The following is a 142,803-nucleotide window of genomic DNA, read 5'->3' as shown; positions in this document are numbered from 1 at the left end:
CTGAAAATGTTTTGTTGAATTTTCAAATATTTGAGAATTTTCTAGATGTCATTCTATTAATGATTCTCATTTTAATTATGTTGTGTAGATAATATACTTTATATGATATGAATCCTTTTATGTTTATTGAGGCCCAGAACAGAATCTATTTTCAATGGTTCAGAGAGGGATCTCTCTTGGTGAACATTCCATGTGTGTTTGTAAAGAATGTGTATTCTCTCTGCTGTTGTTGGATGGACTGCCTTGAAAGTGTTTTCAGTCTTCTATATTCTTACTGATTTTTTTATCCACTTGTTCTATCAATTACTGAGAGAGGAGTGTTGGACCACGCTTCAACAATAATTACAGATTTTTTTAAATGTCTCCCTTTAGTTCTATCAGTTTTTGCTTAATGTGTTTTGAAGCTCTATTATTAAGTACATTCACATATAAGATTGTAATGTCTTCTTGATTAATTTACCCTGTTAGTATGTGATGTCTTTATTTATCTCTGGTAATATTCTTTATCCTGAAGTCCACTTTGTCTGATATTAATGTAGCTATTTTGGGTTTCTTTTTATTAGTGTTGGCATGGTTTTTTTTTTTTTTCATTATTTTACTTTTAACCTATCTGTGTCTTTATATTTATAATGGGATTGTTGTAGAAAGAATACAGTTGGGTCCTGCTTTTTAAAATCCAATCCGATAATTTATCTAATTTCTGGAGCTGTTTAAACCATGTATATTTAATTTAATTATTGATATGACCAAATTTAAATCTGTCATCATGCTATGTGTTTTCTATTTGTCCCATCTGTTCCTTGTTCCTTTTTTTCTTATGCCTTGTCCTTGTTTTTGATTAACTGAGTTTTGTTTTGTTTTGTTTGTTTGTTTGTTTTGAGATGGAGTCTTGCTCTGTTGCCCAGGCTGAAGTGCAGTGGTGTTATCTTAGCTCGCCGCAAACTCCGCCTCCCGGTTTCAAGCAATTCTCCTGTCTCAGTCTCCTGAGTAGTTGGGATTATAGGCGTGCGCCAACATGCCCAGCTAATTTTCATATTTTTAGTAGAGACAGGGTTTCACCATGTTGGCCAGGCTGGTCTCGAACTCCTGACCTCAGGTGATCCGCCCACTTCAACCTCCCAAAGTGCTAGGATTACAGGTGTGAGTCACTACATCTGGCCAATTAACTGAGTATTTTTATGGTTCCATTTTATCTCTACTCTTGGTTTACTAGCTATACTTTTATTTGTTTTTTAGTGGTTGCCGTAGAATTTATAACATATATTTTTAACTTGTCACAGCCTATCTTCAAATAATATTATAACACTTCCCCTTAAATGCACAATCTTTTAGTAGTATATTTCTATTTTCTCTTTCCCATCCTTTGTGCTGTTATTAAAATGCATTATACTACTACATGTTATAAATCTCATAATATATTATTACTATGTTTGCTTTAGGGAGTTGATTATCTTTTAAAAGAGATTAAAATAAGAAAAAATGTTTTCCATATTTGCCCACATTTTAATATTTTTTTCTGTCACTATGGCAGAACAGTGGTTTCAAGCACTCCTCATTCCTTTGTGTAGATCCAAATTTCTTTCAATTCTCAGATTCCTTCTGCCTGGAGAATTTACTTTAACATTTCCTGTAGTGTAGTACCTACAATGAAAAATTCTCTTCTATTTGCCAAAAAAAACCTTTTTTTATTTATGAAATATTTTCATAATTTAAAAAATGTTCACTGAATATGATTCTAGGTGGATTTTTTTCTTTGAATATGTTAAAGATGTCATTCCATTGTCTTCTGCTTGCATAGTGCCTAATGAAAAGTCTGCTTCATAGAATGTCTTCCTTATGGACTATTTCCTTATTCTCTGGCTACCTTCAAAGATTTCCTCTTCACGCTGATTTTCAACAGTTTGTCTAGGATGTGCCCAGGTGTGTTTTTATTCATTTTTATCTTGCTTAGGGTTATCTGAGCTTCTTGGATCTGTGGACTGTTGTTTTTCATTCATCTGGGGAAAACCTCAGCTGTTATCATTTCTTCTGACCTCTTGTCTCTTCTTCTGGGACTCAATTACATGTATGTTAAACCATTTCATATTATCCTACGGTTTTTGAAATGCTATTATTTTTCTCCTCTCTTTTTACTCCTTAAGTTTCAGTGTGGATAATTTCCACTGACCTCTCTTCACGTTCACCAATTCTTTCTTCTGCTACATTCATTTGGTGAATAAGCCTGTTGAAGGAATCCTTTAAAGCTGAGACCATGACTGCATTAGTCTGCTAAGACAAGCTCTATTTCCAAATACAGTGACACTGGGGACTAGGCTTCAATATATAAATTTTGAGATACACAAGTCAGTCTATAACAATCATTTTCATTGCTCATGTTTCATTTAATTCTTTTTTTAGAGTTCCCATCTCTCTGATCAAATTCTCCATCATATATGTTGTCCACCTTTTCACTAGACTCTTTAACATATTAATTAGTTAAAATCTCTGCTAGTTTGAGCATCTGCAGCATCTCTCTGTCTGATTCTGTTGACTGTTTTGTTTTTAGGCTCTCTTAAAATTTGGATTGAATGCTGGACTTTGTGTGTAAAGGAATAGCAGAGACTGAGGTAAGTAATACTGACAACTAGAAATGGCATGTATCTTCTTCTATCAGTTGATTAATGTGGGAGCTGATTCAATTTAGGATCTACCCAAGGCTGGGTTGATGGGCATGTGACCTGGGCATGTGACACAGGCCTTCATTGCTTAGAAGGGCCCTGAACTTGGTTTGATGCTCTGCTGTTACCACACTAAAATTCTTAGGAATTTTGAACAAGGGACCTCATGTTTTCATTTCTGCACTGGGCCTTGCAAATTATGTAGCTCATAAGTATGTTTTTGTCTGCTTCAGAAAATCTGGAGATAAGAAATTCTCTACAGAAATGATGAAAAAGTCAGGAGGACTTTATGTATCAGTGTTACTAAGTTAGAGAGTACAGATGGTTGAGTAAATATATCCAGTTAATAAGACAGTGTTTTTCAAAAGCCACAGAGATCTGCTCTGGAAATTGAAGGTCAGAAACCAGTAATACAACCAGCCATTGCCTCAAAGACCTAAACCATAAAAATTTATCAATTAGACCAGGTAGATAATATGACTAGCCAGAATTTCCCTTTAAAATCAGACTCACCAGGTTAAATGAAGAAATGCCCAATATGAATATGTTTTTAATAATGTAATTCTTAGAATAATCTTTTATGCATTATAACTTTATGAATGTTCTTTCTATTACATTATAACTTTAAGTTTCTTACAATAATAAACTTTCTCTTTAAAAATATAATATCACTGTGTGTTCTATATAAATGTAATATAATGAAATTTGTTTTAAATCACAAAAATGTAATGAAGATGTGGGGATAGGCTTACTAGTATGTTAAAATTGATGAAAATAAACAATATACTATATGTCTTTCCTTCCATCAAGAAAATGAAAACACTATAGCTAACACAAAAGAAATCTACAAGGGAAAAAAATCCAAGCCTATTGAAAATGTATTTTCTCTTTTTAGACATATTGTCAGGAGAAAATTTAGTTGTTAGGGCCTGGCATGGTGGTTCATGCCATGTAATCCCAGCATGTTGGGAGGCCAAGGTGGGGAGGATCCCTTGAGCCCAGGAGTTCAAGACCAGCCTGGGCAACATAGGGAGGCTCTGTCTCTTAAAAAGAAAAAGAAAAAAAATTAGTTGTTAGAGAAAAACCAAAAAAACAAAAATAATGACAAACAACATAGATGTTCTCCTTCACATTCAATAAATTCAAAGAAAGACAGACCAGGCTGGTTTGGTTCTTCTGGTGTCAGGGACTCACCCTCTTTCCATCTTGTTCCTACTCTATGGATGGCTTGTGGCTTCCATTTTCAAGAAGCCTCATGGTCCAGTATGACTGCTGGGGCTCCAGTCATTATGGCTGCATTCCAACCAGCAAGAAGGAGGAAGGGTTTAGAGTGGCACATTTTCTCCTCTCAAGGCCATTTAAATTAAATCACAAGACATAAAGCACATCTCTTGTTTTCATATTTACTTTGCATCAGTAAACAAAATTTGCCTATTGCTTTTGGGAGAGCATGTAGAGAGAGTTTCTGAAATAAATGAACCTTCTTTTGGGTCTAACAATCTTCCCTAGCTGAGCCACCTCAGTCTACCAGGATCCAAATTCTAAATCTGTTCTTGGAGCCAGCTGCGGTGGTTCATGCCTGTAATCCCAACACTTTTTGGGAGGCTGAGATAGGAGGATCACCTGAGCCCAGGAGTTTGAGAATGGCTAGGCAAAACAGCGAGACCCTGTCTCTTAAAAATTTTTTTAATTAAACTAAATTAAAAAGATAAAATCTAGTATTGGTTATGTATTTTGGAAACAGTTTCATTTTGAAGCCTGTTTACTTTATTTATTTAAAGCAGCTGTCTTGGATGGCTTTTTAAAAATACTTTGTTTATGACAGCTAGAGAAATAATTTGGCGAAAAAAGAGAGAGAGAAATGACTCTAACTCTAGAGAAGCAAATAAAATAGTTTTAGATTCATAAATAGCTTATGGTTCAACTTAGAAGCCTATAAATTTTTACATTTAAAAAATTATAACATCTATAAAATGTTATGCCTTGTAGATATTTTATTTTTTAACATTTTAGGTCAAGGACTCTTGAAAGAACTAATAAATAATTATTTGTCAATTTAAAAAAATAGGCTGGGCCTGGTGGTTCATGCCTGTAATCCTAGCACTTTGGGAGGCTGAGGCAGGTGGATCACTTGAGGTCAGGAGTTCGAGACCAGCCTGGCCAACATGGTGAAACCCTGTCTCTACTAAAAATACAAAAATTAGCCGGACGTCTTGGCGTGCTTCTGTAGTCCCAGCTACTCAGGAGGCTGAGGCAGGAAAATCACTTGAACCCAGGAGGCGGAGGCTGTAGTGAGCCGAGATCGTACCACTGCACTCCAGCCTGGGCAACAGAGTGAAACTCTGCCTCAAAATAAATAAATAAATAAATAGGAAAATAAAATAAAATGAAATTCATGAACCAAATTCATTTCAAGTAAATTAAATATTTCTGATTTTCTAACATGGTAGGGGAACAGAAACACTTCTAATAGTTGCCTGGGCTAAAAGACGATTGCTATGGATTAGATGTCGCAAAGGCTATGGCTTGACTTTGACTTGCATGGGATTTTGATTTTTTTCTTTTTCTTTCTTTTCTTTCTTTCTTTTTTTTTTTTCTTTTGAGACAGAGTCTCACTGTTGCCCAGGCTGGAATGCAGTGGTGTGATCTCCTGGCTCACTGCAACCTCTGCCTCCCAGGTTCAAGCAATTCTCCTCCCTCGGCCTCCTGAGTAGCTGGGATTACAGGCATGCATCACCACACCGAGCTAATTTTTATATTTTTAGCAGAGATGGGGTTTCACGTTGTTGGGCAGGCTGGTCTTGAACTCCTGACCTCAAGGGATCCACCCACCTCAGCTTCCCAAAGTGCTGGGATTACAGGCATGAGCCACTGCACCCGGGCAGATTTTGATCTTTTTTCTAAAACGATAATCACTGTTTATAAACTGAGAGATTTTACACAAGGACCTATAATCTCAAAGTCTCTTCAAAAACTGAAAATATGCCAGCATAATGCCTCGTGCCTGTAATCCCAACACTTTGGGAGGCCAAGAAGAGAGAATTGCTTGAGCCCAAGAGTTCGGCACCAGCCTGGGCAACATGGCAAAATCTGGTCTCTGCAAAAACACAAAAATAAGCCTGGTGAGGTGGCGTGCTCCTGTAGTCCCAGCTACTTGGAAGGCTGAGTCAAGAGGATCATGTAAACCCAGGAGGTAGAGCCTGCAAAGCACTGTGATCACACCACTGTACTCCAGCCTGTGTGACAGAGCAAGACCCTGTCTCAAAACAAAACAAAAAACCAAACTAAAAATATGAGCGTAGTAGACATGCATTGCTCTCTTATACTCTACCAGAGCTGGCAGCCCACTCCCTCTTGTCTGGTGCCCCCGACCCTGTGGCCTGTACCCTGTAGGCATTTGGGTTTGCGATTCCCAGATACATCTTGGGTTTACATTTTTCAAACCCTGAGGTTCTATCACTCTTCCCTTTCATTTTATCCTGAGATCACTAAGAGATGAACCAAAAAACAAAGGTGAAGGCAGAAAGCTCTTTAAAGATTTCCCTTCTCCCAGGTTCTTACCAGGAGGTAAGGAAGGTAGAGAAGGGTTTGGAGATGGAAGAGAAAGGGCAACCAATCTTTGGTGAGGTGAGGGAAGAGACTGGTGGGCAAGAGGCCACGCTGTGCTCTTAGGAGGATGATGGCAGTAGGGGAATTACAAAGAGGAGGGGATATTAAGACACTTCCTCTTGGGGCAATCCGTTTTATAGTTTTACCATCTTAGCTGGGCATTGTCTTGCTGTAAGACGGGACAGCAGGAGACCTGGAACATTGCTCCCAGCTGTTGGAACTCCACTCAGGGTGGGGTTTTTGTCTTCACTATCTGTTCATGGGACCTCCCCACCCGCCTTCTCCCCACTCTGGCATTCTGCCTGGACAGATGGCCCTAGCTTAGTATCACAGATAATATTTCTCCAGACACTCTTCAACCTCTAAATCGTACCTAACATTTTTAGCTAACAACTTTCTCTACAATCACCTTAGATAGTTTACCAAGGACAACATATTATAGAGTATCTGTTGTCTATTTCATACCTAACATGTACTGAGAACTTATTACATGTTAAGCACTCTTCAAAATGCTTTTGTCGACTCATTTAATCCTCTCAAACACCTTATGGCGTAGGTTCTATTATTTCCATTTTACAGATGAGGAAAGGAAGACACAGAGAAGTTAATAACTTGCCCAAAGGAACCCATTTGGAGATAGATACATGAATAAATATATAGATACAGATGCACACACACAGACGTAAAGCATACATAAATATAAAAGCCAGGCTGGACACAGTGGCTCACACATGTAATCCCAGCACTTTGAGAGGCCAAGAGAGGACAAGCCCTTGAGGCCAGAAGTTTCAGACCAGCCTGGGCAACATAGTGAGACCTCATCTCTACAGAAAAATTTTTTAATTAGCTGGGTATAATGAGCATGCATCAGTAGTCCTGGCTACTTGGGAGGCTGAGGCAGGAGGATTGCTTGAGCCCAGGAAGTCAAGGCTTCAGTGAACTGTAATTGTGCCTCTGCACTCCAGCCTGGATGACAGAGCAAGACTATTATTTTTAAAACTTATGAAAACCTGTCTCATAATTCTCATTCACAATATGTGATGCTCAAAAGCAGATATTCACAGGGCTTCTGCATAAGAGATGCAAGGTATTACAGAAATAAGAAAGCAAACAACGAAATAAGGTAGAAAATAAAGAGGGTCTTCTGACAGTGAGTGGTGGGTGTAATTCAGATGTTCTTGAAGACTCAGAAGAGGTTTGAAATTGTGCAAAGCCGCTGTTTTATTCACATGACGTTGTTTATCATTGCCTTCTACATGTGCACAGTGCCAGGAACAGAGACTTATGGCCAATAAAACACAAAAAACTGGAGAGAATGTGCTTCCAATTAAAAAGTACAATTGCAAAACAACTTTGAGTTCAAAATCAGGCCAGGCGCAGTGACTTGCGCCTGTAATCTCAACCCTTTGGGAGGCTGAGGCAGGCGGATCACCTGAGGTCAGGAGTTCGAGGCCAGCCTGGCCAACATGGTGAAACCCCCGTCTCTACTAAAAGTACAAAAATGAGCCAGGCGTGGTGGTGCACGCCTGCAGTCCCAGCTACTCTGGAGGCTGAGGCTTAGGAGGCTTCGAATTCATATAACTGGGTGAATCATCAAGAAATAGGCTGGTCTCTTGGGAATTTTTCCTTTCAAAGATTCATCACAGGAAAAAAGAAAGTGAAGGGCGATTTTCCCCGAGAGCAGACCAGTTTTGTGTTCTAGAATTTGGGGTTCTCTCACTCCAGGGATGCAGTTCACTGACTGTTTATGTGTTTGATGTTGATTTGTTTATCTGACTGCAGGGTGCCAGGGAGACTGACCAAATAGGCATTTTTTGGGAGGAAGAAGGAGGCTAATTAAAATAATCTGGCTAGATTGCCAGTGAGGATAAGTGGATATGCAAAAAGTGTTTGGGAAGAGGTTAACTAACTAGAGGGGAGTGAGAAGGGTTTGCTGAGGACAGAGGGCAAGGTGGGTCTGGGCAATGACTCTCTTAGTAGTGACCAAGGCCACCCAGGCCCAGGCTACCTCCCTCTATTTTTCCTGGGTTTTGGCACAACCTCAGAGAAGGGAAGAGACTTATTTGCCATAGCGAGGAGTGGAGGGAAAAACAGTATTAGATTTTTATTGATCTTGGCAAGTGGAAGCTCAGAGCCACATCTGATATAATTTACAAAAATAAGGAAATGTGATGTTTTTTCTACTTGAGTATTGAAAAGCAGTTCCTTCTTCTATACCCATACTCTTAAGCAAAACCCCTTCTGTCAGTCGACTCATTTTCTTTCATTTTCCCCACTTCAGTCTCACTGCCTTGAGGTCTCCAGGTTGGCTGCAGCAATTGGATTCCCTTCTAGGGCCCCCTACAGACTCTAACTGGCCCTTGTTCCTAAGTCAAAAGCCAAGTACACCATTACTAGGTGACCATCAGAAATGCATCACCTCGGCTGGGCGCAGTGGCTCACATCTGAAATCTCTGCACTTTGGGAGGCCAAGGCAGGAGGATCTCTTGAATCCAGGAGTCTGAGACCAGCCTGGTCAACATGGAGAAACCCTGTCTCTACAGAAAGTACAAAAATCATCTGGGCGAGGTGGCGTGCACCTGTCGTCCCAGCTACTTGGGAGGCTGAGGTGGGAGGATTGATTGAGCCTAGGAGGTCTAGGCTGTAGTCAGCCGTGATCACTCCACTGCACTCCAGTCTGGGTGACAGAGTGAGACCCTGTCTCAAAAAATAAAAATAAAATAAAATAACATGGTGAATTGTATTTCATATGAATATAGCTCCACTTAAAAATCTAGGATTCTAAAGCAAAAAAAAAGAAAAAAGAAAATCCCTTAACCTGAGCCACGGCTCTCTTCTTCCTGATATATCCGTCTACCATCCTCCCCTCTGCCTGGCCCCGTCCGCCATCCTCCCCTCTGCCTGGCCCCGTCCGCCATCCTCCCCTCTGCCTGGCTCTCCTCCCCAGCTGAGTCCTCTGTCTGCATCTTGCCGACGGTCTGTGGCCAAAGACCCTGTCACTAGGACTTTTCTTTCCAGAGCCTGAGCCTCATCCTCGCCTCCAGCTCTGCTCTGAATGATGACTGCTGAGCTGATCCCCATCCTGCATGGGTCCCCTGCGAGAAGCTCCAGAACGACCCTCACCTGAGTCTCTCCTGAATGGTGGACACTCAGCCAAGGAAGCCCACTCTTCCCAAGCCATCTCGTTTCCTTTGGTCTGAGAAAATAGATACTGGACTCTGCTCTCAAAAATAATGATATCGTGTTGTTATGAGTTGAAATGTGTCCACCCAAAAATATATGTTGAAGTCCTAACCCCTGACCCTCAGAATGTGACCTTATTTGGAGATACGGTCTTTATTTTTTTATTTCTATTTTTTTTTGAGATGGAGTGTCACTCTGTCATGCAGGCTGGAGTGCAGTGGCGCGATCTCGGCTCACTGCAGCCTCCGCCTGCTGGGTTCAAGCAATTCTCCTGCCTCAGCCTCCCAAGTAGCTGGGACTATAGGTGTGCGCCACCCTGCCCGGCCAATTTTTTGTATTTTTAGTAGATTCAGGATTTCACCATGCTGGCCAGGCTGGCCTTGAACTCCTGACCTCATCATCCACCCGCCTCGGCTTCCCAAAGTGGTGGGATTACAGGCATGAGCCACCGCACCGGCTCTGGAGATAGGGTCTTTACCAAGACAATCAAGTTAAAATGAGGTCACTGGGATGGGCCCTGATCCAATATGACTGGTGTGCTTATAAGGAGACAGAATTTGGATGTCAACATGCACAGAGGCAGAATTCTGGGAAGAGACACAGGGAGAGGACAGCCATGTGGCAGGAGCAATGGCAAAGGAATGACAAGGACAGCTGGCAAATGCCATAGCCTGGATGTGGCCAGGAAGGACTTTCCCCTAGAGCCATCAGACACCTGCTGACACCTTGATTTCAGCCTTCCAGCCTCTAGAACTATGAGACAAAAAATTTCTGTTGTTTCAAGCCACACAGTGTTTGGTACTTTGTTGCGGCAGGCTTAGGAAATTAATACACACAGAAAAGGCCAGGCGTGGCTGAAGTGTGGATGGGAGGGTCATACATTCTAAAGAGAGACTCCCATGTTGCTCCTAAAAAGGACCAAGCTGTTCATCCATGCAGCAGCTTGAATGGATCTACAGAGAACTGCACTGTTTGCAAAAGCTGACCTCGAAAGGCTACAGGCCGGATGATTTCATTTATATAGCAAACGTTCTTGAAATGACAAAGTTGCAGAGATGGATAGCATCGTGGCTGCCGGTGCTTAGGGAAAGGGGAGAGAGGCGGATGGCTGTGGCTATAAAAGGGCAGCACGAGGGAGCCCAGTGTGCTTCATCTTGCCCTGCATCTTGGCTGTGGAGGGGCCACAACCCAACCGCCTGTAATGTGACAAAATTGCGTAGAATTACACACACATGCATGTAACACTGGCAAAATTCAAATGTCTATATGTTGTATCCATGTCATTTCCTGGTTGTGATATTGTACTTTAGCTATTCAACATGCTACCATTGAGGAAAACTGAGTCAAGGGTATACAGGATCTCTCTGTATCATTACAACTACGTGAGAATCTCTACTTACCTCCAAACGAAAAGTTTTTTAAAGATACCATCAAGTCATATCAGTTTAACCCAGGAAAGTAGTCCCTATGGAATATGGATGAAATTAAGTATTATTTCCATCTAAATACAATTCAAGATGTTGGATCCTTTTGTTTTTTTAAGAGGTAACTGACAATCCGAAATAAAAATTCGAAATTTCATCTGGATGAACAAACATAAGAATATTCTTTAAAAGGATAGCAAAGAAACCTTGGGGAGGAGGAACTTACGGGGCAGACCATCCCCTGCAAGATTTGGAAACATGACAGAGCTATAATAACTGGCGGAGACTGTGGAACAGAGTAAGTATCCCAGTAATGGACTAATTATCTAAGTGAAAATAATTTATGGAAACAGTATTTCTAAAAAGGTTAAGAAAAAAAAGAAGAGCCTTTGAGTGTACAATGGCATTCTAAATCAATAATTGGCCTTGGTCTTTTCCAGTTTCCTGTTAAAACATTCAATGTATACAATGAGGGAAAGTCTAGACCAGCACTGGACACTACCTGAAGCTTTTAGGAGTTATGGCAGAAAATAGCGCAGATAATAGCGGAGTATAGCAGGGTGTAACAGGGCGTAATACTATCTAACAGTTAAAATTAATGACCTACCACTACATGTATCAATGGAGAAATTAATGCTAAGGGAAAAAGAAAGTTTTGGAATGACATGACAGTGCGGGTTGAGTCTCCATTATCTGAAATGCTTGGAATGTGAAATATTTCAGAATTCAGATTTTTTCAGATTTTGGAATATTCACATATACACAATGAGGTATCTTGGGGATGGGACCTAAGTCTAAACATAAAATTCATTTATGTTTCATATGTGCCCTATACACATAGCCTAAAGGTAGTTTCATACAATATTTTTAATAATTTGTGCATTAAACAGTTTGTGTCTATTGAACGCCCAGAAAGCAACGTTGGTGCCCCTGCAGTCACCCACGTGAAGATCTACGGATGATTGGCATCACCACCATTCCTGACTCTGACTCTGAATTTATGGGCTACCCTTATAAACAATCGTTTTCTTACACTTATTCACACATGAGTACTTAACAGTAAAAAATATGACATAGCATTAAACCAGTGAAAACATAATGTGTTCAGGGTCACTAAGCAGCCCAGTGGTGTCATCAGAGACCTGGATCAGCCGACAGACAACAGCAACCACGACAGTGGGCTTCCATCTCCGTCAATGATGCTGTGTTCTGATTAAACGATTGCTGTAGGCCGGGCTCGGTGGCTCATGCCTGTAATCCCAGCACTTTGTGAGGCCAAGGCAGGAGGTTCACCTCAAGTCAGGAGTTTGAGACTAGCCTGGCCAACGTGGTGAAGCTCCATCTCTACTAAAAATCCAAAAAAAAAAAAAAATTAGCCGGGCATGGTGGCAGGCGCCTTTAATCCCAGCTACTCAGGAAGCTGAGGCGGAAGGATCACCTGAGCCTGGGAGCTCAAGGCTATAGTGAGATGGGATCATGCCACTGCAGTCCAGCCAGGGCAACAGAGTGAGACCCTGCCTCAAAAAAAAAAAAAAAAAAAAAAAAAAAAAAGGAAAAGGTCACTATAAGCTAAACCTTGAGCCTAGAGCACGTGCAGAACCCTGGAGAAGTCCCTACCCCCAAGGCAGGAGTTCGTAGCTAATAGCTTCTTGGGCTTTTGGTGCAGACTGGCTGGAGATTGGAGAAGCTACATCATGAAAAAGGGGCTTTTGTTCTCTTTTCTGGGCCGAATCAGGCAGCAGCAACTTGTAACCATCTGGCTATCTGCTGGTATCTTGTAGGGCAGCTTGTCTTGCAAAAGCACTAGGTGCTGACGCAGGAGAGTTGCGAGCAAAAGAAGACTCTGCAAAAGGGTCCTTCAGGGCTTCGCACAAGGGGACAAGTTGGTACAGGGTCCTCATCTTGCTTATCCTGCCTCGAACACACACCGTTCTAGTCCTTCAATGAGCCCATCGCATGCTTGCATCATGGCGCCTGCAGGTGCTCGTTCTGCAGTGATAACAGCATTATGTTCGTCATCACTGTTACCACAAGCACCTTGGTTCAGAACCATTTTGCCATTGTTCATCATCGGTCAATGAACGAACAACTGGAGCCTCGGTATAGATGCTAAAAACCTGTATATCCACTTTGTCCAGCATGCTGACACACTCTGAAGGTATATTTTTTGCCTGCATAGGGAGGTCAGACATCATTTTTTTTTCCCACTTCACATATGGAATACTTCCATGTCATCACCTTGTTCATCATCATCACTGAACATAGTCGCAGACCAGAGGTTGTGCCATGCAAGCATGGCTGTGTCGTTAGTCACTGAGTTCCAAGCATTGGAAACAGCATTGGCATCCTTCATGCTAAACACCTTTTGAAAACTTCCACACCCACCCCTCTGTTCACTGCTGCTAGCGTGCAATGTTTCCATATTTACTCTCCATTGATCTCCATTGATCTAAGGATACCCTGGTCACATGGCTGAAGTAATGAAGTCACATTTGGAAGAAAGCCCATGACATAAACATTATTTTTAATGAGAGTTTCAGCTGGAGAATGAGCAGAATGGTTGTCAAAGAAAAACAAAATCTTGCAGTCATCATCCAGTCCACCCTCCCTACAGTGACACAAGCCACTGGTCCAAAATGTTTGTGAGACTAATCAGAAAAGATGTCCCTGATTATACATGTAATCTCAGCTACTCAGGAAGCTGAGGTGGGAGGATGGCTTGAGGCCAGGAGTGTGAGACCAGCCTTGGTAACATAGTGAGACCTCATCTCTAGAAATAAATAAATATCAGCCAGGTGTGGTGGTACACACCTATAGGTGTGCTCTGTTGCCCAGGCTGGTCTCAAACTCCTGAGCTCAAGTGATCCACCTGCCTTGGCCTCCCAATGTGCTGGGATTACAGACGTGAGCCACTGCACCCGGCCAACATTTTCAACAATACCATTAGACCAGAGAGCAGAGAATAAGCAAAAATAGCACAGTGAGAAGTGCACAGAGGCGGGTCTTGGCTCCATATGGGGAATTGTGGGGACCTACCATGGGTGTGTTCGACCTGCACACATGCCATTTTACCACCTTTTGTGTGCGTGCTTGCATGGGGGAGTCTGGGCATGCACAGAAAAGATATCTCTCAGCTGAAGGCGGCTGGGAGAGTCTTTTTTCCCCTTGGGGATGCTGAATAAACAGTGTGTTATGTGCCTGTGTTTTGATTGCAACCCACCCCACGAGATCAGGTGTGGAATTTTCCACTTGTGGCGTAATGTCAGAGCTCAAAAAGTTTTGGATTTTGGACCATTTTGGATTTGGGATTTGGAGATCAGGGGTGCTCAATCTGTATGGTACTGTTTATATGAATTTTTTTTTTTTTTTTGAGACCGAGTCTCTTTCTGTCGCCCAGGCTAGAGTGCAGTGGTGTGATCTCAGCTCACTGCATCCTCCACCTCCCAGGTTCAAGCGATTCTCATGCCTCAGCCTTCCAAGTAGATGAGATTACAGGTGCGTGCCACCACACCCTGCTAATTTTTGTATTTTTAGTAGAGATGGGGTTTCACCATGTTGGCCAGGCTGGTCTCGAACTCCTGACCTCAAGTGATCTGCCCACCTCAGCCTCCCAAAGTGCTGGGATTACAGTCATGAGCCACCACACCCAGCCTTAATCACATGAATTTTTAAAAATGTAAGCCATCCTGTCCGTTGCACATGGACATACACATGGAAAAGGGGGCTAAGAATGCCTGGGAATGATGAGTACCAGTTTCAAGAAACATTTACCTGCAAGAAGGTGGAAGACGGAGGAAGAGAAAGATGCAAGAATACAAAGGGGCTTCAACTTTATCTGTAATTTTCTTATTCCAAAAAATATCTGAAGCAAACATTGAGCAGACATATTAAGTTTTGACAGGATGAGGCAGTAGGCTCATGGATATCCACTATATTTATTGATTGCTACAGTTCGAAGTATATTTGAAATTTACATTATTTAACAACACATATATATGTAATGAAATAGAGTTCTTTAAGCATACCAAATTTACAATTTTATTCTCAAATTTTAAAATTTACTTTTGGTCAAAATGCAGTAAAATGGGTACTTTAACACAATCAATGCTAGTTAGAAGGTATATTGATACAAGACTTTTGGAAAGCAAGATAGAAATATTTGTTTAAAAGAAAAAAAGCCTTTAAAAATATTCCCTACCAGTTGACTCAATAGTTCCACTGTAGGAAATCTATTCTAAGCAATCTTAAATTCACAAGATTTTGTAGAAAGACATTTATGACAATGTTATCTTTAATATTAAAATAATAGAGGGGATGTTAAACTATGATAATTTGCAGCCATTAAAAACTTTTACAAAGAGTCTGTAATAATGGAGAAATCTCTACTTCATAAATGTTCATAGAATAAAAAATGCTCTATTGTATACATGCTATGCTCAGCCTGCATTCAATAAACCCTGAATATATTTGACAATATTAAGGAATATTGTTAATTTTTAAATTTGATCTTATCATCTTGAGATTTATTATTAAGTATTGAGAGAAACTGAATAATGTGGGATTTCCCCAGTTGGAGTAAGGGTGGCTATTCCTGCTTAGAAAAAAAGAATGGACCTTGTGTGGTCACTGCCGGATGGTAGGTTCATTATTCTTTCTACTTTTTTTTTTTTTTTAATTTAAGAGACAGGAACTGGCTGTGTTGCCCAGGCTGGAGTGCAGTGGTGCGATCTCAGCTCACTGCAACCTCAGCCTCCTGGGTTCAAGTGATTCTCCTGCCTCAGCCTCCTGAGTAGCTGGGATTACAGGCGCCCGCCACCATGCCCAGCTAATTTTGCTATTTTTAGTAGAGATGGGGTTTCACCATGTTGGCCAGGCTAGTCTCGAATTCCTGACTTCAGGCGATCCACCTGCCTTGGCCTCCGAAAGTGCTTGGATTTCAGGAGTGGCCTCCGCGCTCGGCCCTAAATTCTTTTATTTAACTTTTAAGTTCAGGGTTATAAGTGCAGGTTTGTTATAAAGGTAAACCTGTGTCTTGGGGGATTATTGTACAGATTATTTCGTTTTCAAAGAGAATTTGCAAGTATGTCACAAAAGCCTCATAAACACGTTGTGAGATTTTAAGAGGCAATGACCGAGGCTTGGAGATGTCTCGTCCTGTCCAATGTCACCGCTAGACCTGAGAATCTGCACTTGGGAGCTTACAGACCCGGTTCTCAGGCTTCACTTGAGACCCCAAGAAAGAAAAAAACCCACTAGCCAAAGAGGAGGATGGCAGCCTGGAAGAACCTAAGGAAGCGAGGCTCAGAGGTGAAGCACTGTGGCTCCTCTCTCCCTTCTCCCCCCTCCGCCCCCTCTCCTTCTAAGATGAGGCATTTTCTCGGGGAGCAAAGCTGCAGCAGGAATTCGGCGAAGTGGCGGAGCTGGGGCCCCAGCGGGCGCCGGGCGCCGCGGGAGCCAGCAGGTGGCGGGGGCTGCGCTCCGCCCGGGCCAGAGCGCATCAGGCAGGTGCCCGCGACCCCGCACCGCGGCGACACCTCCGCGGGCACTCACCCAGGCCGGCCGCTCACAACCGAGCGCAGGGCCCCGGAGGGAGACCAGGAAAGTCGAAGGCGGAGCAGCTGGAGGCGACCAGCGCCGGGCGAGGTCAAGTGGATCCGAGCCGCAGAGAGGGCTGGAGAGAGTCTGTTCTCCGATGACTTTGCCCACTCTCTTCGCAGTGGGGACACCGGACCGAGTGCACACTGGAGGTCCCAGAGCACGACGAGCGCGGAGGACCGGGAGGCTCCCGGGCTTGCGTGGGTAAGGTCCTGGGTCCCCACTGGGCACGGCCCATGCGTCCCGGGGACAGGGGTGGCTGTGCGGTGCCGCGGCGGCCGGCGGGGCTCCTTCCCCAGCAGGGGTGGGGACGCTGAGTCACGGATCTGTCACCGCTTTGCACCTCTCCGAGCCCTCGGGGGCCAAAGCAAAAGCGAAAGCGAATGCGACTGGCGGGGCGGCAGGTCCCAGAGCGGCGCTCGCCACCTCCCCCCGGCCTGGGCAGCGCTCGCCCGGGGCGTCCAGCGGTGTCCTGTGGAGCTGCCGCCATGGCCCCGCGGCGGGCGCGCGGCTGCCGGACCCTCGGTCTCCCGGCGCTGCTACTGCTGCTGCTGCTCCGGCCGCCGGCGACGCGGGGTAGGGAGCTGGGAGCAGGGGCGCCCGGGCGGGACTTGGAAGGGGGCCGGGGCGTGGAGCTGGAGGGAACCGGGCGCCCCATCTCCCCGGGCCGTGCGGGGGCGTCGGTGCCCTCGGGAGCGCGGTGCGCGCAGGCCCAGGACGGGGAGGGGACGCGGCGCCGGGCAGGAGGGACACGTGCCGGGAGCCGGGGTCGCAGGGAGAGCGCCGCCGCTGCGCCCGGGTCACCCACGTAAGAGAGCGGGCGGCCTGGCTGGGGTCTCCGAGGCCGAGGTCAGGAGCAGTTCTGAGAAGCCCGTTTTGGCCACGGGAGCGCGGAGCCGGCGGCGTCCAGCAGTTTGGAGACACGGGCGAGTGCGCTTCTCCCAGGCGCCTGGACTGCAGGGCGGGTGTTGCATAGCACGCGGTCCTCGGAGGGGTCTGGGAGAAACTACTCCTCCCGACTCCCAGGCAAAAGTAAATTATGTCAGTGGGAGCTGGGAGGGTGGGGAGGAGCTGTGTCCCAGGGGGAAACGCGTCGGGCAAGTTGCACACCTGGGGACCTGGAAACAACTTCCAATTCTTAAGCGATCAGGAAACCAGCAGAGGCGGTCGGGACCGGATGGGGGTGGGGAGTGGGGGGCCAGCCTGGAGTCTACACTCGCAGAAAAAGGGGGAAGAAATCTGTGATCGCTTGGTGTATTCGAGAAGAAAGCGGGTCGCGGAGCTCTGATCTCGGCAGGGAGGATGGAATGAGCGATTCCTAGGGGTTTTGTCCCGGCAGCCAGAGGAAGGAGGAGAAACAGTAGCAGGGTCTAGCTCTATCCTTGTCAGCGCTTCTTTATCTTTTTATAGTCAGGGAGCTCTTGGAGGGTCTGATGAAAGCTATGAAACCCCCGCCCCCAGAAAAATGCATGAATGCACATAGTTACAAAATGTGCATATGATTTTGGGGTCAAAGCCCCACTGAAGGCCATCCATGGACTCTCTATAGGAATTAGTAACGCCATGATCTGTGTGTGTTTTTAAGCGAGACCCCGAATAATTTACATCCAGTCGGGCCAGTCTGCCCAGGCCCTGGCCAAAGCCATTCCACGCACAGTTACTGCTGCCTGGTGTGGCCTGAACGCCCCCCCACCCTCCACCACCCCCACCCCAGCTCTGCGAGGCTTCTTGAAGTTTCGTTTTCATGAGACTCTGATGCTTGGATTTCCCCCCACATCTGAGAAGCAGAGTTAGTTGGTGACCGCTTGGTTCCTCCCAGCTGGCTAGCAGTGTCACAGGACCCCAGAGCTGGCAACTGGGGCAGCTGGATTACACAATATGAAAGTGAAATGCAGCCTTAGTCAAAGCCCAGCAGAGAGGAGGTGTCTTCCTTGAAGACTGAGTGGGTAGGGGAGCACCACTGTGAGATCTCTAATCTCATCAGCTGCACAGCCTTGCCCTTTGACCTTAGAAAGATGTTGCTACCTTCCCTTCCCAAAGCTCTCGATGTTTTTTTTTTTTTCTTTTTCTTTCTTTTTTGTTTTCTTTTTTGAGACGGAGTCTCACTCCGTCACCCCTGCTGGGGTGCAGTAGCGCGATCTCAGCTCACTGCAACCTCCGCCTCCTGGGTTCAAGTGATTCTGCTGCCTCAGCCTCCTGAGTAGCTGGGATTACAGGCGATCGCCACCACGCCCAGTAACTTTTGTGTTTTTAATAGAGACGGGGTTTCACCATGTTGGTCAGGCTGATCTTAAACTCCTGACCTTGTGATCTGCCCGCCTCGGCCTTCCGAAGTGCTGGGATTACAGGCGTGAGCCACCTTGCCCAGCCGTTGTTTTTTTTCCCTTTAACAGCCTTATTGAGGTATAATTGACCGACAATAAACTGCATATATTGAAGTTGCACACTTTGATAAGTTTGGAGGTAAATGCATACATACTCATGAAACCACTGCCACCACCAAGAGTGAACACAACTATCACTCCCAAAGACTTCCTCATGCCCTGCACAATCCTCCCCCACCTCGCCCATCTCCCAGGCAATTTGATGCACTTTCCAAAATTTTTTATAAATAGAATTACACAGTAGGAACTCTTTCTTGCTTGGCTTTTTTCACAGACAGTAATTATCCTGAGAATTTATCCATGTTGTAATTTGTATAGGTAGTTCATTAGTTTCTCCACTGAGTAGTAGTATTCTACCCACAGCTAGCCAACATTTGTTTAGCCATTCACTTGTTAAGGGACATTTGGGTTGTTTCCAGTTTGGGACTATTACATAGAAAGCTGCTATGAACACTGACATACAGGTTTCTGTATGGACACATGCTTTCATTTCTCATGGGTAGAGAATGGTTGGGAGTAGAGTGGCTGTGTTATATGGCAGGTGTATGTTTAATTTTTTTTTTTTTTTGAAACAGTGTCACACCATTGTTTCCCAAGCTGGGGTGCAGTAGCATGATCACAGCTCACTGCAGCCTTGACCTCTCAGCTGTTTAATTTTTAATTTTTATTTATTTATTTTTAATTTACTTATTTTGAGACAGAATCTCACTCTGTTGCCCAGACTGAAGTGCAGTGGCTCCATCTCTGCTCACTGAAACCTCTGCCTCCTGGGTTCAAGCGATTCTCCTGCCTCAGCCTCCTGAGTAGATGGGACTACAGGCACGCACCACCACGCCCAGCTAATTTTTGTATTTTTAGTAGAGATGGGGTTTCACCATGTTGGCCAGGCTGGTCTCGAACTCCTGACCTCAGGGGATCTGCCTGCTTTGGCCTCCCAAAGTGCTGGGATTACAGGTGTGAGCCACCGCACCTGGCCTCAGAAGTTTAATTTTTAAAGAAACTGCTAAACCATTTCCCAAAGTTGTTGTACTATTTTACATTCCCACAGCAGTGTAGGGAAGTTCCAGTTCCTTCACACCCTTGTCAGCTCTTGGTATGATGAATCTTTTTAATTTTATCCATTCTACTAGGTATGTAGGGGGTCTCCCCTTGTAGTTTTAATTTGCATTTTTCTACAGCTGGTGATGTTATGTGCTTATTTGCCATGTATATATCTTCTCTGGTACTGTCTGTTTATATTTTTTTTGCTCTCTTAAAGATTGAGTTGTATCAGCTGGGTGTGGTGGCTCACACCTGTAATCCCAGCACTTTGGGAGGCCAACGTGGGCAGATCACTTGAGGCCAGGAGTTCGAGACCAGCCAGGTCAACATGGTAAAACCCCTTCTCTACTAAAAATACAAAAATTAGCCAGCTGTGGTAGCCCATGCCTGTAATGTCAGCTACTCAGGAGGCTGAGGCAGGAGAATCGCTTGAACCCTGGAGGCAGAGGTTGCAGTGAGCAGAGATCGCGCCACTGCACTCCAGCCTGGGAGACAGAGCGAGACTGTCTTTTTTTTTTTTTTTCTGACTCTGTCTTAAGTATAAAAAATTGAATTGTATCATTACTGAATTTTGAGAGTTCTTTATATATTCTGGATACGAGGCCCTAATCAGGTATATGATTTGCAAATATTTTCTCAGATTCTGTGGCTTATCCTTTCTCTTAGCAGTGTCTTTTGAAAAGCAGAAGTTTTTAATTTTTATGAAGTCTAATTTATTAATTTGTTATGTTGTGTTTTGGGCTTTTGGTGTCATATCTAAGAAATATTTGCCTAGCCTAAGGTTACAAAGGTTTACTTCTATGTGTTCCTCTAGAAGTTTTATAGCTTTAGGGTTTACATTTATGGCTGTGATCCATTTTGAATTAATTTTGTTTATAATGTGAGGCATGAATTAAATGTTGTTTTGGGATTTTGTTTGTTTCTATATATGCATATCCAATTATTCCAGCACCCTTTATTGAAAAGATTATCTTCACTGACCTTCTCTTATACCTTTTGAACATCAGTCAGCCATATGTGTCTAAGTTGGTTGCAGTATACAAAACACCACTACACAAAAATCGGTTCTATTTCTATACATTCACAATGAACAATTAGAAATTAAAAAATTTTAAAAAGTCATTTGAAATAACATTAAAAAGCATTAGATACTTACGGATAAATCTAACAAAAGATGTGAAAGACATCTTTCATATATGGAAAACTACAAAGCATTGCTTAGAGAAATTAAAGAACAAAATCAATGGAGAGATATACCATGTTCATGGGTTGGACAAATCAATATCACTAAGGTGCGAAGTCCCTCCAGATCAAAATTCCAGCAGGCTTGCTTGTAGAAATTAACAAAATTATTCCAAAATTCACATGTAAATGCAAAAGACATAGTATAGTCAAAACAGAACTGAGTTGGAGGCACAAGCCTTCCTGATTTTGAGACTTATGATGAAGTAACAGTAATCAAGACAGCGGATGTTGACGTTTAAAGATGGGCAGAGGGATGACAGAGCAGAAGATGCCTGATGTTTTTAAATGAGCTTGGTTTGGAAGGGAAGTGGACCCAAACTGTTAAATTTGCTACATGGTAGTATGATTCTGGTATGAAATTGTAGAGAACAGCACATTTCTCATCACTGAAAGAGTAAATAACACTGTCTCCAGCTTGTATATGGGAAACCACAAACCATTGCTTAGAGAAATTAAAGAACTAAATCAACGGAGAGATATACCATATTCATGGGTTGGACAAATCAATATCACTAAGGTGTGAAGTCTCCTTCTTGTGCTACTATGCACAAGTTGTTGCCAGTCTGTTCTTATTTAAAAGGCCTGATGTGCAGGGGCGTCCATTATGTTGGGTAGAAGGTCACTGACTTCTTAGAGAGCATTTCAGTCTGAAAGATGGCGGGCGATGGCCAAAAGCAACTGAGAAGACTGCTTTGTTTGAAGACAAATATCCCTAGCCACCAATTTCAGTTCGCTTTTTTTATGTAAGGTGTAAGTGCACTTGGGGTTGTTTTCACAACTTTTCATGTGTCTTTAAGTATTTTTAAGCCATTTCTCAGAACTTTAGGGGTCTTTTCCCAAACCTTTTATTTTTTATTTCCTATCCATTTTATCTAGTTGTTACTGCTTCTGTGCCTCTACTGATAGCAAAAAAAGTGGTGAAAATGTAAGTGTATAAAACATGAGATTTGTCAAAATCAACATAAATTTTAAACAGCGGAGGACTGCGTAAATAAAATGGAGTTGTTTTCAAGTAGTAGACATCATATGATTCATTTTTTTACTAGAAGAAGATCAAGAAGTAGTTGTCATTGAATGGGGAAGATGTCATGTGTCGGTCATATGTGGGCGTGTATGCAGTTGTCTGCCTTTTCTTATTTTTCTGCCATAATTTGAATTGTTTTGTAATAAGAAAAGTAAATAAATAAAATTACAAAAGAAATAGCACAATTAAGATCCAGAATTTTGGAGTTTTTTCTAATTCATCTTTAATTATAGCTGATCTTGTCTGGCAATGTTTTCATGACTTTACAAAAGCTTGTCCAACTCACAAACACTTGTCCACTGCATTCCAGCCTGGGCGACAAAGCGAGACTCTGTCTCAAAAATAACAATAAAAATAATAATAGTAATAATAATATGTATCTAAATGAATAAATATATATAAAACTCCTCAGTATATATCCTGGGAGTCATATCAGTGTTGCTCATTGGACATAGTTGATGTGATTTGAATGCTTCTTCTTGGAAAGGCTTGATTCCCTTCTGTGCAGTGGGGAGTCCCTGAGGGTTTCTGTGCAGGGGAGCATTACTGGAGCTGCGTGGTGGAAAGGTTGCTCTTGTTCAGAGTGTGAAGAATGAACTGTAGTCAGGAGACTCCAGAGAATAGGAGCTGCATTGAGGTTTTTGAAATCGTTCTGGTGGGTGGTGATGAAATCCTGAACACAGGCGGTGTCAATGCAGGAGACAGAAGAGGCCAGATGTCTTCTCGAGTCCTAAAATTATAGAATGTATTTCAATACTTTCCTTTCATTTGCTCTTCAACCTGTAGCCCTCAACTCTTGCAAGACTCCAAAAATCATTATTTAAGGATTCGAGTTATGGAGAAATTCACCTGGCACACAAGAGGTGGGTCGGGAAGCTCAGTTAATCAGTCTGAGAGAGAAAGAAAAGAATTGCCAAGTTTCAGGCAGTGAGCTGGAGACAGTCTGTACTTTTTGCGAACTCCAAAAGGAAGTGTGTTGACTTGGCTGACATTTCAGCGGGGAAAATAAGGAAGGAAGGTGATGGGTGACTGTGAGGCCAGAGGCCTTTGCCTTTTCCGTACACCAGCTCCACAGTGAGCATCCTGAGGGCAGGAACCATATCTGACACATCTCTGAATCCTACCACCCTTAGCTCGTGCAGGCATTTGAAAGGTGCTGTAAGCGAGGGGAATGTTGGAGTCCATTCTGACTCTGCTCACAGGAGCGGGAGCCACGCTAACCCGACAACCTCTGAACTCTGGATATGGAACCAGGCCGAGGCTGCCAGCTCTTATTAGACTCTGTAAACCAACCTGATAGATAAGGAAGCGTGATTCACAGGTTCTGGGAAACAGAGGTGTGGCCTCATACACTATTTTGGTGACTTCATTTAAATGATCGTTAGGACTTGTTGTATATGTTTTTTGGCTACTTCAGAGTTTTGAAAGTCCTAGAGCCATAAGTTTACTCCGATTTCCATTACTTCGTAATTCCATTATATGTATTCAGAAAATATCTATCGTATACCAGCCGTAGGAAAGTGAGAGTACCACAGAACTGTGAAATATACATACCATCTGCAAGGAGCTTATAATATTGTAAACAAGGTGAGACTTGTTTACATTGAATAACTAGGGAACAATGTTATGAGAGAATACATAGAAAGTATAATTCAAGTATCTAAAGATGTGATTAAGGCATGTGGAAATGAAGTTATTGCTTCAATTAAATGTATTATCTCTGGAGGATGGCTTGAGTTCAGGAGTTTGAGACCAGGCTGGGCAACATGGTGAGACCCCATCTCTAGGAAAAAAAAAAATTAGCCAGGTATGGTGGCATGTGCCTCTAGTCCCAGCTACTCAGGAGGCTCAGGCAGGAGGATTGCTTGAGGCCAGGAGTTTGAGGCTGCAGCGGGGCATAATCATACCATTGTGCTCTAGCCTGGGTGACAGAGCTAGACCCTGTCTCAAAATAAAATAAAATAAAATAAAATAATAATGAAATAAAATCATTTTAAAAATAAAATAATAAAATGAAACAGTGTTAGTAATATCACCAATATAGTTATGAGACAGTCCAACTTTATAAAGTAAGTAACTGGCCACCATTTGCCTGGTTGGATTGGCTGTAGTACATTGATATCCTTGTACATTCAAACATTAACTATTCACAGATTTATCTTGGTTTGAGGACCGTTCAGAATGGAAGAACCACTGGTAGACTTCCTTTCTCAGCAAAATGACAGAGTAGATACCAAAAAACCCTCCTGCTACAAAAACACCCAGAAATGATAAATAATATAGTGCAAATGCCTTTTAAAATCCTGAGCTGATAAACAATAATCAACTGTTTAAAGCAAAATAATAACAATGTGTCATGTGGTATAACGTATGTCAAAGCAAAACATAGAACAATAGCACAAGGGCTTGGGGGAGAGACTGGAAGTCTGCCGTTTCAGATCTTTACAGGATATGTATGTGGTGGTATAACATCACCGGAAGGAAAACTGTGATAAGGTAAAGATATATAGTGGACACCCTAAAACAACCACTAAACTAGTACAACGAGTTATAGTTAATAACCAACAAAGGAGATAAAATGGAATCATAAAACATACTCAGAGAATCTATGATGTGATCATCTCCATAGGAAATCATATGGAATCTACAAAGCTGCTATTAGAATAAGTGAGTTTACAAGGGTGCAGAATACAGAGTCAAGACACCAAAAAATCAATATGCAAAATACTAGCAACAAACAATAAGAAATCGAAATAAATATCATACCATTTGCAGTGACATAAAAAATATGAAATACTTAGGGATATGTCTGACAAAAGATGTACAAGGCTGGCACACTGAAAATTATAAAACATTTCTGGAGAAATTGCAGAATTCTTAAATAAATCAAGAGAGATACCGTGTTGATGGGTTTTTAAGAAGACTCAATATTATTAAGATATCAATTCTTCCCCAAACTGATCTATAAATTTAATGAATTCCAATCAAAATTTTAGCAGGCTTTTGTTGGTAGACATTGATACACTGTTTGTTAAATTCAGTAGGCCAGGCGGGTGGCTCACGCCTGTAATCCCAGCACTTTGGGAGGATCCCTTGAACCCAGGAGTTTGAGACCAGCCTGAGCAACATAGCAAGACCTCATCTCTACAAATTAAAAAAATAATAACTAGCTGGGCGTGGTGGTGCACATCTGTGGTCTCAGGTACTCAGGAGGCTGAGGTGGAAAGATCACTTGAGCTTAGGCAGCTGAGGCTGCAGTGAGCTGTGATCATGCCACTGCACTCCCCGCTGGGAGACAGAGTGAGACCCTATCTCAGAAAAATTTAATTTAATTTAATTTAATTCAAAAAATTTAATTTAAAAATTTTAATTTAAAAATTTTAATTAAATTTAAAATTTTAATTTAAAAATTTTAATTTTAAAATTTTAATTAAATTTAAAATTTTAATTTAAAAATTTTAATTTTAAAATTTTAATTAAATTTAAAAATTTAATTTAAAAACAAAAAAACAGTAAAGGATCTAGAAAAGCAAACTCAACTTTGAAAATGATTAACACAGTAGGAGGACTTATACTACCTGACTTTAAGACCTATGACAAAGCAACAATAATCAAGGCAGCACGGTATTGGTGTCAAAACAAATAGACACATAGATCGATGGAATTGATTGGTGAGTCAGCCAGAAACACACACAATACACTTAGTCCTTGCTCAGGATCCTACACAAACAGCCCTGGAGGTCCACGGCTGCTGGAAATGGGCAGGGAACGCTTCCTGTACAAAACCTGTTACAGATGCAAGAGACAGGCTGGCTGTCCTGGCGGGAAGGAGCAGAATATCTGAAAGCTTCAACCCTGAGGTCCAGACACACGAGGACTGCGTGAGACTCAGGACAATGGAAAACTGCCCCCAGTGCCACCACCATCGGACAAGCAGGCAGCAAGCAGGTAGCACAGCCATCTATCATGGAGGGCAGGATGGGGTGGGCAAGTGTGGAGAAATAACACTCTGTGGTTTAGGCAGGTAGAGAAGGACAGAAGATCAGTGTGGAGCAGAACATGGAGAAAAAGCCTCTGACACTCCGGCACCAGACAGCACCAGAGGCCTCAAAGCCAGTGGGGCTCTGCAGGTAACCATAGCAACAGCAGCATCCAAATCCACCTCAACAACTTGTGAGATCGACTCCATCTCTCACCCCATCAGCTTAGCAGAAGATGTGTCCTCATTGGAATGGGGAGTAGTGGCGGCCACTGGACAACAGATGCCTGAGACAGGAAGTGAGCAGAGTGCTGCCCCTGTGACAGAGGAGAAGGCTTTGGGATGGGAGTTGAATGGAAAGAACAATCTTGAATTTGAGATTTCTCCCCTCCCACCCTGCCCCCAGCCTGCCTGGTACAGGATCCTTCAGAAGCAAGAGCAGAGGTCATGGAATTCTAACAGGGATGTGTTAGTGAGGTTTGGGATGTTTTTGTATGGACTTAGGTGATGCCTCTCTTGTGACTCACCCACTGTGTCCTTTGCCCAGTTAGGCCATTAGGGTATTTGTCTTGTGTTGATTTTTATAAGAATTCTCTCTGTGCTAAGGTTCTTAACACTTTGGCATTTGTTGCTAATGTTTTTTGTTTGGTTGGTTTGTTGGTTTTTGGGGGGTTTTCTGTTTGTTTGAGACAGATTCTTGCTCTGTCACCCAGGCTCGAGTGCAGTGGCACAATCTTGGCTCACTGCAACCTCTGCCTCTCAGGTTCCTGTGATTCTCCTGCCTCAGCCTCCTGAGTAGCTGGGATTACAGGCGCCCACCACCACATCCAGCTAATTTTTTGTATTTTAGTAGAGACGGGCTTTCACCATGTTAGCCAGGCTGGTCTTGAACTCCTGACCTCAGGTGATCCACCTGCCTCAGCTTCCCAAAGTCCTCGGATTACAGGAGTGAGCTACCGCACCCAGCCTATTCTTTATCGAATTTACTTCCGGCCACACTTGCACTTTTCCAGGGGCATGTACCAACAACTGTAACTAAACAACACCTGTCACTTCCAACAGAGCTGAGCTGTGTCCATTGATTCATCCACTCTCTCTCCAATGCACTATATCCTGGGAATGGAAAGCATTCCAAAATGTATGAATGACCAACCAGAGCTGAAAGCAACAGCAGCCTTTGGGAAAATGATGCTTCATGGGGAATAAGGTGTCTTTGCAGTTGCAAAGGAATGATCTGATCTTGGCCGGGCGCGGTGGCTCACGCCTGTAATCCCAACACTTTGGGAGGCCAAAGCGGGATGATCACAAGGTCAAGAGATCAAGGCCATCCTGGCCAAAATGGTGAAACCCTGTCTCTACTAAAAATACAAAAATTAGCTGGGTGTGGTGGTGTGCACCTGTAGTCGCAGCTACTCAGGAGGCTGAGGCAGGAGAATCGCTTGAACCCAGGAGGTGGAGGTTGCAGTGAGCCAAGATCGTGCCACTGCACTCCAGCCTGGTGACAGAGTGAAACTCCGTCTCAAAAAACAAAGGCAAGGCAAGGCAAGGCAAGGCAAGGCAAGGCCCGATCTTGCAAGTACTGCCAAGCTAACACACACATGTGCACACACAAGGGAGTGGATTTTTGAGATGGAGGTGGGAGAATTTGATCCAGTTAAAAACTATTAGAATAGAAATTCAGGGCCTGGCATGGTGGCTCACACCTGTAATCCCAGCACTTTGGGAGGCCGAGGCGGGCAGATCATTTGAGGTTAGGACTTCAAGACCAGCCTGGCCAACTCCCAGGCTGGAGTGCAGTGGTGTGATCGCGGCTCACTGCAACCTCTGCCTCCCAGGTTCAAGCAATTCTCCTGCCTCAGCCTCCCCAGTAGCTGGGATTACAGGCGCCTGCCACCACGCCCGGCTAATTTTTTGTATTTTTAGTAAAGATGGGGTTTCACCATGTTGGCCAGGCTCAAAGATGCATTTCTAAAGGTGATGCTGGCCGCAGAGACCTGTGGGAGAGCCTGCAGGGGGCCTATCTGGAGGCACTTGCTGTCGTTCAGCGAGAATTGGAGGCTGGGTCCACGGTGGAGAGGGATGAAGAGTTTAAGAGAGACTGAGGGCTTGGAGAGGGGTGGGAAATGAAGGGAGAGGGTGTTTCATCCATGACCCTCTCCCCACGCCCTCATCTGTAGTTTTGCTGGCTGACTGGCACCTCAGGCGAGGCTCCAGGAAGGCTTCTGGGTGAGGATGCTCTTCCTGTACATCCTCCACGTGCCTGGCACCTGGGGCTTGTCCTGAGGCACCCCTAGGATAAGCTGGACACTGACTACCGCCGCGTGTGCCTGGAGAACGCCTCTTACAAGTGGAAACCTCTTCACCCTCCCCTGTCCTCTGCACTTTCACAGGCATCACGTGCCCTCCCCCCATGTCCGTGGAACACGCAGACATCTGGGTCAAGAGCTACAGCTTGTACTCCAGGGAGCGGTACATTTGTAACTCTGGTTTCAAGCGTAAAGCCGGCACGTCCAGCCTGACGGAGTGCGTGTTGAACAAGGCCACGAATGTCGCCCACTGGACAACCCCCAGTCTCAAATGCATTAGTGAGTAGCCCTTGCCACCCTACCTTCCTCCCTCCCCCACCCTGCCAAGGCTGCACAGAGAGACGACCCCATCTCAGGGGTCAAGGGATCTGTGCTGAGGTCTGAGGCTAAACACACCAGTGGGGGCCGGGCACGGTGGCTCACACCTGTAATCCCAGCACTTTGGGAGGCCGAGGCGGGAGGATCACTTGAGGTCAGGAGTTCCAGATCAGCCCGGCCAACATGGTGAAACCCCGTTTCTACTAAAAATACAAAAAGTAGACGGGCGTGGTGGCAGGCGCCTGTAATCCCAGCTACTTGGGAGGTTGAGGCAGGAGAATTGCTTGAACCCGGGAGGTAGAGGTCACAGTGAGCCGCGATCACACCACTGCACTCCAGCCTGGGTGACACAGCAAGACTCCATCTCAAAAAAAAAAAAAAGAAAGAAAAAAAGAAAGACACCAGTGTGATCCTCAGCAACAGCTCCTGGCGTTGGAGTCACAGAATTCTGGGTTTAAATCCTGGCTTTGCCGCCTACCACCCAGGAGGCCTTGGGCAGCTCTTGTGACATTCTGGCACTCTGGCTGGTCATCTGGAAAACGGACTTGATATCCACACTGCGGGCTGTGGGAGGGTGGCGTGAACCCTGGTAAATATTAACTCTTATTACATGTAGTGCTTTGATTTGAGACAATGCTGGCAAGAGAATTTGGCTGCAGAGCTGGGCGGGCACTCATGAGCACACCAGTGTGAGAAATGTTTGGATTTCCCATGAGAAGGTGGATGTTGGAAGCCATCACTGCTCCTCTCTCAGTACCCAGCCCCGGGGATGGGCACAGGCCCTGGAGCAGGGCTGCCCTTTGCTCAGTCACCTGTGCATGGTGTCCAGCAGGGGTGAGGGGAGGTGGCAAGAATCAACTTTTTTTTTTTTTTAACTGTCTGCACCTGGATAAACGTCCCAGAAGCAGCCAAACCATCTCGGGTGGGAACCACTTGGAGCTGTTTCTGGAACACTCAGGCCCACCTCTGCAGGCTTCTCTCCTTCCCCAGTTCATCTCTGGGGCAGGGATGAGCGCGCCCCTGCATGGAGCGGCCCCATAGCTCACGCCCTCTGCAGCAGGGGACAGAGGGGAACTCCTTGAGGCGCTGGACATTGCCACTGGCTTGGTAGTGGTAGCTCAGCCTCCTCCCCCAGAACAGAGCGAGTCACACAGGCAGCAGAGGGAAGGCAGGGAGGAAGCCTCCGACTTGTTCCAAGAAATCACTCGCTGGGGACACAGCACCCCGTGGCATCAGTGAGTGAATGGGAAAGCTGAGCGTGGCGGGGTGAGCAGGATCTGTGGGAACCACGGTGGGTCTTACTCTGCCAGTCCTGGGACTCCCTGGAACCTGTCTGCCTGAGGTAAAATCAGGGCTTTCTCACTGCAGGGAAAGTCAGGTCTCCTCGACACTCCATGTCCTTTGGGCAAATGAATCCGGGATGGAGAAGAGCTGTGGGCTCCAGGGTCAGGATGGGAGAGGAAAGAAGAGAACCCGGAATCAGGACTTTAGAGTCCAAAGACTGGAGGCCTCTTTAGGTTTCACCTAGCCCGAAGGATCCTTCCACGTTCTGATCACTCACAACTTCCCAAACTCTTGTGCTTTGAATGACTTTTTTCCTGCTCAACAAGTGAAATGTAAGCCAGGTATGGTGGCTTACACCTGTAATCCCAGCACTTTGGGAGGCCGAGATGGGAGGGATTTCTTGAGACCAGGAGTTCGAGACCAGCCTCAGCAACATAGCAAGACCCTTTCTCTACCAAAAAAATTAAAAAATAAAAATTACCTGGGCATTGAGGCACGTACATGTAGTCCCAGCTACTCAGGAGACTGAGGCAGGAGGATCTCTTGAGCCTGGGAGGTCAAGGCTGCAGTGAGTTGTGATCACACTACTGCACTCCATCCTGGGCAACGGAGCAAGACCCTGTCTCAAACAAACAAAATAGAATCTATTGAGTGATCATTTATTCTCCCAAGAATAACCAGTATTATAAAATTGAATTGATATCATTAATATAATCTCAGCCAAAATAAATTTGATATTTAACTTGTGCAGTCTTTTTGGAAATGCAAGAAAAATAGTTTGCAGTCTATCTTTGCATTCAGGTGGGGAAACATTGTTTCTTATGCTTTTAACCTGTCTGAGGAAGCCAGAGGCCTCCACTGTAAGTTCATGTGTTGATATATTTTATTTGTATCCCGTTCTGAAGCCAGCCCAGGTTCCAGGCTCAGGATCATAAGTGCCATGTGGTTATCCTCTCTCTAGGAGACCCTGCCCTGGTTCGCCAAAGGCCAGCGCCACCCTCCACAGTAACGACGGCAGGGATGACCCCACAGCCAGAGAGCCTCTCCCCTTCTGGAAAAGGTAGGAAGGTCAGAAACTTCTCGAGGACATTTATTCCCTCCCAACACCCAGAGGCCCCCTCACCAATCCTGCAGACTCACGGACCTCTGTGGTGTGCCACTGCAGACTTAGGCAATAGCGCAAACGTCTTATTCAGTCAAGAATAAGAACGTCCAGCTTAATTTTCTTTTTCAAATCAAAGTTGCTTGATATCCAGATGTTATATGTGCAGAATTAATAGTGGTTTAAAACTCACTAATATGTCATATCAAATTTAGTTGTAGACACTTATCTTTGTCAAGAACTGAAAGCAGACTGAGGTTTGAGGTTGCATGTGTGTTAGCCCTCAACATTTTCATGGGTGCTGGCAGAAAAGAGGGCACTCCAGGATGGGAGGCCAGCAGGCAGCGGGAGCTTCAGCATGTTTACATCAATTCTCTCGTCCCCTAGCCAGCAGGGGCAGCACAGTTGGGCCTGAACAGATGCCTGTCCACTCAGCGTGCTGCACTGTGGGAGAGGAAGCCTGGGCTTCCGAGACCCAAGCGTTTTGTCATGGGCAGTAATCACGCCTGCTCTCTGCTCCAGGGGAGACCATGTCCCTGTCTTCCAAGGCGCATGCTGTAGAAGCACCCTTGAGAGGATGGTCCAGAGAAAGGGCCATCAGCTCCTCTGTCTGCAAGATGTGCAAAAATGTGAGAGTCCCGTGGAGAGCTGCCCCCACCAGACCTAAACACCAGCACATCACAGTGACTGCTCTATTATAGAGGCGCTGCCTGAAGCTGCCAGTGTCCTGTGTTTCAACAGAGTCTTTGGTGCTTGTCAGGCCCAATTTCCTCAGCGCTTTCTCAGTGTTCAGAAAATTTGAAATCTTGGATGCTTTCTTGGGATCCTCCGCCCTGCATGCTATGATACCTTTGTGCTACAGTTCACTCTTGGCTTTAGTGTTGCATCGTCCAGCCTGTGGCTTTCCCTGGTCCTGTCTACTCCTTTGCCCCCAGGGGGGATGAGCCTGTCTGTTGTCATTCATACTACAGGACTCAGCCATCCTTTGCGGAGTGTCGGTTGTCAGCCGTGGGTACACACTGACATCACCTGGGCACTCCAGTTGGCCTGGGTGCAATCTGGGACTCACGCCTCTCCAGCCCCAGGTGGATCTTTTTTTTTTTTTTTTTTGAGATGGGGTCTTGCTCTATTGCCCAGTCTGGAGGGCAGAGGTGAAATCTTGGCTCACTGCAACCTCTGCCTCCCAGGTTCAAGTGATTTTCCTGCCTCAGCCTCCCAAGTAGCTGGGATTACAGGCATGCACCACCACACCTGGCTAATTTCTGTATTTTTAGTAGAGACAGGGTTTCATCATGTTGGTCAGTCTGGTCTCAAACTCCTGACCTCAGGTGATCTGCAAGCCTTAGTCTCCCAAAGTGCTGGGATTACAGGTGTGAGCCACTGCACCCAGCCCGCAGGTGGTTCTTAAGTGGCCAAGGCTGAGGCCTGCATCTTAAGGGAGGAAGAAGCAGCTAAACAAGGTTCCCTCCTAGTGAGTCACCTGCACAGGGAGGAAGGGGTTGAGGGGCTGGCTCCATTTAAACTTGAAGTAATTCTACAACCCCTTTGATCTGAGTCACACCTGGTTCACCCAAGGAGGAGAATGATCAAGTAGGCTCTCCCAGCCCCCACCTTCGCATCCCAAATACCTGGTCCGATGGCCATTGTCAAGACACAACGGTGCAGTCAGAAGCCCCGATGTGACAGCAGCCTTTGACCGGAGCTGGCAAGACCGTGGGCACTTGGCTGAGGACGCCTTGGTGCGTCCTGTGCAGGGAGCCCTGGAGCATTGGCAGTGAGCGTAGGGCAAGTTATATGAAAGGTGGTGACACAGGATTAAGGGGCGTGAGGCCTTCTCATGACCTGTGTGGCTGGGAGACCATGGGAACGCGGCAACAACAGTGCGTCCAGAGAGCCACAGCGCTTGGCCTCACGTTTCCTAGGTTCCGTGGCTGTCACAATGGAAGACACATTTTTCATGGAGAGGGAACAGCACAGTTACGCCACACCCTTACAGTGCAGGGGCAGCCACCTTCCAGGGAAGGACAAGGAAGACAGGGAAGACGCTGAACACAAGGCAGCCTCTGTTCCTGAGCGCAAGCTCATCAGGACGCTTTCCTCCCACACAGTGCGGAGAGTTCAGGCCAGAGCCCAGGCTTCCCGTGTTTCACACGCAGCCGCTCCGAGCGTCCTCGGCCAGCGCAGCTTCACCTGCTCTCAGCTGAGCCTCCAGCGTTGGGCCTGCCTTCTCTAGTAAACAAGCTGAACGACTCAGATCTTTGACACCTTTTCTTTTCTTCCTCCCAACCTTTTTTTTTAAGAGACAGGGGTCTCACTCTGTCCCCCAGGCTAGAGTGCAGTGGCTCAATTATAGGTCACTGCAGCCTCAAACTCCTAGGCTAAGGTGATTCTCTTGCCTCAGCCTCTCAGATAGCTGGAACTATAGGCACATGCCCACCACACCTGGATAATTTATTTTTATTCTTATTTTTGTAGAAACAGGGTCTTGCGGCAGGGCACAGTGGCTCTCGCCTGTAATCCCAGCACTTTGGGAGGCCAAGGTGGGTGGATCACCTAAGGTCAGGAGTTTGAGACCGGCCTGGCCAACATGGCGAAACCCCATCTCTACTAAAAATACAAAAATTAGCTGGGCGTGGTGGTGGACACCTGTAATTCCAGCTACTTGGGAGGCTGAGGCAGGGAGAATTGCCTGAACCTGGAAGGCAGAGGTTGCAGTGAGCTGAGATCGCGCCACTGCACTCCAACCTTGGCGACAGAGCGAGATTCCATCTCAAAAAAAGAAGGAAAAGAAACAGGGTCTTGCTATGTTGCCCAGACTGGTCTTAAACTCCTGGGCTCAAGCGATCCTCACACCTCAGCCTCCCAAAGTGTTGGGATTATAGGCATGACCCACTGTGTCTGGCTGATCTTTTCTTTATACGTGCCATGATAGTAGCCACGTTCTTTAGTGTTTTCACAGGTCCTATGGCCCTTCCAGAGGAATGGCTATGTCACCCTCTCAAGGAGCAGTTGGCTGTGGGAGAGGGAGGGCTGGTCAGGGTGACTCACTACAGCAGCTTCCACATCACCCCGTGCTGCAGCTGAGAGGAGGGGAGTCTGCACATTGATGTTGTCCCTGCCTTGGACTCTCCTACAGAGCCCGCAGCTTCATCTCCCAGCTCAAACACCACAGCGGCCACAACAGCAGCTATTGTCCCGGGCTCCCAGCTGATGCCTTCAAAATCACCTTCCACAGGAACCACAGAGATAGGCAGTCATGAGTCCTCCCACGGCACCCCCTCTCAGACAACAGCCAAGACCTGGGAACTCACAGCATCTGCCTCCCACCAGCCGCCAGGTTAGCACTCGCTTTGCCCCAGGAGAGGTCAGTTCCCCATTGCTGCTTCTGAGATCGGGGCTGAGATCCGGCACAAGGCAGCTTTATACCATCAATCCAAAGTCAGGATTCACTGGGCAGCCTGCTGGCCCCGGCCACCAGCCACGGCGTCCTGGCCTGACCTCTTTCTCCGTGGCTTTCTCTGTGGCTGGGGCAGCTGCAAAAGCAAGCCCACCCCCACCAAGATGTCACAGGGCCAGCCTTATCACCCGCACAGCAGAGCCTGTGCTGAGACTCTGAGTGGCATCTGTGCCCTCCTGCAGTAGGAGGTGGTGAAGCTGCCTGCAGTCCGGGGCCAGGATCTGTGGAATGGAGGAGCTGAGGGTAATGGGGACCTTCTCCAAGGCTTATCTGATTCTTAAGTGTGGCCAGCACCTCAGTGAGCTACCCTGCTTGTTCTTTGCTAAAATGAGTCTGGTTACGCCAGCCACGAGTCTCCCAGGGTGCTAAGATGGGAGCCAAGCCGTGCAGATTTTCTCCTGCTTCATGAGGAACTAGGACCTCTAGGACTTGAGCCGTGATGCTGTCCTCTCTTTTCCGCAGGTGTGTATCCACAGGGCCACAGCGACACCACTGGTAAGTGTGTCCCTTTGTCCAGTATGTTTATGATCAGGGTGACCGCTGTCCCAGGGTGCTGGGTGGTCCTGGCCCAGGCCCGCTGCCCCAGCACAGCCCTGACAGCAGCCCCTTCCACACTCAGAAGGCCTCCATCAGATAAGAAGTTAAATAATAGCTGATTTATGGAATTCTCTGTTTGATGTGCCCATTTTTCTAAATATTGGTAGCTTCTAGCTATCAGGCTACTGGGGTTGAACCCAGAGAGCTGGCACCCCAAATAAGGGCTCAAGATCAGCTCTTCACAGCAGGGTCCACCTCTTTTGCACGGAGCATCCAAAACTACAGGTGCCGATACCAGCACTGACGTTACAGCATCTCTGCCAGAAGCTGCCGATTCCTCTCCAGGGCGTGGCACCGTGCACTTAACAGAGAAGCTGTCCCCATTTTCAGTGTAAAATGCTACTCTTGGCCAGGCATGGTGGCTCACACCTGTAATCCCAGCAGTTTGGGAGGCCGAAATGGGAGGATTGCTTGAGGCCAGAATTTGAGGCCAGCCTGGTCAACATAGCAAGACCCCATCTCTATTTTAAAAAAAAAAAAGAAAAAGAAAAAGAAAAAAAGTTAACAAAATAAAACCACAAATCTGCTCCTCTTTACAGAAGTCACACGCAATGCTAAGGCTAGGAGAATAGAAAAGAGAACGTGCAAGTGACGATAAGGAGGAAAAGGGGAAAGCGTTTGCAAGACTAAAAGAAAAAGCTGAAGGGAGGGGAGGAGAGCTGAGAGAGGAGGGGAGAACAGGAGGAGGAAGGGAAGCAGGCAGGGAGGAAGAACGCAGGTAATGAGAAGAATGCAAGTCATGCTCCAGGCTGACAAGCTTCCAAAGTAACAAAAAACCCAACTGTAATTTGATATGGACAAAAATTATTTTAATCTTCTATTCATAAATTTTCCTGCTAGAGAATGACTCATATTTTTGTGGTCTCATTTTCACCTGCATCAAATGTCATCTGGGAAAACATCAAGTGACTTTGGACATTTTAGCAGTTAATTGATTAGAATCGTTTAAAAAACAATCAGGCTGGGCGAGGTAGCTCACACCTATAATCCCAGCAGTTTGGGAGGCCGAGGGGGGCTGATCACTGGAGGCCAGGAGTGCGAGACCAGCCTGGACAACATGACAAAACCCCATCTTTACTAAAAATACATAAAATTAGCCAGACATGGTGGCACATGCCTGTAGTCCCACCTACTCGGGATGCTGAGGTGGGAGAATTGCTGGAACCCAGGAGGCAGAGGTTGCAGTGAGCTGTGATCACGCCACTGCACTCTGGCCTGGGCAACAGGACAGGACCCTGTCTCAAAAAAAAAGACGAAAAGCAAATCCCATTTCTAACTCAAAAATCCCCTTGCAGGAAGGAAGCAACACTTGCTACCAGATTTCCAGGCATCCTTCCAGAGAGACTGTATAAATAAACATATAGAGGATAAGGAATGCTGGACAGTTGCTTCTTTTCTTCTTTTCTGTACCATGTTTGTTTCCACTTGCTGGCATACCTTGTAGATCCTCCCATATCAGGACACAAAAACCATCTCATCGTTTTTAACAGCTACAGAATATTCCATTGTATGGAATTCCTACCATTAACTTAGCCAACCCCCTATCTGGACATGTGATTGCTACATTCTGTTGTTATCTTACAAACAGCCATTAATGAAAATCCATAGGTGCAAGAATATCTGTAGGATAAAATCCTACATGTAAAGTTCAGGGGTCATTTTTTCTATATGCATTTTCCAACAACTATTTGATGATGGGCTATAATCTATAATCTGCTTTTTCTAGTTCATGACTTTTATTAGATTAAAAAATCAGCCGGACGCTGTGGCTCATGCCTGTAATTCCAACATTTTGGGAGGCCAAGGTGGGCAGATCACTTGAGGCCAGGAGTTCGAGACCAGCCTGGCCAACATAGCAAAACCCCATCTCTACCAAAATACAAAAACTAGCCAGGTGTGGTGGCAGGCGCCTGAAATCCCAGCTACTCAGGAGGCTGAGGTAGGAGAATTGTTTGAACCTGGGAGGGAGAGGTTGCAGTGAGCAAACTCGAGCCGCTGCACTCCAGCCTGGGCAACACAGTGAGATTCCGTCACAGAAAAAAAAAAAAAAAGAAGAAGAAAAGAAAAAGTTGGCCAGGCGTGGTGGTTCACACCTGTAATCCCAACACTTCGGGAGGCTAAGGCAGGTGGATCACGAGGTCAGGAGTTCAAGACCAGCCTGCCCAACATAGTGAAACCCTGTCTCTACTAAAAATACAAAAATTAGCCGGGCATGGTGGCACGTGCCTGTAGTCCCAGCTACTCGGGAGGCTGAGGCAGGAGAATTGGTTGAACGCTGGAGCTGGAGGTTGTAGTGAGCTGAGATCACGCCACTGCACTCCAGTTTGGGCAACAAAATGACACTTCATCTCAAAAAGAAAGAAAGAAAAAGTTGTAGGTAGACTGGAGGCAGTGGCTCATGCCTGTAAACCCAGCACTTTGGGAGGCTGAGGCAGGTGGATCACTTGAGGTCAGGAGTTTGAGACTAGCCTGGCCAACATGGTGAAACCCCGTCTCTACTGAAAATACAAAAAATTAGCCAGGCGTGGTGGTGTGTGCCTGTAATCCCAGTTACTCAGAAGGCTGAGGCAGGAGAATCACTTGAGTTCAGGAGGCAGAGGTTGCAATGAGCCGAGATAGTGCCTCTGCACTCCAGTCTAGGTGACAGAGGGAGACCCTGTCTCAAAAAAAAAAAAAAAAAAAAATTGCAAGTGAAAAAAAAATGAAATTGGAAGGAAAATGGCACTGTGTGCTATTGTTTCTAAATCTGTGAAGTTGAAGAAAAGGGGGCGTTGTACTGGGGACAGCAGAGGAGGGGTGTGTCCCTGTCTGCTTTTTCAACCCTGGCTTTAGCAGCAGGAATGCTCTCTCCTCATCCCACTCTTGGCTTTGCCCTTGAGGCTCTTACTGCTCCCTCCTGACTTGCTCCGTCCCTGCCCCATCACCCCAGGCACTCTGCCTGAGAAGGACAAGGATGAGGAGCAGAGGTGTGGGACGACTGGGAGCTGGCACCCTCAGCAGGAAAGAGAATGTGTTTTTGCCTAGACATAGAATCGGGGGAATTGCACGGACCTTAAGAAATGTCCATAGCAGGAGGCTGGTTGGGAGGCACTTGGATCCCTCTGTAAGAACATCCATGGTAAAGAATTTGTGGTTCGTAGCAATGAATGTGCTTCTGGGTATCTCAGCGTGGTCTCCTCCCTTTCAGTGGCTATCTCCACGTCCACTGTCCTGCTGTGTGGGCTGAGCGCTGTGTCTCTCCTGGCATGCTACCTCAAGTCAAGGTGAGTTGCACTGGATACTCCCTCTGCAAGAGTTAGACTTCCCCATGAGAAAAGAGCTGCACCTGGCCGGGCGCGGTAGCTCACGCCTGGAATTCCAGCACTTTGGGAGGCCAAGGCGGGCAGATCACTTGAGGTCAGGAGTTTGAGACCAGCCTGGCCAACGTGGTGGAACCTCGTCTCTACTAAAAATATGAAAATTAGCTAAGCTTGGTGGTGCACACCTGTAATCCCAGCTATTCGGGAGGCTGAGGCAGGAGAATCTCTTGAACCTGGGAGGCGGAGGTTGCAGTGAGCCAAGATTGCGCCACTGCACTCCTACCTGGGCAACAGAGCAAGACTCTGTCTCAAAAAAAAGAAAAAGAAAAGAGCCCCACCATAGTGATTCCAGAATGCCCCCTCCCAAGAAGGACGCCTTTCCTGGCCATCGGCTCTCACACACCCCTTCTGTAGGGGCCAATGAGTGCCAGAGCCGAGGAGCAGTGAGCTAGGCCCGAGCACAGGTGCCCCTTACCCCTGCTCACAGTAGAAATGGGGCGGCCAGAGAAAGTGCACCAGGTGGCCAACGCGTGCAGTCCTACCCATTCTTCTTGTGATACCCTCGTGAATATATTCTTGGAAGTCCTCATTGGATAGGGGTATGCCTTCTTATAAATATACTGATTCATGTTAGCCTTAATTTTGTATTCCTAATCATTGAAATTCTGCATCTCAGCATTTCTGGCAAAAATATTTCTGCCACTTGCTAACTTTTTTAATTTTTCTCATTTTTTAAATCTTTAGGCAGTATTATTATTCTTTGATTAAAGCCTCAAATGGCATTCTAGCCTTCATTTTGTACTTCTATCAATTAGTAACCAGTATTCCAGCATTCCATACTGATACGGATATCAGATTTGTCCAAACTAAACTTTTAGTTACTATTAATAGTTATAAAACATTCTTTTCTAAATGTGATATCAATATAAAAATTATGTGACCCTGGCTGGGCACGGTGGCTCATGCCTGTAATCCCAGCACTTCAGGAGGCCAAGGCTGGCAGATCACGTGAGGTCAGGAGTTCGAGACCAGCCTGACCGACATGGAGAAACCCTGTCTCTACTAAAAATACAAAATAAGCAGGCCATGGTGGTGCATGCCTGTAATGCCAGCTACTAGGGAGGCTGAGACAGGAGAATTGCTTGAACCAGGGAGGCGGAGGTTGCAGTGAGCCAAGATCACACCATTGCACTCCAGCCTGGGCAACAAGAGCAAAACTCCATCTCAAAAAAAAAAAAAAAAAAAATTATGTGACCCTTTGAGCCTAATTTTGACAAAATGCACGTTCCATGAAATGCTACTATAAAGTCAAAATGAAAACCAGTATCTAAAACTTCACATAAATCTTCAAAAGCTGTGAATACCATCCCAACCAATAAAAAAGCCATAAACCTCATAAACAGTTGAGAAATTAACAAACATTGATATGTTACTCAAAAATTTGTCCAAAGAATTCAAAAAATGAAAAATGTTGACAAAACAGAAAATGACTTTTAAGACAATTTTCAAAATATCACTATTAATAACTACAGAATTTCCAGTATAAAATGCTGAATTTGGAGTTATATTCTTAACCAGTTATAATGAATAAATACATTCACTGAATATATTTTTTAAATGTACATACCATCTCTTTATGAATAATACATTAAAATATATTCTTAAAAAGGATTTGTAAATTTGGTATATACGGCCAATAAATATGTTCATAAGAGGAAAACAGCAATATTTACTGGCTATATGAAAGATATCTCAGTTGGGTATGGTGGCTTATGCCTGTAATACCAGCACTTTGGGAGGCTGAGGTGGAAGGATTACTTGAGCCTAGCAGTTTGAGACCAGCCTGGACAACATAGTGAGACCCCATCCCCCCCCACACAAAAAACCTAATTTTTAAAAAGCTCAAAAAGTAAAATAAATATATCTTTAGGAAGAATTGGCATGGTCGGGCATAGTGGCTCACACCTGTAATCCTAGCACTTTGGGAGGCTGAAGTGCACGGATCGCTTTTTTTGTGACCAGCCTGGCCAACATGGTGAAACCTGATCTCTACAAAAAATACAAAAAGTTAGCTGGGCGTGGTTGTCTGCAGAGGTTGCAGCAAGCCACCATCACACCACTGCACTCCAGCCTGGGAGACAGAGCAAGACCCTGTCTCAGAAAAAAAAAAAAAAAAAAAAAGAAGAATTGGTAAACTTGATGAGTGTAATTACTTGGTCATTTGGTGAATTGATTCTTTCCATAAACTTGTTTTTTGTAAATGGGTTATTAGTTAGATTTGCCATTTGACAAATTGGCTGTTAGCAAATTATTTTCAGTGAATTGACCCCCATCCTGCCTTATTTTAGCTCTCACTCCAGGGAGCTCACACTGCTTACCTTAAAATGGCCTAAAGAGCTGCTGCTACTCCAGAGGGACATTTCACTAGCCCTGGTAGAAGATGCCGGCCAGATGCCCAGGGCATCAGCACCCAGGCAGCTCCAGACAGGCCAGCCACATATGACCAGTGTCCTGCCTCGCCTGTGCTTGTCATTCGGGAGCTGATTGATTTGTGTATTTCTTTATTTATTTCACACATACTAAGTGCTAAGAACTGTTTTTAAAAGCTTCATGAATATTAAATCACTTTTTTCAAGATGATCAACTCTGGTTTGGCCAGGCTCCCAGTCACTCTCTCCTTCTCTTGTTCCTGCCATTTGAATGGCTTTTTGGCAGAGGACTGGCAAAGCGTGGGGTGATGGCAGGGTGGCGTAAGTTGCTCCAACAGCGTTTGGTGAGTCTTTGGTGGATGGGGAGGTTGGAAATACCTGGAGAGGATTTATTCTCATCATATTGTCCTGGTTGGTCTTGAACTCCTGGGCTCAAGCGATCCTCCCACCTCAGCCTCCTAAAGTGCTAGGATTACAGGCATGCGCCACCACACCTGGCCCCTAGATAGGATTTAATACACTCGGTAGAGGTAGGCATTCTAGGTTCTCTCCATCTCTGAGGACTAAGTGCTCTCTGTCTGACTCCTGTGGCAGGGCCTCTGTCTGCTCCTGCCATCCCCGCAGTGCTGGACATACATGCTCAGTGGGAAGCGTCTGTTGATTTGAGGGCAACCCCCTCCTCTTTTCAAAACCTATGAACCACCTGCTTTGCAGGCAAACTCCCCCGCTGGCCAGCGTTGAAATGGAAGCCATGGAGGCTCTGCCGGTGACTGGGGGGACCAGCAGCAGAGATGAAGACTTGGAAAACTGCTCTCACCACCTATGAAACTCGGGGAAACCAGCCCAGCTACGTCCGGAGTGAAGGAGCCTCTCTGCTTTAGCTAAAGACGACTGAGAAGAGGTGCAAGGAGGTGGGCTCCAGGAGCAAGCCCATCAGGCCTCTCAGACGTCCCAGCAGGATCTCACGGACTGCCGGGTCGGCGCCTCCTGCGCGAGGGAGCAGGTTCTCCGCATTCCCATGGGCACCACCTGCCTGCCTGTCGTGCCTTGGACCCAGGGCCCAGCTTCCCAGGAGAGACCGAAGGCTTCTGAGCAGGATTTTTATTTCATTACAGTGTGAGCTGCCTGGAATACATGTGGTAATGAAATAAAAACCCTGCCCCGAATCTTCCGTCCCTCATCCTGACTTGCAGTTCACAGAGAAAAGTGACATACCCAAAGCTCTCTGTCAATTACAAGGCTTCTCCTGGCGTGGGAGACGTCTACAGGGAAGACACCAGCATTTGGGCTTCTAACCACCCTGTCTCCAGCTGCTCTGCACACATGGACAGGGACCTGGGAAAGGTGGGAGAGATGCTGAGCCCAGCGAATCCTCTCCATTGAAGGATTCAGGAAGAAGAAAACTCAACTCAGTGCCATTTTACAAATATATGCGTTTATATTTATACTTCCTTGTCTATTATATCTATACATTATATATATGATTTGTATTTTGACATTGTACCTTGTATAAACAAAATAAAACATCTATTTTCAATATTTTTAAAATGCATTAAGAGAATCACCAAGGAGAAATGTTCCACATAAAGGAGGAGAAAGAGTAGGAAGGCAGAGTCCAAGGTGACTGAGTTCAGGTGTTCTTTCCAGAAGGAGAAAAAGCCTTGCCTAAAGCTGGCTCCGGTCACAGTTTTGGGGAATTTCCCACAATTCCATGTGAGGAGAAGCAGCATTATCTAATCCACACAGTGGCAAGTCCGGGCTCAGTGCCCCAGTGGTATACACATCGTCTCTTCCCTTCTTCTTCTCTTACTTTCTTTGCTGTTTTTGACATTTATTTCTAAAATCATGGGCCTAACCCCACCTCCTCATTTTATAGATGAGAAATTGAGGACTGGAGAAATTGTTCTGCCCGCAGCCACGAAGCTTGGTTAATGCCAGAGCTGGATCAGAGCAGGAGCTGGGACACTGGGCGCAGTGACTCACACCTGTGATCCCAGCACTTCAGGAGGCCGAGGCAGGAGGATTGATCGAGCCCAGGAGTTCAAGAACACCCTGGGCAACATAGTGAGACCCCATCTCTATAAAAAAATTTTTTTTCTTGAAGCAGTCTTGCTCTGTCGCCCAGGCTGGAGTGCGATGGCGAGATCTCAGCTCACTGCAGCCTCTGCCTTCCAGGTTCAAGCAATTCTCCTACCTCAGTCTCCCAAGTAGCTGGAACTACAGGCATGTGCCACCACACCCTGCTAATATTTATATTTTCTTAGTAGAGATAGGGTTTTGCTATGTTGGCCAGACTGGTCTCAAACTCCTAATCTCAAGTGATTCACTCACCTCGGCCTCCTAAAGTACTGGGATTACAGGCGTGAGCCACGGCGCCCAGCCAAAATTTTCTTAAAAAACAAAAGTAATAAGCAGTGTAGGTGGGGCGGGAGGGGAGCAGTCCTGGCTGAAAACCAGCCACCAACTGCCCCTTGTACAGCCAGGGGGAAGAGGGAGCCACTGTGGGCATTTGGGAGATGGGGCATGGGCATAGTGCCCAATCCACATGCCATCGGACATTCTCAAAGTGCCATTTTTCACTGACTTCTTTTTTTGTGGGGGAGGGGACAGAGTCTCACTGTGTCACCCAGGCTGGAGTGCAGTGATGCAATCTTGGCTCACTGCAACCTCCGCCTCAAGCAATTCTCATGCCTCAGCCTCTGGAGTAGCTGGGACTACAGGCGCACACCACAACGCCTGGCTAATTTTTGTATTTTTTTTTTTTTTTTTTTTTTTTTTTGAGACTGAGTCTTGCTCTGTCGCCCAGGCTGGAGTGCAGTGGCACAATCTCGGCTAACTGCAAGCTCCGCCTCCTGGGTCCATGCCATTCTCCTGCCTCAGCCTTCCCGAGTAGCTGGGACTACAGGTGCCCGCCACCATGCCCGCCTAATTTTTTGTATTTTTAGTAGAGCCAGGGTTTTGCCATGATGGCCAGGATGGTCTCTCGAACTTGTGAGCCCAAGCAGTCTGCCTGCCTAGGCCTCCCAAAGTGCTGGGATTACAGGCATGAGCCACCACACTTGACCATTTTTTTCACTGATATCTGCCTGCCCTCAGCTTAGATGCCTTCATCAAAATCAGAGGAGGCTTCTCCACATGGCTGCTTGGGCTTCCTCACAGCACGGTGGGCTCAGGCTAGTCACACTGGCTGAAAGAACATAGAAACTGCCAGGCCCCTGACAGGCTGGTCCAGACACTGGCACGCATCACTTTTGTGGCATGCTATCCGTCAAAGCGAGTCACAAGGCTGGCCCAGGTTCAAGCGGCCAGGAATGATGAAAGGGAAGGAAGGAATCAACACAGGTCCTTTGGCACCCATCCACTGTACCTTTCAGGGCCATCAGGAAGTGCAATTGCCTTTCAGTCCTCAGCACTCAGTAAATGCCAGCAAATATTTGGGTGAATGAATGGGCAGAATGACCGGGAGGTCAGCATCTGCCAGGTGCTGGGAAGAGCCCGTCCTTTTTTATTTTTATGTTGAAATGGAAAGAGTACACAGAACTCTGAAGGCTGATGGGAGCACCGTATTCTAAATCTCAGCATCACACAATATACCCATGTAACAACCTGTACATGTTCTCCTGAGTCCAAAATAAAAAAAGTTCTATAACTGCGAGGCCTTCAGTCCCCACATCTTCAGCTGCCACAAGTCTAAATGATTCACATCTCCTCCTCTTCTCTCATTCCCTGCCCTACACATTTGCCTTGAAGAAAAAGGATTGCTCTTCACCTTTTATATTTTGCCTTGATTTTCCTTGATCAAGAAATAAGACTTTTTTTTTTTTGAGACAGAGTCTTGCTCTGCTGTCCAGGCTGGAGTGCAATGGTGCAATCTCAGCTCACTGCAACCTCCACCTCCTGGGTTCAAGTGATCCTCCTGCCTCAGCCTCCCAAGTAGCTGGGATTACAAGCGTACACCACCACACCTGGCTAATTTTTGTATTTTTGGCAGAGACAGTGTTTCACCATGTTGGCCAGGCTGGTCTCGAACTCCTGACCTCAGGTGATCCAACTGCCTCGGCCTCCAAAGTGCTGGGATTACAGGCTTGAGCCACCGTGCCTGGCCAAGAAATAAGACTGTTAACTCCCCCCACCACTTTTTTTAAACCATTTACGTTCTTTATTCCCTTGTATAGATGCAGATTTCCATTTTCTTCCTGCCTAACTTTTTAAAATATATCTTGTGGTGTGACTTTCCCCGTTTAAACCCTTCTTCAGACATTAGGAAGTGGGAGAGCAGGGATCAAAAGACACCCTGTTTCTCACTGCTCACCCCCCTGTTCCCCAAGGACTTCTTCCTCTTGGCTGAGGCTGCCACCTCCTGGCTCGGAATTTCACAGCGCAGAGCGGACTCCCCGAGTACTGCGGGTTTGTCTCACCCCAGGGCTGTGCTCCTTGCAGGCAGGACCAGCCCGACCCAAATCACAGCCTCCCCCACCTCACACGGCCAGGCACTAATCAGAACTCAATGTGTGCATATTTTAGGTAATATTAGGCACTATATTACCGGGGGATTTAATTGACACTTTACTTCCCTAAGTGACTGTAAATCCACCCATTCTAGTGGTGCTGTTCTTAGCTATTCAGGATGAAACACCTCCTCCTCTCCTGAAACTGTCCGTCCCTCATCCTGACTTGCAGTTCACAGAGAAAAGTGACATACCTGAGGCTCTCTGTCAATTACAAGGCTTCTCCTGGCGTGGGAGATGTCTATAGGGAAGACACCAGCATTTGGGCTCCTCCCAATGACCCTGTCTCCAGCTGTGCTGCACGCACTGACAGGGAGCCGGAAAAGGTGGAGGAGACGCTGAGCCCAGTGAATCCTCTCCATCGAAGGATTCAGGAGGAAGAAAACTCATCTCAGTGCCATTTTACATATATATGCATTGATACTTCCTTGTCTGTTATATCTACACATTATATATGATTTGTATTTTGACATTGTACCTTGTATAAACAAAATATATATTTTCAATATTTTAAAATGCATTAAAAGAATCACCAAGGATGGCCGGGCGGGGTGGCTCATGCCTGTAATCCCAGCACTTTGGGAGGCCGAGGCGGGTGGATCACCTGAGGTCAGGAAATTGAGACCAGCCTGGCCAACATGGTGAAACCCCATCTCTACTAAAAACACAAAAATTAGCCTGGCGTGGTGGCGAGCGTCTGTAATCCCAGCTATTTGGGAGGCTGAGGCAGGAGAATCGCTTGAACCCTGGGGGTGGAGGTTGCAGTGAGCCGAGATCATACCCCTGCACTCCAGCCTGAGCGACGCAGCGAGACTCCAAAAATCACCAAGGAGAAATGTTCCACACAAAGGAGGAGGAAGAATGGGAATGCAGAATTCCACTGGGGCTCCTCCATCCTGTTGGGGTGCCTCATCACCCACTGCCACAGACGGGCTGACCTCCCCTCTCCCTGCTCCCCCCGCGCATGGGCACCTGGCCTGGGCGTGGCCTCCAGGGCCTCCCAGCTAGACTACAAAGTTGTTGAATACAGAGAATGAAGAGCACAGAACTCACAAGGCAGTGGCCAGCAGTGGCCTCAGAAGCTCTGACCGGCTGCTGGGCCTCCTGTTCTGGGCTCTCCAGGCGTCTTTAGGTCCTAACCATATTCCAAACCTAAGCCTCCCATTTTCCGGGATTCTATGAGCCCCTCGTATCTTTCCAATACATTTTTTTTTCTTTATAACAGATTCTGTTTTCATTACTTGTCACTGAAAAGTTCCTAGCCGATATGAAATTCGGTACCAGGAGTGGGTATTGCAAATTATGGAGAAGAGGGGAGATAAGGAATGTCTGCGGCTGGTTATCTGCCTTAGGGAGGAGAGAAAAGAGTGAATGTTCTGATGATACGCAGAGACAGGAATGGAGCGGCCCAGGGAATTCGGTAATTAGTTCGCCAGGAGGTGCCTGGGATGTCATGCCTGCTGCAAGCCCGTCTCTCAGAGGCTATGTTGCGTCCATTCTGAAATCATATGGATACGAGAAATCTGAGCCCATAGTGGGTGGCTGCTTTTAGTGTCACTGAAAAACTTAGAGAATAAGAAGTTCAAATCTCTAAAGTCTGAATTCAAGCCACAGGCTGAAACCTAAAGACTGCCTAGAACAACGCGGAATTTCATTCCTTACAGATGCAAGGCCAGGATATCTGAAAACCCATCTTAAGAGTCTGAGCCTTTGGCTGGGCACGGTGGCTCACGCCTGTAATCCAAACGCTTTGGGAGGCCGAGGCAGGTGGATTGCTTGAGTCCAGGAGTTCAAGACCAGCCCAAACGACATGGCGAAACCCCTGTCTCTACAAAAAATACAAAAATTAGCCAGTTGTGGTGGCATGTGCCTGTAGTCCCAGCTACTCAAGAGGCTGAGGTGGGAGAACTGCTTGAGCCCAGGAGGTAGCAGTGAGCCGAGATCATGCCACAGCACTCCAGCCTGGATGACAGAGGAGACACTGTCTCCAAAAAAAAAAAAACAGTCTAAGCCGTCAAGTTGTTGGAAGAACATTAGCTGAATCCATGGCCCCAGCAGGTTTCCCAGCTGAAGGGAGAGCACTGATTGGAGAAGGGTGAGGTTCCTGCACTGGATTAAAAATGTAGGGGGACATTTGGAGGACTCACAGGATCCCCCACCTTCCCTTGTCCTCAGAAGCAGCCCTCTGTTCTGCCTGACAATGCTGCAACATTGCCTCCTGCTCGAGGGGGCATCTTGCAAAAGGAAGTCTGTTCTGCTGACAATTTCCTCCCCCTGTCCCATTCTGCACAGGGAGAAAACTTTGCTGAGAATCCCAATCAGACCCTCAGGGTCCCAGGAATCAGCCCGTTCCATGGAAACAAGAGCTCCCCAAGGCTGGGCCGGGCCCTGCTGCAAGCACCTCCACCCCCACGTCCCACCTGCGGCCTCCTCACAGGCCAAGCCCGTAGCCAATGCCCAACGCCCCTGTCCTTCCTTCACAGTCTCCTACATCCAACTCACCTTCCAGAACCAGATCAAGTTTACCTTCTCCAGGAGCCTCTGTTGTTTCAGTTTTGGAGGGTTTTTTTTTTTTTTTTTTGAGACAGAGTCTCGCTCTGTCGCTCAGGCTGGAGTGCATTGCAACCTCCGCCTCCCGAGTTCAAGCGATTCTCCTGCCTCAGCTTCCTGAGTAGCTGGGACTACAGGTGCGTGCCACCATGCCCAGCTAATTTTTGTATTTTTAATAGAGACAGGGTTTTGCCATGTTGTCCAGGCTGATCTCGAACTCCTGATCTCAAGTGATCCACCCACCTTGGCCTCCCATAGTGCTGGGACTACAGGCGTGAGCCACCATGCCCAGCCCCAGAGCCTTTGCCAATGACTCAATTGTACAAAATCATTTGCCTCTGAGACTTCATAACACTTATTATCTGCACTATTCATGTGGCCTCTGCAAAATACTATCTTTGTGCAGTGGAAAGAAGATAGAACTTAAAAGCCTGAGTGTCGAGCATCCATTCTACCCTTTGCTGGCCCTGTCACTTGGAGACACTACACACACGGACATTGCCTCATCTTTGTAGTGGGGATGACGGCACATGCACTCCCTTCCCAGAGGCGTGAGGGTCATAGGAGACCCTGGCGTCTGTCTCTCCCCTCGCTAGCCACTAGAGATAGTGACAGTTAAGGCTGGTACTAATCCTCAAGAAGTTTACAGCCTGGTCAAAAAGAGAAGCATACCGGAACAAATATGAAACAAAACCTTATGCCACAAGCTAGTAGATAATCACAAGCACACACACTAATGGGACACGAGCCCAGTAAAGGCAGAAATGGCTCCAAGGCCTGGAAGCTTGAGGAATGCAGGTTGTGAGTTGGAAGGATGGGTGGAATTTAAATAAACGGGCAGGGAGCATTCTAAATGGGGGAGGGATGGAGGCAAAAACCCAAACAGGAAATTGAGCAACATGTTCAGGAAAGACAGAGCATGGCTGCTGGGCAGCCAGGTCAACCGGACGGCAAGGCAGGGGTTGGCCGGGGAAGTACTGCGCCGCCCCTGCATGCCCTGCATCCTCGGGTCCTGGGAGGGCTGCTCAGTAACTGGAAGGAAAATGAAACTGAAAAAGAGCAAGGGTCCCGTAGGATTGAACACAGTTGGTGAACCTTGGGCCGTCTGCCTCAAGTCCCCGCTTGGCAAAACCACTCCCTCCTGGTGGACGCCCTCACCATGAAGGTTAGTGCTTCTCTTTCTAAAGCTGTGTCTTCATTCCTCTGGGCAGAGAGCCAACAGTCCTAGTTACAGAAGTGTATAACTGGGTGCCATGGCTCACCTAGGGTCCCAGCTACTCAGGAATCTGAGGTGGGAGGATCACTCGAGCCCAGGAGCATGAGGCTGCAGTGAGCAGTGATTGCGTCACTGCGCTCCAGCCTGGGCAACAGAGTGGGACTCTTGTCTCCAAAATAATCCAAAAATGAGGTGTAATCTTCAAAATCTCCTTGGAGTTAATGCCACCCAGAGGGTACTCAAATTGCTGTCAGTGTCCCTGGGCTGCAGTGGCTGCGGGTGTTTTCCAAGTGTTCCGGGAAGCCCTGGTGGCTGCAGAGGCACCTGAGGGGCCACCACAGGCAGGGAGCGGAGAAGGAACTCTGGGTGCCCATCCCCCTCCTGAGTGACCACAGCAGCTGCATTTGTTAACTGGAAGTAAAATTAAGCCTAAAGAATTCCATGGCTAAGAACATCTGAAAGCCTTCCATGCTATTAAATATTTATTTTATTGTTCATCCTGGACTCCATAGGCAGATGCTTTAAAAAAAAAACAAACTGATCTTTTGGAAGAGTTCTAACTCCAACTCTTCACACAGTGGTAGTAGAAATACTAGGGGTTTGGGATTGAACTTGAGTTTTCATCCAAGCTCTGCTCTGTGATACTGAGCACAGTGGGCCCAGCCCAGTGACTCTTTAGAGCCTGTTTCTTCATCTGCAAATGACGGCTGTCATCTGCCTCACAGGTTTGCTGTGAGGACTGAAGGAATTCACGTACACAAAGGCCTGATAGCGTCTACCTGCAGGAGGCTCCTAATAAACATTGAGTTCACTTCCTTAATGAGGTATATTTACTTACAGGGTAATCAGCACCTGCCCCTTCCTTCGCGAATACATTCCCACTTTTTTAGGATTTATTCTTTCACCCAGCCGTGTACATCATGGAAAGCTGACCTCATCCCAAGCTCCAGGAAATAAAACCCTGATGATTTGAAGCCATTCTTCCTTACTATGATTGGCTTAGGAGTGGGCAGGTAGCCCAGTTCTGACCAACAATATGTGAGTCAGCTGGAGAAGCCTGTGGGAAAGGCTTTCTTGCGCCTCTTCCCAGACAAAACCAGGTCCAGCTGCTTGTTCTCATGGTCCAATAACAAGCTGCAGACAGAGTGGGGAAGAAGGGAGTTTATTTCTGGTTACAGGGAGAAGGTCAGAGTAACTCACCAGACTAATTTAAAATTATAAGTTTTTTTCAGTGCTTATACACATTTAAACCATATGCCTATGTGCAGGAGTACACCTCCAAGCTGAAGTATATTCCTCTGTTTAATCTTTCACTAGGGTCTGGGGTCTGGAAAATTACTTCAGAGCCTTGAAACAATTACTTCATTTTTTTTCTTTCTTATTTTAGAGGGAGGGTCTCACTAGGTTGCCCAGGCTGGTCTTGAACTCCTGGGCTCAAGCGACTCTCCTCCCTCAGCCTCCCAAAGTGCTGGGATTACGGGCGTGAGCCGCTGCTCCTGGCCCAATTACTTAATTTAAAGTGTATCATGGTACAAGGTATACAAGAACGCCTCCATTATTTTAATTAAACTCTAAGGTTTGGGAGAAAGCCCAGGTGGGGTCTTAATCGACTTGTTTTTACACTCTAGCCTTTGTATTAAGGCACCAGTTTCTCCAGTTTTCCTCGTTTAATTTATATATTCCTCAGAGTTATAGTAAGGTGTTGGTGAGGCTGGCTGCTCTGGTTGCTAAGAGAGACCCGGCCTGCCACACTCCTAAGAGACACAGAAGACCAGCCTACCCCTGCCTTGCCTCCCGTGACACTGCCCTGCAGGTGGCTGGCCAAGAGAAGCCTGCCTGGCGACGCTGAGGCACCGAACATGAGCAGGGGAGGAAGGAATGCCTGGGAGCAGCTGAGCCAAGCGCCTGCCACCAGCCTCCTCCGCACGCCCGTGGAATCAGCACTTTCTGCTTCCCGCCCCTGAGAGCCTTGCTCTGGGGCCACTCACGGCCAATTAAGTGGGGATGTTGTAAGAGACTCTAAAATACGTGGAGCTGGCTGAGGACACGGGACCGACCCCATTATGTGTGTGTGAGGCTGATTAAAGTGTTACCTGTCACCAGGTGTCGCCAATTCTTGGTGAAGCTCTCTCCATGTGACCTCCATGTTACTTATTTTTTATTTTATTGTTCATCCTGGACTCCAAAGGCTGATGCTATTTTTTTTTTAATGTGATCTTTTGGAAGAGTTCTAACTGCAACTCTTCACATAGTGGTAGCAGAATATACCATGGGTATTAAAAACTAAAGCATTTCTTAATCTGTAGGGTCCAGATTAGGAAGACGTGTTATTAGGAAAATGATTACTTAAAAAAAATTTAAAATTCAGGCCAGGCATAGTGGCTCACGCCTGTAATCCCAGCACTTTGGGAGGCTGAGGCAGGTGGATCACCTGAGGTCAGGAGTTCAAGACCAGCCTGGCCGACATGGTGAAACCCCGTCTCTACCAAAAATAGAAAAATTAGCTGGTTATGGTCGCATATGCTTGTAATTCCAGCTACTCGGGAGGCTGAGACAGGAGAATCACTTGAACCCAGGAGGCAGAGGTTGCAGTGAGCGGAGATCTCACCACTGCACTCCAGGCTGTGTGACAGAGTGAGGCTCTGTCTCAAAAAAAAAAAAAAAAAATCAGAACCACTGAACTGTACATTTAAAAAAGGAAGAGAAGAAAAATCCAGGATGTCAGCACTATGCTGGCCGCTTCCTGGGGCCCTCAGTGAGTTCCTTTAAAAGACGGGCTTAGGGTGACAGAGGCCAGCCTGGAAATGGACAGGAAACGCCAGCCTTTCCGCTGCAGTCCAACTTGGGCTGACGCCCTCATCGCAGCAGGAGAGCCCTGCAGGGTTGAGGCAGGAGGGTGACCGGGGTTAGTCTTGATTGTAAGATTGCAGGTCCCTCTACATGGGAGTGAGTTGGGCCAGGGCAGAGGCACAGAGCAACATAGACGACAACTGGTCCAGGAGGCAGAACGGTGGAGGGCCGCGGGCGGGTGGGTGGTGCACCCTGGAGGCCGCGTGGAGCTTCCCAGTGAACTGGCACGAAGAAAAGGATCACAGCCCGATGGTGGTGTTGTTTCCGGAGGTGGGGAAGGGTGCGTGGAGGAGCCAGCCAGGCTCGGAAGGAAATCAGGGGCTGCATCTGGGACATGGCAGGGCTGAGATGTCACGAAGACAGCAAATGGAGTGATCGACTGGCGACCTTGGCGTTTGAGTGGGAAGCCCCCCTCCCTCCACCTAACCTACCTCTCAGCCCACGCCACTATGGATAAAACACACACAGGTCCCCCGTGAGGAGGAACGCAGGGGACGGCACCTCCTGGGCCCTCATGGAGAACCTGTCCCTTAAGTAGGCCAGGCAGAGGGAGAGCCCCTGCCGGCTAAGGGGGCCCAGCCCCCCACACCAGCCCAGCTGTGCAGAGGTGCCTTGGCCAGGGGCGTGCGTGTAGCACTGTCTTCATGTCCGGGCAAGGAGCTGGAGGAACCCTGCCTGCCTCGGTTCAGACGTCTCTACCGCACCCACTCACTGCAAATGTAGAGTGATCAGCTTCCAGGCTCTCGGTGTACCCCACATTGCTAAAGCCAGGGGTTCAGGGTGACTAGGAAGGACTGAAGGGCAAGGATCAGACTTGAAAAACATGTTAAATTGCTAATAGTCTGATTCTAGGGGTGTCAAAGTCCCTTTGTGATACAGTGAGTTGCTCCCAGACACAGACCAAATGCCACTACAGGACGGAAGCTGGGCAGGCAGCGTGACAGTGACCAGCTTCCCAGGCAGGAAGGTCCCACGGGGGTGCTGCACTGCCTTAAGTTTATTAAGCTGTGTCTGAGTCCACCATGCAACGTCTCTGCCCTCATGCCTGGGCTGCTAAAGGAAAAATACCAGCTAACAGGATGGTGTTTGATGTCAACTGGGAGGGTGCTGCCCGGCACACCTGTGTTTTCCGTCACCTTCCACTCCATTCCCTTCTATGTCCATCCCAAACGCTAAACCCAGCACTTTGGGAGACTGAGGCAGGTGGACAGCTTGAGCCCAAGAGTTTCAGACCAGCCTGGGCAACAGAGCGAGACCTCATCTCTACAAAAAATAAGCAAAAATTAGCCGGGCATGGTGGCATGCACCTGTAGTCCCAGCTACTTGAGGGGCTGAGGTGGGAGGGTCACCTGGGCCTGGAGGTCAAGGCTACAGTGAACTGTCACTGCACCACTGCACTCCAGCCTGAGTGACAGAGTAAGACCCTGTCTCAAAAAAAAACCAGAAAATTATTGGGTGAGAGCAACCTAAACTTCTTCCCTAACCACTTACAATGTACCCCTTTCTCCTTCATCTCTCCCGTCCCAATCCCTCTCATCTGGCTTCCATCTCTCCTTTCTGAATTTGCTTCCTCTCAACACATAACCCTGCACAAACCTCTCTCGTTTTAAAAGCAAAAACCCCTCCCTAAGGCCACGTCATCCCCTATCCACTTCTTGCCTCTTGCCAGCCTTGCTTTCTGAGAACTAGTCTATGCAGTGTCCATATCTTCACCTCCCACTGGCATTTTATGGTTCTATCATACAGACACATAGTTTAGAGCCAGCAGTTATGTAAGACACCTACCAAAAAGCTCCTCCACCTGCCCATTCCCCCTCCCAAAAGGAAACATTTAGAAATCTTTCTGCTGAGTGTCTCGGTGTGTTATGCGTCTCCAAGGTATCTCTAAATGATGGGCTCACATGGGCTTCTGCTTCCAGGTTTGAGTTTCAGGCACTGTGACTGACTTCCTGCCACAGAGGCTAAGATTCGGCTCGTTCACTCCACATGTGCACACAGCTCCTACTTGCAGAACACGCCCACCCTTATGAAGGCCACGAAAGCAGGTACACTCCACTGAGCTGGCGGTGGGGGGAGTCAATTACAGTTCTCTCCTACACAACCTGTCGCCTTCCAGAGGACTAATCATTGCCTTTTTCCCCCCAGGCTACGTCCTGCGCTCTGTCACCCAGGCTGTGGTGGTCAGTGGTGCAATCATGGCTCACAGCAGCCTCAACCTCCCAGGCTCAAGCCATCCTCCTGCCCCAGCCTCCCAAGTAGCTGGGAACAAGGCAGGTGCCACCACACCTAATTTTTTATACTTTTTGTAGAGATGGGGTCTGCCTATGTGGCCCAGGTTGGTCTTGAACTCCTGGGCTCAAACAATCCTCCCCCCTCAGCTTCCCAAAGTGCTGTGATCACAGGTGTGAGCCACCACGCCTGGCCAATGTGGGCCTATTTTCACCCATTGTCCTGGGCATTTAATGAGTCATTTCAATCCAGAAACCCTTACCATCTGTTTCAGGTAATTTTCATAATTAAAAAAAAATGTTTCGGCCAGGTGCGGTGGCTCACGCCTGTAATCCCAGCACTTTGGGAGGCCGAGGTGGGCAGATCACAAGGTCAGAAAATCGAGACCATCCTGGCCAACACAGTGAAACCCCATCTCTACTAAAAATACAAAAAATTAGCCGGGCATGGTGGCATGTGCCTGTAGTCCCAGCTACTCAAGAGGCTGAGGCATGAGAATCGCTTGAACCCGGGAGGTGGAGGTTGCAGTGAGCCGAGATCAAGTCACTGCACTCCGGCCTGGGCAGCAGAGAGAGACTCCGTCTGAAAAAAAAATTAAATTTAAAAATTCCTTAACTCTGTTGTCCATTTTCTCTTCCTGCAATTCCCATTTACAGATGCTCAACTTCTTAAATTGGTTCCCTAGTTTTTTGCTTGTTTGTTTTGAGACAGGCTCTCGCTGTGTCACCCAGGCTGGAGTGCGGTGGCACAATCTCAGCTCACTGCAACCTCCACCTCCCGGGCTCAAGCCATTCTCCAGCCTCAGCCTCCTGAGTAGCTGGGATCACAATCGCGCACCACCACACCCAGGTCATTTTTTGTAGATGGGTTTTGCCATGTTGGCCAGGCTGGTCTTGAACTCCTGAGCTCAAAGCGATCCACCTGACTCAGCCTTCCAAAGTGCTGGGATTACAGGCATGAGCCACCACATCCAGCCTCTAACTACTTCTCAATCTTTGTTTTTGCTCTACTTTCTAGATTCTCAACTTATTCTTTTAACAGTTCTACTGGGTTTCTTTTCATATTTTTTTCTCCAAAATTTTATTTTTATTTTTTGAGACGAAGTCTTACTCTGCGTCCCAGGTTCAAGAGATCCTCCTGCCTCAGCCTCCTGAGTAGCTGGGATTACAGGCACATGCCACCACACCTGGCTAATTTTCGTATTTTTAGTACAGGGTTTCACCATGTTGGCCCAGGCTGGTCTCGAAATCCTGATCTCAGATGATCCACCCGCCTCAGCCTCCCAAAGTGCTGGGATTACAGGCGTGAGCCAATGCGCCCGGCCCCAAATATTATTTTATACATATCTATCCTGCTACTCCATGGAATGCACTACCTCCTCCATTCTCTGAATGTGTTAAAGATATTTAGATGTTTTCTTCTCCCTGTACAGACAGTTTGCTCCAAGTTGATTCTTTGGTTTTGACCTCTAGCCTTCATCTTAGGGGCCAGGTCATCTTCAGATGTTTGATGATCCTGATGCCTCCAGGATCACTGCTGCCTCCTTCCTGTTGTCTTTGCCCTTAAGGGTTAAAACGCGCACACACACACACACACACACACACACACACACACACACACACACACACAAACTTTTACTGCCCTTACAGTATGGCTTCAGAAAGACACCATAAATGAACACATACATCTTAGCCCTCAAATTTTTCACTCACATTTTAGGCCACAGCGGTCGGCTTCTCACCTAACTGAAACTGATCAGCTAATGTCAACTGACCTTGATAGTGCTGGTTAAACACCTGCCCACCCTTGTTTATTTGGTCTCTTTACTGCACTGGATGCTGAAGATCCCCTTTTCCTGAACTCCCTCCTCTCCGGAGCTCAGTGGTGCTCCATCACGAGGCTCCTCTGGATCAGCTGTCGCTCTTCTTAAACCCTCTTCCTCTCTTCACCCCAAGCCTCGTGTCCGCCGGCTTTGCTTCTCGGCCCTCTGCTCTTCTCATTGTCTAAACTCTTCCGGATTAACTCGGCGAAACCCTTCAAACTGCACCACCACCTACACACCGACAACTCTATAAAGTCCCCAGGTCCAGCCAGGCCCTTTGCTGCAGGACAGATGTGTTCACCCAACAGCCTCCTAGACGGTTCCACTCAACATGCTGAAAACCAAACTGATCACTGCGTTCACACAAACCTGCTATAGCTCCCATTTTCCCTGTCTCAGTGAAGACGACCTCTACCACTGAGTGTCCCTATCATGATCCCAGTACTCCAGAAATCCGACCGATTCTACCTTCTAAACATCAAGAGCAGAAGTTTCCCAACTTAGCATGCATGAGCATCACTTGTCAGGCTTGTTATGTACCAACAGCTGGGCCTCAACCCTGGAGTTTCTGATCCAGTAGGCCTGGTGTGGGGACTGAACATTTTTATTTCTAACAAGTTCCCAGGTGATGTTGCCGCTGCTTGCTGGAACCACACTTTGAGAACCACTGATCTTCGCATCCGTTCCCTCCTCACCAGGCCCCACAGGCGCTGTGGTCCAGCCCATCTGGGGTCATTTCTTGCTGAGATTATGATCCTGTTAGCCTTGTAATTTATCTGACCTCCTTAAAACATTATTGTTATTTGAGACAGTGTCCCGCTGTCACCCAGGCTGGAGTACAGTGAGCTGTGAGGTGACCACGGCTCACAGCCTCAACCTTGGGCTCCAGCAGTCCTCCTGCCTTGGCTGGATTCAGTGCTGGGGTTACAGGTGTGAGCCACTGCTCCCGGCCAAAGTCTCATTTTTGATGCCTCAGTTCCCACCCAAGACATCACGTCTCATACTCTGCTTCCTGTGTCTTGTGAACAGTGACAGTGCTGTAGGAAAGAGTAAGCTGGAAAAAGAGAAGGTTCAGAACGACAGTGCTGACGCAGACATCACACAGCGGTATGCCAGTGCTATGGTGCCTGTTTAATTGAAATCTTGTAATAAAAGTTTAAATACATAAATTTTTTTTTTTTTTTATCAAAAGAACATCCCCCACTTCCCCGACCAGATACGTCCAGAGGGGAGGCAAGTGGAGACTGGCTGTCTGTAGGGAGTGGAGAAATGGCAGGTCCAGCTTGGGCTGGTGTCCTCTTCCTCAGAAAGTGCTGTGGGTGAACCCAGAGTCTCAGGGAGCAGAAGCCCCCCTCGCTGGCTTTCTTCACGCGGGGTCCTCGGCAAGCTGCTCTGCACTGTGGAGAACGTGCGCCTTGTCCTTAGAAGACGAGGAAGAGCAGGGCCTCATGCCGGGGCAGTACGATGTTCTCCACAGTGCGCTCCATGGCGCGCACCTGCTCCGGGGAGGCTGTCAGGAACGCCAGGGGCCCGATGCGCTGCTCCGCGCAGGAGTGGCAGAGGTAGCCCCCCTTGTTTTCCTTCCTGTTGCTCTGTGGTGATGGACAAGAGAGAGAGCTAAGGGGAACAACCAAAGAACATGGATTTTCCAGCAAAAAGCATGGAGTTATCATCACAGCTGCCCAGGGACAACGCATTTGGATTCTGATGTTTTCAGAGGGGTGCACATCCTCAGAGTAACACCTCCCACAGCACCACCAACTAGGTGGCCTCAACAGCCCCAAATTCCCTGAGCTCAGAAACAGTCATTTATCCAGTCAAGATAAAGAACCAAGAAAAGCTGCGCTGGGACCCCAGGGAACAGCTCTCCTTCTAAGCGTGTATCACAACCCAGCCTCCCAGACCTGCGGCTTCAGCACAGCCAGGCAGCATCACGTGCCCTGACCTCTGACCCTGGGACAGACCACACACCTCTTGTGCCTCTCATATGAAAAGCCCCTAGTAAAGGATCACACAGCTCTCTCTTATCTCCTCACCTACAACCCAGATAAGCACAGAGCTCACAAGCAAAAAATGCAAATGGCTGAATTAAGTTCCACAGACAGCAGACGTACATAGGTGATGGGCAGCTTCTTCATGGTGAGGACGGTGTCAACAGGGATGGCATTGTTGCACTGTCCCACGCAGCAGCGCACCACGCCTGTTTTTAAGACGTTGCTTGTCAGCTCTGCTTGCAAGAAGTACTCCTGAGAAGGAAAGAGCGAGAAAGAGAGTCATGGCGATACCTCTGTTAGGGTCTACTGGAAACACTGACAGCGGCGGCTCTGTGAGAACCCTTTAGATGCACTGTAAGTCCCAGAGAGAAAAACCCCGCCTGCCCCGTTCTCCCTTAGTTCCTCTAACTTTTCCCTGCCTCCAAAGCTATCGACAGTCCAACTGACAGTCCAATTGCTTTTTAAATATATATATATTTAACAGATAAACATGCAAAACTATTGCCTGTAATGACATTTCCAGAATATTTCTGGATTTTATTTTATGCTAAGGTATCCCCAGCTCAATCTTCAGAAAACTATTGTGTATTCACATTATAAGCCAGGCAGGCAACACAGAGGACATGAAGAAAACTTGCCCCAAACATCCCTGCGTATTTCCACCGTCCCGTGCTGCTGGCTGTGCTAGTGAGCAAATGACAGCCTCGCTAAGCCTGTGTCTCTATCCATAAATGCAGATGGCACGGTGCCTGCTTCAGGTGGCTGCTGAGGAGAAGAAACCCTTCAATGCATGCAAAGCACTCATGCCTGGCACGCAGGGAGCACCCAGAGGAAGCACTAGTGACCTCCCAGGCTGGAAACACCACAAGGACAGGGCACTGTCAGCTTCGCTGCTGCCCTGTGGGGCTCCACATCACAGACTGATATGCTAGCAGGACCGCACACATCTGCTGCCCAGGAAAGGACGGTTTCGTATTTTCTGGATTATGACCAGCTATTGATCTACTTACTCTACAATCTGTATCCTACATTTTGCTTTATTTGGTCTTTTCTCTTAGACGGCCTGCCTACCAGCTATGAAAAAGAACAGAAAACCACCAGGCAAACACTCCAGTTATGGCCAACAAGTACTAACAGCTGACGAGGTGAAATCCTGTCTGAAGTCACAGATTTTGCTGAAGTCCCTTGGACTGTCATCTCAATTTCCTTCCGAAGAGACAGCCAAGACCATGAACCTGGCGAGGTCCCTCCAACCCACGGTGAAATAGCTTCTCGTTTACACGTGTCCAAGGACACAGGTCTCCTTTTATAGATGTCTAATTTACATGAATGTTACACTTCTGGCTTCCTCCTCGCCTAGTTTTTCTAAAATGCTGTAGAGGACTCAGTCACAGCGCTCTCTTGTATTTTATTTACCCATTCCCTTGCTGTGGTTACTCGGTTGTTTCCAAACTATTTCCAACAATGCAACAATGAACATCCTTGTACCTGACTCCCTGTCCACTCCAGAAGTTTCTCCAGGGCTGGGCTCTCAAACCGTTTTTGACGCAGTTACCATTATAATGCTATACATACGCACATATGTAAGAGACACACATGGAAGAAAAGTTTCACAAAACATGATTTAACCTAACATGCAGTGTTCTCTGATTTCCTTAGATTTTATGCCATTTAACTCTTTTTAAGCCTCTCATAACCCACTAGATTAACTGTTTTTATTTATATAAATTTAAGGGGTGGGGGTCACACCTGTAGTCCCAGCACTTTGGGAGACTGAAGTGGGAGGATCACTTGAGCCCAGGAGTTCGAGACCAGCCTGGGCAACATGGCGAAACCCTGTCTCTACCAAAAATACAAAAATTAGCTAGGCATAGTGGTGCACACCTGTAGTCTCAGCTACTCAAGAGGCTGAGGTTGCAGTGAGCTGAGATCATGCCACTGCACTCCAGCCTGGGCAACAGAGCAAGACCCTGTATCTAAACGAATAAACAAAAAGAATCTAAGATTCTGTGAGACCAAGAAGCTGTCTTTGGCCGGACATAGTGGCTCAAGCCTGTAATCTCAGCAATTTGGGAGGCCAAGGCAAACGGATCACTTGAGGTCAGGAGTTCAAGACCAGCCCAGTCAATATGGGTGAAACCCCATCTCTACTAAAAATACAAAAATTAGCCAGGCATGGTAGCGCACGCCTGTAATCCCAGCTACTCTGAGGCTGAGGCTTGAGAATCACTTGAGCCCGGGAGGTGGAGGTTGCGGTGAGCCGAGCAAGATGGCACCACTGCACTCCAGCCTGGTCTACAGAGACTCCATCTCAAAAAAAAAAAAAAAAAAAAGCTGTCTTTGAAACATAACTTCATGTCACTTAACACCTCAACAATGTAATAATTTCCTTCACTTTCCCAAAATTTAAAGAAACAAATGAACAAAATGGCTTCCGGTGATTCTATTAGCTATATTTTCTAAGGGGGAGGGGTCAAAGAAAAAGAAGGTTGCCCTACTCTTGGGGGATAAAGGGGCTTATCGTTCTAGGCAGCGCAGGAAGCAATGGCTCACTTTTTATCTCCAAAACACCCCCATCCGTGGTTCCACTATTTTTAACACGCTTTCCTAGCCTCTGAACTACTGCCCAACTCGGGATCTTCATTATCCCCATGGCCTTCCCTCCTGGGCAGAGACTGGACTCGACACTTCTGAAACAGGATATCCCCAAATTTATTCACAGGCTGTGATCAACAACAACAACAAAAAAGGCTGGACATGGTGGCTCACGCCTATAATCCCAACACTTTGGGAGGCCGAGGCGAGTGGATCACTTTAAGTCAGGAGTTCGAGACCAGCCTGGCCAACATGGTGAAACCTCATCTTTAACAAAAAAAAAAATTACCAAAAAAAATTAGCCAGGTATGGTGGTGTACACCTGTACTACCAGCTACTTGGGAGGCTGAGACAGGAGAACAGCTTGAACCCAGGAGGCAGAGGTTGCGGTGAGCCAAGATCACACCACTGCCCTCCAGCCTGGGCGACACAGTGAGACTCTGTTTAAAAAAAAAACAAAAACAAAAACAAAAACAAAAAAACAGCAGAGTGCCTCCACCTCTAACAAGGTCTTACAGCCTTAAAAAATCTGTTCCCACAAATAGGCAGTTTTTCTGGGACTTCCTCACAGGACCCCTGAGGGCAGACAGCCCAGCCCAGTCTCAGTAATGGGGAAGTATTTCTCTAGATTCTGTATTCTTTTCTTCTATGGGGAAAACAAAATGCATGCAGCAACCAACTGACAACCTTCCAATTAGCTTTAAAAAGTCTACTTCACTTTTTTGTTTGTTTGTTTGTTTTGAGACAGAGTCTCACTTTGTTGCCCACACTGGAGTGCAGTGGCACGATTTCAGCCTACTGCAACCTCTGCCTCCCGGATTCAAGTGATTCTCCTGCCTCAGCCTCCTGAGTAGCTGGGATTACAGGCATACGCCACTACACCCAGCTAATTTTTGTATTTTTAGTAGAGACAGGGTTTCACCATGTTGGCCAGGCTGGTCTTAAACTCCTGACATCAAGTGATCCACCCTCCTAGGCCTCCCAAAGTACTGGGATTACAGGTGTGAGCTACTGTGCCGGTACTATTTCACTCTTATGCATACAACTGGTGGGACTCTAAAGTGATAACAATCTCCATGAAAAAATTGGCAACATCTAGAAAAGTCACACTTGGCCAGGTGCAGTGGCTCATGCCTGTAATCCTAGCACTTTGGGAGGCTGAGGCAGGGCAGATCACTTGAGCTCATGAGTTTGAGACCAGCCTGGGCAACAGGCAAAACCCCGTCTCTACAAAAAATACAGAATTAGCCAGGTGTGGTGGCATACACCTGTAGTCCCAGCTGCTCGGGAGGCTGAGGTGGGAGGATGGCTTGAGCCTGGGAGGCGGAGGTTGCAGTGGGCCAAGATTGTGCCGCCATATTCCAGCCTGGGTGACAGAGCCAGGCCTTGTCTCAAAAACAAAACAAAACAAAACAAAAACAAAAACAAAACAACAGAAAAGTCACACTTGCATTTATCTTTACCCAGCAATTCCACTTCTAGAAATGCATGCTGAAGATGCACTGGCAAAAACAGAAATGACCTGTGCACAAGATTGTGCAATGCAGCATTATTAATGAAAGCAAAAGGCTGGAAGTGACCATGTCCATGAGCGAGGACGGCATAAATCACAGTGCGTCAACACAGAACACTATGCAGCTGACCAAGGGGCGAGAGAGCTCTGTGAGCTGATAAAGAGGGATTTCCTGATTTGGGTAGGACAACAAATAAAAGAATAAAAGGGCAAAAAATTAAAGAGCAAAAAATAAATAAAAGAGTGATTCCCATGGCTTCTAAGTGACAAAGCAAAGTACACAACAGTGTATCTGAAATGCTACCTTCTGTGGAAAAGGAGAATATGAAAATACCTACGAATTTGCTAATACTTGCATAAAGAAATACTGAAGGAGTAATCGCTAATTGTTTAAAATAACTACCAATGGTGGAGGCAGAGAACAGTCTGAAGTGAACAGGGAGCTAATGAGACTTCTCTTATCACAAAGTTTTGACCTTTTCTTTTGAGACAGGGTCTCACTCTGTCACCCAGGCTGGAGTGCAGTGGAACAATCTCAGCTCACTGCAATCTCCGCCTCCTGGGTTCAAGCGATTCTCCCACCTCAGCCTCCTAAGTAGCTGGGGCTATAGGTATGCACCACCATGACTAGCTAATTTTTCTGTATTTTTTGGTAGAGACAGGGTTTTGCCATGTTGGCCAGGCTGATCTCTAACTCTTGACTTAAAGTGACCTGTCTGCCTCAGCCCCACAAAGTGCTGGGATTACAGGGGTGAGCCACTGTGCCCAGGCGCAAGGTTTTGACTTTGAAAACATTAACAGGCCTTACACATCAAGAAAGATCATTAAATCAAAAAGAAGCAAAGCAACCCCTGTAGGTATTATGAATAAACTACATGTCTAACTGCAAATTAAGTTGGTAATAAAACCACAAAAGCAAAAAAGGACTTACTTTAAGTGACTTCAGAACATGATATTTTGACTAATAAATACATCATTCATGGAGAAATGGAGCTGTTAGGAAATCTTCAAGTCCAGTCAGTATTCCATTAATACTGCCATTATTTTGAATATTATTTTTAAATACATAGAATAGTATCAATAAGTAATAAATACTGTTAGGAACCAAGATTTCAGTGTATGAGAAAAGATTCAAGTGTGAGAAAAGTAGTAAAATTCCTTTCGTGTTAAATGTGAATTAGATTATGGAACACAATTTATGATGGCTGAAGGTGTGAAGGGCCACAGCCTCTGACAATGCAGATACGGTGCAGCTTTTGAAACCCAGGAGAATGAAGAGAACATGTGTAAACAGTATCATTTTTCAGCACTTACTGATGGCGCTGCATACCTGGTTAAAAAGAAAAAGAAAAAGGTGCAGTTGTGCAACAAAGCAAGGTAATGCGTATCTGCTGAGATGGAGTTACCCTCAGAAAGGAGGGAGGGTGCTAGGATGGCCAGGGGCCACCAGGACAGCTCCGTGATGGCTGGCAGATCCCATCTTCTAATCTGGTGGATGCTCGCAACATCATCATTTTAAACTGCTATATGCTGTTTTATATATTTGTGTTATATTTAACAACAAAATGTTGAAATTTGCCTGGTGTCACACCTATAATCCCAGAACTTTGGGAGGCTGAGGTAGGAGGATCACTTAAGCCCAGGAGTTCAAGACCAGCCTGGGCAACATAGTGAGTGAGACCCTGTCTGTACAAAAAAACAAAACAAAAAAAAACCCAGCCAGGTGTGATGGTGCATGCGTGTTCCCAGCTACTTGGGAGGCTGAGGTGGGAGGACTGCGCCTAAGCCCAGGAGGTTGATGCTGCAGTAAGCCATGATCGTGCCACTGCACTAAAGCCTAGGCAACAGAGTAAGAGCCTGTCTCTTTGAAACAAATAAAGTTTAAAAACTGGGATTGGGATTATCAGTATGAACCACTGGTTTTTTTTCTTTCTTTTCAAAAATACACATTTCCTAGCTGTGCCTCTTCAAAAGATGAGCAATCAGCATCACTAACGGGGAAAAACTAACCTGCTCATAAGGAGGCTGTGAGCCTCCTCATGTGAGGAGGCAAAGCACGAAGCCCTCTCTGGCCTCCCACGGGGCACGCCTGCCAAGACTCAGGCTTGAATCTAATCAAGCCTCTACGGCTAACTTCCAGTTACTGGAAAGCCAGGACAGGTACTGATGGCAGAACAAGTTACACAACCACACCGGGAAGCAAACCAAGAATGGGGACGCTCTGTAGGATGAATGACCCAGTTTATGCAATGAGACAAGAGCATGGGAAAAGCAGGGAGGGAGTCCCGTACAGCTCTCTATTTAACTTAAGAGACAAGCAACCAAATGTTGGTTTGGACTCTGACTTGAACAAATCAACTGTAAAAAAGCATTTCTGAGACAATCATAAAAGTATAATTATGGATCAGGTAGTAGAGGCCACATATTATAACATTTATAAAATACGAAAATGGCATGGTAGTTATAGGAAAAAAAGTACATATTTTTTGGAGATGTGTACATATAGGTATGATTTGTATATGAGTGTTCAGTGTGTTGCTTTCTTTACTTTTTAATGTCTCAAAATTTTCATAAGCAAAAACAAAAAGTCCTGTGTAGCCCATGTTGTGAGATGATATCACTGCTCTGTAATACCCCGCACAGTTCTACCAGTTGACAATGTGGTTTTGTGACAGGCCTAACCACTTCTATAACACGACTTCCATGAGAAAACCATACTGGAGGGTCTAAAAAAGTACTTATAAACCAAAGTTTATACAAAAATGTTTGTATAGGTAGAGACTATTTGTACATAATGATTTATTCTGCTTAACTCCTGGGGGTACGGGTTTAGAGATTTTTTAAAGTCACACTTTTCTTTAAACCAGAGGTCAGCAAACTACACGTGGGCCACATCCAGACAATGGCCATTTTTGTGAATCAATTTTACTGGAACACAGCCATACTTGTTCGCTAATGTACTGTCAACAGGGGCTCTCGCACTACAGCAGTGGGGCTGGGTAGCTGCAACAGAGATCATGTGACTTGCAGAGTCTGAAACCTTTACTACCTGGCCCTTTACAGAAAAAGTCTACAGACGATCCAAGTGCTTTAGTGGCTAAAGATGCAACGAAAGAAAAAGGGCTTCAGTTCTAAGCTCTGACGCTTAAGCTGTTGCACTCAGTGAAGCCCAGGTGAAAAGCTGTTCTGGGAAAAATGCATCAGATTTCAAATTCTGGAAACATTCTTATGGCCAAGTCAGCCTACCTAAGAGAGGCCTGGAGGAAAAATGACAAAGGAGACATGAAAAATAGGATAAACATGCAAGCTAATCAGTTTTATGCAAGAAACTTTTGCCCTGTGATGAGTCATGTAGAGTATTTATTTGCAAAGCTTCTCTCTTTTAAGTTTTGATATTATCTTCCTCAAAATCCTATTCGTTCACTTTCTTGTCCATCTCCTTGCCTGGATGGGCTGTATGAGGGCAGGAATTTCCCTGCCCACTGTTATGCCCCAGTACCCAGAAAGGTGCTTGGCAAGTGTTAGGCCCTCAATAAATATTCCATTATGAGCATCAGGGTTCTACTGCACTTAACACCTCTGAGAGTTGAATATCATTTACTCAAAAGTGGTGACCGCCCACCCTGCCTGCACCCTGTGGTTCAACCCCAGAGCACATAGGGCAGTACAGCGCGGCTCACCCCACGAGAGTAGGCAATATGGCACTGAGAATAAACCATCCTGCTACACACAATCTTTGTTCTGGAGACAGCTAAGCAAGAAAGAGTATTTATATTAAATTTTACACTTAAGTTTTAGGTTTCAGGCTTAAATATCTTGGGTTCAGGGAAAGATGGACTAAGCAGTAACTATTAGCTCAAATTTCTGTTCTAGTTTCTGACAGGGTTGAAAAGACTAAATGGTTTATACTCCAGCTGTTTAGGCAGAAAAAGAGATAAAATAAGTAGAGTGTGAGAAGATGGTTTGTGGGAAGGGTAAAGAGTGAGTGCTGACCAGCTCACTTTTCCACATGTCTGTGACAAAGGCCAGGTGCCTGAACACTTACTCTCCCCGGTAAGGATGTGTCCTTCTGGAAAGTCTACTTTTCAAATGCCATTTCAAAAGGGACTGAAGAGTGAGAGGGAGGAAGGCTGGCTGCACAAAACCTTCCTGGCATTTTCCCCTATGAACACTGAGAATAGGGGCAAAGCAAGGTGGCTCACACCTGTAACTCCAGCACTTTGGGAGGCTGAGGCAGAAGGATCACTTTAGCCAGGAGTTCGAGACCAGCCTGGGCAATATAGCAAGACACCGTCTCTAGAAGAAAATTAAAAACTAGTCAGGTGTGGTGGCATGCACCTGTAGTCCCAGTTACTCAGGAGGCTGAGGTAAGATAATCGCTTGAGCCTAGGAGTTCCAGGTTACAATAAGTGATGACTGTGCCACTGCACTCCAGCCTGGGTGACACAGTGAGATCCTGTCTCAAACCAAAAAAAAAAAAAGAATTAATTGAGTAAAGGAGAAATTAAGAAATACATGACCACTGCTGGTATCTTTTTTTTTTTTTTTTTTTTTTTGAGATGGAGTCTCGCTCTGTCACCCAGGTTAGAATGCAGTGGTGCCATATTGGCTCACTGCAACCTCCGCCTCCCAGGTTCAAGTGATTTCTCCTGCCTCTGCCTCCCGAGTAGCTGGAATTACAGATGCATGCCACCACACCTGGCTAATTTATGTATTTTTAGTAGAGATGGGTTTTCACCATGTTGGCCAGGCTGGTCTCAAACCCCTGGCCTCAAGTGATCCTCCCACCTCAGCCTCCCAAAGTGCTGGGATTACAGGCATGAGCCACTGTGCCTGGCCCACTGCTGGTATCTTAAACAGAGCTTTTTAAACTGAATTAGGAAATGACTTAGAAAAGAACCACATTTTTGTTTCCTTGGTTAGAACACTTCTTATACTGATCATCGGCCTTTGCACGTTCAAGCAGCGTTTCTCTTCCAACCCAGGATCTTGATCCGAAGGCCTCTGAAGGCTCCAGGTCAGCCCCTCAAGCAGACTAAATAACATTCAATGGCATCAAGTTAGCTCATGCTGCCCGTTCTGCTTACCCCAGCCAAAGTCAAAATGTTTTCCAATGATTTGGTCATGATGAGACGCTTCTTGGCTCGAGTTACTGCAACATACAGTAAATTCCATTCATCCTCAGAAAATGACTCTAAACAAAGTAAAGGGGAAAAAAATCAACTAAAAAGCCTTAGAAAAGCTTACAAAACCTTATGTCTCATCTAAATGTTTACTAGCCCCCACCCATTCCCCGCAGAAAACCACTCAACATTTGTTGGCTGTAAATACAAAATTTTCCTACAAATGCCAATTCCAAAAACAAACCAAATCCTAGCAGACTAGTGGCACAAAATACCGGGTTTTATTTAGTCCTGCTACGTAAATCCTGGGAATGTGTTAATTGGTTATTTGACACCCGCGATGTGACAGATGGCTGTTTACAGTCATTATGTCAGTTCCCACAACAAGCCCGTGAGACAGACGGGGAAACCGAGGCTTAGACAGGTTAAGTCACTCCCACAAACAAGGCCATGGCTAATCAAGGGCCTGGGAGCAGGACCGAGTCTGCTCGTCTCTTTCCATTTCCTTATACTGTCTCTGGACTGCCAGAGTCCCATCTGGAAAAGCCTGACACTGTCACAGGACAACAAGGAAGACACACAGGTGTGCTGTGTGTCTGTGCTGCTCAACCGCACCTCTCATCTCCCATCTCGATTCACTACACAATGGCAGGAACTCAACAAAGAACAGCAGACCCGAGGCCGTGCAAAAAGCTGCTGAATTGTACACTTTGGATGGGTGGGTTGTGTGGCATGTAAATTACATGTCCCCCAAAAAAATTACATTTGTAAACATGTAAACCAGAAGCAGGGAAAAGGTGGTACTATAGTAAACTTCTCCATGGCTGCCTCCCTTCCTCTCTCCACTCCAAACCATGTTCTATGTTTGCCAATGGTCACAAATACTGTGGTTTCCATTTTCAGCATGCCGATGTGTGCTAGGCCCCAAATTTCCAGTCCACAGTTAACAGACAGCTTTGTTTGTTTGTACAGAAATTTCAAACGGTTTTATTCTAAGATTTAAAACCAAAGCAATAGCACTGATGCTTAGAGTACAAATTTATTACAAAGTAGCCTTGAGTACAAATGTATTTCAAAGCACACAAGGCCAGGCATGGTGGCTAACACCTATCATCCCAGCACTTTGGGAGGCCAAGGCAGGTAGATCACCTGAAGTCAGGAGTTCGAGACCAGACTGGCCAACATGGCGAAACCCCATCTCTACTAAAAATACAAAAATTAGCTGGGCGTGGTGGCATGCGCCTGTAGTCCCAGCTACTCTGAGGCAGGAGAATCGCTTGAACCCGGGAGGTGGAGATTGCAGTGAGCCGAGATCGTGCCACTGCACTCCAGCCTGGGTGACAGAGTGAGACTCCATCTCAAAATAATAATAATAATAACAACAACAACAACAAGAAAGCAGACAAATGTCTGTGGTGGCTGACGCCTGCAATCCCAACACTTTGGGAGGCTGAAGTGGGAGGATCGCTTGAGCCTAGGACTTTGAGACCAGCCTGAGCAACATAGTGAGACCCCTGTCTGTACCAAAAAAAACCAGACAAATGATAAAGAATGCTTACTATTTCTCCTTTTGTGATTTTCTTCTCTCTTTAATAAAATGAAGAGGAATTAATGGAAGGAAAAAAATGCCATGGTAAGCAAGTAAACTATATTTTAAAGCTTTCATGAGGCTGGAGACTCAAAGTCTGATGGCGAAAAACCTGGAGCTGAGGGCAGTGCAGGGCTCACAGGGCCGCCACAAACATCATCATCCCACACGCAGCCCCCAGAGGGGTGCACCTTGAGGAAGTTTTGTTTTTTAAAAAACCACAGTATAAGAATCAAAAGTTTAGGACTAGGAGGTGTTTTGTGGTTTAGTTTTTCCAGAAGTGCCCTACCAAGAGGCCACACCATCCAACAAACAACAAGGCCGTGCAAAGGAAGCATTCCAGTCACCACTCACTACAGCAGCACCTGACACTACCCGGCGGCCTCTTACCAACTCTGAAGTGCGGAAGCTGGGGCAGGTTATGCCGGGCACAAGGCACTTTCACAAAATCATCCAAAACATGCACAGTGTCAAACTCCAGGCCTTTGGCTTTGTGCACAGTGCCCAGAATGTACTCTAGGATAAAAACACAGCACACGTTAGATGGTGCTTCAAAGGGAAAGAAACAAGATGACAAAAACATACATGTTTCCCACTTGACTCTGAACTCGAACATTTCTTGCCTCAGTGCAGTTTTGTAGGAAAAGGGGGAAAGAGGAAACAACTGTCGGAAACAGACAACTGTCGGGAACAGAAAAAAGAAAAAGACGAGGGGAAAAGTCGGAAATTAGTTGCAGGAGAGTTAATGCCTCTTGGAATCACAACCCAGAGGACAGAGTGGCTCCACCCACCCCCTGGATCTAACACATGAAGGGACAGAGCCCAGAAGAGGGCTGCACGGCTTGCCTGACATTACACGTGGCAGAGCTGGGACTAGAAAATCCCATTGTACGGGCTTGAAAGTAGAACAGAATAAAGAGCCCCTGAGGAAGAACCAGGACTCTGCTCCCCTTTCCCTTAAGCAATAAAGCCATCCTTGCTCAAAGATATTTCACACAGGGAAGAAACAGCAGAAGAGGCTGGGCGCAGTGGCTCACGCCTGTAATTCTAGCACTTTGGGAGGTCGAGGTGGGCAGATTACCCGAGGTCGGGAGTTCGAGACCAGCCTGGCCAACATGGTGAGACTCCATCTCTACAAAAAATACACAAACTAGCCGGGCATGGTGGTGGGGCCTGTAGTCCCAGCTACTCATGAGGCTGAGGCAGGATAATTGCTTGAACCCAGGAGGTGGGCATTGCAGTGAGCCAAGATCACGCCACTGCACTCCAGCCTGGGCAACAGAGCAATACTCTGTCTCAAAAAAAAAAAAAAAAAGAACAGCAGAAGACCATCTGTTCCTCCTCTTAGGGGGAAGGTAAAAACCAACTGCTTCCCTTACCTGCAAAGTCCAAATCTTCTATATGGCATTTTTCTATCCTTTGCACCAGCTCTGGAATCCTGATGTTATACTTTTCAACAACTGCGATCTTGGCTTCAAGCTCCTTGTCCTCAGCAGCGGTCACATACCTCTTGAAGCCACTAAAGCCTTCTTTGTGCACCCATCTTCTGATAAATTTGTCTTTAATGACGAGGTTTTCTAAGAAGAATATACACACAAATTAAGGTGACACAAGCTCCACTAACAGATGGTGGCAGGTGCTGCACGTTCCTAAGCAGCCGCGCAAGAGCAGATGGTCCTAACGTGGGGAGACCCGGGTTCCAGGCCTGACTGCATCACTAACTCGCTGTGTGTCCCTGGGCAAGTCAGTGCAGTGCGGTAGCCTCTCCGTCTCCGACTGAGGAGCAAAGCCCTCGGCTCAAGATCCTCACCTACTTCACAGGGATTTGAAATAGCGCAGTCAACAGGAAAAGAAAAGCGCTATAGAAATGCTCGACGCTATCACTTGGGGCCCACGTGGAAGTATCAACGTATAAAGTGGCCCAGGCAGACAGAAGGATGCAGGGGAAGACAGTCTATGGGACCAGTGTTGGAAAGAGACTGAGGCTCCTGTGAGGAGGATCTGGAAAAATCTGTCAGTACCTATGAAAACAGGAGGCCCGAGGCACCCCCCTCATCATGGGAAGACAGCAACACTAGCTCGCCCTTCTCTGGAGGGAAACGGGTCCCTGACTCAGACTGGGCCTGCTTCGTTCTCGTCCCTGTCACTTGGGTGCGTCCTTCCAATGCACCAAGGCCAGGCGGGTACTCACGTTTCCTCCGTTCTTCCTCTGGCTGAAGAAGGATCCAAATATCAATGATTCTGTCCAATCCAAATGATTTAATCCCCTGAAAAAGTTTTTTGGTGGGATTTTTGGTTTTTTGTTGTTTTTTGTTTTGTTTTGTTTGTTGTTGCTTTAACAAAACAAAATAAAGCAAATGCAGGGATGGGGTTTTGAAATGAGATGGTTTCTTGGAAATGGATCTTGAGTGACACCCAAAGCACAGGCGGCAAGCAGGAAACTTCATGAAGCAGAAAGCGCGAGGCTGCCACGTGGCCTGAACACTCACAGGGACCACATTCTAAGTTATGGCTGCTACCTCAAACTCTTCCTACGCTTTTAAAAAGGGCAAGACCTACAGCTGCATACTGCTTTCCCACCAATAAAAAGGCAATTTAAGTATCTTCCAAGAACATAAGACGATTCCAAAGAACACAAATGGCACCTGAATACAAAGTGCTGGGTATGCACATTTACCACTGTTTCTTGTGAGAAAAGAACTACAGGCCGGGCACGGTGGCTCATGCCTGTAATCCCAGCACTTTGGGAGGCTGAGGCAGGTGGATCACTTGAGGCCAGGAGTTCAAGACCAGCCTGGCCAACATGGTGAAACCCCGTCTCTACCAAAAATACAAAAATTAGCCGGGTGTGGTGGCAGGCGCCTATGGTCCCAGCTAGTCAGGAGGCCGAGGCACGAGAATCTCTCAAACTGGGAGGCAGAGGTTACAGCAAACCGAGATCACGCCATTGCACTCCAGCCTGGGTGACAAAGCAAGACTCTGTCTCAAAAAAAAAGAAATTACAGAACGTCTCTAGGTCCAGATTATTCTACATTTTAACAGGTCAGCTCCTGGAGGAGACAGCCTGACTGTGCCCTGTTTAGCTCAGATCTTCCAAAAGCATCTGCTGAGCACTGGCTGGGCTCCGGCACTCACACAGCACCAGGCCCCACATAGAAGACAGACACAACCAGGGCCCCACACTCCAAGAGCTTGTCATCTTTTAGGGAGGGACACGTAAAACACTCACATAAAACAGCGGGCAAAATAACACAGTTGACATTATAACCCACAACCAGGTGTGTGATCACGTGTAATGACACATGGTACAGGTAGTAAGTGGATTTAAGAGAGGTGTAGAGAACCACTTACTTTATATCATGCCAGTGTGTATGATATTCCAAAAATACTACTCTTACAACAATGACCATGGCTAAATTGTGTTATATCTACCAGACCAAATATTATAAGGTCATCAAAGTACTAATGAAAGAAAATATGCCTATGTGTTGAGTGAAAAACAGCATCCATTTCTGTGTACCCTACAATTGCAATTATGCAAAAATATACATCTATAAGGACAAAGACAAAAATAGCAAAAATGAGAATTATTATATGAAATACTGGGATTATGTGTTCTTTTTTTAGGTTCCAAAATTTGTATATCATTGTTATATAGTCTTTATAAACAAAAAACTTAAAACACCTTTTGATTATGATTCACTACTATATTCACTGAGTGCCTAATGCATAGTAGGCTCTTGAAAATCTTTCCATAAATGCATGAGTGAATATCTTTTTGTCATATAACTGTGCTTCAGGGTTAAAAATGCTGTAAACATGCCACTGAATCCTTCTAACTCCCTGTGAAACAGGTAAGGCAAGGCATTATTTTATCTGAGATGGAGAGAATGAGGCATACAGAAGTTGTGACTTGCCCCAAGCCACACACGGTTAGTGACCAGTCAGAACTAGAGCCTAGGTGTGTACTCCGCGTGTTGTCAGCTCAGCTGTTCTCACACTAATGACAACACATGACTAGAAAAGCTTCCAGTAACCCGCGGCCTCACTGGCATTGCCAAGGGAAGAAGGGCATTCATTGTTAAAAGAGTGGAAACTAAGGTCCCCAGCCCTTCTTGTGTCTGCCTTTCCAGGAATGTTTCGCTGGCATAATCAGAATGGCCTGGGATAGAGACCAGTCATGGTGCAGCCTGGTGGAAAGAGTCAAAAACCCAAATGCTTTCTTGCATGATAATCCCAAGGAAGGTGAACATTTCCATTGGGTATGTTCGTCTACAACGTTTCTGTGCATGAAGTGGTCAACAGAAATGTACTCTTACCCCAATCAAATGTATCCTTGAAGGGAATTCCCCTTCCGTCACCCGTACGGCCTCATCAAACACGTTGGCGTTGGTCCGGGACAACAAGGCCACTTGCCCCTTTGCGTCACCTCTAATGCCACCTTTAGGGAGAGAGCACAAACTCTATGGCAAATTGAAATAAAGAGGAAAACTTTTGTAACACAAAAGAGAAGAGTAACTAAAAGCCTTACTCTGATGGTTTCCTCCAACCAAAGTCTTTTTCCTGACTCTCTTGCAAACATCCAAGATAGTAGCTCCCACATAAGCTATTTCCACACCAAACCGAAAACTCTGAAAACAACAAGACAGAGGGAGTCAGCAGCCCGCCCTGTGGTGTGTCCGTGCATTTCCATCACTGCTGCCACAGCCTGGCCGGGCCAGACCCTACAAGTTGTTCCTGACCCCCCGCATGGAAAGCGAACTTCACAGGCTCACTTTCAAGGTCCTTCACAACTCGGCAGTCTTTATTTTCCATTATTCTCAACACCAATAGTAAATTTTTCTTTTAAGCAAATGTACCCTTTTCTCCAAATCAAATCTAGTGAAGTCTAAATCATACAAAAGATGAAGATCGGGTAAGGAGGGCTTCTCCCCTTGCCTTTGAGATCCCTCTCCACACTACCTTTAAAACTACTGCCCCGCACCAACCAGCCATGGCAGAAGCACTAGCACCTGCACATTGTCCATGCTGCCCTGCCTCAGCCCACACGGTTTTCTGTCTGACTTTCATCCACCAAAGTCACTTCCTAACCTTCAAAACTCAGCCCAAGACCCTGCTTCCTTCGCCCCTCCAGCTGGCAAGATATCATTCTTCCCTACACTCGGGGTGTGTACAGCCTTTTTCCATGCACACACAACTTCATGTGCTTTGGCGAATAGCAGTAACAGTCAAACGAAAACTAGACTTTAAACAAACACTACTTTGTTGCTATAAAACTACTCTGAGTGAACCATAACTGAAATTATAACATAAATATCCATGAGTTCATATTAAGATAGATAAATGATTGAATATTTAAATAGATGGGAGAGAAAAAACAAATCTCCTTTGCAGAAGAATTCCAAATAATTTGGGAAGATTCTCCAACACTTACTCCTTGAGTGTGGACTGCATATAGGGACTTCCTTCCAAAGCATCCAGTAAGGGAAGGATGAAAAAAAGTGGAACTCTACAGTGAAGAAACCTGACAAACACTACATCAGCCAGGTGGTCAAGGTCAACATCAAGTCATGAGCCATGGTGACAGCATGCACCTCAACAGCATGTGATGAAAATGGCGCTTCACCTCTGTGGTCTTCCTCCCAGAACCCAGGACTCTAGCCTAACCATGAGAAAAGACATTAGACAAATCCCAGCACAGGGGCAGCCTATAAATGCCTGACTGGAACTTCTGGAAAATGTGAAGGTCACATCAGAAATAGGGAAAGTCTGAGCAACTGTCACAGCCAAGAAGAGCCTCATGACACATGGCTACATGTAATGTGGGATCCTGGATGGGATCCTGAAGTCACAAAAGACATTATTTCAAAACTAAGGAAATGCAAATGAACCATGGACTTCAGTCTATAATAATGTATCAATGTTGGTTCATTATCGTGACAAGTGTTCCACATTAATATAAGACGATAAGATGTTAGTAATGGGAAACTGAGTACAGGATATATGGGAACTCTCCTCTCGATTTTTCTGTAAATCTGAAACTGTTCTAAAAAAATACCGTCTATTAAAAGAACAAAACACCTCTGCAGTGACGCTACCCTAAATCACCACAGTGGTAGGAGCTCAAGGGAAGAGTCACAGAGGCGTCTACGGAACTTTCAATAACATCACAAAACACAGCACAGTTGATACTTTCATCCAAGTGAGACATCTCTTCTAATCAGAAATAAGTTTCTTAAAAGCAGTGGTTCTCGAACTTCTGGTCTCAGGATGCTTCACACTTAAAAATCACACTTAAAAAGCCTCCAAAGAGCTTTTATTTACATGAGCTCTATCTATCTATATTTACCATATTATAAATTTTAATTCATTTAAAAATAACTATTAAAAACTATTTTTTTTTAAGACAGAGTCTCATTCTGTCACCCAGGCTGGAGTACAATGGTGCGATCTCGGCTCACTGCAACCTCTGCCTCCTGGGTTCAAGTGATTCTCCTGCCTCAGCCTCCTGAGTAGCTGACACTACAGGCGGGAGCCACCACACCTGGCTAATTTTTGTATTTTTAATAGAGACAGGGTTTTACCATGTTGGCCAGGCTGGTCTTGAACTCCTGACCTCAAGTGATCTGTCCTTCTTGGCCTCCCAAAATGCTGGGATTACAGGCATGAGCCACCATGCCCAGCCAAAAGCCTCTTATATGATGACATAAAGAACATACTTTTTGAAACATATTTCCCAGAACAAAAAAAAATTCAGCAAGAAGAGTGGCACCATGTTCCATTTTTGCAAATCTCTTCAATGCCTGGCATTAACAGAAGACTGCTGGCTTCCTGTGTTCACATCTGCATTGCCTGCTGAGATATACTGTCTTGGCTGACACACATGAAGAAAATTCAGCCTCGCACAGACATGTGATTGGAAAGGAAGGAGCGCATAATAAACTTTTCGCATAATCAAGGACACTGTGAGTTGTCACGTTCATTATGGGAGAGTTTGCCAAAATTTTAATTTCACTTGAAACCAAAGATGTTACTTTTGACAACAAACACTGTCAGTTATTTTCCCTGAAGTCGCAGCTTGTTTCACTTGTCTTTGAAAAAGTGCCAAATACACAAGTCTGAACAACCAGCGCTGGTCTAACAACTGTTCTAAGCACAAATGTCCAAGGCGGCAGCAGCCATTGGTTCACAGTTCAGCCGCAGCAGCTCTTCCTCAGACGACCGCTGTGCACACACCTCTTATGAAAACAGTGTGACTTGGCAGACCCCTGAGAACCACACTTTGAGAACCACTGCTTAGAAGCAAGGATTTGCTAGATCTGGTGAGCCTGGCATACCACCTTTCACAGGGCCTGGCATGTAAGACACTGGGAGAGAGATGCAATGCCTCCCATGCAGAGTGCGCACTTACCTGCGTGAGATAGAAGACGTGGGTGTGGGGCACTGTGAACAGGGCGTTGACCGCACCCCGGAAGGTATAGATCTGCTGGTGCGGGTCCCCTACAAAGATTTTACCACATGGCTGAGACAGAACTATGTTCATGATAGCTGTAACCAACGAGAGGAAAAGTGAGAAACCTTGAGGCCTCCACCCCAGGCAGCAAAAAGAAAAGGACAAAAACACTTCCACGAAGCTAAGCCAGGGCACACTGGACCTCACCGTCGCCTTTTCCTGTAGGACAGGCACACTCCATCAAAAGCAGCCATTTTATAATGGACAAAAGAAACAGTTTCTGGTGCTAGGAATGCAGATTATGTTTCGCCTTGGATGAATTGTTGGAATATAAGAAAACAACACAGGCAAATCTAAAATGAGGCAAAGTGTCTTCTCTAATATTATAGCACTCAAAATTGACCTACAAAGTCAGACGGATAACACTGTCTGTTCTCTCCTAGCCACTTGAGAAGTAGACAACACAAGCTTTTCCCTGTCAATGGACGATCTCTTCCCACAGAGCATGAGTCTAGGTCCCTATCGTCTGCTGGTCTACAACTTGGTCAACATGTTAAGAACAACCTAAGCAAAACCTATGGTGACAGAGAAATCTGCTTGGGTGAGGGGAAGGGGCAGCTTGAAATCCTAAGGTAAGTATGAAGATCCTCTTCTTTATCACAAATAATAATAATCAACTTAGTTCACACAGGTGTCCTCTTACATAATCATGGCGCTGTTTCTACATATTTGACACTACTGATGTCCTGAACAGTGTATCACCTGGGGTGCAGTCCTGGGCCTCATCCACAAAGATGGCGTCAAAAGAGGCCAGCAAAGGCTTGCTCAGCTGCCAGAGTTTCAAGTAGCCTAAAATAAGGAGAGACGCAGGAGTTGTAATGCCAGGAAGGCAGTCCCATTTGCCAGTCCCCGCCATCCGGCAGCCGCCTACCGTCATGAGTCATCTGGTACGCCTCTTCTGTGCACTCCCCCAGCTTCCGCATGTTATCCCAGAGGCGGCTCGCTTCAAGGACACCATTCTAGGAAGTAAAGCATATGGTAACCCAGAGTTTGAGACCCTGGCAAAGGCAGCACCCTGCGGTCACACTGTCAACTCCCATACAGCAGTGGAGCCAGGGCATCCTCACAGAAGGGGGACCGCAGACACCACCCTAACCTCCTGGGTCTCCTCAACAGCCTCTCCACGCCAGAGGGTCTCCAGTGCTGAGACAGGAAGCAGACGGGCCGTGCCATGCCCGTGACAGGACAGAGATCATAACAGTTAGGTGAACCAGAAAAGGCCAAATTGTTCTTCTAGATTTATGACTGATTCTTAATTCACAAAACAATGGCACGATTGAAAAGACTTGATGAAAAAAAGAAACAGACTTTCCCACTAGCAAAATCTATTCCATAGAACCAATAACCCAAGAAAATCAGGAGAGATTCCAGCCTTCAGTTAATATCAGTTTTGAGGTCCAGGAGCCCCAGTGACAAGCTCTTATAAACTGAGGTGGGTCGTTCCATGTCTGCCTTCTCTGTTAAATGGGAGGACTATTCCGAGGCTTAAGTGAGATGGTCACCAGTGTCCTTCACAGGAGAAAATACCCAACAATTCACAGCCATCACCATGGGCCTACAGCCTCACCCTCCCACCTTCAACCTCCTATGACCAGGTCTGAAGAAATGAAAGAAGAAATAATGCTGTCCCACACTCCCTGCTTGCCCATCCTCAGATCCCTAACACTTCCCCTGTTCTCCCATCCTCAAATCCCTGACACTTCCCCTGATCCCCCATCCTCAGATCCCTAACACTTCCTGTTTCCCCCATCCTCAGATCCCTAACACTTCCCGTTTCCCCATCCTCAGATCCCTAACATTTCCCGTTTCCCCATCCTCAGATCCCTAACACGTCCTGTTTCCCCATCCTCAGACCCCTAACACTTCCCCTGTTTCCCCATCCTCAGATCCCTAACACTTCCCCTGTTTCCCCATCCTCAGATCCCTAACACTTCAGACACTTAGACACTCACCAGTTTTTCACTCTGCTCAACCATGACTCTCTGTCCTTGGCTGTTCTTACACCAAATAGGCACGTGATCAATGGTCAGCTCTTCGTCAGCCGAGGCAAAGAAGTTTTCTAGAGTCTTACACACAAGCTTGGCTCTTATGAATCCACCCTTCCCTTCAGCAAGGACGGAGTTGACCATGAAGGGTGTTAACTTGAAGAGATTCAACTTCTTCTTTGACTGGTACCTGCAATACCCATCCCAAATGAACAGCACGTGGCTCTCCTGGCTTGGTGCTATTGAACGTCCCCTCCATTCTCTCTAATGTCACCAGGAGGTAGCTTCAAGTGCCACACACAGGCGAGTGTTAATGTTTTAAAGCGAAAAAGTTCTGCATGGTCCATGTCTGACTGGAAATGGCTTTCAGGACTCACATGTACCAACCCAGAATAGGAACCAGCTTTCGGCAGACACTGCTATTCCACCATGAAGCTGGGCTCCAGAAGGTCCCCGGAGGGACACTTGGAGTTCCCTGATGCCTCTACATCCAGGAGACCTGGGTCAAGTGTGCCTCGGCTGAGTCTTCCTCACTCCCTTCCAAGAAAAGCCTACAACTGATCAGGATTTGTGAGACTCTGAACTTTAAGCAAGTCATTTTGACTTTCTGTGCCTCACTTCCATGAGAACACCCCTCTTGGCAAGACGGCATTATATGTAAACAATATGTTGCTACAGGATAAAAGTACAAATGGCTAAACCTATGTATTTGTTTCCTGCCTGTAAGTGGAGATAACAGCACTACACTCCTCGGGGTCACTGTGGTGTAAGCTCACATGTGATCGTCACGGGAAAACAGTAAGACGCGACCGTGCCAGCAGCAACAGTGCCACTAGTGACAGCAGTACTCACTTCCGCCCTATGTGCCCGTAGGCCATGGAATGGAAGGTTTTGCAGATGACGTTGCTGGGGAAGACGCGTTCGGCCTGCTTTGCGATGCTCTTGTTGAATGTCACATACAGAAACCTGCTCTGAGACCACTTCTCTGCGTACTTGACCAGCGTTGAGGTCTTCCCAGTGCCTGGGGAAGCCAGGAGGAAAGGAGGTGACCCTCTGACCAGACAAGACATGCCCAGGGATCCCCAATCAGGCCTTGTCCAGGCTTATCACACCTCTGTCTTGAGAGCAGGACAGTAACAAGTTTTTCAGTGCTGGTAAAAGTAGTGCCACAAAAAGAGCAGCAGATTCAAAGCCGGGTGAAGGTGGGCTGGGATCTCAGCTGGGGCAGGCTCCAGCCGAGGGGCAAAGGACAGGCGGACCCCTTGACCTCATGAGCTTCAGTTTGCTTCTCAGAAATAAGTGGGTATCCATTAGAGGTAGGGTTCCCGAGGGCAAAAAGGACCCCTCAGGACAGGAGGGGAGGGTTAGGGAGGGGGAAGGCATGTCTCTGGAGAGAGACAGGTCCAGCTTTGAATTCCACCTCCACCACCTATCCACTTATTCAACCCCGGGCAAGGCTCTCTGTGCTTCAGTTTCTTCCTCTATAAAACAAGAATAACTAAGCAACCTTACGGAATGCTATCAGGATCAGCACCATGCCAGGCACACTGCAGGCATTCAAAACGTTATTGTTGTTGTTAGCAGGGTATTTAGCCACAAAAGGAGCAGGAAGGGATTAAAGGCAGAAAAAAAATAGCAAATAGCACGAGCAAAGGCCGTGATGAAAGAGTAACCAAGTACTTCAGGAGGCTGTGAGCAGATCGGCGTGGCTGACTGAGGCAGGACACTTGTAGATAATATATTTATGAATGTAAGTTAAAAGCCAATCTAAGGCAGGCCCTCTAGACATCACCCTATAAAACTGGGGAGCTCCTGAAACCCTGGGCTGGGGATTAACATGCCCTCCCTCTCCAGAAGCAATCAGTGCCTGAGCAAACATCACAATGCTGGGCTCAATCCCGGGGGCATCTGCACCACCAACTAACTGCTGTGAACTACCCATCTCAACAGGAATTCTATGGATGTTCATGGAGTGGTCCGGGGAAGTAAGTATTCCTTGGCCAATTGCTTTTGAGATTGATTATTTGATCTGTTATTGAATTATTAGTTGGATGACAGATCAGAGCAAAGATGCCCTGGCAGGTAGCGGGAAGGGGATGTAGGGAGAAAAGGCAGAAAACCACCACCTCGTGAACCTGATGTGGGCTCCCTTACCGGCAAAGGCCATAATTTTCACCACCTGGAGAGGTTCCATCTTGTGATTCAGAATCAGCTGTTGTTCATGTGTAAGTTGGATGGTTTTCTTGCTATAATCATTACAAAAGAGAAATAAGAAAAACAGAAAGACGTGAAAAGTCCAGGGGATAGACAATCCAAAAACCAAACATACAAACTGGATAAACAAAAGCTGACCAAAAAAAAAGGCCTCCCCTTATGAGAATAAACATGTTCTAAAGCTAGATTATGATGCTGATGCACAGCTCAGGCAATGTCACTGAATTACACTCTTAGGATGGGTGAGTTTTACACAATTTACATTATTAACCTCAATGATGTTGCTAAAGTGAAGCAAAACATCTCCCTCCTTAAGTATGAGGAAGAGTCGACAGAAGACAAAACACATGCTGACGCACATATACACATACCCTGGCCAGACAGATGGCTCCTCTTTAACTTTTGCGGCCTGAGTGCAGGAATTCTCCTGAAGATATAGGCAATAGAAAATGTTGTAGTGAATCCTACCAGAAAAAAAAGTAGATTTAGAAAGTCTCAAATTCAAGTCACAATCTGCATCTTATTTTTCCTCAGATGGATTTAAACTCCTTCCCATTTCTAAAAAGAAAATACCTACCACCATTTAATGGAAAAAAGAAAGAAAAGGATTTAAATATATCTATGGCTGGCAAAGCATTCTCAGATAACACAGTCCTGGGAAAGGTATAGTTTCTATGTATATCTCCAAGAGGAGGAAGAGACCAGGACGGGCTCTTCAGGGAATGAGGGGCGCCAGCTGTGACTTGAAGAGACAACCTGAAAAACTGGAAGGACCAGTGGAAGGCAAAGGGAAACACTGCTCCTAGCACTGAGACTCTTGTTTGAATGATACTTACTACACCTGCGGATAAAACACCAGCCTCTTTCTGAGCCTCGGTGGCTCCACTGTCTACCTCTTATGACATGACATTGCTTTAGACGCATGAACACATTCTATCTTTTAAGGTCCCAGGAAAAGGGACTACACTATGGATAACAAGATCTGACTACTAAGGACCTGAAAACAGTAGGCTCCAAGTCACCAAGAGGGACCAAAGATGACAAAGTTCAATCAGCAGAGGCACAGGACATCGTCAGACTCATCAGACTCAGCTGGCACACGCCGTTCCAAAGTCTCTCCAAGTCTCCCCTCGACTGTGGGGGAGACCAGGGGGTGAGCTTGGACTCGCTCCCCCAACAATCGAGTGCACTGCTCCCCATCCCCAGAGCGAGAAGAGCCCATCTGCAAGCCTCGACCTCTCCAATGCAACAAATACCTTTAATAATCCAACATTTCAGATGTGATTATATTATCTCCCAGAAAAAACAGGAAGAAACAAAGAAATGCAACAAAAATCAACATACATACTGCCATGGACTGAAGTGTGTCCCTTGAAATTCCTGTGTTGAAGCGCTACCCCAATGTGGTGTGTGGAATAAGGAAGTAGTTAATGTTAGGTGAGAGTACAAGGGCAGGGCCCTGATACAGAAGGATTGGGGTCCTCCTAAGAGGAGACGCCAGTGTTCTCTCCACCCTGTGGGGATGACGGCAAGAAGGCAGCCATCAGCAAACTCTTGGACATTTCTGGGGAATCCTGTCCCCTCCTGGTACCTTGCCACTGATGCCTGGCCACCACTCACTCCCCTGGTGCCACCAGCCACCTTCCTCTAGGGGCTTGCAACTTCCAGGGGCCAGTCTCCCTGGGGAAGGGACCCCCCTCCCCCGGCCCCCAGCCCCCACGGTTTCTGCTTCTCCAGGATGGCTGCACAGTTGATCTACCTGTCCCCATCACTCCAGCTCAGGGACAAGGCCCTTCCCAGCTGCCCAGCAAACCCTGAGTTTTATTCTACATTTTTTTTTTTTCTTAGAGCCTCACTCTGTCGCCCAGGCTGGAGTACAGTGGCATATCTCGGCTCACTGCAGCCTCTGCCTCATGGGTTCAAGTAATTTTCATGCCTCAGCTTCCCAAGTAGCTGGGATTAGAGACATGCACCACCAGAAATTTCTGGCTAATTTTTGTATTTTTAATAGAGATGGGGTTTCCCCTTGTTGGCCAGGCTGGTCTCCAGCTCCTGGCCTCAAGTGAACTGCCCGCCTCACCTCCCAAAGTGCTGGATTACAGGTGTGAGCCACCAAGCCTGGCCTTATTCTACCTTCTAATCGGGGCCTGTAAGATCCCTCAACTGCCCCTGTCCATCCTTCACAATCTTGTGTTCCCTCCCACCCTTGCCACACTGCACTTTTTCTCTTCCTCACATGTCCCAAATTCATTCCCATCTTTAGGCCCTTAAGGCATCTATACCTTCTCTGAACTGCTCTCCCCACAGTTGTGAAACGGCAGCTCCTCCTCCACACTCAGGTTTCACTCAGACACTACCTGCTCAGAGAAGCTTTTTCCACCCCTCTAAAGCAGCATTCGCCCCACAGCTCTCTGTTCTATTTTCTCTGCAATGCTCATTACTCACTAAAATGCCATTTCACACATTTACTTACATAGGACCTGTCTTCCCTCACTAGATCAGGAATCTCCTCTAACTCCTCTAAGCCGGTCACAGTGGACCGGCTCGTGGACAACTGTCGGACACACACAGGTGTTCAGTGTTTGTCAAATGCACAACCCCCCAGGCACTCCCCACCCTGCTGAGGAAACCATCGGGGCCCCTGTGAATCAGCAGCCGACACGCGATAGCCTCTCCCGCATGGAGGATAAGGCGGATGAGTCTTTTCCATCCCACAAGTGGGATACGGAGGAAGTAGAGCCTAACATTTTCCTAGGGAAGCGAGGCCACGGGTGAATAAGAAAGGCTTCTCTTGGCGAGGGGCTTCCCCTAAGGCTGCAGGACCCATGATGGTAAAATCAGCCTTAGTGGTATCTCGCAGCCGCTCAGAACTGCACGTTCATAAGGCGCTCTTACCAGCCTTTCCACATCAAACTCTCAGCCCCTGGCTCCTGCAGAAGACGACACTGAGGTGGAGCAGGTGGGTCCCACAGCCTGCCAGGTGCTAACACTGCTAAGTGGCAGGGCTGGACCTGCTGCCGTGTCTGGGACTCTCCCATTATCACAGCATCCCCTCCCCTCCTCCCGGGGCATTACCTATTGCTGATGTTAATCCCCTTCTCCCTCATGGCGTAGAGAAGCACGGCTATGCAGTACAGGGTCTCGGTGACATCTGGCATGGTCACTGTGGAGCTGGGTCTCCGGAGGCAGAAGAGCAGTCGCTGGATGTCGTTCACACTGCTGGAGAGGAGCACCACAGCCGCCACCAGGGCCCAGATATTGACACCCTGCAAGCCAGGTGCACAGGGAGGGAGGGACAGCCCACAGGCCATGGTTAATACGAATCACAGCAGGAAGGAGTCAGGAAAGCCGAGCCAGGGGTCCAGCTGCTGGCTACAGACTGTCTGGACTGAATCCAAACTCTCCAAGTTGTATTTGGGAAACAGGGGAGCCCTTCTGTTCGCCCTGGACTCCTTCTCATCGCTTTTGGATTTGAGATCTTAGTTTTCTTTAATTAAATAACACGGATGAAGTATCTAACATAGAACCTTGGATAGAGAGACAGTCTAAAAATATGAGCTCCCTGTCATCTCCCCACCCTACTCTCCAGGCCATGGGGGCTCTCGGGTCCATATGTGCTTGGCAGGGCCAGAGCAAAACAGCCAGCAGGGGGCGCCCACCCAAGAGGCATGAGAGACGCCGACACAGGAGAGGGCCGCACGCAGGCTGTGGGGAAAATAAAATCTGGCAGTTCTCCAGCATGATGGTGTTAACTTGCTATTTATTATTAGTAATAACTGTTCATTGTAAGTTAAATAAATATGAAATTATGGAAAGTTTATTTTGTGAAGACAGCATGCTCCTCTTAGCAATGTCTCTGTAAATGTTCGCTTACACAGAAACAGTCAATAGTGGACACAGATCTTCATCTTTTTTTTTTTTTTTTGAGACAAAGTCTGACTCTGTCACACAGGCTGGAGTGCAGTGGCGCGATCTCAGCTCACCGCAACCTCTGCTTGCCAGGTTCAAGCAATTTGCTTGTCTCAGCCTCCAGAGTAGCCAGTACTACAGGCACATGCCACCATGCTCGGCTAATTTTTGTATTTTTGGTAGAGACAGGGTTTCACCATGTTGGCCAGGCTGGTCTCGAACTCCTGACCTCAGGTGATCCACCCGCCTTGGCCTCACAAAGTGCTGGGATAACAGGCATGAGCCACCACGCCCAGCCTTTACCATTCTTAAGTTACTACACGTCTCTGTGTTAAAGAATGCATTCCAAGAAAGGAACATCCCATCCCCTCTCACTTCAACCATCCTGTGAAAGAAGACCCACTCCACCACCATCAGCAATCATCTTCTTCAAGAGAAAGAGAAATGCAGTTGCTTGGGTTCCCAGCCCTCTGTGGCCAGTAAAACACACGCAGAGGTTGCACGTAGCTTCGAAGATAAAATCTGGGAATCCCTGAACTGGAAAAGGAGCAACAGGGCTGAGATTCAAGGAGACTGAGGGTTATTTCCAGCTTCTCATTACCTCATTGTGTGACTATAGCAAGACCCCTAATTTTTCTGTCCCTTTCAAATAAGCCAACTTGTTGATAATGGGGTGGGCTGTCTTGTAAAGAAATCCTATTATTAAAAGTGTTCAGAGGCTAGATGACCACTTTTCAGAAATATTTCAGAGAGGATTCCTCAACCAAATGGGAAATCAGACTAAATGATTTGTTAAAATTTCCTCTACATCTAAGACTCTACAATTATATGGCCTTTTATTTCTCCACTGGGGACAATGACAACATGAATGCTTCAAAGCATTCAGAGATTAAATACAGACATTAAAAATAAATATAAAGTCATCCTCAATTGAACTGAATCACCAGTACACTTTCCTCCAGTGAAATAACATGCCGCCTTCTCCCGCAGCCTCCAGACCTACCCCGGCAGCAGCGTAGAGGTCGGGGAGGTGTTGCCGCACACACGCCTCAGCCTCGGGGAGGAGGGGGTGGTCCCTCAGACTCCACAGCACCCTCTCGGGATCCACACTCGGGGAGCACTTAGTGGTGGCTGTGTATCTGTAAGACATTCACGGGAGAGGCCATGAGTAGGGTGACCATAAGCACTGATGTACAAGGAAGACTTCAAAGACGCCTTCTTTACAGCACAGGCAAAGCTCACCGTATGAGGTTCAGCACACACAGGTCTGACTCCTTTTCTATGCCACAGTTAGAAAGGATGCCGTCCACTTTGCTGACAGCTTGCTCTTCATTCATCAGGTATCGATGGTACAGCTTCTTCCAAGGAATGAACTATGCAGTTAAAAAACAAACAAAATAACATGAGGCAAAGGGCCATTAGAAAGCAGATTAATGAGGCGGGTAGATCACCTGAGGTCAGGAGTTTGAGACTAGCATGGCCAACACGGCGAAGCCCCGTCTCTACTGAAAAAAGATACAAAAATTAGCCAGGCATGATGGCACACGCCTGTAGTCCCAGCTACTCAGGAAGGTGAGGCAGGAGAATCACCTGAACCTGGGAGGCGGAGGTTGCAGTGAGCCGAGATCAAGCCACTGCAGTGCACGCTAGCCTGGGTGACAGAGTGAGACTCCATCTCAAAAAAAAAAAAGAAAGAAAAAAAGCAGATTAAGCCACAAACACATAGATAACCTTTTACCAGTGAAAAGCAATCACAGCTCACAATTCAAAAGCCAGGAAAATCAGGCAGAAATGTTACACAAATTTTTGTTGGAAACTAGGAGAACTGGGTCTTGGTCTTGGTTCTAACACTAACTTGTTATAGTTAAAGAATCTGGGGAAAACTATAGCTTCAGTTTCCCTGTCTGAAACATTAGTACACATAACTCAGGGTTTCAATGGGAACAAAATAATATGAGAGCTGTGGCTATACTAATATCAGACAAAACAGACTTTAAGTCAATTTTGTCTGTTAAATACTGTTATAAGAGACGAAGGACATAATGATAAAAAGGTCAATTCACCAAGAAGATATAATAACTATAAATATATATGCACCAAACATTAGAGCTCCTAAATACAGGAAACAACCCGACAGAACTGAAGGTAGAAACCAACAGCAACACAATAATAGAAGGAGATTTCAACACCGCTATTTCAATGATGGATGGAACAACCAGACAGAAGATAAATAAGGAAAACAGAGGATCTGAACAACACTATGGACTAAGTGGGCTGAACGAACATATACAGAATACTCAACCCAACAACAGCAAAATATACATTCCTCTCAAGGGCACATGAAACATTCTCCAGGATAGATCACCTGTTAGGCCACAAAACAAGTTTCAACAAACTTAAAAACCACTTAAGTTATTATATGAAGTATCTTTTTAAATCACAATGGAATGTAACCAGAAATCAATAGCAGAAGGAAAACTGAAAAATCCACAAATATATGGATATTAAACAACATACCCTTGCCCAGGCACAGTGGTTTATGCCTGTAATCCCTGCACTTTGGGCAGCTGAGACAGGCAGATCACTTGAGGCCAGGACTTTGAGACCATCTGGATTACATGGTGAAACCCTATCTCTCCTAAAAATACAAAAATTAGCCAGGCATGGTGGCACATGTCTGTAATCCCAGCTACTTGGGAGGCTAAGGCACAAGAATCACTTGAATTTGGGAGGTGGAGGTTGCAGTGAGCCAAAGTCGAGCCACTGCACTCCAGCCTGGGTGACAGAGCGAGACTCTGTCTCAAAAAAAAAAAAAAAAAAAAAAAACCAACAACAACAAAAAACACATTCTTAAAACAACCAATGGGTCAAAGAAGAAATCACAAAGAAAATTAGAAAATATCTTGAGACAAATGAAAATGAAAACATAACATACCAAAACTTATGAAATGCAATGAATGCTGTTGGGCTATTTTAAGAGAGGGGTTTATTGCTATAAATGCTTACACTCAAACAAACAAACAAACAAAAAACGGGTCAGACATGGTGGCTCACGCCTGTAACCCCAGCACTTGGGAGGCTGATGGTAGGCAGATCACTTGAAGTTAGGAGTTTCAGAGACCATCCTGGCCAACATGGTAAAACCCCATGTCTACTGAAAATACAAAAATTAGCCAGGTGTGGTGGCGCACGCCTGTAATCCCAGCTACTGGGGAGGCTGAGGCAGGAGAATCACTTGAACCTGGGAGGCAGAGGTTGCAGTGAGTCAGGATCGTGCCACTGCACTCCAGCCTGGGCAACAGTGGGAAACTCTGTCTCAAAAAAAAAAAAGTCAAGGGAGATATGAGGAACTCTCCAGATGGGGAAGGTGGGAGGATGAGAGCAACCCAGGGAGGGGAAGGAATGTGCAGTCTGTGGTCAGGGCACAGCAGATGAGCTGTAGACAGAACTCAGGGAAGCTGTGTTGAGTGGAAGTGAACAAAGAGGCTAGAGTCATAGGGTGGGGCAGACACGGAAGGCCTTAAATGCCTCTAAGGAGTTTGAATGTCTTCTGAAGGCAAATGGAAACCATTTCTGAAAAGATCCTCTGATTAGAAGCGTGCATTAAGCAAAGTTACATGATTTTAGAGGAAACATCTCCCGACTCCAGCACTCACTCACCAGCGGGTCACTGATGATCTCCCTCCACAAGTGGCACACCAAGCTCAGGTTCCAATAGAGGTCTTCCACCGGGAGGAAGGCAAACACGTGCCTCAGGACCTCACTAGGCAGGCTGCAAATGTGGCTCAGTGCTTCCTGGCAGGGCAAGGTCCCAAGAAGCCCATAGTATGAGTCAGGAATGGGATCAGGACCCATGTCCCCAGCATCTTGGTCGGTTTCACCAGACTCCGCAGAGAGCCGAGACGTACTGTCCTCTGCTTCTTGCCTGGCCTCCCTAGGCCTTGTGCATGGCACAGACAAATGGTGCCGCGGAGCTTTCTTAGAAACTCCATCCCACCGGCTGGTCCCGGTAGCCTGGTTACTCTCTTCCTCAGAGGACCAAGACCGCTTCCTGGAGGGCGGGGCAGACCCTGATGAGCCCAGCCCTGCTTCTCCACTGCCTTCCTGAGGCAGTGCACAGCTGCTCTCTGCAGGAAAGATCATGTCACCCTCAGAGTCCTGACAGCTGTCCTGGCCAACAGAATTGCTTTTGGCCATGTCATTGGTGCACGGCCGCTTGCCTGCTAGGAAGAACTCAGGGATGCATCTTTGACTTCCCTGACCTGTAGAGAGAACCCAAACAGGATGGACAAGAAATGAACGATGACTGTTGACCTGCTGTTAATCCATATAAGACACTAATTTTCAATTATCTATGTTAATAGAGGAAAGAGATAAAAACACATTTATGGGCCAACTGATTATATAAATAACTAATCCAAACAATATTTATATTTGGCTCTATCATATTACCAGACACACATTTGCAAAGAGACAGAGACCAGTTTTCACATGGTGTGATGGCCAACAATACTCCCTGCAGTAAATACAAGTACAGAGAAACACGCTGCACAGGGAACATCTGAATGGACAGACAAAAAGGAGGTGACTGCTCACAACCACGCCGCCACTAACAAAGTGCCCCGCTCCCACTCACTCTACAACAGCAAGTCTGCATGTGCTTAAGCAGAAATTCACATGCTTGGGGTCATCAGGATTCTGAAAATCTCACTCTTCTCATTTGACAGTGCTAAAACTTTTATTTTTATTTCTTTTTTATTTATGTATTTATTTATTTATTTTTGAGATGGAATCCCGCTCTGTCGCCCAGGCTGGAGTGCAGTGGCATGATCTTGGCTCACTGAAACCACCACCTCCCAGGTTCAAGTGATTCTCCTGCCTCAGCCTCCCAAGTAGCTGGGACTACAGGCGTATGCCACCATGCCTAGCTAATTTTTGTATTTTAGTAGAGATGGGGTTTCGCCGTGTTGGCCAGGCTGGCCTAGAACTCCTGACCTCAAGTAATCCACTCACCTCGGGCTCCCCCAAAGTGCTGGCATTACAGGCGTGAGCCCCTGCGCCCAGCTTTTATTTGTATTTCTTCCTGTGAAGGTGACACATTAATTTATTTTTAAAATAAAAAGTCGAGACTCAGAATTCTCTTTATAGTGTTAGAGTGGTACCTAATCTCTTCTACATGTTTGTTCAGTGAACATTTACTAAGCACCAATGATTCTGAGACAAATGTAAAGTGAAAAACCTCACAGACTTTTCAGGAACATAGGGAACATTTTCAAACTCCTAAAAATTATTTTTAAATGCCAAAGAAGTAAACATTTATCAATAATACATAGTTCCTTTCTAAATGGCTGTATCCAAAATATTCACTTTGGAAGAGAATGGACTGAAACTCGGTTTAGCCTTTAACAAAATTTATGAAACTGAAACATATTTTTCTATATTAGTAAAATTTTTTTAAAAAATTATAACAGTTAACTGTTTCTTGGGCAATCTGATAGAAACCCAGAGTTTTGACTTCACTATTACTACAGGTTAAATCCATATGATCAGGGTTAAATCCTAGCATTTTCTTTTTTAAAAAATATTATTATTATTTTAAATAGAGACGGGGTCTCATTATGTTGCCCAGGCTGGGCTGGCACTTCTGGGCTCAAGCAATTCTCCCACTTCAACCTCCCAAACTGCTGGGATTACAAATAAGGCGTGAGCTACTGCTCCCAGCCAAATCCTGGTATCTTCCAACTGTTGAATCCAGTCACACCCACAGTCACTGAGACGTCACCACCTGGTCAGGGCCACCTCACAAGTCCTTGTCAGTGAAGAACTCAAAGTAGAGAAGAAACAGACTTCTATATATGGAAGAAACTCAGTATCAGATAGGATATAAGTAAGTTTCAAACTGCCTCATACAGTTGGTTATAGTAGTTCCCACAGCAGGAAACATACAATAGTTAAAGACAACCAGGCTGGGAGAGGTGGCTCGCACCTGTAATCCTTGCAGTTTGAGAGGCGGAAGCAGGTGGGTCTCTTGAGCCCAGGAGTTTGAGACCAGCCTGGGCAACATAGCAAAACCCTGTCTCTACAAAAAAATACAAAAATTAGCTGGGCATGGTGGCGCGTGCCTGTTAAGTCCCAGCTACTTGGGAGGCTGAGCTGGGAGGCAGAGCTGCAGTGAGCTGAAATGGTGCCACTGCACTCCTGGATGACAGAGCAAGACCCTGCCTCAAAAAAAAAAAAGACAACCAGATAATATTTGAGTTGAATTCTGAAATTAGTTGTATCAAAGGGAAATAAGGCAATCTAGATTTATTAACTAAAGTGGGAATTCATTTGGTACATAGTGGGGACATTCCAGTTGATTTAGCAGAGATAAAATCTGAAGTCAAGGAGCAGGGTTACTGTAGTAGTCCAGGTCCTAGGTGACAAAGAGCTCAGGATGAAGGAATATTTTGGAGGAAAAATTATGACACATGGACCTAGTGACAGATTGGACAGAGAAGACGAATTAAGAGTCAACTAATCTCAGTGTTTCTGGATTGGAATAAGAGTGACACTGGCCCATGTCTTCTATCACTTTGTAATTACACAAGCTAATAGGATTCATTCCATCACACTTGTCCGCGGCTTTTACGAACTATGATAATAGGATAGAATTTTCATGGAAAACTCGGCGGGGCGCGGTGGCTCACACCTGTAATCCCAGCAGTTTGGGAGGCCGAGGCGGGTGGATCACCTGACGTCAGGAGTTCGAGACCAGCCTGACCAACATGGAGAAACCCCTTCTCTACTAAAAAAACAAAATTAGCTGGGGGTGGTGGCACACACCTGCAATCCCAGCTACTCAGGAGGCGGAGGCAGGAGAATCACTTGAACCCAAAAGGCAGAGGTTGCAGTGAGCCGAGATTGCGCCATTGCACTCCAGCCAGGGCAACAAGATTGAAACTCCATCTCAAAAAAAAAAAAAAAACTTCATGGAAAACTCACAATAAAAAAAGTGTCAAGCTATTGCATGAAGACTACAAAGTCACAGCAGCAACATTTACAAATACTTTTAAACTAGGAGATAGTCAAAGGACCCACACACTACAGGTTTTGAAATGCAAGAGTTTTAGAGGAGACATACCCCTACTCCCTCTTTTTGTTCTCGGTTTAGGATAGAGACCATGGTTCGGATCTCTGTTTGTCCATCTTTGACCGAAGGGCTGGGTCACAGCCAAGTGACTCCGAGCCAAATGCTGGCAGTCAATGGCAGTAAGATGCTTCCGCTTAAACCGTCTCACTGTTTCATACCACCAGGTAGAAGAAAGGGGATATTCATTAGTTATCACCGATTCTACAAGCTAGCCAGCACATTATACTCAAGTTTCTGCATAGTGACACGATTTTGTCAACACCCCAGCCAACCGTTCCCCCCTCCCCTTGCCCCCCAACTTTGTCCTTTCAATTTCTTCGCATTTTTCTTCCTTAGAATTGAAGAATCCTAAGTGACATTTTAAGATCTTAGGTTTTTTTTTCTGCTTATACTTTCTAGAAGCCTTGGTCATGAAATGCTCATTTAAGAAAAAGTTGTGGCTGGGCGCGCTGGCTCACGTCTCTAATCCCAGAACTTTGGGAGGTGGAGGAGGGGGCAAGACATTTTTAGTAAGTCTACTAAAAATACAAAAATTAGCTGGGCGTGGTGGTGCAGGCCTGCAATCCCAGCTACTTAGGAGACCGAGGCAAGACAATCGCTTGAACCCAAGAGGTGGAGGTTGCAGTGAGCCGAGATCGCACCACTGCACTCCAATCTGGGCGACACAGCAAAAAAAGAAGTTGTCATTAGTGGATATACTGAGGTTTGGCATCTTTTCCTTAACTTTCTCCAGGCCATTTATATTTCTATTATAATCAAAAGTATTTAAGAATCGGCTATATATTTTTTTAAATAACAAAAAACTTTTATAACTTTCTTTTTTGTTAAATGGTTAAATTTTTTTTAATTGTAGTAAAAAGCACATAACATGAAAAGCACATAACTAGAAGCAAAACATCATGATAATAAAACAGGCTGCAGTTTCCTTGAAAGAAGGACCAAAGGGCACACATCTCTCAGCCCCCCGAGCCCCTTGGTATTGAGAACTGACTTGAAAGGACAGAAGCGACTCCCCCAGCCCCCAAATGGAAGAGAAGCCAATTCCTTTTCAGGACCTTTAGAGGAGAAAACTTCATATCTTCCCTTAGCAAAACACTACAGCAACAATGGCGCCTAGAATTTTGTTTCAACGGTACTGAAATACTTGGTTTTGTATTACTCATCTTCTTTCAGGTAATTCTTGTCCATGTGTAACCAAGACTCTCCATGCTTCTGCATCTGTTACTGCATGTAAGATCTAGCTACCTCCTTATGGCATTAAACACTAAAATGTAAAGATACACTTCTTAAAAAATAAGAATTAGGTCAGGCGCAGTGGCTCATGCCTGTAATCCCAGCACTTTGAGAGGCCAAGATGGGTGGATCACTTGAGGTCTAGAGTTCAAAACCAGCCTGGCAACACGGTGAAATCCCATCTCTACTAAAAATATAAAAATCAGCCAGGTGTGGTGGTGGGCACCTGTAACCCCAGCTACTCAGGAGGCTGAGGCCCAAGAATCACTTGAACCCGGGAGGCGGAGGTTGTAGTGACCCAAGATTGTGCCATTGCACTCCAGCCTGGACGAGAGTACAACTCCATCTCAAAAAAAAAGAAAAAGAAAAAAAAGAATTAAAGTTAGCCTTTATAGGAGACGGTCAAAAGAGAATAAAATCAGGTTCTACCAGTATCATATTTTCACAGATCCTAAAAAACACTCCAGTAGGTCGGGCGCCGTGTCTCACACCTGTAATCCCAGCACTTTGGGAGGCTGAGGCGGGTGGATCACCTGAGGTCAGGAGTTCAAGACCAGCCTGGCCAACATAGTGAAACCCCGTCTCTATTAAAAATAGAAAAAATTAGCTGGGCATGGTGGCATATGCCCCGGAGGCTGAGGCAGGAGTATCGCTTGAACATGGGAGGCAGAGGTTGCAGTGAGCCGAGGTCGCACCATTGCACTCCAGCCTGGGCAACAAGAGTGAAACTCCATCTCAAAAAGAAAATAAAGAATACTCCACCACTAAACTATGGTATCAAATGCCAGAATCTCACTCAAGATTTCTTTTTTTTTTTTTTTTTTCTTTTTTTGAGACAGAGTCTCCCTCTGTTGCTTAGGCTGGAGCGCAGTGACACAATCTTGGCTCACTGCAACATTCACCTCTTGGGTTCAAGCGATTTTCTTGCCTCGGCCTCCCAAGTAGCTGGGACTACAGGCCCCCTCCACCACACCCAGCTAACTTTTGTATCTTTAGTAGAGAAGGGGTTTTACTATGTTGGCCAGGCTGGTCTCGAACTCCTGGCCTCAAGTGATCCGCCCACCTCGGCCGCCCAAAGTGCTGGGATTACAGCTGTGAGTCACTGTGCCCAGCTCGACATTTCCTTTAAGCTTGAAAATACATAAAGCCAAGACCCCAGTGATTTAGTTGATATAGTTTACAATATTTTTTCATTATTCCTCCCTAGCTAATTCAGAAGTCACCCTTCCAAATTTCAGTTAACTTTTTCAAGGTTTAATACCAGCTTTTAAAAAAAAAAAAAAAATTCATGAATATTTTAAGACTTTTCCAAAATCAATTCTACAAACAAAAGCAGTTCTGAGAGCCCCTCTGAAAGGACGCTGGAGATCGTCTAACTACCTGAACTTAGAAGCTGGGTGCAACCCCATAAGCGCCAGGCCCCAGCACTCACAGATGCGCTCACTCTCACGAAGCAGCACAGCGCAGCGTGGTGAGCCGGCAAGGGCCTGGCGGGAGGGCTGGGCTGGCACCCTCAGCTGGCCACTTGGTTGCTCTATGGCTTCAGGGCACCTCAGGTCTCTAAGTCTGATAGGTCTACGGCCATACCACCCTGAACGCGCCCAATCTCATCTAAGTCTGATAAGTGTCATCAGGAACAGATGAGAAAATATGCTCAAAACTGTCTGTCAAATTATCCAACTGCATGCATACAAACTTACCTGTTTCCTCTATTTAACAAGGCTTATGTGAGTCGCCTGCCTAAGACATTGAAATATCCTTCAAATTATAAAGATGCCAACTAATGGCAAAGCAGGAAGTGTATTAGCAGCTCAAATACAGCCAATTCTGTATTACTGGAAATACCTTCTAAACTAACCAGTAACATGTCTCGCTTATTATTAACAGAAAACCAAACACCCCCTCCACTTTGATGGTTTTGTGCTGGTTTGTGCTGGTTCTGTAATGTTGCTGACCAGTTTATTTAGAGGAAAACAACAGCAAATCATCTTATTCACACAGAAACAAAGTATGGATGTGAAGTTTCTCTATATTAAAAACTAAATTTGAAGTTTTCTACATTGGAAAGAAAACAAAGTCTTGTTGTTCTCTTTTTAAAAAGTAAGACATGAAATTTTATTTCCTGTGTTCAAAACCCTTCATATTACAAATATAACCCAAGGACTATTTTGCCTGAATGGGGACCTCTGGGCATATCTGCAAAAGAGACAGGTAGAGCGGCAACATGGCTTCCAGAACACCCGAAAATCCTGGGTGAGGTGCCCCACACAATGCTCAACAGCAGGAGCAGCTGCAGGACTCCAGGCAGCAAATCCACAGGCCCTATAGATCCAACAGAGTGGACTCATGCCTGCTTTTCTCTCTCCTCAAACAGTCCCAATTGCTTCAGAGCTGGTCAGTACAGTATCTACAATTAGAACTGGAGATACTATGTGTCCTGATGAAGGGTAAGGAAAAAGGAAAAAAATAAAATAAATAACTGGAGACACTCACTAAAGAAAGTTACCAAGAGTGAATATCTCACTTAAATAGGAGGTGAACATCTACTGCCACAATGGCCTGGAGAAGAAAAGCTTTCATGGATAAAATCATGAAGGAAAAAAACAAAACAAAACAAAACAAACAAAACAAAAAATCACAAAGGAGCAAGATCAACATCAAACCACTCATATCTGAGACCCAGGACCTCAGGCCAGCTGCAGGCCTGCTTAGCTGAATGGTGTGTCAGGTACCGAAGGCTTCTGAAAGTCAACGAAAAGGCACATAACCAGTGAGAAAATCAGGCTCAGTTGAAGGGTCTGATGCCCACCCAAATCTATGATGGCCTTCTACATTTGGCTTTTGGAAACAGCTACAAACAGAGGCTGGCAGATTTGTATAGAAGAGGTACCTGCACATGCAGGGTGAACCCTGGAACGTTTTTTGTGAAGTATGTAAGAATGGCTTTATCGAAGCCTTCTGCAGCCACCTCACTGTAACAACGGTGCATTGATAATGACCATCAATGAGATGGAGAGGTCTCAATCACATGCCTGAGTCGAAAAGACAGTAAGCATGCCCCAAGGTAAGCAGCTAGCCCACCTCGTTCACTGCTGTAACTCTGTACGTAGATAGCGTGGGGCCAGACATATAGTCTGTGCCATGTACTCAACGTTCATGTCCCTGAAATTCACACACTGAAATCCTCACCTGCAAGGTGATGGTATGAAGTGGTGGGGCTCTGGGCCAGGCACAGTGGCTCATGCCTGTAATCCCAGCACTTTGAGAGGCCAAGGTGGGTGGATCACTTGAAGTCTAGAGTTCAAGACCAGCCTGGCAACATAGTGAAACCCCATCTCTACTAAAAATATAAAAATTAGCCAGGTGTGGTGGTGGGCACCTGTAACCCCAGCTACTCAGGAGGCTGAGGCCCAAGAATCACTTAAACCCGGGAGGTGGAGGTTGCTGTGAGCCAAGATTGTGCCACTGCACTCCAGCCTGGACAATGGAGAGAGATTGTGTCTCAAAAGAAAAAAAAAAAAAATGCGGTTCTAGGAAGTGATAAGGTCACGAGGGTGGAGTCCCCACAAATGGGATTAGTGCCCTTATAAGAGAGGTCTCAGAGAGCTCCCTTACTCCTGCCACCATGTGAGGACACAAAGAGAAGGTGCCGTCTATGAACCAGGAAGCGGCCCTCACCAGACACCAAATCTGCTGGCACCTCGATCTTAGACTTCCAGCCTCCAGATCTGTGAGTGAGAGAGACTTCTGCTTATAAGCGGCCCAGTTATGGTATTTTGTTATACCAGCCCGAATGGACTGAGGCAGCACACGTTCTGTGAATACTGAGTGGGTCAAGAAGGATGAGGAGCAGGGAGAAGAAGTCAGCTGGGAGGTCCAGGAGCCTACACTCTAATCCCTAGGAATATACTACAGAACTGCTCCCACAGGGAGACCTCCCTGGTAGCTCACAACAGACTGATGACAGAACATCAAAAATGTTCAGTCCCAAAGGGAACTGCTTTGGAAAAGGTAATATGAACAGGATAGATTTTTATTTATGTATTTATCTCAGAAAATACGTCTGAATCCAAAATGCTTGTTGCGAAGATTAAGTGTTTGCAGAAATCAAAGACACAGGAGTAACAGAAAGTGCTAATGGGAGTGTTGGAACACTGTGTTCTGCTTCAAGGGAGTCCCGGTATATTCCAGTATGTTCTGGCATGAAGCCACCCTGGGAGGAACTGAGGTTCGGTACCGGGGGAGGGGCGCTTAGACTGGTGATCTGGCCTCTGTGCACTAAGATAAGTAACCTATATAACTGGAATGGCGTTACCAGCCATAGTTTGGCTGGCGGGAGAGCTGGTACTTTTATTGGATTTTTATTAACACTTTTATTGGATTTCCCCACCCCTTGGACTTATTGGATATATGTATCAAAAATAACTTTTCTAACGTCAGCTGGAGGTCAGGAAAACTAAACTGTATCTCTGGTCTCAGGGAGAGGTGCTGTGATGCTCTGAACTGGGAGCCAGGAGCCCTGTGTCTACCTCCTCTGGAGGAGCCCTGTGTCCACCTCCTCCGCAGAAGCCCTGTGTCCACCTCCTCTGCAATTACACGCTTTACACTTAATGTTCCCTTAAAGCCCCTCCGAGGCTGTGGGGTGCAGGAGAAGACCCACACTTGGCAGGTATATTCATCGCCAAAGCCTTGCTTATGAAAACGAGGATTATAATAACCTGCCATGCTGAATTCAGAGAATGAGACAATATATATGTAAGTACTCAAGCCACCCACATTGAGGGTGACAACACCTATCTCTAAATCTATGTCAACACCTAGCAACAGAAACGTCAGAAGAAATATGTGACTACCACACCAATCTGAGGGTCTCCTAAGGCACATCAGTTTTAATAGCATTAATGTTCTTGCTAAATGGTTAAAAATAAAACCAAAACACTACACTAGAATTCTAATCACCCTTCTATTCTTATTAATATACCTTTTTAAAAAGCAGTTCAAAAATAACTTTATCAAAATAAGAATGCTCAAATGCTACTTCTTCCATAAAAATCCTCCTTCCCTGAGTCACGCAAAGCTCATGGTATGCCTCCCTCTCTACACAGCAAGTGCACTTTACACCTCCTGTAAAGGGCATTTACTGTTAGAAGCTGCTTGTGATTCTTTAGGGAATGAAATTATCTGTGGTGAATGACCACAGATAAAGGGAAGCTGTGTCTAAACTAGGGGTTCTTGTGGGTGCAGAGAGATTAGAATCACTTACGGGGGGGGGCTTTGCAAACTCTACAAGGCCCCCAGAGTTGTTGAAATTGGTCTCCTACACACCAAATTCGGCATCTGTGCTCCCACCCTTGGACACTCTCTTCCACAATGACCAACAGAAATGTGTTAAGAGCCCTCAGGTGTCAGGGTAGAAAAACCAGAATGTACACAAACCATTTTGTCAAACGAATATTCCCTAGGCTTAAGTAAGCTCATTCCCACACTGCCTTTTCTGTGATGGCTTTCTAACAGTGTGACTTCTCTGTCCTCCACCCCAGGGGTCCCTATTCCAGGACCCACCTCTCTTTGCTAACCCTCAGCTTTTAGCCCTACCCCAGCAATCCCTGGCCTTTGCTGACTTTGAAGTGGTCAGATCTGGAGTTTAGCCCTCCACCACCCCTCAAATCTCTTCACCTTGATGACAGTCTATCCCCTCCCAGCCCACTCTGACCCACTCCACGCCCTGGTGAGGTCCCCTGATGGAGATGAGACCCTTATCAGTCTCCCCTGAACGAGTCCTTACAAGAACTCTGCTACGGGGAACTAAAAGGAAGGGACCACGTCTATCCCCTCATTCCTCAAAGTGCACAAGGGGGAAACAAGAGACACTCCTGCAGTCGCAGAGTGAGAACTGCATGTCTGCCACTCCTCCCCTATGCTTTCATTTGCCTGGCTTCTTTTTTTAATCTTCTTTATTGAAAACAACTTACAAAACAAGTCACAGAAAGTGAAACTGAGTGTTTCAGGTTTTGCTGCAAAGAATGTTGTTGCTCTTCTCCCTGAGCACACAGCTGGGCTATACTTCCCAGTCCTGCGTGCAGGTGGATGTCACCTTACCGCTGGGTGCCAGCCAATGCAATGGGAGCAGCAGCAGCACACGCCTCTTCCAGACCTGCCCTCCACTCTTCTCCTCTTCCCCTTAACTGGGAAGCTGATTCCCAGGACATCCTTAGAAGCCGGGTGTTCAAAATAGAAGAGCCTCCAGCAGCCTCAATCCTCGGACTACTGCTTTAAAAAGAACCCTCCCTCCCCACACCTACACACACAAACTCCAACCACCACCATGACCTGTAGCCTCCTTAGATTGTTATGGGATTGAAAAATAAACTTCTATTGTGAGGCCATTACATGTCTGGATCTATTTGTCACTGCAGCAAAGCTTACCCTGACCATTCAGGATCATTTGAAATGGATACCAAATAATTTCCTTTCTTCCTCTACCTTTACTAATCAGAATTCATACCAAAAAGTCCTTTAAAACTTTTAGGTTACAGACCTAAATGGACAAGATGAAGACAATAAGTACCTAGAATTCCTGGAAGTAAATATTATTATTAAATAATTGCTTTTTCAAAAAAAAATCAAGTTGACTCGCTAGTACAAGGTACCTGACTGGAGAAACTGCTATAATACCATACCCAACTTTAACAAAGATCCACAGAGGGCAGTTTTGCTAATCTGGACAATTTTGGAGTCAGCTAACCGCCCTGGTCAGTTTCCCACATGCCTCTTACTTTCAGCGTGCTCTGTGAAGACCAGCAAGTGGGCACTCGTCCTCTGGCATCTCCTGTGGAGATGGCCCAGGGGCCCTGCGCAATGTAGCCCATTATCACATGACTCAGGCACTTGACAGGTCCAATGGCAGCCTGTGAAACGGGAATGGCCCAATTTCAACAGTTAACTGTGTTATCTGTCAACTCCAGCACCATAAAAGTATTCAGTCAAGCCAGGAAGCACTTCGCAGGAATAAAACCGCCCTGTACATCTGAGATACTTGTAACAATTCTTTGTGTAAGTGTGCATTTAACATGTGTCTTATACAAATTATTGTTTTTAATTGCATTGTATTACATATTATATTAATAACAATTATTTGTATAAGTCTGTATTTAATACATCTTCCATCCCAGACTAAAAGCTCTCTGCTCTAGTGGGAAGGAGTAGAGAGGTACTCACACCCAGCATGTAACACACATTGCTTCATAAACAATTCCTGATTAAACGAACAAATGTGCAGCTGCAGCACTTCTTCTAAAGTGTGGGCTGTCTTCCTTGGCTTTGAAGCTCTCAACTCTCCCAGAGCTCCTAAGTGCTTTACAGCTTTTGCAGTTCTTTCCTATATTCTCGTCTGACCCTCAAAGCAATCCTACAATTGTGCCATGATTAAGCTGGGGCTCAGAGAGGACTCGCCTGAAGTCACCTTGTAGCTCATGAGTGATGGTGCCAACACAAGAACCCGGGTCTCCTGACTCCCCTAGTCCAGTGCACTTCCTACTGTGACATTCTTCACTCTGTATCTAGACACCTTGAAAGCAGCTTCTGAAAACCTCGAGTTTAATTTCCATATTACATTTTTTTTAAATCATTGTGAAATGTCAGAACCAAAGAAATTGAGAAGTATTTGGAAAACATAACTATAAGGAAAATACCACTAAATGCTGTAGACCCGAAATGGAAAAACTTCAAAATATTGTGTCCCCATTAGCTCTAAAAGAAACGAATGCAGAAAGCAAGCAAAATAGAGCTCCAGCTCCTTTCCCAGGTATTCACTGACGCAGAGCCAGGCTACCACAGCCTGCTTCTCCAGAAATCCAAAAGTTCCCAGGCAGTAAGCTCAATCTCCCCGGGATCCTCTCACATCTGAGACACCTGTGACTCCCTTGGAGACAGCACTTGTGTATGACAGCCAACAAGGATGGGCTGGGCTTTCCATTCTATGTTTTTCCTAAAGAAAGGAAGGAATGTTTGAAAAACAAGAGAAAGATCACTACTTATGGTCTAGAATATAATTTTATATATTTGAAAGGCTTTTTCTACAGTCAATTCATTCCACAACTACTTTTACGTATCTGCTATGTCCCAGATTCATTTTAAACTCCATGAGAGCTTTGTCTTATGGTATCCTTGGTGTTAAATGCTATTTTAGACATTAGTGATACAAAAGTGAATAAGCCTACCCATAAGGCAGCTACCAAAACAAACACAAGTTACTAAAGATAAAGTAATATAACAACTACATAAATGCATGCATGAAGTGTTATGATAGTAAAGAAACATAAATAGAGTTAGGCAAGTTGAAAAAGGCTTCACGAAGAGTTGAGTCTTGAAAGAATCATGGGATTCAGTAAGGCGGAAGGAAACAATGTGTGCAAAAATACAGAGGCATTAACAATGCACTAGAGTGGCAGGAAAGCTGGGCTTCATCACAACAAGAGGTTCCCTGATGAGGAATGACAGGAGACAAGGCTGGAAAAGGAATTTGGAGCCACAGACTACAAAGGTCCTTACACATAATGATAAAGAAATTGGGCTTCAAAAAAAGAAATTGGACTTTATCAGGTAGGGGCTTCAAGGTATCATCCAATTTTGTTTGTTTGTTTGTTTTTTGTTTTCAGACAGAGTCTCACTCTGTCTGTGGTCCAGGCTGGGGTACAATGGCACAGTCTCGGCTCATTGCAACCTCCGCCTCCCAGGTTCAAGTGATTCTCCTGCCTCAGTCTTCCGAGTAGCTGGGACTACAGGTGCACACCGCCACAGCCAGCTAATTTTTTGTATTTTAGTAGAGATAGGATTTCACCGTGTTGCCCAGGCTGGTCTAGAACTCCTGAGCTCAGGCAAAACACCTGCCTCGGCCTCCCAAAGTGGTAGGATTACAGGCGTCAGCCACCGCGCCCGGCCTCATCCAATTTTTAAAGCAGGGTCATTACACAATCAAATTTACACTTTAGGGCAGTGACTCGGCAGAGAGGATAGAAGGTGGAGAGACATGGAGATTGTCAGGAAAACAACTCAGAAAGCCACCATATCAACCTATGTGAGAATCGGCAAAGGCCTGAGAGTAGCAGACCCTGCAGGTGCATAAGAACATGGCTTTGTTTGACAAGACAGAAAGATAAAAGATAAAGAGCAACAAGGATAACTGGCATTTCTAGTAGAACATTCAAAGAGATGTTAATGTCATTAACCACGTTAAGGAATAAAAGAGAAACAGTGTTTGTGTTTTAATCACTTTTTCCCCCGGAGTGAGAGGGAGGCTGAAAGTCCTAGTTTTAAAAATAATTTCTGGCTTTAAGTTATCTGTGGAATACCATGTTTATGCTCCAGGAGGTCCTCTGAAATCTGAGACTGGTCTTCAAAAGGCATGTGAATGACAGTTACAGATATAAGATTTGAGATGCTTTCTAAAAGTAGGTAATTTCACAGCCAGAAAGGCAAAGATGGAATCCAAATTCAGTTTCCAAATAAAATCAGCCTAGGAGGGATAGAGGAATGAGATAAGCAGCAAAAAGATGATGTCAACAAACCCAAAATTAGAATTCTAAATCTAATACCAATAGTGGTGTCTACACACACTCACAAATCACGAAACCTGTCAAATGATCAGTGTACCAATGGGCATGCTGAACAGCATACCCATGAAAAACAGGAGGAAAAGGAAAGACAGCCAAGGAGCAAGTCGGTGCCAATGACAACTACATGTGACGTGACTGTAAAGGCCAGACCACAACCTCCAAAAGTCTGCACAAAAGAAATGAGCAGCCCAACCGGAAAACAGCAAGACCCAGGAAACAGCTCCATCCATTAGCTTACTGTTCAGATCCCGCCCCTCTAGACCAAGCTTTTGCCTCAGAAAATCACAGGAGCTGCGGGACAGATTCACATACATTATCATTTAGTTATCCAAAGGGGGATACAGAACAAAGAAGGTTCATAGAGAAGACACAAGAGGCAGAATTGAATGTGCAACACCAATGAAGTAACCAATTATCCTGGGTTCAAATATTCCAACCTGGCCAGGCACGGTGGCTCACGCCTGTAATCCCAGCATTTGGGAGGCCGAGCTGGGTGAATTACTTGAGGCCAGGAGTTTAAAGACCAGCCTGGCCAACATGGTGAAACCCCGTCTCTACTAAAAATACAAAAAAATCAGCCGAGCATGGTGGCGCACGCCTGTAATCCCAGCTACTCGGGAGGCTGAGGCAGGAGAATCGCTTGAACCCGGGAGGGGGAGGTTGCAGTAAGCCGAGATCGTGCCACTGCACTCCACCCTGAGCAACAGAGCGAGACTCTGTCTCAAAATATATATATATATATATATTCCAACCTATTGTGAACCCGTGTGTCCCAATTATGTTTAAAAAACAGGGAAACTAGAGACATAATTCAAGGAAGATAGTCATCTGAAACTGGGAGAGGGGCGGGGGTAAAAGCAAAAAGCATGAAGCTACCAGATGCCTCAACTTCCAATTTGCACTAACTTCAACGGCAGCAGAACACTGTTTGGCACGCCCTACACTTTTGTGCATTTCAAACAACTTTTGTGCCTTCCTTTTTTTCTTTTTCTGGAGTGACAAGGCACGACAGAACAATAACCTGAGCAAAGCTGGTACTTGGACTAGTTCTGTCTCCAGCGGCTATCCACATCACTGTTACCTTAACCAAACTCAATCTGCTGATGAGTAAAACGGACTTATCTTCATGGGCCCATTCCAGAAGTCTTTTCATTTATCTCCGCTCATTTTACCACAGGGGCAGACGCTGGCGAACACTCAACACATGCTACCATCCTGCCTTCCAGAAGACTTTATTACCTATAATTCTGTAAGAAAGTCACTGACTTGGTTAGGCCTCCACTTCCCCACCTGTAAAACCCTACTGATGCCTCATAGGGTTGTCTTCGGACCACAGAGTGCAATAACAAATGTAAACGGCACTCGTTTTTAGGCCTGGCAAATAGGAGCTACTCCCATTCTACTCCCTAAAGGAATCGAAAACATGGAGAGGTTAAGTGACTGGCACCTAATCAGATCGGGTAAGGAACCCAACACCTACTGATCTCTTCCATCACCCACAGCCTGCCCAGCTCTCGCCGTGCCCTCCACCAGCGCCAGGCCTCCCACATCGCCTTAGGCTTCCCATGCTCAGAGGAGGGGCAGAGAAGCTACCGATGACACAGGGGCAGAGGGCAGCGAAAAATGACTTGCCCAAGGTCAAAACGTCAGAGTAGACGGGAAAGCCTGGCCTGCTAGCAGCCGAGGCCACGTCCCCGCGCTTGCCCCTCCAGCCCCGAGGACCCACACGCTGCGCCTTCCTGGCCTCGGGGGGCAGCGCGGGGGCCGCTCCCGACCGAGTTCAGTTAGCGCCCTGGCCTCCCCCGCGCACCCCCGCCGCACCCTCCACCTGCCCACGGCCCGGGCGGCCGAGCCCCCACGCCCGCGCTTGCCCGAGCCCAGCCTCGCGCCCCCGGGGCCCCCGCTGCCCCACCCCGGGCCCGGACCCCCCGCGCAGGACCCCGGAGTTTAAGTTTTCCACACGGCGGAGCCCCTCCCACACTCCCTGCCACGTCTGCGGCCTCACGCACTGTGGCGCTCCGGACCCGGACCCCGCTGCCGCCGCCGCCGGGCCCGCGCCGCCGGCCGCCCAGCCCAGCGTCCCCCGGCAGCGAGCTCCTCCTCTGGCCGGGACCTGGAGCCCGAGACGCCCGCCGACTTCCTCCGCGAGCTCCGCCCCGCCGCAGCCCCGGGAAGCGCCCGCCGCCGGAGCCGGACAGACGGCCCCCACGACCAATCGGAACGCGAGACAGGAGGGGGCGTGCTGACGGACGGCCACTAACGCCAATCGAAATGCGCAATCGGTGGGGGCGCGGCCACAGCTACCGGGCCACGCCCCATCCGCGCTTCCGCTCGGGCCGGGGCGGAGCGGGAAACTTTCCCAGAGTTCCTTCGAGCTCCCCGAGTCCCCGCGGAGCTGCAACTGTCGAGGGGCGGGGACGGGGGCGGGGACGGGGGCGGAGCCCAGGAACGCCGGCCCCCAGGGGCTGGAGGCTGGGGCGGCCCTGAGGACGCGTGCGGGGCAGGTCACGCTTGGGCCTGGCTGCCTCAGGAGCCACCCTGCACGGCGCCGGGCGAGGCTGTGCGCGCCCTCCCGGACCCTCCACTTTGGGGCTTTGCGGTGTAGCGGCGCGCCCCACTCCCTCTCATGTTCAGTCCCGAATCACGTACGGGCCGCTGCAGCTCCAGGACGGCGGACGCCAGCGCTCTCGGATCCCCAGGCCCCTCCGTGCTCATCCCGGACCGCTCCGTCCCTGAGGAAAAACCGCCCCGTGCCCGGGACCGCGGCTTCTCCCACGCGGGGCAGGCCGGGGTTGTGAGGGGGCAGCCCGCATGCGGACTAGGCCGGGGGTGTGAGGAGGCGGCTCTGCCGGGGACAAAGCCGGGGGCGTGAGGGGCGGTTCTGCCGGGTTCGGGGCGCGCGGGGCAGGTTGCGTGAAGAGGCGGAAAGTCCCACTCGCCCTCGGCTTCTCCCTGCCCGGCCGCCGGTGTCCCGCCCGCCGCCGCCCCGCGCAGCCCGGCCCGACCCGCGGCGATGGCCCAGCTCGGGGACCCGCGGCGCCTCTGCAGGCTGGTGCAGGAGGGCCGGCTGCGCGCCCTGAAGGAGGAGCTGCAGGCGGCCGGGGGCTGCCCGGGGCCGGCCGGGGATACCCTCCTGCACTGCGCCGCGCGCCACGGGCATCGGGACGTGCTGGCCTATCTGGCCGAGGCCTGGGGCATGGACATCGAGGCCACCAACCGAGACTACAAGCGGCCTCTGCACGAGGCGGCCTCCATGGGCCACCGAGACTGCGTGCGCTACCTGCTGGGCCGGGGGGCAGCGGTCGACTGCCTGAAGAAGGCCGACTGGTAGGTGTGGAGCGGAAAGACACCCCGCCTCCCCTCTACTCGCAGAGTCGTAGCGAGTTCCCTGTGCTTCTCCGTCCCCTTGGACACCATAGCTGTTCTCAGCTCCTAGTTCTCACCCCAGGCCTGCTCAGCGGCAGGGACCTCCTACCCAACTTTCCCTTATAACGCAGATGACCTGCAGAGTCCCTCGTTCCTGCCCTTGTGGGTTAACTGGTCGGGGCAGTCACCTCCCTTTCTAGAGCACGGAATAGTGTAGAATATAACCAAAGAGAATGTTACCAAACAATGAAGTGTGTGCACTATACAGATAGCTTCCGGATGCGATGTTCTGGGGACATTTAGCTAAGTTACTTCTGCACCAATGCATTGTTTCAATTGACATTGCTCCAATCAATATCCAGAATTGCTGAGTTATACACGCGCTTGTGTGTGTAGAGCACAGTGCAGTTGTATCACATACGTGCAGCCTTGCATAACCACCACAGTCAGAGATACTCTGCTCCACCATCACACAAGCCAATTGCATTTCGTTTGTTAGATTGACACTGATTTTAGTACTCACTAGGTCAGGTTCATCAGAGGGCGTGAACATCTTTAGGAACATAGGGAAGTACATCTTCCCCACTGGGGCAGGGGAATAGACTTCGTTATGTGTTGAGGGTTGTCTGTGGGTTTCCTTAGCTCTGCTCCAATTCACTGCTATCCTGTGAACTAGCTTATAAGCTGCTTTGTCTCCCAGGCACCCTCTCCTCTAGGTACACGTTCGTTACAATCATTTTCCCCTTATTATTTCTCCCAGGGTCCTCACAGAAGGCACAGAGGTTGCCGGTCAAAGCTGTTTTCCTGCCTGCCAGACCCCTGAATCCTCTAGGTTTTCCATCTGTGCCAAGGATGTGTGTGTTTTGAAGACCTGGCCCCTGGCTTCTAATGTCTCAGCTGCCTCCATCTGACAACTTCTCCTGGTTGGCCTTAGGACTCCTCTGATGATGGCCTGCACAAGGAAGAACCTGGGGGTGATCCAGGAGCTGGTGGAACATGGCGCCAATCCGCTCCTGAAGAACAAAGATGGCTGGAACAGTTTCCACATTGCCAGTCGAGAAGGCGACCCTCTGATCCTCCAGTACCTGCTCACTGTTTGCCCAGGTGCCTGGAAGACAGAGAGCAAAATTAGAAGGACTCCTCTGCATACTGCAGGTACAGCCTACAGCTCTGCAGGTGAGCAGTACACACATGTGGCTGCTTCACCCAGCACTGCCCAACCGCATCTTGTTCAGGTCACCTTCAGGGGAAAGGAGGATTTTGGAAAACAGAAGGCAGAGAATAAGAACATCTGGGCGGGGGAGCGGGTGGGGGCAGGGGCGCGGGTGCAGTGGCTCACGCCTGTAATCCCAGCACTTTGGGAGGCCGGAGGCGGGTGGATCACCTGAGGTCAGGAGTTCAAGACCAGCCTGGCCAACATGGTGAAACGCCGTCTCTACTAAAAATACAAAAAATTAGCCGGGCGTGGTGGCGGCTGCCTGTAATCCCAGCTACTGGGGAGCTCCAGAGTCTGAGGCAGGAGAATGGCTTGAACCCAGGAGGCAGAGGTTGTACTAAGCCAAGATTGCCCTACATTACACTACAGCCTGGGCAACAAGAGCAAAACTCCATCTCAAAAAAAAAAGCATCTAGGGGCCTTTTGGCATATAATCAATTTCTAAAGTTAACATAACTTGGCTAGCATGCTGTGGTATTAGTTTATTTTTCGTGTGTATCTGTGTTATCCTCCCTAGAGTATTTGCCCATGAGCTGGTTCTGTAGCACATATCTTTGACCTTGGGCAAGGAAATTAGTCTCTCTCTTGAGCAAGTTTCCTCATCAACCAAATAATAATGTCAGTGATGGTATGTCTCAGGGTTGTTGTAGAGTTTAAAGAGCATGATGTATGTAAATCCTTTAGACAATGCTTGGCACATAGCACAAAATAACTGGTTAGTGCTATTTTCTTTATCATGTTTACATTGTTACTCTTAAAGGCAGGAGGGAAATATATATCCTCATAGCCTTAGTAACACCTACCATAGTGCTATACTTTTAAATAAATATAGATACTCATAATTAAATACCTTGGCCCAATAACATCTAATGTAAATTTGGGTTACAGTTTTTATTATTTGGAGTAGTGATTCTTAACTCTGAATTATCTATTTGTAGATTATTTTAGTAAAAAGTTTCAATTTGCTCATTTGTTTGAAGAAAGTAAAAAGAAAACAATTAGTAAAAAGTAAAATTACTGTAATTTCAGAAGTTAGATATTAAGGAGCTCAAGAGTCTAGATTAAGAAATTCAGAAAATAACTTGTAGCTTTCTAGGTAGTACATTGATTAGGATAGAGGGCTTTTAGTTTCTCTAAAAATCATCACTTGTGATGTTTTATAGTGTTGCTTTTTGTCTTTTGTTTTTTTTGAGACAGAGTCTTGCTCTGTCACCCAGGCTGGAATACAGTGGCACGATCTCAGCTCACTGCAACCTCTGCCTCGCAGGTTCAAGCAATTCACGTGCCTCAGTCTCCCGAGAAGCTGGGATTACTGGCGCATGCCACCATGCCCAGCTAATTTTCATATTTTTAGTAGAGATGGGGTTTCCCCTTGTTGGCCAGGCTGGTCTTGAACTCCTGACCTGAAGTGATCCACCCACCTTGGCCTCCCAAAGTGCTGGGATTACAGGCATGAGTCACAGTTGGCAATTAGGGACCAAGGAATCATTTCTAAAACTTCGCAACTAAGTAGAAAACTTTTTTTTAGCTCATGAATCATTTGACCAGTTTCTCTCCTGGAGAAACAATCAGCACTCCATCATTCACCCAAAATAGTGGAAGACAAATAGTCATGACCTTTGAGTATAGTTACTTTTAGTAGGGGAATTAAATCCAGGCTATTTTGCCATGGATTACTGTTACAATATTTTGCATTTCCTGGGCAAAAATGGACTAGTCTTGGGGATCCACAGCACAGAAGTGTAACTTTAGGATTGAAAGTTTCCCATGAAAGTGCACGTGAAGATAAGATAATCAAGTGTTGGCTGTGTACATATAAAGCGAAAACATTATTGTTTACCGCTTTATCCAGTTAAATATTTATTTGTGTAGGGCGGTAACTGTGTACCCAATTTAATGACTCCTTCTTGTAAGCTATCACTAATAGAACGGGGCAGAGAGCAAAGCCAGGAGGCAGGAAGCATTTTATGTGTGCACTAAAAAGCTCTAATTCTCAGCTTTCTTTCTCCTCCCAGCAATGCATGGCCATTTGGAGGCAGTCAAGGTGCTTCTTAAGAGGTAAGAACAATACAGCAAGTCAGGGAAAATATTTGCTAACTATGACAAAGAGTTGATATCAGTGCTACATAAAGAGCTCAGACACATTTTTAAGAAAAAAATTAGGCTTTCAAAAGAAAAATGAACAAAAGACATAGCAGATAAAGAATATGAAACAAAAATAACAAATATCTGGGGAAAATGTTTTCAGTGGCAAAATCATCCATTTCTCTATTTTTTTCAACAAGCATTTATACATTCATTTAGTGCTCGGTGGCTCATGCCTGTAATCCCAGCACTTTGGGAGGCCGAGGCGGGCGGATCACAAGGTCAGGAGATCGAGACCATCCTGGCTAACACAGTGAAACCCTGTCTCTACTAAAAATTCGAAAAAAATTAGCCGGGCGTGGTGGTGGGCGCCTGTAGTCCCAGCTACTCAGGAAGCTGAGGCAGGAGAATGGCGTGAACCCGAGAGGCGGAGCTTGCAGTGAGCCGAGATCGCGCCACTGCACTCCAGCCTGGGCAACAGAGCAAGACTCTGTCTCAAAAAAAAATAAATAAATAAAAAAATAAAGCCCTGTACCAGGTGCAAGGGCCACAACAGAAAGAAGACACATGTAGTTTCTACCCTCCTGGAACTCACAAACTGGCAGGAAAGACAGACCATGAAGGAGTTCCGAAAGTCTGTTGTGCATTACAAGGACTTGCAGGATCCCTACAGAACAAATAATGGGAAGACCCAATTTGGCTTAAGAGTAAAGAATCTCAGCGCCAGTGTTTAAGCTGTGACCTGAAGGAGAAAAAGAAATTAGCTGAAAGCAGGAGGCAAGGGAGCATTCCAGACAGCAATAACAGCACCCACGGATGCTCCGAACCAGGAAAAACTGTGGTACATTTAAGAAAACAAAAGACGCCTAGAATATGCTGAGCCTGAACAGTGAAGGGGTGGGAGAATGAATGCTATCAGCCACATTGAGGATTTTCCTTTTTTTTTTTTTTTTTTTTAGTTTTTGAGATGGAGTTTTGCTTTTGTCACCCGGGCTGGACTGCAATGGTGCAATCTCAGCTCACTGCAACCTCCACCTCCCAGGCTCAAGCGATTCTCCTGCCTCAACCTCCTAAGTAGCTGGGATTGCAGGTGCATGCCACCACACCTGGCTAATTTTTTATATTTTTGGTAGAGACGGGGTTTCACCACGTTGGCCAGGCTGGTCTTGAACTCCTGACCTCAGGTGATCCACCCACCTCGGCCTCCCAAAGTGCTGGGATTACAGTCATGAGCCGCTGTGCCCAGCTCAGACACAGATGTCTTAAATATTTTGGCTGTGGAATTGAAGGATGGGGGTAATCAATTGATTATGAAGGATGCGGGAAAGGCAGTGGCAAGGGGTGGCTTCCAGGTCTCTGGTGCAGGAAGCTGAAGAGACCAAGTGCTGTCAAATGGGATGGAGAAGGTTAGAGGAGCAGCGGGTCTGCTAGGGAGGACCATCACGCTCCTGCAGGCTTAGTGCTCAGTTCGGACACTGAGATGGGGGAGAATAGAGAGAGCTCCACACTCACAGGTCATTTGCGCACATGCAGTTCACCTGCAGGTGATCAGGTGTCAACTGTCCCCTGGGTTTGAGGTGGTGAATTTTCTCAGCTCTTACTTGGGGTTTTGGCTCTAGGTGCCAATATGAACCAGACTACAGAGACAACTGTGGCGTCACCGCCTTGATGGACGCAATCCAGTGTGGTCACATCGACGTCGCTAGGCTGCTCCTCGATGAACATGGGGTATAAAAATGGTTGTGTTTTTATTCTTTTGGTTCTTTCTGTAAATTTTAGGTCACAGGTTAAGCAGAGCACATTGTTACTCAGATCCCAGGTTCCATTCCCCAGCCCCTCCAAACTCTCTCTCTGGAACTTGGTGACCTCTTTAAGCACCAGTGTTCCCATCTGTAAAATGGAGAGAAATGTAGTTTCTTCAGAAAGTTTTACAAGGATTAAATAATATAATGTACATAAAGCAGTTAGCAAAATATTCAGTAAATGGTAGCTGTTTTATAGCAATAACAACAACAAACTGTCTCTGCTGATAGTGCTTTTGGCACCAGAGCCTGGAACATTGAATCATAACCATCTTTTTGATTACAGAGCCCTTTTTTGAGAGCAGGGCGTGATGGCTCATGCCTGTAATCCCAGCACTTTGGGAGGCCAAAGCGGGTGGGTCACCTAAGGTCAGGAATTTGAGACCAGCCTAGCCAACATGTTAAAACCCATCTCTACTAAAAATATAAAAATTAGCCAGGTGTGGTGGCACACACCTGAGGCTGAAGCAAGAGACTCGCTTGAACCAAGGAGATGGAGGTTGCAGTGAGCCAAGATTGCGCCACTGTACTCCACCCTGAGCAACAGAGTGAGACTTCGTCTCAAAAAAAAAGAATCCTTTGAGAATCAGACAAAAGCCACATATCCTCTGCCCAGAGAGTTGTGCGTAAACAGCTCAGTTTTGCTGAAGTGCCAGCAGATGCCCAGATCTAAGTTGCCCTGTTTCTTATCTTTGACCTTTGCTCCTTTCTCTCCTCTGCCCACTAGGCTTGCCTTTCAGCAGAAGACAGCCTGGGTGCCCAGGCTCTGCACAGGGCAGCCGTCACAGGGCAGGACGAAGCCATCCGATTCTTGGTCTCTGAACTTGGCATCGATGTAGACGTGAGAGCCACATCAACCCACCTCACAGCACTTCATTATGCAGCTAAGGTTTGTTACTTCTTATAACGTTGTCCCAGCTTCCCCGAGGCTTGCCTTACTTCTTTGATCAGTAGCTCTGTAGCCTGGTTTCTTTGACCCCATCTCTATGGAAGAAATTGCCCATGATATTCTTCTGAAATGGTCAGGATTCTGAAGCACTTTATCTCTTTAAATAGAAACCTGACTTGAATTTGTTTCTAGACAAAACTTTAAAAAAAAGCCTTTTACTCCATAAAGTGCCTCCCCCTCACACACAGGTTTTTGTTTTCAGGAATAACGTTATTTGAAGCTATAAATACCCATTGTATGAAATTCCTGGCTCTCTGTTCTTATACTGGATTTCAGAAGTTAAGAACTCTTCAGCCAGGGCAAGAGAATTGCATTTACTAGGCTCTCTGGGGTATATTGAAGATAAGCAAACATTTTCACTGGAAAAGTAGCTGTTTTAAATGCTAGGAGCGTTTTGCATATTATCCTTAACATTATCTATTGGCTCTATGCTTTTACTTATTTTTTGTTTGTTTGTTTGTTTTTGTTTTTGTTTTGAGATAGAGTCTTGCTTTCTTGCCCAGGCTGGATTACAAGTGCGTGCCACCATGCCTGGCTAATTTTTGTATTCTTAGTAGAGACGGGGTTTCACCACATTGGCCAGGCTGGTCTCGAACTTTTGACCTTGTGATCCACCCACCTCGGCCTCCCAAAGTGCTGGGATTACAGGCGTGAGCCACCATGCCCGGCCTACTTGTTTTTCTGATCAATTACATTTTCCTGCCTGATGTCCTGCTTTTGAGCAGCTGGGTAGATACACATGATGTGCTCTGTGGCCGCAGGGTCCTCCCATAGGAAGAGTGAACCTGGAACCTTAACTGTAGTCTCATCACATAGTAGCAGACTAACTGGCTAGACAAAGAGTGTATAAATTATTTTATAGGCCAGGCGCAGTGGCTCACTCCTGTAATCCGAGCACTTTGGGAGGCCAAGGCGGGCGGATCACGGGGTCAAGAGATCGAGACCAGCCAGGCGCAGTGGCTCACGCCTATAATCCCAGCACTTTGGGAGGCTGAGGCAGGTGGATCATGAGGTCAGGAGATCGAGACCATCCTGGCTAACACGGTGAAACCCCGTCTCTACTAAAAATACAAAAAATTAGCCGGGCATGGTGGCAGGTGCCTGTAGTCCCAGCTACTAGGGAGACTGAGGCAGGAGAATGGCGTGAACCTGGGAGGAGGAGCTTGCAGTGAGCCGAGATTGCACCACCGCACTCCAGCCTGGACGACAGAGCGAGACTGTGTCTAAAAAAAAAAAAAAAAAAAAAATCGAGACCATCCTGGCCAACATGGTGAAACCCTGTCTCTACTAAAAAATACAAAAAAATTAGCTGGGGGTGGTGACACATGCCACTAGTCCCAGCTACTCAGGAGGCTGAGGCAGAAGGATCGCTTGAACCCGGGAGGCGGAGGTTGCAGTGAGCCAAGATCATGCCACTGCACCCCAGCCAAGCAACAGAGTGAGACCACATCTCCAATATATTTATATATTTTTTATAAATAATATTTTTATTTTATAAAATATTTATAATAATAATTCCTACTAGCTGTAATAGGAATTCCCATTTATGAGCGGTTATGATCTTTTCTAGTTTATCTCTCCCCTAAAGATTTCAACAAAGAGTATATTTGCTTGGGAAATTTTAGAGTTTTGGGTTCTGTATAAATCACAAGATTTGTACTGCTCACAATGATGGAAACTAACTGCATTGGGTCAGTAATTTGGCTCACAGAGTTGATCATCTATATTCTAATAATTAAATGTCACCAAAATATTTATTTAATGATTTATATTAGAATTGAGAATGATACAATATCTTACTTTAGATATGAAAATTTGGCTGGATGCAGTGGCTTACACCTGTAATCCCAACACTTTGGGAGGCTGAGGCGGGAGGATCCCTTGAGCCCAGGAGTTTGTGATCAGTCTGGACAACATAGTGAGACCTTGTCTCTACAAAAAAAAAAAGAATAAATTAGGGAAAAAAAAGATATGAAAATTCACTTTTAGCAGTCGACTGTTTTAGAAAAGGTGCCTAATATATGTTAGAGTCTGTGTTTAAAGTGTGAAAGGAAAATAACAACTTAAGACTCCCAACTCACTCTGCCAAAAGAAAAAAAATTAAGCTGAAAGCTGAGTCATGCAGAAAGCTGCCTTTCCTTTTGTTCCTAAGCAGATAGCTACAGATAAAGGGTTAAATATGTCCACAGGTAGCTACTTTATATTCACGTTATCTTATGTAAAGTGCCAATTTACCGAGTGGAAAGAGATATTTAATGTATCATTGCCTAATACCCCCTCCCTGCTCCTTTTATCCTGCAATGTGGATTCAGTAATGTGACCATACCCTCCTCCTTTTCACTCCAGCCCTCTTTTCCCCTTTAAATATTGAAGCCCTTAAAATCATCTTTGGAGAGAGACACAGACCTGTCTCTCAGGTATGTCCTTAACCTTGGCAAAATAAACTTCTAAATTGATTGAGACCTGTCTCAGATACTTTTTGGTTTGCAAAAGGTTTTCTTTTATCCTCATCACAGTGATAACAAATTTGTTTCAATTCAGGAAGGACATACAAGTACAATTCAGACTCTCTTATCCTTGGGAGCTGACATCAATTCTAAAGATGAAAAAAATCGATCAGGTACCGTTTAATTTTATATATGCCTTGGAAATTAGTAAACTGAGTATAACCAATACACTTTTATATTTAAAACATTGATTTTAATATTCTTCCTTTTTTTTTTTTTTTTTTTTTTTTTTTTTTTTAGTGGTGGTGGTGTTGAGACAAGAGTTTCCCTCTGTTGCCCAGGCTGGAGTGCAGTGGCGCGCCATCTCAGCTCTCTGCAACATCCACCTCCTGGCTCAAGTGATTCTCGTGTCTCAGCCTCCCAAGTAGCTGGAATTACAGGCATGCACCACCATGCCTGGCTAATTTTTGTATTTTTAGTACAGATGGGGTTTCCCTATGTTGGCCAGGCTAGTCTTGAACTCCTGACCTCAAACAATCTACCTGCCTTGGCCTCCCAAAGTGCTGGGATTACAGGCATGAGCCACTGTGACCAGCCTTAATGTTATTCTTCTAATAGCTCAGCTACTTTTCCTTAAAATATCTTTTTCTCTGCAAAGCCTTCATATAATTGTTGTTATTATAACAGTGATGATGACTGCCACTCATTACAACTGCTGTTGTTAATCTTTGTTGTTATTTTAAACCATAACAATATATGCATCATAAAAGCAGTTTCTTTCTAATCCATGATGACACCTGCTAGCCAGGTATCGTATCAATTCTTCACAGGTCATCCATTTTGGAGTATATTTAGAAACTATATTCATTACGATTTTTTTTATTTAGAATATTCAGAAACATATTCTGAGAGCAAATTCTTTAGACTTGGACTTTAAAATAAACGCTCTAACATTCTGTGAGCCAAAGGCCATCTTGCAAGGGTTTAGTGGAATTTTTTTTTTTTTTTTGGAGACAAAGTCTCGCTCTGTCACCCAGTCTGGAGGGCAGTGGCACGATCTTGGCTCACTGCAACCTCCGCCTCCTGGGTTCAAGCGATTCTTCTGCCTCCCAAGTAGCTGGGACTACGGGTGCCCACCACCATGCCCACCTAATTTTTGTATTTTTAGTAGAGACAGGGTTTCACCATGTTGGCCAGACTGTTATCAAACTCCTGACCTCAAGTGATCTGCCCACCTCGGCCTCCCAAAGTGCAGGGATTACAGGCATGAGCCACCGCGCCTGGCCTAGTGGGATCTTTCTGATGCTTCAAAGACTCGCAGGTACCTAACTACTCACTCTAGGGCTGGAAAGGGCAGCTGCTCTGCCCAGGAAGGGACACAGCTTCTCTGCTGGAGGGAAAGCAGCAGAACCACCAGTGCCCCTGAACTCAGCACACCAGGAACCTCAGTGCTGATTTCTGCACCCAGAGTGGGAAGCTTGTTCAACAGTGTTTTTTTGGCTACGTGATTATTTGTGGTGATATTTTTACTTACAAAGCAAATTCAATAAGCCTTTTAGAAAGTTTTTTATACCATTTAAAGTGTGTTTCCAGAGCATTCAGGCGTATGAAGAGGATGTCTCCTTTATCTTGTTAACTTGCTCTGTTGCTTCTTGCTTTAGATAAGTTTATTTTTCTTTTTTTTTTTTGAGACAGAGTCTTGCTCTGTCACCCAGGCTGACGTGCAGTGCTCACTGCAACCTCCACCTCCTGGGTTCAAGCGATTTTCCTGCCTCAGCCTCCCGAGTAGCTGGGATTACAGGCATGCACCACCACGCCCGGCTAATTTTTAAATTTTTATTAGAGATGGGGTTTCACCATGTTGGTCAGGCTAGTCTCACACTCTTGACCTCATGATCTGCCTACCTCAGCCTCCCAGAGTGCTGGGATTACAGGCATGAGCCACCACGCCCAGCCTAGATAAATTTCTTAAATCCTCTCTAACTGGTTTTGTTATCTTTAAAACTATTTTCAACCCAATCAGGTTAGAAACAAAAATATTTTGATCTAGTATAGGTGAAGTTGTGAAGATGGATTACGGAAGATATTGAAAGAATTGATATTTTTATTGGGCACTATCAACTCATGAGGTCAGTATTGCTCCAGGGATTGTGTTTTAAGTCCATGTGATTTTTGTCACCCCTCAGCCCTGCATCTGGCCTGTGCAGGTCAGCACTTGGCCTGTGCCAAGTTTCTCCTGCAGTCGGGACTGAAGGATTCTGAAGACATCACGGGCACCCTGGCTCAGCAGCTCCCAAGGAGAGCAGATGTCCTTCAGGGCTCTGGCCATAGCGCAATGACATAAGGATGTTTCCAAGAGGAGGCAATAAAGCGCATGGTAATTCATATCCTGCTTCTTAAGTCAGTCACAGATTCAGCGAAACCAGTTGGAAGCCAGTTTTCCATCTCCTCCACTTCCTCCCTTCCCTCATCCTGCATGTTCCACTCCTGCTGAGGAGTTCCCAGTGATCAGGGGGCTGAGTTCCCAGCTCCATGACAGGCACATTATGGAGTCCCAAGCACAGTCATAATCTTCCCGTAGTCCATATTTCACTGTTTATACTCTTAAAGTAGAATAGATAACGTTTGCGCGATCAGGCTGTGGGATCCTTAGAGAAGCATGTGCCATGCATGAATATAATATAGTATACACACTTTCACAAACATATGAAATATCTTATAGTAACTGCTGCATGGTAAGGCTGTGATAATAATAACAAAAATATCACATACGTTGCTATTAGCTTGAGCTATAAAATGCAGTTGGCCCATTTAATTTCTTCCTTCATAAGCTTTTACTTGGCCAGTACAATGGTTCACTTTTGGTTTCGTAGCCAAGAAGGACATACTTATAATCTGTTTACACAGGCATTTACAAGAAATTAATAAAAACTTTTATATATTCTAAGCACTGCTAGTTAAGCTATCAAGTTTTAATCTTGAGGGTTTTTGTTTGTTTTAATAGATAAATTCAGTATTGACCCCCTTCAAGTAATAAATACATGTAAAAAATGTAACTAAGGACCGGGCATGGTGGCCCGTGCCTGTAATCCCAGCACTTTGGGAGGCTGAGGCAGACAGATCACTTGAGGCCGGGAGTTCAAGACCAGCCTGGCCAACATGATAAAACCTCATCTCTACTAAAAATACAAAAATTAGCCAGCTGTGCTGGTGCATGCCTGTAGTCCCAGCTACCAGTGAGGCTGAGGCCCGAGAATTGCCTGAACCCAGGAGGCAGAGGTTGCAGTGAGCTGAGATAGTGCCACTGCACTCCAGCCTGGGCGACAGAGCATGACTCCGTCTCAAAAAAAAAAGAAAAAAAGAAAATGTAACTAAGATATTTACAAAACTTCTGTTAACCTGAGTTTAAGAATGGGGTTTTGTCTTTAAAACCCATTTTCCTGGCCTGTCCCATCCACCCACGGAAGCCTGTGACTTAAGGAATGAAACACTTGACATTTAGCTTTAAAAAATATTATAGCCTCTTAAATGGAGTAAAGATAGGATGAGTCCTCAGGCATTTAGATTCTTTTTCTACTTTTTTTTCCTTTTCTTTCTTTTCCTTTTTTGATCCTTCTCTCTGAATTGCAAAGAATAATTATTAGTCTAGATCAGGCTTTTTAATCATTGTATGCATCAGTCACAAGCAACATTGAATCCTCTTGTTCAGTGTGATCCAGTAAGTGCTTATTACACACCCACCTTACTCTCAGCGTTGGGCTCGGTTTGGCACAGAGCAAGAATTTCCCGTTCGTCTTAATTATTCCCAGATGGCATCAGCGGATTCCTGTTTCTAACCACCAAATCAGTGTTCTGATAGAAACACTCCTGTCTTGTGACCTCTAAATTACACACTCTCCATCTGCACTGATTTGAGATGTAGTTACCACTTTTCTGTTCCTCCAGAGATGCCTGCGTCAATGCCTTCTAGGTCTGAAGATGGTCCCGTTGTGCGGCTATTTCACGTGTACAGGTGGGACTGAAAGATCAGTCTGGGACTGCCCTCTTTCCCCTCAGCACACACATGAGCAGCTTTGTGTTTGCAGCAGCTGCGTGGACGATCAGCTTCCACTTGGCTTTGCTTCTGCCCTTACAAACCAGCTGATGATGATGACACAGCATGTTACACTGTTGTCCCCGGTTTTCCTAGATTCCACGCACCTTTGTAATAGAAACCGTGGTTACTGGATGCCACTGCTGAAACTACTAAACACCCAGAGATGGCAGTGATTATAAGAACATTAATCGTGGGCTGGGCGCGGTGGCTCATGCCTGTAATCCCAGCACTTTGGGAGGCTGAGGTGGGTGGATCACCTGAGGTCAGGAGTTCAAGACCTGCCTGGCCAACATGGTGAAACCCCGTTTCTTCTAAAAATACAACAATTAGCCCGGCGTGGTGGCATGCGCCTATAATCCCAGCTACTTGGGAGGCTGAGGCAGGAGAATCGCTTTAACTCCGGAGGCGGAGGTTGCAGTGAGCCGAGATCGTGCCACTGTACTCCAGCCTGGGTGACAGAGCAAGACTCCATCTCAAAACAAAACAAAAAAATTAGCCTGGCATGGTGGCAGGCGCCTGTAATCCCAGTTACTTGAGAGGCTAAGGCAGGAGAATCGCTTGAATCTGGGAGGCAGAGGTTGCAGTGAGCCGAGATTGCACTACTGTACTCCAGCCTGGGTGACAGAATGAGACTCTGTCTCAAAAAAAAAAAAAAAAAAACATTAATTGCAGCAAAGAGAGTAGCAATAATAGAATAATAACCAGATGTTTCCATAACAATAATATATGAAGAATGCTCTGGCAATGATAACTAATATTTTTCTATTACTCCCTAATTATAGTTACTTTACTCACCTCCTTTGGGTCTTTACCTACAAGCCACCTTCTCAGCGAGGCCTGCCCAGGCCACCCTATCTAAAATTGTGTCCTTTTCTTCAACATTTGATATCTTCTTTCCCCAGTTTATTTTTTCTTCTTAGCATTTGCTATTAGCAAATGTACCATATAATTTATTTATTTTGTTGATTGTTTTTCTCCCCGACTGGTATGCAGGCTCCTTGGACTGATTTTTGTCATTTAAATTTAAAATTATTATATAGTTAATGAATGGGCGATAAAAGCCCTTTATGTGCATTGAGCACTTAGTAAATGCGAGATAGTGTGCTAAGCCCTTACCTAGATTGTCTCATTTTGTCCTCTGACTCTTGCACCCTGCAGCCCCTTCTCATTATTATTCCCTCTGGAGCATCTTTTCCCATACACACTTTCATGAAGAGTCTCTACTTGATACCCTCAGCTCATAGGCACCTCCCACCCCCCGCAGTCTGGCGTCATTGTTGCTGCTCTGTGCAGACTCTTCCTTTCAGATACCAGTGACGTCCTGCTTGCCATTTCAAGTGATGTACTTTTAGCCCTTAGATTACTGACCCTTTCAGTTCACTTACTGATCACTACCCCTTCTGGACTCTTGCCACATGCAATAATGCACTCCTGGGTTTTTTTTTCTGCCTTTTCCTTCTCTGCCTCTGCACTCCTCTGTCAGGCCGGCCCTCCGTGCTCATGCGTACCAGCTTCTGTCTCCAGCATCTCCGTCATTCTGGGTTTTCTCCTGAAGCGTCGTCCGTGCCTCGGGTTTCAGCTACACCCTAATGTCAGTAACACTCAGATCTCTCTCTAGCCCTTACTTTCCACTGCCTGCTTACGTTTCTGCATGGATGTTCTGAGGCCATCTCACATTCAGTTTATTCAAAACCCAGCCTTCCCCACAACCCACTGACATACAGGCCTGCATTCCTGCCTTGGTTGGTGGCATCACAGCTCACCGAACCCGTGTTGGAAAGCTGGGGGTCAGTCATGACTCCTCCCTCTTCAGGAGTCCCTGCAGAGGACAGCTGATGGGCGGCTCTCTAATCTGCCTGTTCCACACCATCCCTACTGCGACTCCTGCCCAAGCTCTCTCACTCTCCTCCTAGAGAGTGGCAGCCATGTCTTAAATACACCTCTCCAAGTCCTCAAATCCACCCTCCACATGGCTGCCAGGGCGTTCTCACTAATGTGACCAAGGGCATTGATTGCCAATTGTGGCTTAACCTGCCTCCCAGAGCACGTACTACACTTGCCAGGATTTCTGATTGCCTCAACTAACACCCACTTCCACCAGGGCTGTCAGCTTGTCCTAAAAGCACACCCGCTCCCATGGTGAGTGTGTGTTACTAAGCTCAATCAAAGCAGAACTCTCGGCCAGGCGCGGTGGCTTACACCTGTAGTCCCAGTATTATGGGAGGCCGAGGCAGGCAGATCACAAGGTCAGGAGATCGAGACCATCCTGGCCAACATGGTGAAATCCCGTCTTTACTAAAAATACAAAAATTAGCCAGGCGTGGTGGCACTCGCCTGTAATCCCAGCTACTTGGGAGGCTGAGGCAGGAGAATCGCTGGAACCCGGGAGTTGGAGGTTGCAGTGAACCGAGATCACCACTGCACTCCAGCCTGGCAACAGAGCGAGACGCTGTCTCAAAAAAAAAAAAGCAGAAGTCGCTGAAAAGAGATGCAAAGAGGTAAAAATTGTAATGACCTGAAAATAGCGAGGACCTAACATATATTACCAAAAAAACTTACACGAGAAAATACACAAGACAAGAGGGAAAGGATCACAAAATGGAAACGAGATGGCAAAAGTCAGGCTAAAGAAGCTGGAGGGAACTATAGGGAGGGTGCTCAGACAGTGAGAAGAGGGAGGAGCAAGCACTGAATTTAATTTAACCCGGGACGTTGCTAGAATCCACCAGCAGGTGGCAGACCAGAAAAATGTCCCTTTTAATCTCCCAGACTTTTGTTTGTAAGGCCTATTGTAAAATACAGAAGATAGTAAAGGAGAAAACAAAAATAATCTATAGTTCCACCACCCAGATGGAACCACTCTTATTTTCCCTTAGTCTTTAAAAATGCATATAGGGCTGAGCACGGTGGCCCCTACCTATAATCCCAGCACTTTGGGAGGCCGAGGCGGGCAGATCACTTGAGGTCAGGAGTTCGAGACTAGCCTGGCTAATATGGTGAAACCCCATCTCTGCTAAACATACAAAAATTGTCCAGGCGTGCTGGGGACGGTGGCTCATGCCTGTTATCCCAGCACTTTGGGAGGCCGAGGCGGGCGGATCATGATATCTGGAGATCGAGACCATCCTGGCTAACACAGTGAAACCCTGTCTGTACTAAAAATACAAAAAAGTTAGCTGGGCATGGTGGCATGCGACTGTAGTTCCAGCTACTTGGGAGGCTGAGGCAGGAGAATTGCTTAAACCCGGGAGGCGGAGGTTGCAGTGAGCTGAGATCATGTCACTGCACTCCAGCCTGGGCGACAGAGCAAGACTCTGTCACAGAAAAAAAAAAAAAAAAGATTAGCCAGGTGTGGTGGGGCACACCTGTAGTCCCAGCTGCTTGGAAGGCTGAGGCATAGAATCGCTTGAACCCAGGAGGCAGAGGCTGCAGTGAGCCGAGATCACGCCACTGCACTCCAGCCTGGGTGACAGAGTGAGACTCCCTCTCAAGAAATAAAAAATAAAATGCAGGGCTGGGCGCGGTGGCTCATGCCTGTAATGCCAGCACTTTGGGAGGCCAAGGGGGGCAGATCACGAGGTCAGGAAATTAAGACCATCTTGGCTAACACGGTGAAATCCCGTCTCTACTAAAAATACAAAAAATTAGCCGGGTGTGGTGGCGGGCGCCTGTAGTCCCAGCTACTCGAGAGGCTGAGGCAGGAGAATGGCATGAATCCAGGAGGTGGAGCTTGCAGTGAGCTGAGATCGCGCCACTGCACTCCAGCCTGGGCAACAGAGTGAGATTCCATCTCAAAAAAAATACCTACATAAAAAATAAATAAAATGCATACGGTTGAGCTGATGCTGCACATGCAGTTTTTCCCTTAACTTTGTTTATTTATTTATTTTGGAGACAGTCTTGCTGTGTCACCCAGGCGGGGGTACAGTGGCGCAATCTCGGCTCACTGCAGCCTGCACCTCCTGGGTTCAAGCAATTCTCATACCTCAGCCTCCTGAGTAGCTGGGATTACGGGCGCCCTCCACCATGCCTGGCTAATTTTTGTATTTTTAGTAGAGACAGGGTTTCACCATGTTGGCCAGGCTGGTCTCAAACTCCTGACCTCGAGTGATGCGCCCGCCTCAGCCTCCCAAAGTGCTAGGTTTACAGGTGTGAGCCACCACACTTGGCCCTCTAACTTTATTTTACAAGCAAATCCTAATGCTCTTTAAAACTTTGTGAATGTCGTGTTTCATGGCCGTCTTATGCTCCATCGTATTACTGTCCATATTGAGTCTTGTGTGTTGCCTCTTTCATTGGTTTCCGTTTTCTTTTTAAGATGTAGACAGAGTAATCTCTGTCAAATTCAACTGGAGGCAAGGGCGGCAGGTTGGGGACAGAAACGGCTGTTGGATTTGATCACTGGAGGTTGGGCCATGCGAGTGGGTGGGAGATATGGGCTGCACAGGGGCCTGAGCAACTCTCTGCACCCTTGGCTGCGTTGTGTGGTGAAGGAAAGGAAAGAAGAAAGCAGTTTGACAGGACAGTAGTTTTCTCCGAGAGGGTGAGTGAGGGGATGAGCATGTGGCATGTTTACAGACTGGGAAAGGAGCCCACAGAGGGAGGAAGCCAGCAGTGAGGGAGTGAGGGCGCTGTGGGATAAGGCTCTTCGGAAGGTGTGGGAAGTAGGCTTAGAAGCCCTTGGGGAGCTCAGCTCCAGATGCAGAGGGAGAGTTTCCTTCTCAGGGGCATGAAGGAAAGAAGAAGGGCAAGAAGGAAGAAAAGTTCAGGGCAGAGCCCACGTGGGCGCCTCATTCAATGGGGGATTTGTGGAGCACGTTTGTCACGTTTCCTACAAGAATGGATAATAATGTGGACTTACATTTGGCAGTTTTTACACTTTTTTAAATTACACTCTTTCAGTTGGAAAGAGTGATGTGGTGTGATATTTATTTATTTATTTATTTATTTATTTGAGTTGGAGTCTAGCTCTGTCGCCCAGGCTAGAGTGCAATGGCTCAATCTCGGCTCACAGCAACCTCTGCCTCCCAGGTTCAAGCGATTCTCCTGCCTCAGCCTCCTGAGTAGCTGGGATTACAGGCGTGCGCCTCCACACCTGGCTAATTTTTCTATTTTTAGTAGAGACAGGGTTTCTCCATGTTGGTCAGGCTGGTCTCGAACTCCCAACCTCAGGTGATCCGCCCAACTTGGCCTCCCAAAGTGCTGGGATTACAGGCGTGAACCACCAAGCCTGGCTGCGTGACATGATTTTTACTGAGAAGGAAACAAGATGGGAGTGAGGGCTGGCCTCTGCCAATCATGGTGACGACAGGGACTTGATTGGCCTGTGTGGTTAACCCACCCTGCGGCATTTGCAGAACCTGCCTCCTCCTACCATGCTGAAAATGTGATTGACTTGATACTGAGGACGGGCCTGGGCGCTCCTGGGAAAGCACGGGGAGTGGATGCATTTATCGGCCCATGCTCTGTGCAGCTTCTGGCCTGAGCACAGCAACAGGAGGGTTCTGCAGGCATTTCAACCAACATGACACCTCTCCTGGCTTCACCACAGGTGAACCAGGTCTCTTGTTACTCTTCCTACTCTGGAAGGCCCAACGCATCCTGAAGGGGAGTGACACCCTGGAGGTAATTGAAACAACATTTTAAAAATAGCAATGGCCAGGCACGTGGCTCACGCCTGTAATCCCAACACTTTGGGAGGCCAAGGCGGGCAGATGGCTTGAGACCAGCCTGGACAACATGGTGAGACCCTGCCTCTACAAAAAATACAAAAAATTAGCTGGGCGTGGTGTGCCTGTAGTCCCAGCTACCAAGGAAGCTGAGGTGGGAGAATTGCTTGAGCCCAGGAGGTCAAGGCTGCAGTTTGCTATGATTGCACTTCTGTATTCCAGCCTGGGTGACAGAGCAAAACCCTGTTTCAAAAAAAAAAAAAAAGCATAGGGAGGGAATGAGGACTGGCTGGTGCCTGGGCAGAGTCACAGGGAAGAGAGGCCCAGAGCCAACGCTGACCTCACTGTGCGGGTGCACTGGGGGCCCCTGCGAAGCTGACCTCACTGCGCGGGTGCACTGGGGGCCCCTGCGAAGCTGACCTCACTGCGCGGGTGCACTGGGGGCCTCCGTGAAGGGGTCGTTGAGGAGCTGGACAAAGATCAGAGCAGGTTTGAGAGAGAATGGGAAGGCAGAACCTGGAGCTTGCAAATGAAGCAGTGGAGAGGGATGTGGATCGATGTTTTGGTTTTTTTAATGGAGCAGATTACAGTTTACAGATTGCTGAGAGAATGGTCCAACAGAAATTGAGGAGGAGGAATGAGTCTAATGTCTGTACGAAGCAACTAGAGTCTTGTTAAAATGCAGATTCCTTCAAACCTAGGGATCCTGAAAAAAAGAAAAATGCAGATTCTCAGAGGGAGAGAGTCCAGGGGTGCGGTGGCCAGTCAAAAAAACTACCTACTGGATACCATGCTGAGTGATGCGATCCTTACTGCAGACCTCAGCATCACGCAATATACCCAGGTAACAAACCTGCACATGTACCCCCTGTATTTAAAATAAAAGTTGAAATTAGAAACTATTAAAGATGCAGATTCCCACCCACCCAGCCCTCCCCCCAGCAACCCCCAGCTGCTTCCAGCTAGTTCCCAGGGGCGGCCATGGCTGCTGCATTGAGTAGCTTCTTGTGCATGAGGAGAAATACTCGCGTTCACCCTGCCGGTTCCTCCGCAGCCTCAAGAGGGAAAGCTGAGCAGAAGGGTGCTGAGCAGGAGCTGGGGCCCTTGGTGCTGGGAGACACCAAGCTGTCTTCTAGGTGCTTCGACTTCTCAGTGAAATAGGAAAGCAGGTGATCAGCTGAGAGTGAGGATGTGGTATGGGAGGTCTGACGAGTTAGGGAAGGGTGAAATAGTCCATTAGGGGAGCAAAGGCCTGGGCAGTGCTTCTCAGGCCCCCACCTTGCTGGACACAGGTGGCTGGGCAGCCCCAGAGAGCTGGGCCTGTAGGTCCAGGGTGGAGTCTAGGAATTTGCATTTCCTTTGTTCTTTTCCTTTTTGTAATGGTTTTACTGAGGTATAATTGGTACACAAAGCTGCACATCCTTGATATATACAGTTTGATTAATTCAGACGTATTTGTGCTCCCAGGAAACTATCACCACGGCCAAGGCAATAAACACATCCCTCGCCTCCAAAAGCAGGGTATCTAATCTTTTGGCTCCCTTGGGCCACACATAAACTACACTATCACTAAAAATAGCTGATGAGCTTTAAAAAAAAAATCGCAAAACATCTCAATGTTTTAAGAAAATCTACAAATTTGTGTTGGGCCACATTCAAAGCCACCTGGGCCACAGGTTGGACAAACTTGTCCAAAAGTTTCTTCCTGCACCTTTGCTTTCTTTGTCTTTTTGTGGTATTGTGTCCAGAATTTATTCCTTCTGGTGGGTTCTTGGTCTTGCTGACTTCAAGAATGAAGCCACAGACCTTGCGGTGAGTGTTATGATCTTAAAGATGGCACGTCCAGAGTTGTTTGTTCCTCCTGGTGGGTTCGTGGTCTTGCTGACTTAAGGAATGAAGCCGCAGACCCTCGCAGTGAATGTTACAGCTCTTAAGGGTGGCATGGGCCCAAAGAGTGAGTAGCAGCAAGATTTGTTATGAAGAGCAAAAGAACAAAGCTTCCACAGCGTGGAAGGGGACCCGAGTGGGTTGCCGCTGCTGGCTGGGGGTGGCCAGCTTTTATTCCCTTATTTGTCCCCACCCACATCCTGCTGATTGGTCCATTTTACAGAGTGCTGATTGGTGTGTTTACAATCCTTTAGCTAGACACAGAGCGCTGATTGGTGCATTTTTATAGAGTGCTGATTGGTGCATTTACAGTCCTTTAGCTAGACAGAAAAGTTCTCCAAGTCCCCACTTGATCCAGGAAATCCAGCTGGCTTCACCTCTCAACCCATCCTCTAAACGGAACACCCCAACTGCTACTGGGAATTGGGTGATGACCATTCTAGCTACTTCCTGCTGGATAGGGGCAAAGAAGGGTCCCTGCAGTTGTAGTGTCCTCTAGAGGGGAACTCTTTAGGCCAGTCAAAGGGCCAGCAGGTTGGTCCAGGGGTCCTCAGTAGAAGTTGTTAGTTGAGCTCATTTGGGGTTCCATTTCTAAGACCATCTGTAGCTTGATGGCCTCGATCCTAGAGGAAACAAATTTGACAAAGAGGTTAAAAATACAGGGCCCAAAGGTGAGTAATAGCAAGATGGATGTCACGGGACCTAGAAAGGGGAGAAGTCATGTCACCCAACTCCAGAGGTTGGTATAAGAGTTTGAAAGGCGTTGTCTGATTTCAGAAGCCTTTTCCTGTAAACACCAGGCAGCATCTCGTACTATCCCTGACTGGTTAGTGTAAAAGCAACACTCTTCCCCTAAGAAGGTGCAAAGTCCTCCTTTCTCAGCAGTGAGGAGGTCCAAGCCTCGGCAGTTTTGGAGAGTCGCTGCTGCCAAAGAGTCTATTTGGGATTGTAGTTACTATCCTTACTGGATAGATTTTGTTATTTCTTGCAAGCTGTCTGAGAAATCCTTTGAGAGTGTGTGGTAGTAGGATAATGAAGTAGATAAACTGGCTATTCCGGTTCCTGTAGCAGTGGCCATTCCTAACCCTATAAGTAGGGGTATTAGTGTATGGCTCTGCACTGATGGACTTGAGCTTTGAGGGGCGCTGATAGGGTCTGATTTCCATAAGATTAGAGGTTAGGATAATACATGTTACACTGTTAAGTTTTAGCAAACTTTACTTTTGTTGAAAACCTTATAAGTTTGGGATTTTAATTTTTCTTTGCTATTAATAAAACCTCGTTCAGTCCATATTATCTTAGAAATGGTATAGATGGCTTCTTCCTGATTCTGTAAGTACTTTAAAGTTTGGCTGAGTGCAAACAGCTCGCAGGTTTGAGCAGACCAATTATTAGGCAATTTTCCTAACTCTGTTTCTTCAAGAGTTTCCTTATCACTTACTGAATACCCATTGTGTCTTTTTTCCTTAATCTCCGGGGAGGAACCATCTATGGTCCTGTCCTGAAGGAGTTCCTCCTAGGTCTGGTTGGACCTTTGTATGGTAATTAGTTAAGATTTAGATCCCCTGTTAGGAAACCTGCTGGGTTAAGGATTTTTGATAGGAAGGCTATGGGTTGTCAGTGGCCTCAGTACTTTCAGGCTACGCCCTTGCTTACACTGATAACAAGGTGGTATTGGAGTGTTATAGGGTAACAGAGAAGACCTTCAATTATCAATTATAGGTTTTAAATTTACCCTGGCTTTTAAAGGAATAGGGTACACTGTTTTTTCTTTACTATTTCCATCTCTCTTTCTTTCTCTTTGACTTCTTCTTTGTCTTTCTCTCTCCTTCTGACTCCCTCTTTGTCTCTCCCTCTCTTTCTTTGACTTTCTGTTTCTCTCTGACTCTTCTTTGTCTGTCTCTTCCTCTCTCTCCTTCTCTCTTTGACTTTCGGCCTCCCTGTCTCTTCCTCTCTCTGTCTCCCTCTTTGACTCCTTTGTCTCTGTCTCTTCCTCTCTTTCTCTCTGTCTGTCTCTTTCTTTCCTTCCTTTCTGCTGGTCTTTCCTTGCCTCTGCCAGCCACTTATGCTGCTGTTCTCCCCTCTCCTTCCCCTTTTTGATGGCTTCGGCGGTGTAAGACTGCCACCTCCTTGGGTTTTTGCACTGTGTGCAATTACTCCATGATTTCCTTGTGATATTTAATGTGGTTCCCCAGAGGTTAGGAACCCCCTTTCTTTCCATATTGCAGCATGGGCATGTAGGATTAGATAAGCATACTTGCTATCTGTATACACATTTATTCTCCTTTCCTTTCCCAGTTCTAAGGCTCGGGTAAGTGCCACTAGTTCTGCTAACTGGGTGCTGGTCCCTGGGGGAAGAGACTTACTTTCAAGTACTGTTACATCACTAACAATGGCATAACCTGCCCTTTGTATCCAATTCTCCACCACAAATGAACTTTCATCAGTATATAGATTAAGGTCAGGATTAACTAAGGGAACTTCTAAGAGTTCATCTCAGGCAGCGTAAGTCTGGACTATAACTTGTTGGCAGTCATGCTCGATTGGTTCCCCATCCTCTGGGAGAAAAGTGGCAGGGTTGAGGGCCACACACGTACGTATTTGAAGCACTGGTCCCTCAAGGAGTAGTGCCTGGTATCTAGGTAGGTGGTTGTCTGATAGCCATAACTTCCTTTGGCACCTATTATGCCATTTACATCATGAGTAGTCCAGACAGTGAGATCCTTTCCTTGTATTATTTTGATAGCCTCTAACACTGAGACGGCCACCGCCGCAACACCCATAAACAGTGAGGCCAGCCTTTTGCTACTATATCAATTTCCTTACTTAGGTATGCCACTGGTTGTGGGGTTGTCCCATGAGTCTGAGTAAGGACCCCAAGAGCTATTTCTGCTCTCTCTGTGATGTATAAAGAGAAGTTTTGTCCTGTGGGAAGGCTTAAGGCTGGAGCTTGAGTTTGTTCCTTCCAATGCCCAGACTTCAGGGTTGATTCCCTCCTCAAGCAGGGGACAACAAATCAGTAACTTGTTCCCCATATTCATGTAGCTAATAGCTCCAGCCTTGGCTAATATGTCCCTCCCTAATAAGGGTGTGGAACTTTCAGGCATAACAAGAAAGTCATGTGAAAAGAGCAAAGCATCCGAATTACAACTGAGGAGGTGGGAGAAATACCTGGTTATAGGCTGTCCCAGGATTCCTTGGATGGTAACAGACCTTGAGGACAGCTGTCTGGGACAGGAGATTAACACTGAGCCTGAGATGGTAACAGACCTCAAGGACAGCTGTCTGGGACAGGAGATTAACACTGAGAAAGCCATGCCACTGTCCAGGAGGAAGTCGATTTCCTGGCCCTCAATAGTTAAACATACCTGGGGCTCAGTGAGGGTGATGACATGAGCTGGCGCTTGCCCTGGGCACCCTCGGTCCTGTTGTTGGATCATCTGGTTGGGGGCTTCTGGCCCAGAGAACCTTTGTCCTCTGGGGCAGTGCACCTTCCAGTGATTGCCTCGGCATAGTGGACATGGGCGAGGGGGCAGCTTGTTTCTTATTGGACAGTCTTTTTTAAGGTGTCCTTGCAAACCACACTGGTAACAAGCCCTACCAGGTGATTGGCCTGCTCCATTTTCTGTGCTCTCTGAACCACCAAGGTTGGTTTGTCTGAGGGCCATGACTAAGGCTGCAGCCTTTCTCTGATCTAACGTTTCCTTTTCAGCCTGTTCCTCTTGGTCCTTATCATAGAACACTGAGGTTGCCAGGTTTAATAATGCCTCCAGATTTTGTTCAGGGCCCAGGGCTCGCTTTTGGAGCTTTCTCCTGATATCTGTGGCTGATTGGATAATAAACTTACCTTTTAGGATCAATTGACCCTCGAGTGAGTCGAGCGACAGGGGAGTATATTTTCTTAAGGCCTCTCGTAGCCGCTCGAGGAAGGCAGAAGGATTTTCTTCCTTTCCCTGAGTTATGGTGGACATCATCAAATAATTCACAGGCTTTTTCCCAATTCTCCTTTGTCCTTCTAGAACACAGATCAGCAGATGTTTACAACTCCAGTACCCATGGCCTGAGTCGAGGTCCCACTGGAGATCCATAATGGGGACGGCTTGCTGACCAGTAGGGAATTTGTCCCTTTCTTCGGCTGTCATTCTATCATTTACTTGACTAAGATTCCAGGTATCTCCAAACTCTCGGGCTGCAGCTAAAGCCGCATTCTTTTCATTAAAGGCCAGGGTGTGATCTAGCAATAGCATGACATCTCTCCAGGTGAGATCGAAAGTTTGCCCTGGACCCTGTAGGACATCTATATACCTATCAGGATATATCTGAAAACTTACCCAGGTCTACCTTGATCTGCTTTAAATCAGAGAAGGAGAAGGGGACATGTACCCGGGTTGGGCCAAATTCCCTTCCCCTACAGCTTGAAAAGGACATAACCGATAGCAGGGGTGTGGGGGAGGTTGTGGTCCCTTGGAGATTTCTTTGCTTGTTTCCTTCTGGGCAGGGGAGGTTAGAGGAGGCTTATCATTAATAGGAAGGGGCTATAGGGAGGCTAGGATCTGGGGGTAAGCTGAGAGGTCCTCTTGTGGGATGTAAATTGCAAGCTTTGCATAGTTGTGGATTCTCCTTAAAAGAAAGCTTGGACATAAGGTAGTTCACTCCATTTGCCTTCTCCCTTACAGAAAAGGTCAAGCTGCAGGATAGTACTGTAATTTTTACTTCCCTCAGGTGGCCATTTTTCCCCATCAGAGAGAGAATATTGGGGCCAAGCTGTAGTGCAGGAAAAAATGAGCCACCTCTTTTTCAGGGTTTGTGGGTCAAATTGGTCCCAATGGCTTAGATGCATTTCAAGGGTGAGCCTGTTGATGCCTGAGTGTTTCCCATCTGGGTCGCCAAAATGTGTCCAGACTTTAGTCCTTCTGGTGCGTTCTTCGTCTCACTGACTTCAACAATGAAGCCGCGGACCTCGCAGTGAGTGTTACAGTCTTAAAGATGGTGCGTCCAGAGTTGTTTGTTCTTCCCAGTGGGTTTGTGGTCTTGCTGACTTCAGGAATGAAGCCGCAGACCCTCACGGTGAGTGTTACGGCTCTTAAAGTTGGTGTGGACCCAAAGAATGAGCAGCAGCAAGATTTATTATGAAGAGCAAAAGAACAAAGCTTCCACAGTGTGGAAGGGGACCCAAGTGGGTTGCTGCTGCTGGCAGGGGGTGGCCAGCTTTTATTCCCTTATTTGTCCCCGCCCACGTCCTGCTGATTGGTCCATTTTACAGAGTGCTGATTGGTCCACTGTACAGCATGCTGATTGGTATGTTTACAATCCTTTAGCTAGACACAGAGCGCTGATTGGTACATTTTTACAGAGTGCTGATTGGTGCATTTACAATCCTTTAGCTACACAGAAAAGTTCTCCAAGTCCCCATTTGACCCAGGAAGTCCAGCTGGCTTCACCTCTCAGTATGAACCTTTAATATGAGCTCTGCCCTCTAACTTTGTGAGCGTACAGCACAGTAACATTCACCTCAGGCCTGGTGCTGCCCACCCATCTGGAGGACTGATTCTTCTGGCACAGGGGAAACTTGATCTGAATTGAGGGCAGCTCCCCCTTCCCTCTCCTGTGGGATCTGCATGTCTCCCAAGTTCCACAGTAATGCTGGTGTGGACACTGCGTTGGGGAGGCCTCGTGTTGAAAGCCCATGGAGTCAGGGACGTGGCAGGATCACTGGCTGTATAGCGGCAGCTGAGGGTCCCTGTCCTGCAGTTTTCTCCATCACAGTCAGCTGCTCCGGGACAGTAGGTGGAAAGTCAGAATTCACTAAGATGGGGACTTTTCCAGGCAAACAAAGCAGAAGGGTCATTTAGCACAGTGTCTGGTACAGGGGAAATGCCCAAAACACACAGCTTGTTACTATCTAGCGCCAGCCTCCCCTTCCCTTCTGCCTTCCAACTGCGCATGGGACTCTCCCTCTCTGACTGTGCAGCATGTAGAGCCAGGCCCTGTGGCCAGCAGCCCTGAGTCCACCTGTGGGACCTTGTGCTAGCTGCTTGCCCTCTCTGAGCTTCTGTTTCATCTGTAAACTGAGATGATAATAACTCTTTCTTCACAGAGTTGCTGGGAGCCTGAGCACCTTTCGTTTTTCGGCTCAGAGAAAGCCAAGTGCAACTTGCTTCAGTCATCCTGAACCTGAGTTCAACCAACCGCAGCCACCTACGTTTGACCCCAGCGAGATCAAAGTTGTATATCTGAGGTGTACCAGTGGTGAAGTCAGTGCCACATCTGCACTGGCCCCCAGGGTCAGCTCCCTGGGTCTGTCTCCAAAAATGGTTGCTGATGACATCACCAACCATTGACTGGAAGAGTCTGAGGATGATAGTGAAACTGACCAGCCACAGCAGACAGGCCCAGATTGAGGTGGTGCCTTCTGCCTCTGCCCTGATCGTCACAACCCTCAGGAACCACCGACAGAAAGAAAGAAACACAAAAACATGAAACACAGTGGAAGCACCACTTCTGATGAGATTGTCAACATTGCCTAACAGATGCAGCAGCAGTCTTTAGCCAGAGAACTCTCTGGAACCATTAAAGAATTCCTGGGGGCCGGTTGCGGTGGCTTATGCCTGTAATCCCAGCACTTTGGGAGGCCGAGGCGGGAGGATCACGAGGTCAGGAGATCGAGACCATCCTGGCTAACATGGTGAAACCCCGTCTCTTACTAAAAATACAAAAAAATTAGCCAGGCATGGTGGTGGGCGCCTGTAGTCCCAGCTACTCAGGAGGCTGAGGCAGGAGAATGCTGTGAACCCTGGAGGCAGAGCTTGCAGTGAGCCGAATATGTGCCACTGCACTCCAGCCTGGGCAACAGAGTGAGACTCCGTCTCAAAAAAAAAAAAAAAAGAATTCCTGGGGCCTGCCCAGTCTGTGAGCTGCCATGTTGATAGTATCACAGATGATACCAACAGTGAAGCTGTGGAATGCCCAGCTAGTTAAAGAATGCAAAGGAAAATATTTTCACAAAGCGTTATCTGATAACCAAAAAAAAAAAAAGACATTTCATCTAAGCCACTTAACACCGTGTCTGACGTGTAGTAAATAATAAATGTCAATGATTCTCAAAGAACCCAGGAATAGAAAAAGCATTTAATAAAAATTAGCTCTTGGCATAATCTCTTCATCCACACCCAGCAGAGTCGTCAGATGTCTTCCAGGTTCACAAGAATTAATTTCTCCGCCCCTGTTCCTGCTTTGCACTTTGTAGCAATTATCCCATGGTTCGCCTTATGTTAGAACTATTTATATAAGTGGTAGTCAAGGCCACTGAGTCATGCATCCCTGGAGGTCAGTTACTATTTCTTTTTATGAGACAGAGTCACTCTGTCGCCCAGGCTGGAGTGCAGTGGTACGATCTTGGCTCACTGCAACCTCCGCCCCCTGGGTTCAAGTGATTTTTCTGCCTCAGCCTCCCAAGTAGCTGGGATTACAGGCTCCCACCACCGTGTGCGGCTAATTTTTGTATTTTTAGTAGAGACAGGGTTTCATCATGTTGGCCAGGCTGGTCTCAAACTCCTGACTTCAGGTGATCCAACCGTCTCAGCCTCCCAAAGTGCTGGGATTACAGGCGTGAGCCACCGCACCCCGCCTGGGTCAGTTACTATATCTTACGCACCTTACAAACCCCAGAAGGCTGCACACAGCTCCTGCACATGGTATGCCTTCAAGGAATTACCCATGGATTTGAATAAGGTTATATATGATGTAACACTCATGCGCTTTATTTCATTTTTAATGAGTTTATATTCTAAAATATTTGCTTCTGGGGAAAAATAATTCAGACAGTACAAATAAAGATTATTCCAAATAGGATCATATAACACTCTTGCAACTTTAAACTGAGTGCATTGTTTCTCATTAGTTCTTTTTGTTTTGTTATTTTCATTTTCTCATTAGTTCTTAAAGATCTACCTCATTCTTTTTAACTTTGCATAATGTTGCATTCTTTCTGACATTCCATCTTTCAGATGTGCCACAATTTGTCTAAGCTGTTCCCTATTTCTGGACATTTTAGGACATTCTGGGGTTTTTTAAGTTGTTATAAACAGCAGTGCCGGACACATCTTTGTGTCCTTATGGGAATGACTGGAAGATAAATTCCTAGAAGCGGATCAAAGGATCTGTCCATTTTTTTAGGTTGCCAACTGTATCAGCTACAGTTCAGTTGGCAGAGACTAGCGTTCATTGCAGCCAGCTTATGCAGAAGATTTGTTACGGGGTCCTGATGGTACGCAGAATTGTCAGGAAGGCTCGAGAACAAATCTCGTTGAACTTTCAGGGACAATATCAAGGGCTGTACTTCAGACCTAGGCCTCAAAAAGAAGTGCCTTTTCAATCAGGAAAATCTTTGCCAGTATAGGAAGCTGCTGCCTTCACTTCCAACTCCAGAAGCTTGCTGTCTTCATCTGCTACAGTCGAGAGGCCAAATGATCAGAAAACACTCCACAGAAAATCAGTTGCAGCCTTTGCCAGTGGAAGCAGAAAGACGGCTTTCGCTTCTGCTTTCCGAAACTCAAGCAATTAGCGGAATCCAACTCACATCTCAAAATCTGGACCTAGGGGAGCCTGGGGCATGTAGCTGGTAACTTCCCTGTGTCTGCAGTGTGGGGCTCACATGCCCAGGAGGCTAGGATGGGTCTTGAGCACCACAGACATCGCTTTTGCCAAGATTCCTTCCCAGGCATACCCATCACCAAAGCTGTGTGGTATCGCACTTTTTTTTTTTTTTTTTGAGACGGCGTCTCACTCTGTCACCCAGGCTGGAGTGCAGTGGCACAATCTCAGCTCACTGCAACCTCCATCACCTGGGTTCAAGCAATTCTCCTGCCTCAGCCTCCTGAGTAGCTGGGATTACAGGCGCCCACCAACACCAGCTAATTTTTTTGTATTTTTAGTAGAGATGGGGTTTCGCCATGTTGGCCAGGCTGGTCTCGAACTCCTGACCTCAGGTGATCCACCAGCCTCGGCCTCCCAAAGTGCTGGGATTACAGGCATGAGCCACTGCGCCTGGCCATGGTATCACACTTTTAATGGCCACTAACATGATGTACTATCTCATGATTTTAATTTTGCATTTCTTTCTTTTTTTTTTTTTTTTAGAGACAGGGTCCTGTTCTCTTGCCCAGACTGGAGTGCAGTGGTGTGACCATAGCTCACTGCAGCCTCGACCTCCTAGGCTCAAGCAATCCTCCCTTCTCAGCCTCCTGAGCAGCTGGGACCACAAGCACGCACCAGCTCGCCCAGCTAATTTTTAAAATTTATGTAGAGATTCCACTTTTGTAGGAGGGGTCTCACTGTGTTGGCCAGGCTGGTCTCGAACTCCTGGCCTTAAGCAGTCCTTTCACCTTGGCCTCCAAAAGTGTTGGGATTACAGGCATAAGCCACCACACCCGGCCTTGGCATTTCTCAATCAGATTGAAGATCTTTAGATTTGTTTTTTGGCCATTATAGCCCTTTTTCCTATTTTTACCTGTATCAGTTAGCTGTTACTAAATGACAGACCACCCCAAAGCTCACTGGGTTGAAACAGGAGTCTGTAGGGCATCTGGGTGGCTTTGCTGCTCGCAGCTGGGCTCACTCCTGCGTCAGCCAGTGGGTTGCTGAGCTGGTATAGGATGGCCTTGGGTGGATCAAGCTGGCTCTGCTCCCCATGGTCTCTCCATTCGGCTAGCCCAGGCTTATTTTTCATGACAGTGGCAGAGATTCAAGAGAGGAAAGAGACTTAAATGTGCTTTCCAGTCTCCGCTCTGTTTGTGTAGATGCTTCCATCCCATTGGCCAAAGCAAGGCATGTTCATGCCCAGAATTAGTGTAGGGGGCAGAACCCACAGGACTGGACACAGAGGCCATTGATTGGGGCCATTAATGAAACCAGTTCTTGCTTTATCTTTTGACCATTGTTTTGTCTTGTTGATTTGTAAGAGTCCTTTTTATATTGGGTAAATTAGCTCTACACATAATTTCAAATAATGACAATAAAATTTGGGTTATACATTTATAAGTTAAAAAAAAGACTACAGCACAGCAGAAATAATCTCCTTTATTGCTCCTTTAAAAAAAAAGAGCTCTTGTGAGTAGATACAGGCATACACAGGCACTCACTACAATGCTGGGAGTGGGATGGCACAGATTCCTTGGATATGATAGGGTGTTTCTATTTAGATTACAGTATGTGGTACCTTTAAAGCAGCTCTCAGAGTTCTAGAGCTTCCACCTGTGCCAGCCTACAACATGCATGGTCTTTATTTTTCCCAGTGTTGCTGAAAATCCACAATTAGCTAAAAGGGAAATGAACGCAAAAGACGTAGGAACAAAATCCAGCTTGTGGCTCGTCCTGCCCCTTGAACACAGAGCCCTGGGTCTACCACATCCTTTCCTCTCTTCCAGCTGATACAGACTTAGATAATTCCATTTTGTGATTTAATATTAGATGGAGGTGGGGTGGCTCACACCTGTAATCCCAGCACTTTGGGAGGCTGAGGCTGGAGGATGCCTTGAGCCCAGGAGTTCACAGCTGCAGTGAGCTATGATCACACCACTGCACTCCAGCCTAGGTGACTGAGTGAGACCCTGTCTCTAAATAAAGACCAAAAAATAACAGTGGACTAAACCAAAGTTTATTTTCTTTCCCACATAAGAGTCTGGGCATAGCCAACTACAGATGAGCTCAACCAGCCCCAGGTGTCAGCCCCCCGGTTCCTTCTGCTGGTTGTTCTGCTGTCCTGAGTAGGTTGCCCTTTTCCATGTGGTCCAAGATTGCTCCCCAACCTGTGGAGGGGAACAGGAATGAAGGGGAGGGCCAGGCGCAGTGGCTCACACCTGTAATCCCAGCACTCTGGGAGGCTGAGGCAGGTGGATCACTTGAGGCCAGAAGTTCGAGACCAGCCTGGCCAACATGGTGAAACCCTGCCTCTACTAAAAATACAAAAATTAGGCTGGGCACCGTGGCTCCTGCCTGTAATCCCAGCACTCTGGGAGGGTGAGATGGGTGGATCAGCTGAGGTCGGGACTTGGAGAGCAGCCTGACCAACATGGAAAAACCCCATCTCTACTAAAAATACAAAATTAGCCGGACATGGTGGCACATGCCTGTAGTCCCAGCTACTCGGGAGGCTGAGGCAGGAGAATCTCCTGAACCTGGGAGGCAGAGGTTGCAGTGAGCCGAGATCATGCCATTGCACTCCAGCCTGGGCAACAAGAGCGAAACTCCATCTCAAAACAAACAAAAATTAGCTGGGCATGGTGGCACACACCTGTACTCCCAGCTACTTGGGAGGTTGAGGCAGGAGAATCGCCTGAACCCGGGAGGCAGAGATTACAGTGAGCTGAGATTGCATCTCTGCACTCCAGCCTGGGAGACAGAGTGAGACCCTGTCTCGAAAAAAATAAAATAAAATAAAAAGAATGAAAGGGAGGCTATGCATGCCCTTTTTTTCAGAAGGCATGTAGATCATTTCTGTTCACATCCTCCTGACCATAGATCAGTCATATGACTGCTAGAAGAAAATTGAAATTTAGGGATGGTTCAGGGCTTTGCCATATACCCTTATCAGAGGTGCCTTCATTGAGACTATTTGGGGACAATTATCTGTGCAAGTCTTTGCTGCTGTCCCCACCCTTCCCCTAACACACACACTCCTTAACCTTAGCTTTTAAAGTCTTAGAGACCAGAGAGCAAATCCACTTATTTATAGATACGCAGTTGTAAGGGACATGAGAACAATCTGTGAAGATGGCATTCGGAGCAGAGAACAAGGCCGCATAGCCGTGTAGGGGGTTAGTCCCCTACAGTGATGCTCCAAGTGACCTCATGCAGGTCACACTCCCTGCCTCTCAGTGTCCTTGTAAACGATGGGCAAAATGGCGCCTCCTTCCCAGGTTTACTGTGAGGATTAACTGAGTTGGTGTGTGTCAGACCCCGGTCCAGGTCCAGCCCATGCTGAAGTCCAAGGTGAGTGGGGTGGATGAGCAGAAACGCTTTGGTGCAGGGGGCCTAGGCAGGTGAATATGGTTTTATTCAGCAGCAGTTCTCATCAATGGCTTTTTATTAGCAGCTTACTCACATTAGCTCTCTCACCCTGTCCACCTTTATCTCTGCTATTTGCTTTGGCTCTGTGGCTCCTGCGACCCCCGGCTCTCCCTTGCCTTCAGGGTCAGCAGCTTAACTCTTTCTTTCTCTGGCACAAGCAAGCAGAGCTGTGTCCCGGCTCCCTCCTGTCTGTCTACAAGATGGACAGCTTTGGCTGTCTCCCTTTCTCTGGGCGCCAGCGCACCCACCACATCAAGCCATGTCGAGCCAAGCTGAGCCTCAAAAGCACCTGTACGGCGTCAGCAGGGCAGTTATACCTTTTACAGACAATAGTGGCTCAGAGCCAAGTATGAACTTACACAAACAGGTTATGTAACAAGCGGAGGTGTGCGCCTGCGCACCAAACTCACTGAGTCGTGCAGGCCTGTATATCCGCCTCGGTCTCTACCTTGACCAAAGCACATCTATGTACCTTACAGTGTGCATGATGCTTGGCCCAGCACGTGCACCCAACACGCGTGAGCCATTGTGAGTAACAGTAGCACCAGGTGAGCCTCTTTGGCTTAATGGGCTGAGTCGTCAAAGGCGAATGAAAATCATCAAGTTAGCAGCACAAGACCAAGAAGAGCTCAACTGAAGAAAGCAGTGAGGCGAACACCATTTTTAGCCCCTTTTCCTACTTTTTCTCTTTCTCCTTCCCTCCCTGGGGATGTATGTCCTTAGCCCTTGGACGCCTCCATTGTCTTTATCAAAAAGAAAACTAGATTTCAGTCTTCATTCATGCTAAGGTGTTAATGAAAAAATTTCAAATTTTATCAATCCTTGAGTTGTCTGCATTTTTTTTTTTTTTTTGAGACAGGATTTCACTGTCACTCAGGCTGGAGTGCAGGGGTGTGATCCCGGCTCACTGCAGCCTCTGACTCCTGAGTTCAAGCGATCTTCCTACCTCAGCCTCCCAAGTAGCTGGGACCACAGGCATGCACCACCACACCTAGCTAATTATATTTTTGTATTTTTTTTAGTAGAGACAGGGTTTCACCATGTTGCCCAGGCTGGTCTCAAACTCCTGGGCTCAAGTGATCTGCTCACCTCAGCCTCCCAAAGATATGAGCCACCATGCCCAGCCAATTGTCTGCATTTTAACAAGGATCAAATTATTAAACCGAAAGAATGAAGCTCTCAATATGAAATGCATGCGTCATTAAAAATGTAAAGAAGTATTTTCAAAAATGTATTCTAACTGGGCCTGCCTTCATATCTTTATTTGTATTTGTTTTTTGTTTTTTTTGAGACATAGTCTCCCTCTGTTGCCCAGGCTGAGTAGCACCAGGTGAGCCTCTTTGGCTTAAGGGGCTGAGTCGTCAAAGGCGAATGAAAATCATCAAGTTACCAGCGCAAGACCAAGAAGAGCTCAACTGAAGAAAGCGGTGAGACGAGCACCATTTTTAGCCCCTTTTCCTACTTTTTCTCTTTCTCCTTCCCTCCCTGGGGATGGAAGTGCAGTGGCACGACCTCGGTTCACTGCAACCTCCGCCTCCTGGGTTCAAGCCATTCTCATGCCTCCGCCTCCTGAGAAGCTGGTACACACACACTCAGGTGTGTGCCACCACACCTGGCTAATTTTTGTATTTTTAGTAGAGACGGGGTTTCACCATGTTGGACAGGCTGGTCTCAAACTCCTGGCCTCAAGCAATCCACCCACCTCAGCTTCCAAAGTGCTGGAATTACAGGCGTAAGCCACCGTGCCTGGTCTGTATCTTTATATTTGTTTATTTATTTATTTATTTTTGAGACGGAGTTTCACTCTTGTTGCCCAGGTTGGAGTGCAATGACACAATCTCGGCTCACTGCAACCTCTGCCTCCTGGGTTCAAGCAATTCTCGTGCGTCAGCCTCCTGAGTAGCTGGGATTACAGGCGCCCACCACCACGCACAGCTGATTTTGTATTTTCAGTAGAGACGGGGTTTCACCATGTTGGTCAGGCTGATCTCAAACTCCCTACACCTCAGGTGATCCGCCCGCCTCCGCCTCCCAAAGTGCATTACAGGCATGAGCCATCACGCCTGGCTGGGTCTTTATAATTTTTTTTATAATTAAGACATTTTCTGTCCCTTTCATGACTACATCTTGTTAATTCAGTTTCTATTCAGCATCTCAAATAGGTCCACTTTCAACAAGCCCACCGACAGCCACTAGGCAACTCCAGCCATTGTCCTCTTGTTCCAGGTACTGTGGCTGCACAGCAAATTACCCCCAAATCTAGCCGTGTAAAGCAGCCCTTTGTTATGCTCATGGATTCTATGTATAGGAATTCAGACAGGGTCCAGCAGCGATGGCTTGTCTCTGCTCCCAGGGACTGGGGATTGCAGCTGGAAGATTTGAAGGCTGAAATCACCCGTGTCTGGCAGATGCTGCTGGCTGACGACCTCAGTTCCTCCTCACATGGGCCTCTCCCTCGGTCTCTCCATGTGGGCTGGTGTGAGCTGAGAGAGAGGGAGGGAGCGCCAGGCAAGGCCATATTGCCTGTCATAGCCTAACTTTATTTATGTATTTATTTATTTTTTTGAGACAGGGTCTCGCTCTGTTGCCCGGGCTGGAGTGCAGTGGCACGACCTCAGCTCACTGCAACCTCTGCCTCCCTGGTTCAAGCAATTCTCCTGCCTCAACCTTCCAAGTAGCTGGAACTACAGACACATGCCACCACGCTTGGCTAATTTTTTTTTTTTGTATTTTTAGTAGAGATGGAGTTTTGCCATGTTGCCCAGGCTGGTCTCGAACTCCTGACCTCAGGTGATCTACCCACCTTGGCCTCCCAAAGTGCTCGGATTACATGTGTGAGCCACTGTGCCCAGCCTCATAGCCTCATAGTCTAGCTTTGAAACTCATATAGCCTGTGGTTCCATAGTCTAGTGGTTATCACATCTGCTTTACACGCAGAAGGTCCTGGGTTCAAGCCCCAGTGGAACCATGGTGTGGTCTGTTGTTTTCCCGCCTGTAATCCTAGCTCCTCGGGAGGCTGAGGCAGGAGAATCACTTGAACCCAGAGGCAGAGGTTGCAGTGAGCTGAGACTGTGTGAAACTCATCTCAAAAAAAAAAAAAAAAGTAAGTCATGCAGCGTCGCTTTGCCACATCCATTTGTCAAGGCAGTCAAAGTCTCGCCCGGGTTCAAGGTGAGGGAGGTAGACTCCACCTCTTGATGGGAGTGGTAAAGTTCTGGAAGAACAGGTGGGAGTGGAAATGCGGGAGCACCTTTCAGACATGGGCTCTGCCATGTTTCCCTTGGCTGAGTTACTGGGATGGCCTCATCACTGGCCTTGCTACTTCCACTTTTTTTTTTTTTTTTTTTTTTTGAGACAGAGTTTTGCTCTTGTTACCCAGGCTGGAGTACAATGGCGTGATCTCAGCTCACCGCAACCTCCGCCTCCTGGGTTCAAGCGATTCTCCTGCCTCAGCCTCCCGAGTAGCTGGGATTCCAGGCATGTGCCACCACACCCGGCTAATTTTGTGTTTTTAGTAGAGATGTGGTTTCTTCATGTTGGTCAGGCTGGTCTCCAACTCCCGACCTCAGGTAATCTGCCCTCCTCGGCCTCCCAAAGTGCTGGGAGTACAGGCGTGAGCCACAACACCCGGCCCTACTTTTTTGTTTTCTTTTGTTTTTGTTTTTGAGACAGTCTCACTTTGTCACCAGGCTGGAGTGCAGGGGGTGTGATTTCGGCTCACTGCAACCTCCACCTCCTGAGTTTAAGCGACTCTTCTGCCTCAGCCTCCCGAGTAGCTGGGACTACAAGCACCTGCCACCACGCCCGGCTAATTTTTGTTTTTTTTTTAGTAGAGGTGGGGGGGTCACAATGTTGGCCAGGCTGGTCTTGAACTCCTGACCTAAAGTGATCCACCCGCTTCAGCCTCCCAAACTGCTGGGATTACAGGCGTGAGCCACCGTGCCCAGCCTACTTCTGCTTTTGTACTTCCCTTTCTGTGACTCTCACAGAGCAGCCTGGGAAAGCCAGAAACAGATTAGCTTGTGCCCCTCCCTGCCTCTTACTTCTCAGGGTAGAACTGCCAAGGAGGCCAGAGGGACAGCCCAGTCTCTCACCGCAGACGCCTCTCACTCACCCTCTCTTCATGCCCCAGGCCTCCTTTCAGTTCCTCAAACAAAACGCAGCAAGCCGATTTCCTTCCACCTCAGTGTCTTCCTGGAAATTTCTTTTCTCAACTTGTCATGAGTTTGATTCCTGTTCACCCTTCTTGCCACAGCCTGAATGTCTCTCCGTGGACAGGAACCATCGCTGACTCCACTCTAAAAATCCTTCCTGAAATCCTGTCACGTCACTTGTGCCAACATGGATGAAGCTGCAGGACGTGATGTTAGGGTGAGACAAGCCAGGCTCAGAGAGACAAACACTGTAAGATCTCACTCATATGTGGCATCTAAAAACAGCAAACCTGGCAGGGCACAGTGGCTCACGCCCGTAATCCCAGCACTTTGGGAGGCCGAGGCGGGCGGATCATGAGGTCAAGAGTTTGAGACCAGTCTGGCCAATATAGTGAAACTCCATCTCTACTAAAAATACAAAAATTAGCTGGGCACGGTGATGCACGCCTGTAGTCCCAGCTACTCGGAAGGCTAAGGCAGGAGAATCGCTTGAACCCGGGAGGCAGAGGTTGCAGTGAGCTGAGATTGCACCATTGCACTCCAGC

The 142,803-nt window shown here is 46.6% G+C and overlaps 3 protein-coding genes and 1 non-coding gene across 20 annotated transcripts; 3 read left to right on the top strand and 1 right to left on the bottom strand.

Annotated features, from left to right (window-relative positions):
• The first annotated feature begins 14,785 nt into the window (after window positions 1–14,785).
• On the top strand, window positions 14,786–42,485 carry IL15RA (interleukin 15 receptor subunit alpha). 7 transcript variants are annotated; one of them, XM_034929893.4, is made up of 8 exons: window positions 14,786–17,044; window positions 25,958–26,110; window positions 28,532–28,726; window positions 31,011–31,109; window positions 34,288–34,488; window positions 35,071–35,103; window positions 38,393–38,468; window positions 41,648–42,485. In XM_034929893.4, the coding sequence occupies exons 1-8, from the start codon at window positions 16,852–16,854 to the stop codon at window positions 41,757–41,759; spliced, it is 1,062 nt and encodes a 353-aa protein (XP_034785784.1). In that variant the 5' UTR covers window positions 14,786–16,851; the 3' UTR covers window positions 41,760–42,485. The 7 variants fall into 7 exon arrangements, with proteins under 7 accessions (XP_034785784.1, XP_054948360.1, XP_034785787.1 ...); XM_034929899.4 differs by lacking the exon at window positions 14,786–17,044 and adding an exon at window positions 26,183–26,292 and having other exon boundaries at window positions 25,595–26,110; XM_055092385.3 differs by lacking the exon at window positions 25,958–26,110 and having other exon boundaries at window positions 34,387–34,488.
• Window positions 42,486–57,218: 14,733 nt separating this feature from the next.
• FBH1 (F-box DNA helicase 1) lies at window positions 57,219–104,663 on the bottom strand. 5 transcript variants are annotated; one of them, XM_008953114.3, is made up of 21 exons: window positions 104,531–104,663; window positions 91,666–91,821; window positions 88,203–88,804; window positions 85,785–85,915; window positions 85,546–85,681; window positions 83,709–83,899; window positions 81,005–81,097; window positions 80,574–80,665; window positions 79,272–79,440; window positions 78,387–78,609; window positions 77,306–77,393; window positions 77,137–77,223; window positions 76,333–76,469; window positions 73,453–73,552; window positions 73,241–73,362; window positions 71,113–71,188; window positions 70,301–70,498; window positions 69,312–69,437; window positions 67,298–67,404; window positions 58,223–58,354; window positions 57,219–57,700 (listed from the first exon to the last, which is right to left on the bottom strand). In XM_008953114.3, coding segments are annotated over exons 1-21 (3,138 nt in total). In that variant the 5' UTR covers window positions 104,532–104,663; the 3' UTR covers window positions 57,219–57,529. The 5 variants fall into 5 exon arrangements, with proteins under 5 accessions (XP_008951362.1, XP_054948358.1, XP_008951363.1 ...); XM_055092383.2 differs by lacking the exon at window positions 91,666–91,821 and adding an exon at window positions 89,556–89,625 and having other exon boundaries at window positions 104,531–104,548; XM_008953115.6 differs by lacking the exon at window positions 104,531–104,663 and adding an exon at window positions 99,684–99,815.
• A 289-nt stretch (window positions 104,664–104,952) lies between these two features.
• On the top strand, window positions 104,953–133,897 carry ANKRD16 (ankyrin repeat domain 16). 7 transcript variants are annotated; one of them, XM_014346363.4, is made up of 8 exons: window positions 104,953–105,848; window positions 106,822–107,042; window positions 109,119–109,161; window positions 110,808–110,916; window positions 111,718–111,879; window positions 114,481–114,559; window positions 116,573–116,763; window positions 132,136–133,897. In XM_014346363.4, exons 1-7 carry the CDS (start codon window positions 105,535–105,537, stop codon window positions 116,728–116,730), a joined length of 1,086 nt encoding a protein of 361 aa, XP_014201849.3. In that variant the 5' UTR covers window positions 104,953–105,534; the 3' UTR covers window positions 116,731–116,763; window positions 132,136–133,897. The 7 variants fall into 7 exon arrangements, 5 of the variants coding, with proteins under 5 accessions (XP_014201849.3, XP_063463311.1, XP_014201850.3 ...); XM_063607241.1 differs by lacking the exon at window positions 132,136–133,897 and adding an exon at window positions 124,853–124,989; XM_014346364.5 differs by lacking the exon at window positions 132,136–133,897 and adding an exon at window positions 118,332–122,991.
• Window positions 133,898–140,999: 7,102 nt separating this feature from the next.
• On the top strand, window positions 141,000–141,072 carry TRNAV-UAC (transfer RNA valine (anticodon UAC)). Its single transcript has one exon. It is a non-coding gene; the product is annotated as a tRNA-Val (tRNA).
• Window positions 141,073–142,803: the final 1,731 nt, after the last annotated feature.

The sequence above is a fragment of the Pan paniscus genome, chromosome 8, assembly GCF_029289425.2.
Source record: "Pan paniscus chromosome 8, NHGRI_mPanPan1-v2.0_pri, whole genome shotgun sequence".
Taxonomy (NCBI): Eukaryota; Metazoa; Chordata; class Mammalia; order Primates; family Hominidae; genus Pan; species Pan paniscus.
The sequence above is the reverse complement of the archived record's forward strand: the minus strand, read 5'-3'. Positions and strand labels throughout refer to the sequence as shown.

Coding starts and splice junctions, on each gene's coding strand:
- ANKRD16 (XM_014346363.4), top strand. CDS start 105,535: ATGGCCCAGCTCGGGGACCCGCGGCGCCTCTGCAGGCTGGTGCAGGAG. Junction 107,043..109,118: donor GACTCCTCTGCATACTGCAG/GTACAGCCTACA, acceptor TTCTCCTCCCAG/CAATGCATGGCCATTTGGAG. Junction 109,162..110,807: donor GTCAAGGTGCTTCTTAAGAG/GTAAGAACAATA, acceptor TTTTGGCTCTAG/GTGCCAATATGAACCAGACT.
- FBH1 (XM_008953114.3), bottom strand. Junction 76,470..77,136: donor GGCCCAGGACTGCACCCCAG/GTGATACACTGT, acceptor CGTTGGTTACAG/CTATCATGAACATAGTTCTG. Junction 71,189..73,240: donor CAAGGATACATTTGATTGGG/GTAAGAGTACAT, acceptor AAACTTTTTCAG/GGGATTAAATCATTTGGATT.
- IL15RA (XM_034929893.4), top strand. CDS start 16,852: ATGCGACTGGCGGGGCGGCAGGTCCCAGAGCGGCGCTCGCCACCTCCC. Junction 17,045..25,957: donor CCGGCCGCCGGCGACGCGGG/GTAGGGAGCTGG, acceptor AACCTGTTACAG/ATGCAAGAGACAGGCTGGCT. Junction 28,727..31,010: donor CCCCAGTCTCAAATGCATTA/GTGAGTAGCCCT, acceptor TCCTCTCTCTAG/GAGACCCTGCCCTGGTTCGC.